The following is a 142,643-nucleotide window of genomic DNA, read 5'->3' on the forward strand; positions in this document are numbered from 1 at the left end:
CCCAAAACCCTCATCCCCAGCCCCACCCCAGAGTCCACACCTTCAGCCAGAGCACTCACTCCCTCCCGCACCCAATCCCCTGCCCGAGCCCAGTGAAAGTGAGCGAGGGTGGGGGAGAGCAAGTGACGGAAGGAGAGGGGCTGAGGTGAGTGGGGGGCGGGACCTTGGGGATGGGTTGGGGCCAGGGTGTTCAGTTTTGTGCAATTGGAAAGTTGCCAACCATAGGCGATGCCCCGTTCCGTGTATAGTTGCGAGGGCGTGGCTGACAACATTCTAGGAGGCTGGAGGAAAATGTAGTTCTCAGAAAATGTGGGAGGTTCCATGAGATCCTATAAAGGTCCAGAACGTTCTAGGAGGCTAGTGAAAAATGAATCCACATATGGAATACCTGAAACACTTTACTTCAAACATTCTGGTTTCCCTTTTGTCGCTAAGAACAAAAACAGCACCCCAAGCCTGGCACCCCAGGTGGTTACCAGGGTCACCTGCCCCTAAATCCAACCATGCCACCAGTTCCCACTGAGGCTAAGAATGATGGGCCTGAATCTCTTTTCAAACACATCAGTGTAAATCAGGAGAAATGCATTGAAATCAGTGGCGGTCATATGGTGTAAGGGACAGGAGAAGGAGGCCCAGCATTTCACAATATCTCCCTTCAGTGATCGTATTAAAGGACCTGAACCTAGACAGCCAGATTCTCAGCTAGTGGAAATTTCCAACACATCAGACAAGGGCAGACAAATAAACAGTGACAAGTTTTTAAAGTACAAATGCGAGAAGTCTAAATAATAGAATCATAGAATATCAGGGTTGGAAGGGACCTCAAGAGGTCATCTAGTCCAACCCCCTGCTCAAAGCAGGACCAATTCCCAACTAAATCATCCAAGCCAGGGCTTTGTCAAGCCGGGACTTAAAAACCTCCAAGGAAGGAGACTCCACCACCTCCCTAGGTAACGCATTCCAGTGCTTCACCACCCTCCTAGTGAAATAGTTTTTCCTAATATTCAACCTGGACCTCCCCCACTGCAACTTGAGACCATTGCTCCTTGTTCTGTCATCTGCCACCACTGAGAACAGCCGAGCTCCATCCTCTTTGGAACCTCCCTTCAGGTAGTTGAAGGCTGCTATCAAATCCCCCCTCATTCTTCTCTTCTGGAGACTAAACAATCCCAGTTCCCTCAGCCTCTCCTCATAAGTCATGTGCTCCAGACCCCTAATCATTTTTGTTGCCCTCCGTTGGACTCTTTCCAATTTTTCCACATCCTTCTTGTAGTGTGGGGTCCAAAACTGGACACAGTATTCCAGATGAGGCCTCACCAATGTCGAATAAAGGGGAACGATCACGTTCCTCGATCTGCTGGCAATGCCCCTACTTATACAGCCCAAAATGCCGTTAGCTTTCTTGGCAACAAGAGCACACTGTTGACTCATATCCAGCTTCTCGTCCACTGTGACCCCTAGGTCCTTTTCTGCAGAACTGCTACCTAGCCATTCGGTCCCTAGTCTGTAGCAGTGCAGGGGATTCTTCCGTCCTAAGTGCAGGACTCTGCACTTGTCCTTGTTGAAGCTCATCAGGTTTTTTTTGGCCCAATCCTCTAATTTGTCTAGGTCCCTCTGTATCCGATCTCTACCCTCTAGTGTATCTACCACGCCTCCTAGTTTAGTTTCATCTGCAAACTTGCTGAGAGTGCAGTCCACACCATCCTCCAGATCATTAATAAAGATATTAAACAAAACCGGCCCCAGGACCGACCTGTGGGGCACTCCGCTTGAAACCGGCTGCCAACTAGACATGGAGCCATTGATCACTAGCCGTTGAGCCCGACGATCTAGCCAGCTTTCTATCCACCTTACAGTCCATTCATCCAGCCCATACTTCTTTAACTTGGCGGCAAGAATACTGTGGGAGACCGTATCAAAAGCTTTGCTAAAGTCAAGAAATAACACATCCACTGCTTTCCCCTCATCCACAGAGCCAGTTATCTCATCATAGAAGGCAATTAGGTTAGTCAGGCACGACTTCCCCTTCATGAATCCATGCTGACTGTTCCTGATCACTTTCCTCTCCACTAAATGTTTCATAATTGATTCCTTGAGGACCTGCTCCATGATTTTTCCAGGGACTGAGGTGAGGCTGACTGGCCTGTAGTTCCCCGGATCCTCCTTCTTCCCTTTTTTAAAGATGGGCACTACATTAGCCTTTTTCCAGTCATCTGGGACCTCCCCCGATCGCCATGAGTTTTCAAAAATAATGGCTAATGGCTCTGCAATCTCACCCGCCAACTCCTTTAGCACCCTCGGATGCAGCGCATCCGGCCCCATGGACTTGTGCACATCCAGTTTTTCTAAATAGTCCCGAACCACTTCTTTCTCCACAGAGGGTTGGTCACCTTCTCCCCATGCTGTACTGCCCAGTGCAGCAATCTGGGAGCTGACCTTGTGTGTGAAGACAGAGGCAAAAAAATCATTGAGTACATTAGCTTTTTCCACATCCTCGGTCACTAGGTTGCCTCCCTCATTCAATAAGGGGCCCACACTTTCCTTGATTTTCTTCTTCTTGCTAACATACCTGTAGAAACCCTTCTTGTTACTCTTAACATCTCTTGCTAACTGCAACTCCAAGTGTGATTTGGCCTTCCTGATTTCACTCCTGCATGCCTGAGCAATATTTTTATACTCCTCCCTGGTCATTTGTCCAATCTTCCACTTCTTGTAAGCTTCTTTTTTGCGTTTGAGATCAGCAAGGATTTCACTGTTTAGCCAAGCTGGTCGCCTGCCATATTTACTATTCTTTCTACACATCGGGATGGTTTGTTCCTGCAACCGCAGTAAGGATTCTTTATAATACAGCCAGCTCTCCTGGACCCCTTTGCCCTTCATGTTATTCTCCCAGGGGATCCTGCCCATCTGTTCCCTGAGGGAGTCAAAGTCTGCTTTTCTGAAGTCCAGGGTCCGTATTCTGCTGCTCTCCTTTCTTCCTTGTGTCAGGATCCTGAACTCGACCATCGCATGGTCACTGCCTCCCAGGTTCCCATCCACTTTTGCTTCCCCTACTAATTCTTCCCTGTTTGTGGGAATAAGATGGGTGAACTAGAGTGCCTCGTGTTAAAGGAGGATATTGATATAACAGGCATCATAAAAACCTGGTGGAGTGAGAACAATCAATGGGACACAATCATTCCGGGGTACAAAATATATCGGAAGGACAGAGCAGGTTGTGCAGGGGGCGGGGGAGGCGGGAGGGAGTGGCACTATATGTGAAAGAAAATGTAGAATCAAATGAAGTAAAAATCTTCAGTGAATCCACATGTTCCATAGAATCTCTATGGATAGTAATTTCATGCTCTAATAAGAATATAACATTAGGGATCTATTATCGACCACCTGACCAGGACAGTGATAGTGATGATGAAACGCTAAGGGAGATTAGAGAGGCTATCAAAATTAAGAACTCAATAATAGTGGGGGATTTCAATTATCCCCATATTGACTGGGAACATTTCACTTCAGGACGAAATGCAGAGATAAAATTTCTTGATACTTTAAATGACTGCTTCTTGGAGCAGCTGGTACAGGAACCCACAAGGGGAGAGGCAATTCTCAATTTAGTCCTGAGTGGAACGCAGGATCTGCTCCAAGAGGTAACTATAACAGGACCGCTTAGAAATAGTAATAATAATATAATAACATTTAACATTCCTGTGGTGGGAAGAGCACCTCAGCAGCCTAACACTGTGGCATTTAATTTCAGAAAGGAGAACTATGCAAAAATGAGGGGGTTAGTTAAACAGAAATTAAAAGGTACAGTGAATAAAGTGAAATCCCTGCAAGTTGCATGGACACTTTTCAAAGACACCATAATAGAGGCTCAACTTAAATGTATACCCCAAATTAAAAAACACAGTAAAAGAACTAAAAAAGAGCCACCATGGCTTAAAAACCATGTAAAAGAAGCAGTCAGAGATAAAAAGGCATCTTTTAAAAAGGGGAAGTCAAATGCTCGTGAGGTAAATAGAAAGGCGCATAAACACTGCCAAATTAAGTGTAAAAATGTAATAAGAAAAGCTGAAGAACAGCTAGCCAAAAATTCAGAAGATAATAAAATGTTTTTTAAGTACATCAGAAGCAGAAAGCCTGCTAAACAACCAGTGGGGCCCCTGGACGATTGAGATACAAAAGGAGCGCTTAAAGACGATAAAGTCATTGTGGAGAAACTAAATGAATTCTTTGCTTCAGTCTTCACTGCTGAGGATGTTAGGGAGATTCCCAAACCTGAGCCGTCCTTTGTAGGTGACAAATCTGAGGAATTGTCACAGATTGAGGTGTCACTAGAGGAGGGCTTGGAATTAATTGATAAACTTAACAGTAACAAGTCACTGGGACCAGATGGCATTCACCCAAGAGTTCTAAAAGAACTCAAATGTGAAATTGAGAAACTATTAACTATGGTTTGTATCCTGTCCTTTAAGTTGGCTTCTGTACCCAATTACTGGAAGATAGCTAATGTAACGCCAATATTTAAAAAGGGCTCTAGAGGTGATCCTGGCAATTACAGACCGGTAAGTCTAACGTCAGTACCGGGAAACAATTGTAAAGAATAAAATTGTCAGCCACATAGAAGAACATAAATTGTTGGGCAAAAGTCAACATGGTTTCTGTAAAGGAAATCATGTCTTTCTGATGTATTAGAGTTCTTTGAAGGGGTCAACAAACATGTGGACCTTATATAAATCCATGGTACGCCCTCATCTTGAATACTGCGTACAGATGTGGTCTCCTCATCTCAAAAAAGATATACTGGCACTAGAGAAGGTTCAGAAAAGGGCAACTAAAATGATTAAGGGTTTGGAACGGGTCCCATATGAGGAGAGATTAAAGAGGCTAGGACTTTACAGTTTGGAAAAGAGGAGACTAAGGGGGGATATGATAGAGGTATATAAAATCATGAGTGATGTGGAGAAAGTGAATAAGGAAAAATTATTTACTTGTTCCCATAATATAAGAACTAGGGGTCACCAAATGAAATTAATGGGCAGCAGGCTTAAAACAAATAAAAGGAAGTTCTTCACACAGCGCACAGTGAACGTGTGGAACTCCTTGCCTGAGGAGGTTGTGAAGGCTAGGACTATAACAGGGTTTAAAAGAGAACTGGATAAATTCTTGGAGGTTAAGTCCATTAATGGCTATTAGCCAGGATGGATAAGGAATGGTATCCCTAGCCTCTGTTTGTCAGAGGATGGAGATGGATGGCAGGAGAGAGATCACTTGATCATTACCTGTTAGGTTCACTCCCTCTGGGGCACCTGGCATTGGCCACTGTTGGTAGACAGGATACTGGGCTAGATGGACCTTTAGTCTGACCCAGTACGGCCGTTCTTATGAAAAGTTATATTACATTTGGCCTTAATTTTCTTTCCACTCAGGGCAGAGAGAGCGAGCTCTGGGAGTGAGGATAAAATGTTTGTTGGGAGATACGATGTTTCTGGATCTCTCTATAAAGAGCCAAGTGGGATGTCAGCTGGGGGTAATGGGCAGAATCCTCATCTGTTGTAAATCAGCAAAGGTCTGTTGTAGGCAGTGGTGCTACACTGATTTACACTAGCTGAGGATCTGGCCCTATATAACGAAAAGGGAAATGAAGGAAACTTATTAAATAAAAGTTTTATTTAACTTTTTAAAATTGTAATTTTATTGCTCTGTTTCTTATATGTGTCTCTCTCTCTCTCTCTCTCTCTCTCTCTCTCTCTCTCTCTCTATTTAATGGTGGTGGTTGCAACAGGAGAAGGTGCCAGTGACAACTTGACACAAGACCCTCAACCACATTTTTTTGTGTTTAATGTTGTAACAGTACAAAAGGGTTTTATTATCACCTCAGTCCAAGAGGCCCAACGCACCTGCCCTTATCAACACAACAGACTAAAGTTCTATTCCCAATGCTGGGAATGGTTGTAGGTTTTAACGGTTAGAGTACAAGAGACTGAGAGTTCTTCTGCTGATTTGTGGGGTTACTTTGAGCAAGCTCCTAACCCTTTCTGTGCCTTAGTTTCCCCCTCAGTGCAGTGGGGACAGTAATATTGACCCATCTCCTGGTGGGACTGAGAATTATTTAATGTCTGTCTGTAAAGTGTTTTGAGCTTAGACAGGAGGTGCTCGGGTAGGGCAAACAATTATTCTTATAGCTGAGTCCAAATCATTAAGTGAGCATCTGGATCTGAAATTTTTCTGTGTTTCCATGAGTATTTGGATCCAGGATTCTGGTTCTGAACTATTAGAGAGACCAGGGACAATTGTCGAGTTCTGATCCAGATTGGAACATTCCCCGAAGTCGTGTTTGGTTCCAAAGCCTTTGTTGGGTGCTAAGCTCTCTACGTTGTGCTTTTTAATTATTTAAAATAATGTTTACTATTAATAAAATATATTTTCATTTAGATTAAAATATAATGGGGAAAATTTCTAGCTGCATTAAGGTTTTTCAAGTACCTTTTCTTTTATTCTGGGCCTTAGGTTTTGGCCTGAACAAAGTTGATCCAGTCCCTTTTACTCTATCCACCTTTTGACAGTTTCCCTCTCCACCTCTAAGGGTTTATTGCTATTTTTCCTTGCAGGCACATGTCAGACTGAGACTCTGGGAAGAGAATTCATCACCTCCTACATGGATGACTGTGGGAACTCTAGTCAAGTTGAAGTGCAAATTACTGGCTACTTTGCCTTCACTTCAGTGTCTGTTTCCGTCTCCAATTACCCATTTGATAAGAAGATTATGGTAAATTGGGGAGAGATGGTGCGGGTCAGCCTACCAGAGTCAGTGGGAATTAAGGGTGTTATCAAGTTCTCCAAGGTGGTCCTAGTCAAGGCTGACAAAGATATCTCAGTAGTGTCTGTCAGCAACAAACATGTGAGCCCTGAGACCACTGTGCTGTATCCTGTCTCCAGCTTGGGAAATGAACACTACATAGTGACTCCCTCTACAGAATCCTTAGATAGTTACCCAGAGTTCTCTGTTATGACATATGAAGACCGCAACCTTGTGACAGTCCATGTGAAAGGCAAGTTACGTTAGGGAACACGGGTCTACTCCACTGGTGACACACTGAAAATTATACTCCTTGCTTTCCAAGGCTACCAGTTACAAGGCATAGCCGATCTGTCTGGCACCAGGATTGTCTCAGAAAAGCCAGTGGCTGTCTTGGTTGGCCAGGTGTGTTTCTGTACTAGCACAAAATGCAACCATGTCTTTGAGCAGCTCCTACCAGTTTGCAGCTGGGGTACAACATACATCATTCCTCCCTTACCCTGGCAGAAAGTAGATGAAGTAGTCTACATCACTGCTTCCCAGAGCACAACTGTGTTGTATCAACTAGGGGAACAGGCAGAGACTGTTACTCTAGCAGGAGGCAGTGTACTCCAGCGTCCTGTCAAGCCCTGGATCCCAGTCTACATCTCTGCTAATGTGGGCATCCAGGTGGTGTTCTACAGCGTGGGTGCAGCTCTCCCTAATTCCTCCCACGCCTTCCTGATGAATGTTCCAGATGTTGCCAGTTACTGCCGGATGTATTCTATAAATGCCCAGGAGGGCTTAGAGAACTTTGCCTTGATGGTGGCCAATACATCAGAGACTGGCGCCATCATCCTAGACAATCAGCCTGTAAGGGATGTGGTGTGGAACCGAGTCGCTGGCACTGAGTTCGTTTGGAGCATGCCTACGCTTGCACCTGCCATCAGATCCCATGCTGTGGAACATCCCAGCTCTCCATTTGCGCTCCTGAGTGTTGGCACTGCCGCCATGGACAGCTATGGGATTCCGGGTTCCTGCAGGAAGGGTGAGTAGCATGGGTTTTAAATTGATTTTGACCACAGTTTGTGTCCATGCTGCAAAGAAAACAGTGTCACAACCAGGGAGGCAACCATGGGCCTGGTGTAAAGTCTGTTGATTTTGATGGAGCTCCATTGAGTTACACCAGCTGAGAATTTGGCCCAGCACGGCATCCTAGGCCACCACTAGCCACAGTTACTCCGGCTGTGTCCATACTACAGCAGTGACAGCAGCACAGCTACGGCGCTGCAGCTGTGCCTCTGTAGCACTGTAGTGTAGACACTTGATACAGCGATGGAAGGGGTTTTTCTGTCACTGTAGTTAATCCACCTGCTGAGAGGTGGTATCTAGGTTGATGGAAGAATTCTTCTGTCAACCTAATGGTGTCGACACTGGGCTTAGAACGCCTTAACTATGTCTCTCAGGGGTGTGAATTTTTCACATAGCTAGATCTACCTACGTTTTAGGTGTAGTCCAGGACTAAGATTGTGCCTGTGTTGCTAGCTGCACCCAACTAGTTTCAGCCCAGCTGATGCAGTTAGGCAGATCCTCACCAGCTGTTCTGAATTGGTTTAAGAACTGTTGCACTTTCCCTGCTACACTTGGTTGTAACGCCCTCTGGGTTATGCCTGATTCTTACTTATGCCATTCCTGTGCTTATGGCAGGGAATAGAAAGGGTGGAGGAAAAGGTAGCTTTAAGCCACCTTTGTGCTCTATGCATTCTGGGACCATGCAGGGCTGCTGTACTTTATCCTCTGCTTCCCATGGCCCCTGAGAACCAGAAAGTAGCTGAAGCATGTGGTGCATTCTGATCACATCCTTGATCTGCGTTGCATATGAAGCCAAGATCATGTAAAGGCCCTTATACCAATTCCACACTAGCTGTGGAGTGTCCCTCCACAGGGAGCATTCTTAGGAGCCATTTACACCCACTTTAACCGCCTTTTCCAGGCCAGCACAACATAAGGCTTTTAGTGTAACTGAGGCCTGCTGAACACCTGAAACTTCAGTCAACCATAAGCCAGCCTAAGCCTCAGTGTAGGCAACACTAGGTCAACAGAAAAATTCTTGACTTGTCCTAGCTACCAGCTCTCAGAGGTGGATTTACCACAGCAATGGAAGAACCCTTCCACCACTGTAGTCAGTGTCTACACTACAGCTGCAGCTGTGCCACTTTAGCGTTTCTAGTGCAGACATATCTTGATGAGACTCCGGTCTTTTAGAAGTACAATAGCAGGGTTAGAACACTTCTAGGGAAGGGAAACGTCTCGAGTATAGATGTAACAGCAGTCATCTGGTTTATCACCAAGGATCAAACCCATGATCTTGTAACTGCATGACCCCCTACTGTTTGAGCTGAGGGATGAACTCCCATAGCTAGGAGCTGTGGCAGAACCAGCCCCTCGGTGGACCAGCCCCTAGAGGACACATAACACACACTGATCAATGAGCTACACAAGCAAAGCTTAAGTGAGTATTAACCAGGTGATGTGTGGACACGCACCAGGCTTTTAGGGCCAAATGTATTGCTAAATGATTACAGACTCAGTTGAAAGTTGTGAGATAGACGGGGCTTAAGGGATCAGTGGAATTAAAGGAAGAAAACACCTGCTGGGTTTCAGTAGATCATCAACTTCGTATTCTGGTAGCAGGGCCGCCCAGAGGATTCAGGGGGCCAGGGGCAAAGCAATTTTGGGGGCCTCTTCCATAAAAAAAAGTTATAGAATACTATACTCTCGTGAGGGCCCCTCTGGGGCCGGGGACCTGGGGCCCCACTTGACCCCCCCCCCCCCCCCGGGCGGCCCTGCCTGGTAGGAAGAAAGAATGGCCCTTGTGGCTAAAATGCTAAGCTAGGACTCAAATGATCAAGCTTCCATTCCCAGCTCTGTCCTAGAGTCCCTGTGTGTGTGGCCTTAGTGTGTCACTTAGGCCAAGGTTTTCAAAATTGCCTTTTGATTTTGTTGCCTAACCTGAGACCTTAAAGGCGTCTGATTTTCAGAGGGTGAGTACTCAGTACTTTTGAAAGTCAGGGCCCTTTTAAATCAAATCATGAGACACTTCTGAAAACCTTAGCCCTGCAGATGTTGACCTGATGTAATTGTCCTGCCTCTCTTTCTGTTGCTAGATGTTACCTTTAAATGCCAGACTGAGACTCTAGAGATAAAAGAGCAGATGGAGCTGTGCAAAGATGTCTTTCTGCAGGTACGTGGAAGGGGTTTAATTGTGCTTTGAGGGTTTTCACAAAGAGTACACACAAAACTTTGAGCCTGAGAATTCTTGCTTATCCAGGGTTTACCACTGACTGCAGTGGGAGCAGAATCAGTCCAACACAAAGTGCTTCTGAAAACTTGACCGTATCATGCTTAGGTGTGTGATGCCCCCACTGTACATCAGAGTTCTGCAGTTAAGGCACCAGCCAGAGATACAGGAAGTCAGAGTTCGGATCCCATCTCTGCCCCAGACTCACTGTGTGACTTTGGGCAATTTTCTCAGTCTCTCTGTGCATCGGTTCCCCACTTGTAGAAGGAGGATAATAATCCTTATAAACCCCTGTGAGGAAGGGAAGGAGAAATTCATTAATATGCATGAAAGCTTCAATACTATAATAATAATAATAATAAAGATATCCCATCTCCTAGAACTGGAAGGGACCTTGAAAGGTCATCAAGTCCAGCCCCCTGCCTTCACTAGCAGGACCAAGTACTGATTTTGTTCCAGATCCCCAAGTGGCCCCCTCAAGGATTGAACTCACAACCCTGGGTTTAGCAGGCCAATGCTCAAACCACTGAGCTATCCCACCCCCCTATGTGAAATATCAGCGTGTCTGTGGGCTTCACCACACTTAGCCTTAACATGTCATAATCTGTAAGCATTTTAGTGGGACAGTCAGCCAGCCACAGGTCAAAGCAACATCGCTCTGCAGAACCATTAACCTTAATTTTGGGTGGTGTTTCCATGCTTTCAGAAATAATCCAGTTCCTCTGATTGTTCTGCAGGGCAGCAACAGTGAATTTTGCTCCTTCATGAATTCAACCTTAGTGAATTTGCAGACCATGTGTGCCCAGTATCGCTGCAGGTCAGAGGTTCTGCCCCTACATGTGTGGAATAGCAGTCTCACTTTGGGGGGAATTGTAGCTGCTCTTCAGAAAAGGGGAGTGTGTGCCCATGCTCTCTAGCTTAAGTGGCAGGGGATCTGGGTTCTGTCCCCACTGGTCCTAGGAAGATCCAAAGTCTCTCGGGGGTAACACAGAGAGAACCTAGATGCCTGCTGATTTGTTGCAATGTTCTCTGGCACCTACACTGAAGGGACCAGGGATGAGGAGGGAATGACACAGGGCATTAGCCCTCCCCTGGTTTCAGCTTACTGTGGAGTCCTGAGCAAGCCTCAGTAGCCTCACTCGCTCTGTAAAGGGCTCCCTCTTTGAGAATGCTGCAGTCCCACTGCGTGGGGAAGGTCACTATGAACCCGTATGTCCCTAAGAGGGTCATTGTTCCCCTGGTAGTCTGAAGAATGTGACTCATGAACCACTGAAATCCTCCCTCCTTCTCAGGGTGTTTCCTTTCCCAATCCCAGGAAGTTGCTGGCCCCTTTGATCCCTTCCTGAATAGCTCCACCCTCAGTGCTGGTGGGAACGAGAGCAAGAGGGAGGTGGCCTCTGCCGTGACGTTCCTCCTGCAGAGTGTGGAATTGGCTGCACTGACGGCTGCTTTGAAGTCTCCGGAGATGAAGAAACAGACTGTGACAACAGAGTCTATGGGTGAGGAGGATGGGAGGCTCCCACATTGCCTTGTGGAGGCTGTGAGATAGGGGGTTATACTCTTTTCAATACAGAACACCACTGCATCCTCTCTCAGGGTTTATAACACAGCCATGGGTGGCAGGTGAATGAGCCATTTAGAGAGGCTAATCCCCGGCCCCTCCCTCTCTGCCCAAGGCCCATCCCTCCTGTTCCACCCCCTCTCTTCCACTGGCACCCCTACCCCAGCCCCGGAGTACGGGGCGGGCAGCACAGTGGGAGCACCCCCAGCCCTGGAGCACTGGGCAGTCAGATCGTCCCCAACTCCAGCGCCGGGCGGATGGGCAGGCAGTGTGACGTGGCATGGCCCTAACCCCAACCCCAGCCCTCCCAGCGCTGGGCCTTGGAGCCTGCCTGGCCCAGCCTCTCAGCCACGGAAGAGCCTGAAGGGAACTGGAAGCAGGCAGGAGGGGGTCTGGGGGCGGATCATGGGCGGGGCCATGCCAGGCTGTTTGGGGAGGCACAGCCTTCCCCGGCCTATGCTACCCGCCAGCCATAAACCCAGCCCAGGGGCTTTGCAGCAATGGCAGCTGCCTGAGAGGGTTTTAAAAGCAATGCCAATCTCCTGTCGCCACAGGCAGCTGCCATTGCGTCCTCCTTTCACTCCCTGTCCCAGCAAAACCCCTTCCTGCTGCTTCCCCTGCTAAAGTGCAGAGGTGAGGCAGCAGGGAGAAGTTGCCTTCTGCCTCTTGGCACAGTGGCATCTTCATGGGGACGCAGGGATGATGGATCATAGAAGGTCAACCAGAGGGGCTCAGGGAAACACAGAGAAATGGAGGTGAGGAGAAAGGGGGTGGGGATTCTGAGAGAGTGGAGCTCCAAACCTGCCTTGCCCTTGCAGCAAGAGGCTTTGCCATTTTCCTCCCCAGCTATCGAGACGCTCCTCGTTGTCCCAGCTGCTGGTCCCTGTGATGAGGTCTTCAGGCTGAGAGCTCAGGAGGAGACAATGGACATTCACTGCGATACGATCACCAGAGCAGCCACAGAAGGTACCATCCTAGTGCTTCCCAGGCACTCACCCCTTTAACTAGACACCAAACCCCAGCCCTAGTTCTCCCCTTCCTGTCACCCCAGGCTGGCTTGCTTGCCTCTGTTATCCTGACACTAGTGTGGACCTTGTTGGCTGAGCCAGTGTTTTTCAGGCCATTGAGCTCTGCAGAGCCCTTCATTCCTGGTTGTCCTGCAGCAAGAAAACCGAGCAGTGGGAGGGGCAGGGAGGAGAGAGAAGCTTTGATGGGCATATGAATTGGTCCAGAGAATGGAAAGATCAGAGATCCGTTGGCCCAACACATGATGTTCTGATGATGAGCCCAGCTAGGTCCCAGGTTGACGTGCGTGACGTCCTAGAATGGAACCAGGATAATATTTACCAATTTTACTCTGATTTTCAGGCCAGTATGACCTAACTGGGACTGGTTCTTAATTCTTTATCACCAGGGAAAGCTCCTCACTAACCAACCCCTCTGCCTCTTCTAACCAAGAAAAACTACGGCTTCACCTCAGTGCCTTTCACCTAGGACTGTCTACGTAGCTGGATAATGTGCAGTATGGGGGTATGATTTCTAAAGAGCACTAACGTACTGTGCATTAATTGGTCTTTATAGACCCTACTAGTGTGCACTAAAGGTTCAATGTACATTAGTGCACTTTAGGAATCACACTCCCATAGTGCACACCAATGTTTCCAACACAGAAGTGCTTCTGTGGAAGAAGAGGGAGGAGGCAACATGCTCTAGTAGTTAAAGCTCAAACTGCTAGCCAGGACTCCTGGGTTCTTTCCCCAGCACTGCCCCACACTCACTGTGACCTTTGGCACCTGGCTTGATCTTTCTTTGTCTCAGTGTCCCTGTGTCTATGATGAAGCATCATTTCATGTTTTCAGATTTTGGGGCTGTTGCTTTTATTTCTTACTCCACCCTGGACTCCATCATTGACAAGAGATTTCTCAACGAGGGAGATCTAATGGCTGATGAGAAATTGAGGAATTTTCACCTGAATTCCAGGGTGGTGAGTGGGGCTGTCGGAGCTGGGAGGCTCATGAACCTCTCCAAACCTGTGAACTTCACCCTACGCCATAGACAGGTGAGTGTAGATCCTTTTACTTTGTTTTGTGCCCGGGGCTCCAGTTGGTCACTTAAAAGGTGCGTCTCCTGCAGGGCATTTGAGTTGTGTTGCCTTTCTGGACTGAGGAACAGTTATCTGAGAAACAGAGGGCGCTTCTTCAGTCCTGACACGGGGGCTGTTCTGGGGAGGACGTTACATAGGGTTCGCACCAGGCCAGATTGGATTATGATTCATCATGTAAAACGCTCAAAATAACAACTGTGCCTGGCTCACCCCTTAGAGCAGGAATAATTGGAAAGCAACTCCCTATAGCAGTGGTCCCCAAACTTTTGAGGATCACCCCCCCTTACCCTGTCCACACCCCTCCCTCTGAGCTGGGGCTGGGTTCAGTCCACGGTTCGGGGGCAGGGGGAGAGGACACGGACAGGGGTAAGGGGGCTGAGGCTGCGTCCGCAGCGGGGTTGGGTCTGGGGGGCGGGAGCAGGGCCAGAGCCATGGCCGGGGGCCAAGGTTGACGTTGGGAGTGAAGCAGCAGCTGGGCTGTGGTGGGGGCCAGCAACTGAGCCCATGGCCAGGTGCGGCTCCGCTCCCAGCCCCTCCCTTGCTCCCAGCCTGGGCCCTGGGCCAGGAATGGAGCCGTAAGGGGCTGGAAGTGGAGCCATGCTGAGGCTGGGGACGGTGCCAGACATGGGGCTGGAAGTCAGGGATGCGGCTACGGGTGGGACTACAGCAGAGCTCAGGGTGGGGAGGGGCTGGGTTGTATTCTCATTCCGCCCCTCCTGGGGGCTGACCCAGGACCTGTCATGTCCCTCAGAAGATTCGTCTATGTCCCCCTAGGGGGGCGCACCCCACAGTTTGGGGACCTCTGCCCTATAGATAGCAGAGTTCAGGGAAACAGCATGAGATGGTGCCTTCTTTGATGAAGTAATGAACTTGCTAGAGTGCATGTGGGTATTTGTGGGCAGGTGTGTGAATGCCTTTTAATGGCTCAAAACAGGGCTGCCCAGAGGATTCAGGGGGCCGGGGGCAAAGCAATTTCGGGGGCCCCTTCCATAAAAAAAAGTTGCAATACTATAGAATACTATATTCTCTTGGGGGCCCCTGTGGGGCCCGGGGCCTGGGGCAAATTGCCCCACTTTCCCCCCCCCTTCCGGGCAGCCCTGGCTCAAAATGGAACTGCACAATTGTGTGTCATAGACCCTACAGTGCTCAGAGTTAAGGGAATTACCACTTTAGCTCTAGGATCAGGGGCTTGTGCTATTGGAGCTGGAGGATCTTGCTTGTATTTCCACTGCCAATGGGAAGTCCCAAATGGCTGTTACATGCAGCACAATGAAAGCCATGAAGCCGTTGGTGATATCAGGTTTATTACTGTCTATTAGAGATATGTGACAAAAGAAACAGTGTTCTCCCCATGATCCAGTGAGGATGATGATGGGGTGTTTTTGTTTCCAGGCAAAGAAAGAGGAGGAAGAGGCTCTCTGTGTTCACTGGAAATTCATCGCTGGGAAAGGCACCTGGACTCCAGACGGCTGCACTGCTCTGTACACGAACAGCACTCACACCATTTGTAGCTGTAACCATCTCTCCAGCTTCGCACTCCTTATGGGTCTCTCACCGGAGTGGAGGTATCTCACTGTCAGACTCAGATCAAAGGGATGGACTCTGAGCTCCTTACTCAAGTAGAATCCGTGGGAATTTTGACGGAATGAATGCTGAGTAGGAACCTCAGAGTATAATCTGTGGCCAGGGCAGGCTGCAAAAAGGAGAGCAGATTCCCCTAAAACTGCTGGTTAACTCTGTAGTTAGAATCACCAACCAGTCACAATCTGTGCTCCAGATCCCCCACACTGGTTATCGAGAAGCTGAAAAAAAGAAATCCCTTAGCCCCCTTTATTGCATTCCAGTTTCTGGCCCCCAATCAGCAGATAGGTCCAGTAAAGTGAGAAGTTACTTAAAACTCTATTCACTTAACAAAATGTTCTTCTGATCCCCAAAGGGGCAGCCACATTGCCAGGGCAATATTAGTTTGGATTAGTGTGGAAAATACCACACTGCCAGCCAGTCCTTTAGTATCTAAAACTAGTGGTTTTATTATACATGAAAAAAAAGAGGAGAGAGCTGTTAAATGATCAGAGCAATCTGATACATATGACTTCAAGGTCCAACTATCAGGTTCATAGCAGTGTTGGCGAGTTTGCTGGCTTGTAAAGTCCCTCTGGAACACACCCAAAGCTTAGAGAGGGTCTATCAGACCTTTGTCCGTTTGTAGAGAAGTTACTACAGAGGTGAGATGCAGGATTGAAGACATATGGAGGTGATGCAGCTGCCTTTTTATATCCTTTTCCATATGGTTTGTACTTCCTCTGTCCCAAACACTAGCTCACAGCACATGGGCATGGAAAGATACTTAGAGTCCCCTGTCCATAGGCATGTCCCTACATGTCCTGCTGACTCATGGGCATAGCCCCTGGCTTCTCTCAATGGGTCCATTGTAGAGCTTAGCGGTTCTCAAACTTTAGCACCCCAAGGATCCCCATTTTGATTTAAAATTTTTCACAGACCGCCAATCCCCCCGCTCAGCCCGAGGCCCCACCCCCATTCCATCCATTCCCCCAAGGCCCCACCCCACCTCTTCCCGCTCCACCCCTTCTGCTCCTCTTCCCTGCTTCTTTCCACTGCCTCCCCTGAGCGCCCCCTATCCCCACCCCCCCCAGCGCCTCCTGCATGCCACTGAACAGCTGTTCCCCAGCGTGCAGAAGGCACTGGGAGGGAGGTGGAGGACTTGGTCAGGGTGGCCTGTGGACCCCCTGGAGTACCCTCACGGACCCCAGTTTGAGAAACACTGGTATAGCTGATTACCCTTGATGGGCCATCAAACAGACTGTACAGTGCTGATGCCAATCTGTCTGGGGGCGTGACCTAGAAACACAGCACAGATATATCACACATTTATAATGCACGATGCAAAGATGATACATGCTTATAAACAAAATTAGCATACTTAGCAAATCATCACTTTTTGACTGATATCATACATGGCATACCTTGTAAGATTCATTGCAATTTTGTAATATTGGTATCCATAATATTATAAATGGTCACCCATATTCCATAGAATCACAGAACTGAAAGTGACCTCTCAAGGTCATCTAGTCCAGTCCCCTGCACTCAAGGCAGGACTAAGTATTATCTAGACCATCCCTGACAGGTGTTTGTCCAACCTGCTCTTAAAATTCCCCAATGATGGTGATTCCACAACCTCCCTAGGCAATTTATTCCAGTGCTTAGCCACCCTGACAGTTGGGAAGTTTTTCCTAATGTTCAACCTAAACCACCCTTGCTGCAATTTTAGCCCATTACTTCTTGTCCTACCCTCAGAGGTTAAGAAGAACAATTTTTCTCCCTCCTCCTTGTAACAACCTTTTATGTATTTGAGAACTGTTATCATGTCCCCTCTCAGCCTTCTCTTCTCCAGACAGAACAAATCCAGTTTTTTCAATCTTCCCCCATAGCTCATGTTTTCTAGATCTTTAATCATTTTTGTTGCTCTTCCATCCCCAACGAAGAGTTAGCACTGAATTGAATTTCCTCTGTCTCTGTTACCTCTCATAGAATCATAGAATATCAGGGTTGGAAGGGACCTCAGGAGGTCATCCAGTCCAACTCCCTGCTCAAAGGAGGACCAATTCCCAACTAAATCATACCAGCCAGGGCTTTGTCAAGCCTGACCTTAAAAACCTCTAAGGAAGGAGATTCCACCACCTCCCTAGGTAATCCATTCCAGTGCTTCACCACCCACCTAGTGAAAAAGTTTTTCCTAATATCCAACCTAAACCTCCCCCACTGCAACTTGAGTCCATTACTCCTTGTTCTGTCATCTGCCACCACTGAGAACAGCTTAGCTCCATCATCTTTGGAACCCCCTTTCAGGTAGTTGAAAGCAGCTATCAAATCCCCCCTCATTCTTCTCTTCTGCAGACTAAACAATCCCAGTTCCCTCAGCCTCTCCTCATAAGTCATGTGCTCCAGCTCCCTAATCATTTTTGTTGCCCTCCGCTGGACTCTTTCCAATTTTTCCACATCCTTCTTGTAGTGTGGGTCCCAAAACTGGACACAGTACTCCAGATGAGGCCTCACCAATGTCGAATAGAGTGGAATGATCATGTCCCTCGATCTGCTGGCAATGCCCCTACTTATACAGCCCAAAATGCCGTTAGCCTTCTTGGCAACAAGGGCACACTGTCGACTCATATCCAGCTTCTCATCCACTGTAACCACTAGGTCCTTTTCTGCAGAACTGCTGCCTAGCCATTCGGTCCCTAGTCTGTAGCAATGTATGGGATTCTTCCATCCTAAGTGCAGGACTCTGCACTTGTCCTCGTTGAACCTCATCACATTTCTTTTGGCCCAATCATCTAATTGTCTAGGTCCCTCTGTATCCTATCCCTACCCTCCAGCATATCTACCACTCCTCCCATTTTAGTGTCATCTAAAAACTTGCTGAGAGTGCAGTGCACGCCATCCTCCAGATCATTAATAAAGATATTAAACAAAATCGGCCCCAGGACCAACCCTTGGGGCACTCCGCTTGAAACCGGCTGCCAACTAGACATGGAGCCATTGATCACTAGCTGTTGAGCCCGACGATCTAGCCAGCTTTCTATCCACCTTACAGTTCATTCATCCAGCCCATACTTCTTTAACTTGCCAGCAAGAATACTGTGGGAGACCGTATCAAAAGCTTTGCTAAAGTCAAGGAATAACACATCCACTGCTTTCCCCTCATCCACAAAAACAACAAAGAGTCTGGTGGCACCTTAAAGACTAACAGATTTATTTGGGCATAAGCTTTCGTGAGTAAAAACCTCACTTCTTCGGATGCATAGAGTGAAAGCTACAGATGCAGGCATTATATACAGACACATGGAGAGCAGGGAGTTACTTCACAAGTGGCGAACCAGTGTTGACAAGGCCAATTCAATCAGGGTGGATGTAGTCCACTCCCAATAATAGATGAGGAGGTGTCAATTCCAGGAGAGGAAAAGCTGCTTCTGTAGTGAGCCAGCCACTCCCAATCCCTATTCAAGCCCAGATTAATGGTGTTGAATTTGCAAATGAATTTTAGTTCTGCTGTTTCTCTTTGAAGTCTGTTTCTGAAGTTTTTTTGTTCAATGACAGTGACTTTTAAATCTGTGATAGAATGACCAGGGAGATTGAAGTGTTCACTTACTGGCTTGTGTATGTTACCATTCCTGATGTCCGATTTGTGTCCATTTATTCTTTTGCGGAGGGACTGTCCGGTTTGGCCAATGTACATGGCAGAGGGGCATTGCTGGCACATGATGGCATATATGACATTAGTGGATGTGCAGGTGAATGAGCCCCTGATGGTGTGGCTGATGTGGTTGGGTCCTCTGATGCTGTTGCCAGAGTAGATATGGGGACACAGTAGACAACGCTTCCTCAGCTCTTGACATTGGCCTTGTCAACACTGGTTCGCCACTTGTGAAGTAACTCCCTGCTCTCCATGTGTCTGTATATAATGCCTGCATCTGTAGCTTTCACTCTATGCATCCGAAGAAGTGAGGTTTTTACTCACGAAAGCTTATGCCCAAATAAATCTGTTAGTCTTTAAGGTGCCACCAGACTCTTTGTTGTTTTTGTAGATACAGACTAACACGGCTACCCCCTGATACTTGACCTCATCCACAGAGTCAGTTATCTCCTCATAGAAGGCAATTAGGTTAGTCAGGCATGACTTCCCCTTCGTGAATCCATGCTGACTGTTCCTCATCACTTTCCTCTCCTCTAAGTGCTTCAGAATTGATTCCTTGAGGACCTGATCCATGATTTTTCCAGGGACTGAAGTGACGCTGACTGGCCTGTAGTTTCCCGCATCCTCCTTCTTCCCTTTTTTAAAGATGGGCACTACATTAGCCTTCTTCCAGTCATCTGGGACCTCCCCGGATCACCTTGTGTCTTCAAAGATAATGGCCAATGGCTCTGCAATCACATCTGCCAACTCCTTTAGCACCCTCGGATGCAGTGCATCCGGCAGGGCCGCCCGGTGGGGGGGGGGGGCGGCGAGTGGGGCAATTTGCCCCAGGCCCCCACTAGAATATAGTATTCTATGGTATTGCAACTTTTTTTTATGGAAGGGGCCCCTGAAATTGCTTTGCCCCAGGCCCCCTGAATCCTCTGGGTGGCCCTGGCATCCAGCCCCATGAATTTGTGCTCATCCAGCTTTTCTAAATAGTCCTGAACCACTTCTTTCTTCTCAGAGGGCTGGTCACCTCCTCCCCATACTGTGCTGCTCAGTGCAGCAGTCTGGGAGCTGATCTTGTTCATGAAGACAGAGGCAAAAAAATCATTGAGTACATTAGCTTTTTCCACATCCTCTGTTACTAGGTTGCCTCCCTCATTCAGTCAGGGGCCCACACTTTCCTTGACTTTCTTCTTGTTGCTAACATACCTGAAGAAACCCTTCTTGTTACTCTTAACATCTCTTGCTAGCTGCAACTCCAAGTGCGATTTGGCCTTCCTGATTTCACTCCTGCATGCCTGAGCAATATTTTTATACTCCTCCCTGGTCATTTGTCCAATCTTCCACTTCTTCTAAGCTTCTTTTTTGTATTTAAGATCAGCAAGGATTTCACTGTTAAGCCAAGCTGGTCGCCTGCCACATTTACTATTCTTTCTACACATCGGGATGGTTCGTTCCTGTAACCTCAATAAGGATTCTTCAAAATACAGAAAGCTCTCCTGGACTCCTTTGACCCTCATGTTAGTCTCCCAGGGGATCCTGCCCATCAGTTCCCTGAGGGAATCAAAGTCTGCTTTTTTGAAGTCCAGGGTCCATATTCTGCTGCTCTCCTTTTTTCCTTGTGTCAGGATCCTGAGTTCGACCATCTCATGGTCACTGCCTCCCAGGTTCCCATCCACTTTTGCTTCCCCTACTAATTCTTCCTGGTTTGTGAACAGCAAGTCAAGAAGAACTCTGCCCCTAGTTGGTTTCTCCAGCACTTGAACCAGGAAATTGTCCCCTACACTTTCCAAAAACTTCCTCGATTGTCTGTGCACTGCTGTATTGCTCTCCCAGTAGATATCAGGGTGATTAATGTCTCCCATGAGAACCAGGGCCTGTGATCTAGTAACTTCTGTTAGTTGCTGGAAGAAAGCCTCATCCACCTCATCCCCCTGGTCTGGTGGTCTATAGCAGACTCCCACCACAACATCACCCTTGTTGCTCATACTTCTAAACTTAATCCACAGACTCTCAGGTTTATCTGCAGTTTCATACTGGAGCTCTGAGCAATCATACTCCTCTCTTACATACAATGCAACTCCCCCACCTTTTCTGCCCTGCCTGTCCTTCCTGAACAGTTTATATCCATCCATGACAGTACTCCCGTCATGTGAGTTATCCCACCAAGTCTCTGTTATTCCAATCACATCATAGTTCTTTGACAGTGCCAGGACTTCCAATTCTCCCTGCTTGTTTCCCAGGCTTCTTGCATTTGTGTATAGACACTTAAGCTAACTCGCTGATCGTTCCATTTTCTCAGTATGAGACAGGAGTCCTCCCCTCTTGTGAGCTCCTGCTTGTGCTTCCTCCCGGTATCCAATTTCCCCACTTACCTCAGGGCTGGCTTTGGTCTCCTTCCCCCGGTGAACCTAGTTTAAAGCCCTCCTCACTAGGTTATCAGCCTGCTTGCGAAGATGCTCTTCCCTCTCTTCGTTAGGTGGAGGCCGTCTCTGCCTAGCACTCCTCCTTGGAACACCATCCCATGGTCAAAGAATCCAAAGCCTTCTCTCCGACACCACCTGCGTAGCCGTTCGTTGACTTCCACGATTCGACGGTCTCTACCCAGGCCTTTTCCTTGCACAGGGAGAATGGACGAGAACACCACTTGCGCCTCAAACTCCTTTATCCTTCTTTCCAGAGCCACGTAGTCTGCAGTGATCCACTCAAGGTTATTCTTGGCAATATCATTGGTGCCCATGTGGAGAAGCAGGATGGGGTAGTGATCCGAGGGCTTGATGAGTTTCGGCAGTCTCTCCGTCACATCGTGAATCCTAGCTCCTGGCAAGCAGCAGACCCCTCGGATTTCCCAGTCGGGGTGGCAGATAGATGACTCAGTCCCCCTGAGGAGGGAATCCTGACCACCACCACCCGCCGCCTCCTCTTGGTAGTGGTGGTCATAGAACCCCCATCCCTAGGACAGAGCATCTCATGCCTTCCAATCAGTGGAGTCTCTTTCTGCTCCCTTCCCTCAGATGTATCATCTACTCCACTCTCCACATTTAGTACCTCTGGAGAGAACATGGAAATGATTGCTCACCTGTATCTCCATTGCTGGTACATGGATGCTCCTCTTTCTTCTTCTGGAGGTCACATGCTGCCAAATTTCTTCACCTTCCCTCTGTCCCCACTGCAGAGTCTGCTCTGATTCTTCAGAACATTGTGCCTGTAGAAACATATCCTGATGTCTGTCCAGGAAATCTTCATTTTCTCTTATGCAACGCAGGGTCGATACTTCTTTCTCCAGACCTTGAACCTTCTCTTCCAATATGGAGACAAGCTTCCACTTTGTACATACAAAGTCGTTTCTGTCCTGTGGAAGAAAGACAAACATGGCACAACCTGTGCTGGTTACAACAGCTGAACGCTCACCTTCCATATTACCTGGGAAAGGGTCCAGAAGCTTTGTCTGGAGGGAAAAGTGGAGACTTATATCTGGAAAAACCTCCCTGCTCCAGTCCCAGCACGAGATTCCACAACTGTTATCTGGAAGTGGACACTACTGGTTTATTCGGAGCAGCCTCCATTAGCTGCTACTTTATGGCTTACCTGTGCGTATGTGGGGGAAGGGAGCGGGCTTTGTCTACACTTGTTTAGTTATTTTCCTGCAAGTGATGTCACTTCAGTGGAGGCAGGCTGAATATTCCAGACTCTGCACTATTCCTGAATAAGGACCCAGTCCTGAGCCCATTGAAGTTGACTGGAGTTTTCCCATGGGATTGACACTCAATGTATATTTGTTTTGCTGGCAGGTGAGTTGGGGAGAGCCCTCCACTTCATCTCTGTGAAACCTCTCCAATCAACGATGTTTATCATACAGCCGGCTTTGCTGTGCCAGTGGGGCAGGTGCTTCAGCTGCCATTCTGCATTGCAACTACATACAAAACCTGGAAGGGGAAGCCGGATTGGACTAAATCCTCTCTCTGATCCAAATCCACAACTCCTGAATTCAAAGGCCACCCTAGGATTGTAGCTGGGTGTCTCTCCCAGATTTAAAGGGCCAGATGCCAGGTCAGAGAGCAGTTATTTCTTAGGGAAAGCACACCATGGCGGGGGGGACGGGGGCGAAGGGGCTTGCAGACCCTTGCGTGCTATGTGTGTGAGCTAGCTCTGCTCTTTAACTGTAATGTGTAAATAATAAAATAACCTGCTTATGGACCTTGGTTGCGTCTTTGGTTCGAGGGTTTGTTATCACGGTCGGCCTGTCCTGGAAACCTAGGGCCCAATTCTAAAGCCTCTTTGTGCCAATCTGGCAGTGTAAAGGAGCTTTAAAGTGGGCAGAAATGGCCTGTGATTAGCCCTCCTGTGCAGGAGTCCTTCCTGGCTGCTGTAGAGCTGTCATAAAATCTCTACGTTAGCCCCGCTCCCAGCCTTGGCATGGGGGTTGTGACTGGTGGGGTGGAGGTGCTGCTGAGGACATGGCTGAAGCACACTGCTTCATGGCTATTGTCTGCTTCCCACGGCCCAGAAGGATCCCTGAAAATGCACTAGTTTACCCCAGCTGAGGACCTGGCCTGTAATGGATTTTCAGCTCCAGCGCTGTCACTGCACCACTATATGCTCGTCTACAGTTTTAGGTTTTTTTTAGGAAAATTTGTTTTCAAACTGTGCTGTTCTCACAACACTATGAAATTCGTTGATGTCATCTTTCCATAAGAAACTTCTCCAAACTGAGAGCAATGACTGTGAGCCCACTTCTGTTCGCCAGTATTTATTTATATTATCTGGGCACATAAAGTCCCCTATGCTTGGTGCTGTACAGACACACAGTGGGCATTCACCCATGAAAGCTTATGCTCCAATACTTCTGTTAGTCTTAAAGGTGCCACAGGACCCTCTGTTGCTTTTTACAGATTCAGACTAACACGGCTACCTCTCTGATATTTGACAGTCAGAGACAATCCCTGTCTCAAAGATCTTACGAGCTAAGTAGACAAGATGGACACAAGGTGGGAGAACAGAAGGATTATTACCCCTGTTAGACAGAGAGGGGAGAGGGGATCAGGTGACTTGGCTAAAGTCACATAGGGAGCCTGTAGCAGAATCAGGAACTAAATTCAGTTCTGCTGCCTTACGATGGTTTTTTGGTTAAGACTTTGGACTTTCACCATATCTCCCCTATCTCCTCAGCACCATTCAGCTATTCAGCTGGTGAAAATCAGCTTTGTCGTTCTAAGGAGATGTTGCCTTATGGTCCCTGTAGATTCACGTGTGTGGAAGGGTCTTGCTCACTTTGGAAGAGCTGCAGAAAAAGTGGCTGTGAACTTCCAAAAAGACGGGGATTGTATCCTGAAACAAAAAATGGATTACACTGAAACCTTGAACACAGTCTCAGAGCCAGGTGTGGACCCCAGTTATACCAGTGTGAATCCAGAGACACTCCATAAGAATCCATGGAGTTAATCCTGATTTACACCGGTGTAAACACTCAGAGCTCAGATACCATGATGATAGGTGTGGAATAAGAACCTGGGGGGATAGAGCGAGATAAGAGAGATGTGAGGAAGTCTGGCCTGCTGGTGCCAACGGAGTGTGCAGATTACTCTCTCTCTGGCAGATTCGTGCAGTATTGATGGAGAACCAGAGACTCAGCTGATGTAAATCGGCTTAGCTGCATTGAAAGCAGTGGAACTACGCTGATTTACACCATCCGAGGAGCTCGCCTGGAGTGTCTAGAAGAAGCCACACCCTTCTTAGTGGAAGTTCCTCATTTTAGAGGAGGGAGAAGGGAGAGGGGATCCTCAGGGCTTAGTACACAGGAAGAAGGTTGGTTGTTTCCTTTCCACCAGCACCACAAACCCAGCCTGGGACCTGGGAGTCGAGCTGGGATCATTAGTGGGGTGAGGTCTGTAGATCTATGGCAGGTGGGCAACTCAACTACAGTGCTCGGGGCAGCTTAGTGTCAGTGTGGAGGGCGAAGGGTCTGCACTTCCTGTTGGGGAGTTCCGTAGCCATCTGGGTTGAATGCTGCAGGAATAGCCACCACTGGCTGGGCTGGGAATACATGAATCTCTTCTTGAACCAGCTGGCTCTGGTGTAATTCACGACCTACAATACCAATGTTTGGGACAGGGTCGGCTCCAGGCACCAGCCCACCAAGCATGTGCTTGGGGCGGCACCTTGGGGCGAGGCGGCGCTCGGGTTTTTATTTATTTATTTTTGGGGGGTTTGTAGGGGCAGCGCTGGAGGGTTTTTTGTTTCCACGGCATGGGGGGGTGGGGCTTCAGGCGCGTGGTGCTGGGGGGTGGGGATTTCGGCAGCGCAGCGCTCGCGGGTGGGGGTATAGCAGCACGGCGCTCGCGGGGCAGGAGGTACGGTGGGGTGGTGCTCTTCTTTTTTGCCTGGGGTGGCAAAAAAGTTAGAGCCGGCCCTGGTTCGGGGCCCGGTCTCTCCCCTGGCCCCGCCTGCCACCCCTGCGTCCGAGTGTTTCCGGCCCCCACTTGCTGCCCCCACCCATCTCCCTGGGGCCCCGGAGCAGTGTCCCTGTCTCTTCCCTGCACCTCCATGCTGCCTCCCTGCATCAACTGCCGCCACAGGGTCCTAGTGCCCCCCACCCATTACTGCCAGGGCAGACTGACCCTGAAGCCTGCCTGTCCCCCTCAGATCCTTTAATTTTCCAGAAGGACCCTCCACCAGCACAGCCCCCCGACCTCACCTGCAGTCACTGCTCCTGCCCCATGCTGGACAAGGGACAGCCCCACCCCCCACCCCCAGTGAGGCTACAGTGGGGGTAGCAGTAGGGGAGGAGATGCACATGTGATGGCATCCCCTGCCCGCGGCACCCACTGCAGGAGAGGCGAGGGGGCTTCCTGTACCTGAGAGGGGCCCTAGAAGCACGTGCAGTGACAGTGGTGCTAGGTGAGTGTGGTGCAGGGGGGAAGTGGGAGGGGCCCTCCCCCAGAGCTTGCTGCTGCCTTCAGGGAGAGGCCTGGGGGGAATCCTCCTCTCTGGCCCTTGTCCTAAGGCAGCATGTCTGCACCCCAAACTCCGTGTCCCCAGCCTTGTCCCACCCCAGAGCCTGCACCCCCAGCCAGAGCCCTCACCCCCTGCACCCCAACCCTCTGCCTCAGCCCTGAGCCCCGCCCACACCCCAAACCCCTCATCACCAGCCCCACCCCAGAGCCCTCACATTTTGACATTATTTAAAAAAATATACAATAACTCCTCGCTTAATGTTGTAGTTATGTTCCTGAAAAATGCTACTTTAAGAGAAACGATGTTAAGTGAATCCAATTTCCCCATAAGAATCAATGTAAATGGGGGGGTTAGGTTCCAGGGATTTTTTTTTTTTTTTGCCAGACAAAAGACTATATTTTATATATAGAGGATGTATAAGGATGATTTAGTTGCGGATTGGTCCTGCTTTGAGCAGGGGGTTCGACTAGATGACCTCCTGAGGTCCCTTCCAACCCTGATATTCTATGAGTCTATGATTCTGTGATATATACACAGTATAAGTTTTAAACAAACAATTTAATACAGTACACAGCATTGATGATTGTGACGCTTGGTAGAGGTGGTGGAGTAAGAGGGTGGAAGGGGGGTGGGCTATTTCCCAGGGAATGCCTTACTGCTAAATGATGAACTAGCAATTGGCTGAGCCCTCAAGGGTTAACACATTGTTGTTAATGCAGCCTCACACTCTATAAAGCAGTATGAATGGAGGTGGGGAGACAGCATGGCAGAGAGGGACAGAGACACACACCCTGTGTGTGAGAGAGAGACTTTGAGACAGCAGCTGCTGCCAGCAAGCTCCCTCCATTCTGAGCCCTGTCATGTCCCGTCCCCCCTGCTCTGTGGAGATGGTGGGGCAGGAACGCGGGAGGGGAACACCCTGACAAAAGCACCCCTCTTCCCTCTCCCTCCATACACAGCAAGCAGAAGGTTCATGGGAGCAGCTCCAAGGCAGAGGGCAGGAGCAGCACATGGCAGTGCGGGGGAGGGACACCTGAACTGCCCGGCAATTGATAGTCTGCTGGGCGGCAGCCACACAAGGAACTTAGGGGAGCTGATAGGGGGGCTGTCGGCCCACCCTGGTTCCAAGCCCCTACCACTAGCACTCCAATGGGCTGCTCTTTCTGCAAGCAGTGCACAAAGCAGGTGGCTGCCAAACAGCGTTATAAGGGAGCATTGCACAACTTTAAACGAGCATGTTCTCTAATTCAGAGGTTCTCAAACTGTGGTCCATGGACCACCACTGGTCTGCAAGCTCCATTCAGGTGGTCTGCGGATAGTTCCCTCTAAGTTGCACTCTTGGGTGGCCGCACATGAGAGAATGAAGGGCTGCCCACTGTCAAAGTTAGACTCAGGACTCATAGTTTGTCAGACCACTCTGTTTTATTAGCACAGCGCTCTGCTAATACATTCAGATAATGTGAGCCTCCATGCAAGATTCAAACAGTCTTATTTATACAGATAAAAGGGTACGAACTAAACAAAGGGACAGAGAGAGCAAAATTGTAAAATATGCATGGAGCACAATATGCATATCCTGCTTCCTTGTTAACTCTTATCGATCTAAGACTAATGCTTCACCAATTGCCCTTAAGTGGCAAGTTAAGCAGTTAATGTCTGCTTTCCTGCCCCCCTGGCTTGCAGCATTTCTCATTTCTACTTAAAGGTACATACAGCATTCTTTAATTCATTCTATTTCTTTAATATAATTCATTTCACTTTCACAATCCCTCCTTTTGGTCAAGCTTACGCAAAGACCAACAATTACTGGGTTCCACATATTAATAGTTCTTTATCTCTTCGTTCATCAGTGATATTTAACATCATCATATTAGCACTCTGTTTTGGGGCAGTCACCTGGGTGGCATATTTTACACAATTCTGGATACAACAGGAGATTAACTGAAAACATACAAAAATTATTAGGATTCCACACAGGGTAGTCAGGGCTCCCTGAAAAAATCAGTTTTCTATGCCAGAGAAATTGAATAGGTTACTTAGCCACTTACATAAAGAACTTGGCTCTTCATGGGAAGATATGCAATTTGTTCTAAGTGACTAGCGCGATCTATTACCTCATTGGTGTCGTCAGGTATGAACACACAACATTCTTTCCAATGAGAGCACAGGTCCCTCCTTTGGCTGCCAGCACTATATCCAATGCCTGACGGTTTTGGAGGGCCATCTGTCGGATCGCCCGTTTCTTTGGCCAGGGTTTTTAAACTCTCTCCGGTTTCATTTGCCATTATTTCAACTACTGCTTGTAACTTAGGAGCCTTTTTGCATGGTGTATTACTCCCCCAAGTGGGATAAGGGAACCGCCAATGGCCTCTTGCCAGGTCAAGGGGCTTATGTTATTTACATAGCATTGGGCATTTGATAAGTCCCTTCTTCGCCTGACATTACGAAGGCATTCTCGTGGGAAGGACCCTAGCACTCGGAATTGTGGGAAGAGTTGAACGGGATAACAGATATCTGACCAGTTAGCTGGTAACACAGTATAAGCTTTGGTCCCACAAACCCAATGATGGCCTATTAAGGCTGGGAAGGGTCGGTTGCACCCATTTGTCACATAGGTGCCTACAAAGGAGGAGTAATATCCTCTGAAGGGCACAGGGTAATTCTCCTTACGAGGAGTGGTGTTATTTGCATGGCATTGAAAGATTGTATTGTTTTCACTAAGGTTACTGTAGGGGGAACATGAGATTGATTTTTCTGTTTGATCCTAGGTCAAGAAAAAATTCATATCCCCATACCCGGCCCGCCACTCTTTAGTTTTGTTCGAATAATTCCATACACCATTGGCCACAATATGCTGAAGGCAATGACTTTTTCCCAGATCCAGCCCAGTTCCATTACACACCCAACACCAATGACCTTTTTCCTCCACCACACTTATCCATTTAGATACATTTATTCCCACTGCTTCTCAAGTGTCATTATTGTTCCATGTTTTGTTAAACGGATGAAGTCCTCCAGTGTGGTCTGGGGAATTGAGTGGGATTGCCAGAACAGGAACACCAGCTTGAGAGTGAGCTGGGATGTGGCTGCAGACCCAGCAATTAGAAATATTAAGACTCTGAGCTATCAACACTTGCTGCTGGATAAAAGAATTGTCACTGTGGACTTCCCAGACCTTAAGACACCAGCAGCCGAGGAACAGGCGCCACCAGAGGCTCATGTTGGAGACAAGGCCCTTCTGGTTCTGACAACCTCAACTGAGGGAACCGCAGTCACGGTTTTACATCCACCAGGCAGCAGGCGCTAGGCTCACTACTGCTTCTTTTTGGGCCTTGCTTTAGGTCCTCGTCTGCTTCTGGCAACCCTTACTAGAGCGTAGATGGTAAGGTATTGCAGGCTGTTCCTCTACGTCTTCTTCTGGAGTCAAAATGGACTCGGCGTGGTCCTGAGGTGATTGGTTTGCTGGGGGGTGCCTTCTTACACTGCAAAGCATGTATGCACGCTGTGATGCCAGACAGTTTAACAGCCATCTGGACAGTAAGCAGTACCTGATGATTCTTTGATGTCCTTTAAGTCTCTTTACTTTTTCTTCCTTGACTCTGGCTATAACAATGACCTTCACACCTTATCTTTTCCTGATGCATACATTCCTTATTCACACAGATTGAGAATACAAACAGTAGTAATTTATATTGAGCAAAAAGGCATTGCAAATTAAACCTTGCTAAGTTTTACAATCAATAACCAAGACAATTTACATTGAGACCCAGGCCTTCAATGTTCCTCTAATCTACTTAACATAGACACAATAGAGAATCCTGTTTCTTACTTACTAAACCTTAAAACAAAGAAATGTATATTTAACTAGAGGCCTACTCTGTAATACATATAGGAAACCATAGTAGACATTATAACTTATTCTAAAACAACAGGGTGACCACAATCAGTCATAAGGATTGTTCTGGTCTGTCATTCCTTTCTGCTATTCAAAAAGGGTGGCTGACAGGGATGAAATCAAATCATACATTAATTCTTATGGGACATTATAAAATCCTGCTCCTACATAACCCCCTTTTGACACTAAGATTATTAATCGCCAGTGTCACTTCTTATTTAGTCCACGTAATAGAAAATACTGGGAGGTGATTTGGGCCTGTGGCTCTAGCTTCGCATACATTTGTTTTATCCAACAGCACATTTCAAACATTCCAATTAACCCACATACAATTTAAAATCAAAAACAATTAGGGTTAGTAACATTAGTATGCCAGTAGTTGTGGGAGACCATTCAGAAAATATATTATACCAATGGTAAGCTGTTATGTCTTTCTGCAGTGGCAATTCTGAGCATGTATAATATGATTGGTTCAGTTTTCCACATTGCTCTTTTTGTTTGTTTTAGGAACTAAGTTACCTTTTTACCTTTTGTAAACACAGTACTTGCATTACACTTACATTTGTCTATTGGAAGGTTGCTAACACTTCCATTCTTTTAAAACACTTCCCCCCCCCCCCCCCCCCCAAGAATTAACACATACACATAGCCCATTATACAGTACTTTGGTCTTATTATTCATTTTATCCCACATACAGGATTCTAGTGAGATGTCTTTACTACAGGGCTTTGGAGCAACAGGCATGGATAAGCATACCCACTTTTATTTGTTTCTTATTAGGTTGTCCTGTAGCTGATATTAGCTTTTTCTGAAAGACAAAAATAACATTTTTCTACCCCTTTTGGGGTGGCATTCATTATTGCTTAAAATATTCCTTTCTTTTACAAATACCCTTGCTGATTGCAGGCAAAACAAGAGGAATTACCTCCATATTTTCCTGTGTTTTTGTTCTATAGGCAGGCCAGGTTTTAATGGCTTCTATCTTTTAAGAGTTATGGGGAAATTATCCCACTGTTCAGTCATTAAATCCATGAAGTGGTGTACCTCAGTTTTCCCTTTACAGCAGACCAAGGTTACAATGTCTTTCCTGCTGGATTAAGCTTTAAGTTTGTTCAGAGGTAACAGCTGAAAAGCATTATTACCATAAAGGATTTTTTTTTTTTTCAAAAATCATACACACTATACGTTGTTACAGGGGTACTTATTAACATTAAATTTATTTCAATTAAAGGTATCTTGTTATACCGTGCCTTTTATTTAGACAATTTGTTTGCTGACCAGGTATGTTCTTTATCTGCAACTTCTTTGTGCTGGCAGTTCTCTCACTTTCTTTATCAGTTAGATAATTTGCATCCACACAGGCTTGGCTTTTGGATTTAAAACCATTAGCAGAGCTCAGAGACTTTGTCTTAAAAGGAACACAATTAACTTTTACCAGAGTTTTGATGACTTTTAACTTTTGCTTCCAAAACACACACAGATCTGAAAAAGAAAACACAGTCTATTGTGGCTCCTTTGGAGCCCTAGTAGGATTTTAAATAAGTAGCATGTTTCGTTTGCATTTTTTTTACCCCCTCTATAATATACACTGCACACGTCTGCACATTCCTTCTATACTTTAACTTTTAAAACATTCGCCATATTCATTTTTACATAGGGTGTAACTGTTTCTTTTGTTCTTACAGAGTTTTATGTACCCTTATCAAAGAGACAGTCTGATTACACAGAGCCATTTTAAGGCTCAGTGTTTCTAACATTGCTTCTTTTTGTTTTGTGCACCTCACCCCGGCTGTTGCTTCAGAGGGCCACTGTCTTTACTCTTTTCCTACAGCTTTCATTTGCTATTTTGTTACAAAAAACAAACAAACAAACAGAATCCAGAATCTCTCCCTATTTTTCTGATTTTGACTGTCCTGCTGCAGTCATGACTTGGTCTTTATTTGAAAACATTTAAATTTTGTAAAGAATCAAGTTACCCCTTAAGGGTTAAATACCAAATCTCAAAGCCAACCAACTCTGATTACCTGTGTCTGGCAAAAAGGTCTGTCAGTTTTGCAACTTTGAATTAAAGAGTCAAATGGATTTTTTAGTGGCATTATAAACAAAACAAAACCAATTTATCTTAAACCTACAAAACAGGAGTTTTACAAACCTCACCTATTCCCACAGACACAGATACATACACATTTTCTCTCCCTTCACATCCCTCTTACACTGCTTTGTTTTTACATAGCTGTACATAGATTACATCACCTTTATACATTTGGGGCAGTTAAGTTCCAATAGAACCCCTCCCCCCCTATGTTCTTTTAGTAAATTTGACTCAATTGTCCATAGTCAAATGATTTTAATTAGATAGTCTCTTTACCTGGATTATTTACAGACATTCCTCTGGAAAAGGGCCCATTTTTCCTTTAGAATGGCTGCAAAGAAACCAAGAATTCTTTTAACAAGATTCTTTTTAACATTTTCACAAAGTTTAACTGTTTAATTCTCTCCAGCCTCTGCAGAGTTAACTTTTCACTCTCTTTCCTTAAATCACTTGTTTATTTCCCAAAATGACACCGTTATCAACTCAGATTTCACCATTGTAAGTATTGTTCCAGGGGTTCATGTTTGCACTTACTCCTGACACTGTGCCCTTAGGGTTTCCAACCTGGTTTTTTTTTTTTAGTTTCTTTATCTGTTGCTTGCCTGCTTGTCTGGGCCCGATCCTGCTTTTTCCAATGAACCATTTTTGTGAGTGATATTGTGGTCATTTCACAATTTTGAAAGAAATGCTTAAGGAAAGGGCCCAGGAAGGGTGGGGGCTAGTTGAGGAGCCCACCCTCCTTGCTGAATTGGTAATAGAACACTAAAGAATCAGTTTCTGAGGCAGACAACGAAGGGGAACAGAACAAGGGGCATTTTATCCTTTTTACAATGAGAGGGGAGTATGAAGGGAGTTGGAATCGATCCGGGGTTGTTGGTTTTTTTTGTTTTGTTTTTTTTGTCAGAGAACAGGGTGAAGGGGAGCGCTCAGTCTGGTGGTGGGAGAGGAGGCTTTTAATAAAGCTTTTAATTTATTATTTGAATATTTGAGAGAGGCAAGTTTTGATTTTGTCCACCTACGATTTGCCTCTTCCCACCACTGCATGAAACAATTAACCTCTCCTTTAGCCAATTTAGTTTTAGGCTGTCCGAGTTTGTTTTTTTTAAGATGTCCACTCGGTCCTTGTTCCAAGGTTTTAACAGTGGCCACTGAGTTTTGGGATCTCCCTGAGTTAGCCTAGACCATTTTTCCAGAAATTTACAGGAGTCCGGACGCTTCCTAAAACTGAGCCGGCGTTCCTTTAGGGAACTGTCCCGACTTAGACGTCTGGTTACCAATACAGGAGGACTTTACACACACCAATCACACAAGAAGGAAATTTGGGTTTGTCAGAGCGATGCCCGGTGCAACACAGAAAAGGAGCCCACAGGCTACTGACTCAATCGCCCTTACTTTCACACCAAGGGTTTTACCCAAGGTGTGGTGCAGCTGCGATTGTGCAGATTTCACTCACTCAGACCGCGGGGACAGGAACCCCTTGGTCGGCCGATCCCCGGACGGAGATGGCACCCAGACTCAAACACTCCACAGGAGGACGGATAGACACAGAGACAGGACAGTCCTCAGTCCGGACAAAACACAGAAATAATTACCTGACCAGATTCCTGATGCCAGATCCCAGGATCCCTACCAGAACAGAGTGGGAACCAACAGGTTCGATGGCGTAGACCTCACTGTGGTCGTGCACCCTTCCGTTCAGGAGGAGGACCGCTCGGGCCAAATGCCCAGGTGCCGGCTACCACGGTCGACCTACAAAAACGGTCAGGAATCACACAGCCCCAGTGAAGACGGTTGCCATCTCGGTGGAACCTCCAAATTGTCAAAGTTAGACTCAGGACTCATAGTTTGTCAGACCACTCTGTTTTATTAGCACAGCGCTCTGCTAATACATTCAGATAATGTGAACCTCCATGCAAGATTCAAACAGTCTTATTTATACAGATAAAAGGGTGCGAACTAAACAAAGGGACAGAGAGAGCAAAATTGTAAAATATGCATGGAGCACAATATGCATATCCTGCTTCCTTGTTAACTCTTATCAATCTAAGACTAATGCTTCACCAATTGCCCTTAAGTGGCAAGTTAAGCAGTTAATGTCTGCTTTCCTGCCCCCCTGGCTTGCAGCATTTCTCATTTCTACTTAAAGGTACATACAGCATTCTTTAATTCATTCTATTTCTTTAATATAATTCATTTCACTTTCACGCCACCTAATTAGTGGAGTCGCGCAGGCATGGCTCCACTAATTATGTGCCTGGACCCTGGAGAAGATGCACATGTAAGGGGAGGTGGTGGTGGTGGGGGGAATAGAGGGTAAGTTGGAGGGGGCAGTGGTGTGAGAAGAGGGGGTGGGGGTAATTTGGGACATGCGGGGCTACGGCGGCCAGAGAAAGAGGCTCCACGGCTGCGGCTGCTGGGAGAGACCCCCTTCCTTCCCAGCTTCAGCTCTGTGGCTGCTGTGGCAGGGGAGAGAACGCCCCCTCCTTTCCAGCCCGAGCTCAGGGGCCGCTGCAGTGGGGGAGAGAAGGCACATCCATCGCATTAGAAAGGTTCAGACTACTGATATTAAAATATGAGTTGTGTGCTTTTATGTGTAGAACAAAAAAAGTTAATTATTATTCAGGGTTTTTTTTATATCGCACTTTGATCCAAAGCCCTTTACAATAGTTAGCTAACGGTACAAACAACATTTGGAAAGATCATTAAGTGGTCTGCCGAGACCCTCAGCAATTTTCGAGTGGTCCGCGGGGAAAAAAGGTTTGAGAGCCACTGCTCTAATTGATCAGCAACGTTACAACAAAACAATGTTAACCAGGACGACTTTAAGTGAGGAGTTACTGGATATTGGCTTACAAGGCAGCTGGGCGGCGCGGGGGGGGGGGGGGAGGAGGGACTTGGACCGTTCTGGGCACCACCAAAAATTATAGAATCCTGCCGCTCCTGAGTGGAGGAACAGAGCAGGGGAGAATCAGGCCATACCTGACTGCGGGTGAGGGTCACCGCGGTGAGGAAGAGCAGGTTGGCCAGGAAGAGGCAAAGGCAGAGCTGCAGGTGGATGGAAGTGCTGATGTTGCGGATGGAGCAACACAGGAGGAAGGTGAGGATGGTGAAGAGGAGGCACAGCAGGGAGAGGGTCAGTCCCACATAGGTGACGATGGTCAGTGGGTAACTCTCCTGTAACACAGCAAAGGGAGAACCACCAGTGACCCCAGACCCCTCGGCCCTGAGATCCAGAAGTTCCTTCCTACTTAGACTTTACACCAGAAAAGCCACCAATGGCTCAGGGTCCAGCCCTTTGAGCTGAGTCTGAGAGTGAGACACTTCCACTGCGGTGGGACCCATAAGGAGAACGAAGCTGGAGGGATGGTCACAGCTGCAGGTGGTGTGAGTGCTCTTTGTGTGCAGAATGGTGCAGCCAGCTGGAGACCAGGTGCCTTTCCCAGCGATGAATTTCCAGTGGATGCAGAGAGCCTCTTCCTTGGCTGTCTTTGCCTGGAAACACAATAACACCATCATCATCCTCATGAGATCACTGAGACAATGTTGTTTCTGTTATTGTGGGTCTATATCCCATGCAGTTAGAAACCCAAGGCCACGTAGTGCCCCATGGCTCTCCCCACGTGGCACCCAGTGCCTATGGGTCATTTTATGATGACGGTGGAGAGAGAACTCAGATCCCAGAGCTCTAAAAGCAAAGGCCCTGCTACCTGAGAGCCCTTGTTATCTAGCAGCACTACAGGGCATGTGGCACATGGCCGAGCCTTTCTCATTCCATCCAGCAGAGGGAAATGGTACAACTGCCTCCCCCAGCTCATTTCTGTATCAAAGAAAGCACTGTTTCATGCTGATTCCCTGAACCCCATGAGCTATAGGAAGCAGCTTTCTCATTAGTCTGGATTGGGTGAGCCAGGCAGAGCTGTTACCCCAGAGCACTTTCCGCAATGAATCATAATCCAGTGTGACATAGTGCGAACCCTCATAACCTTCCCCACTAAAACAGCCCCAGTGCATCAGAAATAAGGAGGTATCTCCGATTTTCAGACCCAGTGGGAACCCAGAAAGGCAGCACAACCCAAACGCTCAGCAGGTGAGCCCCCAACAGGGAGCAAAGTGAGGGGATCTCCACAGACCTCTATCATATACAAATAAGGGTAGCATAAAATTTCTCCTGGGCAGCTGTACCATATGCCATGTTCATTTTGAACCAGAAGTACAGACCTCAGGATTTTGGAAGGACACATTTTTTCTTTTGGATGCTTGAAAACCAGGGAGGTTTTTTTTTTTTTTAAAGGACACTTTTTTTTTTTAAGCTGAGAGCAGCTGGAGGTTTTTTTCTTTGCCTAAGGGCAGAGTAGTTAAGTTAAGCAAGGGAATTCACAAGCTGGGTTTTGTTTTTTTTGTTTTTTGTTTTTTTGTTTTTTCTAGCTCTCAGGCTAGGTTAGGCTAAGAGCAGGAAGGTTAGCAAAGATGACAGAAAGTGAGGTCCAGAAGAAACTGGAATTAGCCAGATTGGAGGCTGAAGAAAAACAGAAGGACCATGGAAGACAAATGGACTTAGAGCACTTGGAGTTGGAAGTGGAGGAAAGAAAAGAGGCAAAACGCTTGGAGACGGAGGCAAAACACTTGGAGATGGAAATGGAGGCGAAGTGCTTGGAGGCAGAGGCGAAATGCTTGGAGACGGAGTTAGAGCCTAAGTGCTTAGAGCTGGAAAGGGCTAAGCTGAGTCTACCAGATAACCGTAACAGTCCTTCTCCAGGTACCACTCCCCATTCCAAGAAATTCCCTACATACAAGGTAGGCGATGATACAGAGGCCTTCTTAGAAAATTTTCAAAGGGCCTGCCTTGGCTACAGCATCTCTACACACCGGTACATGGTGGAGCTGAGGCCGCAGCTCAGTGGACCCTTAGCAGAGGTGGCAGCTGAAATGCCTAAAGAACACATGAACAACTACGAGCTTATTTTTAAAAAGGCCAGAATTAGAATGGGGCTAACACCCGAGCATGCCTGTCGGTGGTTCAGAACCCTAAAGTGGAAACCAAACGTGGCATTTTCTTGGCATGCCTACCACACTGTAAAAAATTGGGATGCCTGGAAATCAGGAGCAAGTGTTAAATCTCTGGAAGATCTGTCTCTCCTAATGCAAATGGAGCAGTTCAAGGACTGGTCAGGAATGTGGACTTTTGCAGTCTATGCTGATTATCCCATTCCCATGTGGCTGGGAGAAGACTTGACCAACCATGTGAAGCTAGCCAAGAGGGTGGGAATGGTCAACCGCAGCCAGGCTAAGCAAACCTTCACACCTAGCTCCATTCCTGCGCCTTCTACAAGGGCCCCGTCTGTGTTACCAGAGACCCAGACTGAGGTGGTGGAACCGGATGCCCTGCCAACGACTGCAACAGCAATAGTGACTCCAGTCCCAAAGACCCAACCAGAACCAGTCCCAGAACTGGAACAGGCAGAGCAACCAGCACCAGAACCATTGCCAGCACTGAAACCAGTGCTTGTAACCCTGTTTGCAACTCCAACACCAGAGGGCACCAGCGAGCCTGCACAGGCAGCCGAGCTAAACCTGCACAAGAGGCTTCAGATGGCGCCTGAAATCCAACATAGTGCACCAGTGGAGAGCGGTTCACAGTCAATGAAAACAAGCCCATCACCTACATCGCTTCCAGAGGGACTAAGCCCAAGTCCACAATCTAGTGGGGAACTGATGTCTCCAGCATCAAGGGAACAGTTCCAAACCAAGCAGGAAGCAGATAAAAGCCTCCAGGCTAAGTACCAGGTAAAGCTCTTAAACTTAGCCCACGATCATCCTAGTGGCCATGCTGGGATGAACAGGACCAAAGACTGTATGGGAAGGTCATTCCACTGGGAGGGAATGGGCAAGGATGTTTCTACCTATGTCCGGTCTTGTGAGGTGTGCCAAAGATGGGAAAACCCCAAGACCTAGTCAAAGCCCCTCTTCAGCCACTACCCATAACTGAAGTCCCATTTCAGCGACTAGCTGTGGATATTCTGGGTCCTTTCCCTAAAAAGACACCCAGAGGAAAGCAGTACATACTGACTTTCATGGATTTTTCCACCCGATGGCAACACCAGGGCTAAAAGTGTGTGCCAGGCATTAACAGTCATTTTTGCCAGGGTAGGTTGGCTCTCTGACATCCTTGCGGATTAGGAACTAATTTCCTGGCAGGGACCATGAAAAGTCTTTGGGAAGCTCATGGGGTGAACCACTTGGTTGCCACCCCTTACCACCATCAAACAAATGGCCTGGTGGCAGGGCCGGCTCCAGCTTTTTTGCCGCCCAATTCAAGGGGGGGGAGGTTAACCCCACCTCCTTGCATCTACGTCGGTTCTACTACCTCCCCGGTAGTCAGGGCCGTATGGCCCAATGGCCAGAGTCCCTCTAAAGCCTTTTCCCCTGGTGGGATAGCGTGGCCTTGGGGCCAGAGTGATGTAGTGCACTCCTAAAGCAGCATGGCCCAATGGCCAGTCTCTCTCCAAACTCTCTTCCCCTCGTAGGATTGTGCAGCCCAGTGGCCAGAGTTCCTCTATCTCCTTGAGGTAAAAGAGGGGTTGGTGAACTATCTTGTCACCCCAAAACAAGGGGGGGGGTAGAGACCCCCGGTAGGGGAGACCAGACCCACCCACCTTCACCGGGCTCCAACGCAGGGCCCTGTCAGTGACGGCGTGATCCACCACGGGTCAGCGGGGAATCCTACCGCAACACGTTGCCTCAGAGTGGTGGGAGATACCACTCCCTTCCCTTCCCTGGGTCACTTCCTATCAGTTCTCTAATCGTAGCAGTCCCTGTGGCATCAGAGTCTCCAGGTTCTTCAGCACCCGGCGCTCCCTGAGGTTCCAACAGCTGCCGGCCTCCGGTCCCGGTCCCCGGCTCCTTAGCTGTCCCTGGTAAGGGTCACAACTGCTCCTGGGCTGGAGCCCCCGCTGGGTATCCTCCTTTCTCAGCCGCCAGCCCTGACTGAGCAGCTCTGCAGGCTTTTATACTTGACTCCCGGTTGGAGCAACCAGCCACTGCATCAAATATCCACAACACCAGTGCTGCTGGGGAAGAACTAGTTGCAGTACGTGGTCTGTGTTGTGTGTGGACGTGTAGCTCAGCCTATGCTGGGAGCCTCACTAGCCCTTGCAGTCTGGGCTTGGCCTCCTGCATCAGCTCAGTGTTTTGGCTCAGACAGCCTCTGCGCTGAGCCTGAGTTGAACTTCCCCAGGTTGGACATAGAACACTTCTGAAGAGCTTCCTCGTTCTCGTTAATCTAGTTCTGGGCATGACGCTACGCCCGAGTGGGTGGAAGTTCATCATATAGGGCCAGATCCTGAGTTGGTGTAAATGGGTGTGTTGACTTCAATGGAGCTTTGCCCATCTAACCAACTGGGGATCTGACCTCATTGACTCTAATGGAGCGATGCTGGTTTACACCAGCTGGGGATCTGGCACATTGACTGACTGCTTCTTGAAGGTGACAGTTGCAGATTTGAGCTATAACCATAGCTGAGATACGGACAACACCTCACTGATAAGTAGCCACACTGTCATCTGGATGAAGGTCTGGGTTTTTATTAAGATATGTTACTTTCCAGAAAGTGTATTCCTGGGTTTAGGAGAGTATATAAGTGACCTAAGAATTATATTTGTACTACCTTAGGAAGAATAGTTACCAGGTTAATTAAAGACACCAAGACACTGAAATCTCAGTCCATTCTGATAGTAAGCAACTGCTCAATATGGGCACTACGTATGTTCTGTTGGGGCCAGGACTGAAATAGTTCTGGGCCCTCTGCACTGTGGTAAATGTCACCCATGAGGAATAAGTTACTTGGGGAAGCAAATGATTATGAGGTGCCCAGGCTGGGCAGTGTGGCGGGACAGCAGAAAGTGTGAGCAAGGCATGGTGGGAAGATAGCTCTTTCTTGTCTGCAAAACTTTTGGCTGATATGATGTCATGTAACAAGATGTACATCAGGTTGGCTTCCTGTGTTGTTTTTCTGAGATAAGGGATCTGCAAAGCTCAGAATCCTCAGTGCTCATCCTTTCCTGACAGCCTCTGAGCCCCCATGGGAAGCCAAGGTGACGGGAATCTGTCCAGTGAGTGGAATGAAGTCAGTGGGATGAATTCAGGGGTGGATTAGGAGAGTCCAGGACGGTTTAAGTTGATGTAACTTGCAATTACCTCTGGTCCCTCCAATACGAATGTTCAACCAAATGAGATGTTGTCCTGACAGTGAAACTCCCTTAGATTCCCCGGGCTAGATTCTCTGGTGTGTCTGTGCCAAGAGGAATTGTTCATAGAGTCTCGGATTTTAAGGCCAAAAAGGATCATTAGATCATCAAGTCTCCTCTCCTGTGTAACACAGACCATAGAATTTAATCCAGTTACCCTGTATTGAGCCCAGTAAGGGATGCTTGACTAAAGCATCTTCCAGAGAGGCAGCCAGTCTGGATTTGAAGACTCAGGAGCTGGAGAATTCCCCTCTTGATCTTCATTTTGATATGCTAAACAGGTTGAGCTCTTTGAGTCTCTCACTGTCAGCATTTTTTTCAGCTCTTGAATCATTTTTGTAGCTCTTTTCTGCACCCTTTCCAATTGTTCAACATCCTTTTCCGAATGTGGACCCTAGAACTGGAGGCAGTATTCCAGTTTGGGTCTCATCAATGCCATATGCAAAGGTGAAATCACCTCCCTGCTCCTACTCACTATTGGGATCACTGCTCAACCTGTTGGTTGGGAGTGAGCTCCTGTGGTACTTACTCCTTGTGATGTGGCCAGCCCTGGAGCAGGAATTGTTTTACTGCCTGTTTGCTCCGTTTCTAGGTGCTGCTTTTTTTTTTTTATGTTAAACACATAGACAGACCATGGCCACCAGTTTTTATGTACTGCATGTTGGGTAATAACAGGAGAGGACTCCATGCTTGTAAAACTAAACTCCTTTTTTTATCAAGACAACTATTTTAGATGTGTGAGCACCATAGCTAGAATTCAAGCCATGTGCACACAGACTGACTTCCAGGTGCCTCCTCCAAACTCCTCCCCTCGGCAATCTATGTTCCTCCCTCCAAGTTCTATGTGTTTGCTAGAGAGTGTGCGAGGTTCTGAGTGTCCCCTGGGAAACACGGCGTTCCCTTCACTCAGAAGGAATTGAGGTTGCTCACCAGTGCCTCCTGGAGGTGATTGGTTGCTGCCAACTCAGATGGGCAGAATGGTTACACAGATGTGACTCTTCTTGCATCAGTTCACAACCCTTTTGATTCAGGAGCTTTCGGGAGAGTGAGAACATGATCTCAGCAAAGTCAATGGAAAGCAGAAGTGTCCACAGTGAGAGGAGAAAGGGGCCCAATGTGATGCTGTGTCCATTGGCACCTGATGATAGCAGACACCATCCCTGGTGATGGGGCAAAGCGAGGGTCCCTCAGGTCCCCATCCCTGTTCTCCAGCCCCACAGAGACTCCTGACCTGAGGGGTTGGTTCATGATAGACTGGAGGGATCTCTGCTCTGACCAGGGTCATTCATCAACATGGATTTCATCCCGTCACACCCTGCAGTCCCCCTCCCTCCAACTGCAGCAGCAGAAAGAGGCTGACACCTGCCCGGGAGCCCAGGATCCTGAATCCCAAAGCCGTGTCCCCCCAGGCATCCTGCCTTCTGCAAAAACCCTCGGCACTGGCTCCACCTCCCCTGGCTTCCCAGCGGGTTTCACTGTCTCCAGTTCAGGGGAAAGCCCCTCTGGGTCCTTTAGAACTGACTTCTCAGGGCCCCGGACACCTGGGTTCCATGTCCCAGGTCAGTGCAGCTGGATTATAAAGGGGAATGTCTTTGTGCTTGGAAATGACTGGAGTCCCCTCATGTGTGCAGACCCTTCGCAAAGTGCCACAATGTCACTGGAAGTTCCCACTGTGCCTGTGTAGATGGATAAAAGCCTGATCCCATGAAAGGGAATTTCATGGATGCGAATGAGAACACCTGTCAGGGTGAGGACCTCCCATCCCTCCCTGCGCCTGGCTACCCTTAGTTAACTTTTTTGTTTGTTTGATTTGCTGAAAAATTCTGTGGGAATAACCCCATTTTTGGACCAGTTCTGCTCTGCTCCCGACCAAGGTCTCACTGACAGTTTTATCCCTTTTCTCATTGCAGATATTGACAAGTGTCAACAAAATGACTCCCTCTGTGAACCACATGGGAGATGCATCAACACTCCTGGGAATGACACTTATAAATGTCACTTGGGATTTGGGAGGAATCACAAGGATATTTTCTAACTATGCATAGGTAGGATGGATGGGATCATTGTTAAATTTAACAGTGATCCCACCACTCATGTCCTCAAGGTGAGGAGAGATACCAGAGTCCACTTGGCAGTTTCTAGGCAGCCTGATAGCAAAGTCCTGGGATGGAGAGCTCATTCTGGGGTATGGGCTGATGTCCCCCTCTCATGTCTGTCCACCAGCAGTATAACAACCTACTGCTGCTTCTAGCTAATGAAACTACTCCTTTAACTTACATGGTCAAGGCCTGCGCTGTGGTGCTGAAAGTCTGGGATCAAAACACTGCTGATGGCAACTCCATGGTCAGGGATTCAAAACAGCTTCTCAATGGGGCGTCTCTCATTTCCCTTCCCAGATTTTAATGAATGCAGCAGATCCCCAGCCATCTGCGGGCCGGGAGCCCGATGCATCAACATCGTTGCAGGGTCACTGGTGTGAGTGCCCAACTGGTCGCATCCCCTCCACCAGAATCGGGACCTGGGTACAGAACAAAGCCACATGTGAAGGTGAGTTCTCCCCCAGCAGGCAGAGGTGTCTGTATCCAGCAGGGGTAGATGGAAACACATCAAGAGGTCTATGAAGCTGACTTGCAGGCATGGTAGGAGGATGGGGTAAGAATTAGTTTCTCCCGCCCTCCCAGACAGGGTGCTCTCTAGCACTGATGCACAGGCTCAAGGCCAGCAGCTCCCCTGTGTTTGTAGGGGTATGCCTTAAATTCCTCCGGTCACCTTGTGAAACACTCTGAGCAGCTGAAGGGAGGCAGAAACCCAGGGTCATTAGAGGGACCAAAGGAACTGGAGCAGGGAAAGGGAGATAGGGGAGTGTCAATGGAGGGAGAGAAAGGCAGGGGGGGAGGGGGAGGAAGGGAGAGGAGTTTTGCAGCAGGCACTTACTAGACTATAGTAGCTATCGGCAGCACAGGACTGGCATGGAGTCAGAGGGCAGCCTTCATGGTTGGGAAGATAAGGGGATTTTCCCCCCAATGTGATCTGATGTAAAAGCTCTAATGTCTGTGCCTCTCTTTCCATTGCTCCAATGCCCATCTTTAACTGCAGCCCTGAGTTTGCGGGAGTCATAGAGAGGTGCAGGAACTTCTCTCTGGAGGTACCTTTGAACTGATCATTCATTTGTTGGGTGTTTTGCTCGGTGTTTCTACCAATACTATGGAAATGTCTGGACTAAAAGCTTTGGTGTTTGTATTACGGAAGTGCCTAGAAGCACCAGCTAAGATCAGCTCCCCGTTGTGCTAGGCCCTCCCAAAGACTGAGTCACAGACACTTCTTCTCCTCGAGCGCTTGCAAACCAAATAGAGGAAGGATGATTACCCTTGCTTTGATTGAGAGGAAACTGAGGTGCAGAGAGATTATGGGATCTACCCAGGGGAACCCAGAGTCAACAGCAGAGCCAGGAGCTGGACCCAGATCTCCTGAGTCCCAGTCCTGTGCCTTACCCACAAAGCCATTGTCCTTCAGCATGGGCCAAACCCAACATCAGAAACTTAAGAGTTTAAAAAGGAACCTCACAAAACTGTTGTAATTATTTAAAAAAAAACAGGAAGCACCAGAAACCCAGGAAATTCAGAACTACGCCTAAACTAAAAGAAAACTACTTGCCTGAAAGATCAGAAATGCACAGTTCAGGCACCAAGAACCTTAACTCTGCCCTTCCAGTGATGCCAAATCACCAATCGTGCCTTTTTGTTTGTACCTTTCATAGCTGGGGCACAATCCTGAAAGGCTTTGTGCATATGCTTAGGGTTGGCAGGATCAGGCCTCTGTATGTGTCTATGCCAAATGGCATAGGGAGACATCTGCCTCAGTGCTGGGTTGCCCTCTGGTGCTTGCAGAAGTCACCCATTGTGCTGGGTCTCTCTGCAGGGAGAGATGAGCAGCAGCTGCTGCGGGGTTTACTCTTTCATGAATTCAACTGTAGAGATTTTGACATCCATGTGCGGAGACGGGAGTGAGGCGTTATCATTGCAGATGAGAGGGTCTGCCCTGGGTGTGCCCCAGAGCCCATTGGATGCACCCCACAGCCCACTGCCCCCTTAGCTCATGTCAGCGTCTCACAGCAGGAGGATGTGTAGATAGATACTCGTCAGAAAATATCGATGCCGTCCACTGGGGATGTGTGCGTGCACACTCCAGTGGGGAGTGCACATTTGCGTGAAGCACCCTGAGCTGGGAAAGGCCAGTCTGACCCCCAATGTCCCTAAGTGATGTCACTGTCCCCACATGAGATGTGGCACCGGAGCCCCTAGACTCCTCACTCACAAGGTGTGTGTTTCCCCATCACTAGGAAGCAACTCCCCCTTTCGACTCCCTCCTGAACAGCAGCTCCCTCTGGGCCGGTGCCAGCGAGGGAGAGGTGGCATCGGCTGTCACACTCCTGCTGACCACGCTGGCCACTGCGCTCCGATCTCCAGGGACGAAGACTCAGAACGGGAGGACAGGATCTATAGGTGAAGGGGCCGTGTGGCTCTCAGCTGCTGTGGGATAGAAGATTATACAGTGCATTCAATATAGACACAGAACAGCACCGCCCCCTGCCCCAGGAATTATAATCCAGCCCAGCCAGTGCCCTGAGGAGTATCAGCAAATACCAGAGGTTTTAAATACAGTATTGCACCCTGCCCCTAGGGGCAGCCATGCTGAGCCAGGCACTTCTCCCCCCATTCTGCCTCCTCCCCAAACTCCACACTCTACCAGCTGGGTGAGTGCAAAAGGGATGCAGAACCCCCAGGGAGACACAGCCAGAATGTGGGGAGGGGATACAGGGAGATGGGCCAAGGGGAGGCAGAGAGGGGGAGCTCCAAACCATCCCCTTCCCCAACAGGGAAGAACCCCAAAGACCTTCACACCCCAGGCAGAGTGGGAGAGGGGCAAGGATCTGGGCCAGAATGGGCGGATTCCCGGGGAAGTGGTTTCACAGTGGGAAGCTCTGTCATTTCCCCCCTCCCAGGTACTGAGACTTGGCTTGTCACAGGGAACTGCAGTGCGGACAGCGAGGCCATCAGGCTGAGAGCTCAGGAGGAGACGATGGACATTCACTGTGATACAGTCACCATGGCAACTGCACAAGGTACCATCCAGGGGATGGAGATGCCCAGGGACCAAACTGCAGCACAGAGCGATTCCCAGGCACCAAACCCCAGTCCTGGTTCTATCCTTGCTCTGTCCCCAGGCCAGGACCCTCGTCTCTGGCTCCAGCACTAGTGTGGACCTTGCTGACTGAGCCAGTGGTTCTCAGGCTGTCGGCCATGGGACTGTGCAGACACTTTCATTTCTGGTTGTCTCACAGAGGTGAGGGCTCAGAGGAGAGATGGCTCAGCAGAGGGGCTCTGTGGTATGAAGTGGGCCCAGAGAATGGAAAGGGGAGGGAATTCTTAGCCCAGCTAAACCCCAGGCTGGAGATGAGCATCTTCCTGGGCAGGAACCAAAATAACATTTTCCCTCAACTCCCACATTCGGGCTGATATGACTTAACTGAGTTTGTCTCCATGCAGGGCCGGCTCCAGGCACCAGCCGGGCAAGCTGGTGCTTGGGGCGGCAGACTGTACGAGGCGGCATTCCGCCCAATCCTAGGGCGGCACGGCCACTTTTTTGTTGTTGTTGTTGTTGTTTTGTTCCGCTCCAGTCGCCCTGTAGGGGGTGGCGCAGAGGAGGGGAGCACCCTGCAGCAAGCCCGGTAGAGCAGCCCACGTCCTTCCCTCCCAGCCGACCAGAGCGACGCAGAGCCCTCCCGGCAGGCGGCGCGGCGGTTGGGGCCGCGTGGCAGCGCCCCGCTGAAGCCCTAGCCGCCCCCCTTCGCTCTCTCCCCCGCTCCCTCCCCTTCCCCCCCCCTGCAGCGCAGGGAGTCCCCCTGCACCCTGGCTCCAGCCGCGCCACAGGTTTGTTTGGTTTTTTTTTTGCTTTGCCTTTCTGGCCGCCCCGTTTTTTTATTTTTTTATTTTATTGCTTGGGGCAGCCCAAAAGCCAGAGCCGGGCCTGTCTCCATGGCAAGTTACTGCTCTGCAAGCCAGGTTGTGACTCTCCAGCGCACCAGCTTGCGGCTCAGTAAAATCCCCTGGGAGCATTGCTGCAGTTCAGGGTGCTATAGCAGTGCCCTCAAGGGATGTTATTGCGCAGCAAGCTGGTGCACCATAGATTCTCCACCTCGCTTGCAGCACAGTAACTTGCAGTGTAGACAAGTCCTGATACTGCTCCTGAATCCTCCAGCACCAGGGAAAGCTCCTCCCAGGCCAACTCCTCTGCTTGTCTTCACTGAGAAAAGTTATGTGCTGCGTGGGGAGAGCCATGGGGCACTGTGTGGCCTTGGGTTTGTTACTGCATGTAATATAGACACACAATAACAGAAACAAGATCTTCGCGAGGATAATGATGGTGCTATTCTGTTTCCAGCAAAGGACAACCAAGGAAGAGGCTCTCTGCATCCACTGGAAACTCTTCGCTGGGAAAGACACCTGGTCTCCAGCCGGGTGCACCGCTCTGCACACAAACAGCACTCACACCACCTTCTCCCTAGCTTCGCTCTCCTTATGGGTCCCACCGCAGTGGAGGTGTCTCACTCTCAGACTCAACTCAAAGGGCTGGACCCTGAGCCATTGGTGGCTTTGCTGGGGTAATGTCTGAGTAGGAACCTCAGGATCTCAGGGCCAAGGGGGCTGGGCTGGACTCACTGGTGATTCTCCCTTTGCTGTGTTACAGGAGAGTTACCCACTGACCATCGTCACCTACGTGGGACTGACCCTCTCCCTGCTGTGCCTCCTCCTCGCCATCCTCACCTTCCTCCTGTGCCGCTCCATCCGCAACATCAGCACCTCCCTCCACCTGCAGCTCTGCCTCTGCCTCTTCCTGGCCAACCTGCTCTTCCTCACCGCGGTGACCTGCACCCGCAGTTGGGTACGGCCTGATTCTCCCCTGCTCTGTTCCTCCACTCTCAGCAGGGCTGGGGTGTGTAGCTTTGAACCCCTTTGTTCTCCCTGGATTCTGAGCTGTGCAGGACACGGGGAGGTTCCCGAGGGGGGATGTTTCCATCCCCTGTTAGGCCCCTTTACACTGGGCACAGTGGCCTCAGTCTCCCCACCCCAGGAGTGTAGCCAGTTCTATCCCTATGTCACGGGAGAGGAATTGAGGCATAAGGAGACTAAGTGACTTGCCCACTATCACCCAGAGAATCTGTGGCAGGGCTGGGAACAGAACCAGGATCCCCTGAGCCCTGCTCCCCTGCTCTAACCACTAATCTCTGCTCCTTTCCTGCATCAGCAATGTGCAGTCGCAGGGCCCTCCATAGACCGAGGAACCTGCCATCTCTGGCTCATGGAGCGCTATAACTGGATGTGCTAACAAGAATCCTGGTGTGACCCCCAGCCAGTCTCCTCCTTACACAGCATTTCCCTTCCCTGCCACCCTGTCCCTGCACTGAGATAATGTGCATCTTCTTCCTCCCTGCCTGTAGCTGCCAGTTCAGCCTGGAGAGAGGCTTTCATTGGAGTTTCCTGGGTCCACTCTGTGCCATAATCCTGGTGGGTACCTCACAGAACCACAGGGCCCCATTCTCCTCTCACCTCTGCAACCCCATTGATTTCAGAGCAGCCAGGAGGAGAACATGGCCCATAAAACACAGTGAAAGACTGTTAGGTCCCACATGGCTCATCTGCTTTGGCTAGTCCTGGGATTAGTCCCTGTGCTGTATCCCCAGGCCAGAGCCTTCACTCAGGCACAGCTGCCACAGAAACCAGTGGGAGCTTACCTTGAGGACAGCAAGAGTTTGGTCTAGTCCAGTTACTGACCCAAGGAATGAGGAAGGGAAGGGCTGCACCATGCAATGTTTGATGGGGGAAAGGCCCTACATTGGGTGGAGTGAAGATGACAAAGTCCATGCAGTTTCTTCCCCAGGTCCTGGGAAGGGGAGATTAGTTACAGCCTGAAAGTGGCAGGGAAGAGCCTAAAGATAGGCGCTGGAAACTCTGACTCAGATCCTACTCTCAGTTACACTGGTGTAAACTGACCCCAATGGAGGCGGGAGTCACTTCATTTTTAACTCTGAGCAGAATCTGGCCTCTGTGATCCCATTGATCCATCTCAGCCCTGGCTGTGCCAACAGCTCCATGCATGGGGAGGGACTGAGAGCTGCCAGAGGATATTACAGGAGAGGGGATGAGTGGTCCCTGGTTCTGCAGTGTTTGGATCGGTCCCCTGGGATCATTCTCTGCCTCAGATGGAGTCATCGGCCCCAGATGAAACGTTGTACAGGAAATATTTCCCGCTGCTTCCACAGATAAATGTGACGTTCCTGCCCTGACCCTGTGGATCTTGAGAAACAGACTCTCCTCCCTCAGCACAGATGTGTCCACTCTCAAAGACCACAAAGCAATCCTGGAGGGTCAGATGCCTTGGTTTGGAAGGTCCTTGGCCTGCGGAGGGAGTGAGAAATTGCAGGAGGGGAACAGCATATCTAGGATCCATGGGAACGAATTCCCAGTATGTTTGTATTGACAGTAACCCTGTCCCACACAGGAAAGCAGGGGTCGGTAGCTCCATCCCACTCTGCCCAGATCCTCCTACCCCATTGCTCTCCATAGGGCTATTGTAACGGGATCTCTCCATCTGCCTTTATCCAGGTTACTGACCTTTAAAGCAATCGCCCAGCTCTTCATTCAGGGCTGCACATGGAGCCTTGGTCTCCTCCAAGTTGGCCCAGCAGTCACGGTCATGGTGTATTTATTCACCATCGTCAATAGCCTGCAGGGAGCCTTCATCTTCCTGGTGCACTGTCTCCTCAATTGCCAGGTAACACCCATGCTTGTCATCACCCACCCAGCACCTTCACCGGCCTCGCGGTGGCCATGTCTGATCTTCTCAGCATTAGTTACATAGTCCAGTGTCTGTGTCCCTCACTCTCCAGGTGAGAGAGGAGTACAGGAGATGGATCAAGGGATTCCGAACGTCCAGCACGAAATCTCAGACATCTGATTATCCATGTCTGCTGTCCCCACCACCAGCACCAAGACGGCTAGAGGTCCTCTGCTTTGTTCCAGTACCAGCCTGTGAAACAGTCATCTCTAGCTGGGTCTCATTACTGCTATAATGGTGCTTTGTCCCCTGAGTGAGCCAGGATTTGTTATAAGCCAGCTGGGAATGTCATTAAGAGTGTTAGTCAATCCCATCCTGATTGAGGGGTATCCTACATGTCTTACGCACCGGCACCCAATGCTCCTTTCCTAGCAGCTCCACATTCCCTCCCCTTGTCTCCACTGAGAACTCCGGTGGTCACTGATTGTCGACTGTGTGGGTGTTGCTGGCACTTGCAATGTAATGATCTGGACGTATTGGATCAGGATTGTTTCCTGGGACTGAAACCTTGTCAGTCCAGATGGACCAGGCCCAGTGAGCAGTCAGCACTTTGAGGAATATCCTTTAGGTCCTTTACCCTTATTGAGTAAGGATCCGGGAGCTTCGGTTTTTGCCACCAATTTGTACATGACGCTCAGAGGTGCTTCAGACCCCATCATCATGTTGCTGCTTTTCTTTCCAGAAATGAAGAACATGGAGGAAAAGGGCAGATTCTTGTGTCTGGCACACCTCCCTGCTCCAGTCCAGCAGCAGACACTGAAGCCTTTGCATGGAAGACAAAATTCCTGCTTTATTGAAAACAGCTGATAGCTGCTACTTGTTGGTTTATCTGTGTATGAGGTGGGAGCCGGGGAAGAGAGAGGACTCTGTCTCTGCTGAGCATGATAAGCCCTCTTAGAACCCCACCAGAAGCTGGACCAGTCCACATTTCTGACAGGAGGTGCATGTGAGGGAACAGACAATTCCCTGGAGTGTTAGTAGCAGGTACAGATGGAGCACGTTCACCATCATCATCAGCTAATATGTCAGAGGAGTTAGTCATGTAAAAGGAGAGATGTTTTGTTGGAGGCAGGAGGACAGTTTTATCCACAGGTCAGTTAAAGCAGGATGCACAGCTCCTGAGCTTGGAGGAAATCCATGTACCCGTTAAGTTTGAATCTGATGAGGACGTCTGGTGAGGAGGCAGAACCTGGATCCACCACGAGGATGAGGCATGGCGCCAGGAGCACGTTTGCAATTGGGGAACCTTTTGCCCTTCACACGGATTGGCTCAGAGTCTTGGTTAGTCTTAACACACCCTCTCCACACCCAGAATCCATGGGGTGTCTGTGTGTATTTCAATATCATGCACTGCATACCCCTTCCACATATGGGGCAGCTGTGGCAGAGCCAAGAACAGACTGCAGATCTGCCATCCCACTCCACAGTCATAGCCACGTGACCATCCTGCAGCTCAAGCAGAGAGCTGAGACCTACATTAATCAACAGTTCATTGTGCAGCTACATCTCAACCCAGCCCCTATTACCGCCAAGGGCCAATGTGCAGTGAAAGAGGTGCAACTTAAATCTATTTTTAGAAAAACGTACTGAGTTAGGCCCTGAGCACACCTCCTTTTTGGAAGTTCACAGACACTTTTTCTGCAGCTCTTCCAAAGTGAGCAAGACCGCTGCGCTGCCTGATACCCTGAATCTACAGGGACCATTAGGCAACATCTCCTTAGAACGACAAAGCTGATTATCACCAGCTGAATATCTGAATGGTGCTGAATAGGAGAGATATGGCGAAAGTCCAACGTCTTAGTCAAAAAACATCCTAAGGCAGCAGAACTGAATTTAGTTCCTGATTCTGCTACAGGCTCCCTATGTGACTTTAGCCAAGTCACCTGATCCCCTGTTTCCCCTCTGTCTAACAGGGGTAATAATCCTTCTGTTCTCCCATCTTGTGTACCTTGTCTACTTACCTTGTAAGCTCTTTGGGACAGGGATGTGTATGTACAGCACCAAGCATCATGGGACTGTACGTGCCCATATAATATAAATAAATACTGGTGAACAGAAGTGGTCTGACAGTCATTGCTCTCAGTTTGGAGAAGTTTCTTATGGAAAGATGACATCAGCGAATTTCATAGAGTTGTGGGGAAACCACGGTTTGAAAACAAATTTCCTTAAAAAAAAAAGTGGAAGAACATTTAGTGGTGCAGTGACAGTGTGGTTCAGCCATGCCCTCAGCAGCACCTCCACCCCACCAGTCACAACCCCCATGCCAGGGCTGGGAGTGGGGCTAACGTAGAGATTTTATGACAGCTCTACAGCAGCCAGGAAGGACTCCTGCACAGGAGGGCTAATCACAGGGCCATTTCTGCCCACTTTAAAGCTCCTTTACACTGCCAGATTGGCATAAAGAGGCTTTAGAATTGGGCCCTAGGTTTCCAGGACAGGCAGAACATGATAGCAAACCCTCAAACCAAAGAAGCAACCAAGGTCCATAAGCAGGTTATTTTATTATTTACACATTACAGTGAACCTGCAGAGCTAACTCACACACATAACACGCGAGGGCTCTGCAAATCACTCCCCTCCTCCCGCATGGTGTGCTTTCCCTAAGAAATAACTGCTCTCTGAACCTGGCATCTGGCCCTTTAAATCTGGGAGAAACGCCCAGCTACAAGCCTAGGGTGGCCTTTGAATTCAGGAGTTGTGGATTTTGTCCTATCCTGCTTCCCCTTCCAGGTTGTGTATGTAGTTGTGATGAAGAATGGCGGCTGAAGCACCTGCCCCACTGGCACAGCAAAGCCGGCTGTATGATAAACATTGCTGGTTGGAGAGGTGACTGTTTCACAGAGATGAAGTGGAGGGCTCTCCCCAACTCACCTGCCAGCAAAACAAATATACATTGAGTGCCAATCCCATGGGAAAACTCCAGTCAACTTCAATAGGATCAGGACTGGGTCCTCATTCAGGAATAGTGCAGAGTCTGCAAAATTCAGCCAGCCTCCCCTGAAGTGACATCACGTGTAGGAAAATAACTAAAGAAGAGTAGACAAAGCCCACTCCCTTCCCCCACCCATGCACAGGTAAGTCATAAAGCAGCAGTCAATATAGGCTGCTCTAAATAAACCAGAAATGTCCACTTCCAGACAAAGGTTGTGGTGTGTCGTGCTGGGACTGGAACAGGGAGGTTTTTCCAGATATAAGGCTCCACTTTTCCCTCCAGAGAAAGCTTCTGGATCCTTTCCCAGTAGAGGTAACGGAGCCAGAGGAAATTCCATCCAATGCTAACTCTTCATTGGAGATGGCCCATCTGCACTGACAATATTTCCACCCAGGTTTTGGTTTGCAAGCCTCCCCACTTGGATAATTACCTGAATTTGTGTCAAAGCCAACACCTTCCCTGCCCATTCCATAGTGAGTGATGCATGGAGCTTGCAAAGAAGCAAAGGGAAGGGAACGTGGAGGTGCACAAGAAAGGAGGAGTTCTGTGCTGGGTTCTAGGAGACCTGGGATTCCCCTTTGATTTGGATGAAATTGAATCTCACTAAGACTCCCAATGCTGTTCTCAGATGGATTAAAACAAGCATGTGTCACTCAGGGGACAAGGTACCTCAGGAACTACAACAGACCCAGATGGATGCGACTTTTGGATGCTGGTATTGGAACAGAATAGAGGATCTCTTACCATCTTGGTGCTGGTAGTGACAGCGGACACGGACAGAGTAAAATTTTGAGTTGTGGGGCTGGGTTTTCTTGTGCCTTTAATCCATCTCTTGTACTCCTCTCTCACCTGGAGAATAAGGGACATGGTCACTACATCATGTAACTAACACCCTCAGACCAGGCCACTGCTAGGCCCGTGAAGTCACTGGGTGGCTGATGACGCGCCAGGGGCATTACCTGGCGATTGAGGAGACAGTGCACCAGGAAGATGAAGGCTCCCTGCAGGCTGTTGACAATGGTGAATAAATACGCCATGACCATTTTTGCTGAGCCAACTTGGAAGAAACCAAGACTCCACGTGCAGCTCAGAATGAATAGCTGGGCGATAGCTTTAAAAGTCAGTAGTCTGGATAAAGGCAGACGGAGAGATCTTGTTATAACGATCCTATGGTGAGTTACTGAGTCAGAGGGCTCTGGGTGGTGTGGGGCAAAACAGCTGACACCCGCTTCACTGTGTCTTAGGGTTACTGTCAAGACAAACACAATGGCAACTTACGCCTATGAATCTGAATTACAATATTGTGCCCAACCATCTTCCCCCCACACACACCTTCCCCTCCTATAGGTGGCTCTTCCAAAGCAAATGGTTCAACCTCTCATTACAGTTTTGTTTTTAATCCCTTCATATCAGGCCCTGGCAATGTGACAATCAAGTGGGAACAGGATATTGAGGTCTCAGGAACCCATCTATGTTGTTCCATAAATAGACAGAGGGGTTGCTACAGAGCAACAAGTAAGCCACACTTTCCTTCCTCCTCAATGGATGGCACTTTACCTCGACAGTATCCACAGCCCCAGGGAAAAGAGATGAGTTTCCTCCCTAAGTAGCACATGGCCCAGCTCTGAATAGCAGCACAGACTTGCATTTCTCCTTCACAGCTCTAGGCACGTGCAGTAAGTAATACCATGGCTTTCTGAAGCCTCAACATTCTGATCTGGTTCTAAAATCTTTTCCCCTCTCATGTCTCCATCCAGCACACCCAGCTGGCAGCCCTGATCTCGTTCCTCCCGAACAAACAGATTTCATAATGACTTCCGCGGGCTTTGAAACAGACTGTCATCTCAATATCCATCCAGGGACCAACATGATGCACATGGCAGAAAAGTATCTCCCATGAGGATCCTTTACTGCCATAGACCTCTCCTCTCCTCTCTCCTAACCTGACCTTTCAATTGCCATCCTGGCTGTGCTGTGTCCGATACAGCATACCGTTATTCATACAAATTGTCCTTATTTTGGCAGATGGTCCCATGGACAACTTTAGGACTCATGAGTAAGGGACTGCTGATGTGACTTGGGGTTTATCAGCTCCTTGGGCAGTGAGACTGTTACTCTCTCATCAAGCAGAAGGTCGCCAAGATAACCTGGAAAGCCCACAGTGGTATGTGCTCAGCTGTATGGTAGCAGGAATATGTTCTGGAATTTTAATTCCCACCGGAATTCCCATACAGGAGGCTCACTGGACCCTTCTAGTAGATTTAGCGCTGTCCTACCTGGTGTCTTTGAGAGTGGACACATCTTCATTAAGGGAGGAGAGTTTGTCTCTCAGGATCCAGAGGGTTACAAGAAAAAATGTTAAATTTATCTGTGGAAACAGCATGAAATATTCCTTGTAAAACATGCCAGCCAAGGCCAATCTCTCTGGCTGAAGCATGGAACAGTCCTATGGGATCAGACTGCTGCACACCAGTGACTGCTTGTCAAGGTGGGTCATACACCATTCCCTGCCAGATCTTGGTCCCAGGCCGTGCAGGGAACTGTTGGCATAGGCAGGGCTGCAATGCATCACATGTGATCATACAGCCAGAGAGCCACATTCTGCTCTTATCTGAATCTGGAGTGACTCCACTGATTCCAATGGGGTCTGCAGTTATTCCAGATTTAGAGCCGTGTGATTTGGCCAAAGCTTCTAGATCCTGTCTATGCATCCGAAGAAGTGGGTTGTAGCCCACAAAAGCTTATGCTCTAATAAATTTGTTAGTCTCTAAGGTGCCACAAGTACTCCTGTTCTTTTTGAGGATACAAACTAACACGGCTGCTACTGTGAAACCTGTCTATAAAGTATTCCCTTCAATTCTGAGTCTGAAATTAATTCTTAACCTGCTGCCTGAGATGGGGAGGAATCTGCAAGGACATTTGCTACCTTTATCTCTTGCAACACATGTACCCTTCCTGCAACACATGTACCCTTCCATCCTCAAACTCCCCACGCTGCAGCCACCTTCCCTTCCCCCATCACTTGGGTTATTTACCAGCCAGGCCGGACAAGGCAAGGGACAAAACTATCCTCATTCCGGCAGAGGTTCCACTTGCTTCCAAGGCAGCATTGCATGAGTAATGACGTATTATAATTAATCATATGATGGTAGCACCTAGAGGCTCCAACTAAGATTGCACTGGGTTCTGTACTCACACCTAGAAAGGGGCAGCCCCCATCCTGGAGCATATGTTAGCAAAATAACTAGGCAAGACCACAGGCGCTGACTTCCCCTGGGTCCCGGGGTGCTCAACCCCCAGCCCCACCCCCACCCGACACTTTGTCCCAAGCCCCCACCCCACCTCTTTCCACCTCCACTTGGCCCCAAGCCCCACCCCCACCCCACCCCTTCTCCAAGCCCCCGACTCTTCTCACCCCCGACCCAACTCTTCCCGCCCAGTTCCGCCCCCTCTCCCTCAGCGCCTCCTGCACACCACAGAACAGCTGATTGCGGCAGGTGGGATGGAGGGGAAGGAGTTGATCAGTGGGGCCGCTGGCAGGTGGGAGGCACGGGGTGGGTAGTGGGGGAGCTGGCTGCCAGTGAGCATCCACTATTTTTTTCAGTGCCTATGGGCAAGACAGACAAAGGGTGGGAGGAGAAACAGAGGTACAGCGAGGGGAAGCTACTTCCCAAGTTAACACAGCAGGCCAGTGGCAGAGTCAGGTCTCCTGACTCACAACCCAGGGCCCGACCCATTCGCCCTGACTGACTCCATAGAATCTAGGCTCTTGTGTTGGGGGAAATCCTGCACTGGCCAAAGAGGGGTGGATGAAATGGGATCTTATAGGACTCTTTCATCTTAAATTCTCTGGGAGATATTCTTCTCTTGGCTCCACTGGAGTCCACAGGGTTGCAGAGGTGAGAGGAGAATGGGGCCCTGTGGTTCTGGGAGGTACCCACCAGGATTATGGCACAGACTGGACCCAGGAAGCTCCAACGAAAGCCTCTGTCCAGGCTTAGCCAGCAGCTAGAGGCAGGAAGGAAGAAGATGGTGACTTTAATGGGATTACTGCCCTTTTTCAGCCCCGGGGGCAGAGAGTGAGTGTCACAGGGCAGCTGGCTCTCAAAAGCGAGATGGATCTCAGCCTGCCTGTGACATGGCCAACTCCCTTGCGGGCAGCAGGCGAACAGCCCTTCCCATCTACCTCAGCATCTCCTGCTTTCAGCCACCACTTCCTCTTCCACCTCCTCAAATGACCCTTTCTGGTGGATGGGCGCAGTATTGATGGAGGGCCAGACATGCAGCGGATGGACATTGGCCTCGCTGCACTGAAGGAAGTGGAGCTACCCTGATTTACACCAGCTGAGGATCTAGCCTGGGGTGTCTAGAACACGCCACACCCTGTTTTAATGGAGTCGCTCACTTTAGAGAGGGGATCCACAGGGATTTGCACACAGTAAGAAGGTGCATTTGTTTCCTACCCACCAGCCCCACAAACCCAGCCTGGGACCTGGGAGTCAAGTTGGGATCTTTCTGGCATGTTCTTCCGCATCATCAGTGGGGTGAGGGGTATAGATGTCTGACAGGTGGGCAACTCAACTGCAGCGCTCGGGGCAGCTTAGAGTCCCTGGGGATGGGAAGGGTTCCAGGGGGACATTCAGCTCCCAGGCAGGGTGAGCCGGGAAATTTAGGTTCAAGTCAGACCTGGGGTGAGCCGGACAACCACATGGAAGCCATATCCCAGCTCCCCTTTGGGATGGGCGCTGCACGTACTGTTTGGAAGTTCCGTAGCCTTCAGGATTCACTGCTGCTGAAATAGCCACCACCAGGGCTGGGAATCCATAGCTGAACGGGTACATGAATCTCTTCTTGAACCGGCTCGCACTGGTGTAATTCACGACCTTCAGGTTCCTGACGGTGAGGAAGAGGTGCAGCCCCTCCAGGAACATCCAGGTGAAGCAGGCCAGGAAGAGGTAGTGTAGGAAGCCAGCAATGACAGCACACACCACCTGAGGACAGGACAAGACAGAGCTCTGGGACACTGCTTCTGGGAAGGGAAATACTGAATTTGGAGGTGGGAGGACTTTGGGGGGGATCACATAGGGCTTTTTATTAACACATCTCTCCAGTTACAGAGCTCTCCCAGAGACAATACGTTCTTCAGTCTATGGGGGGCTTGTCTAAGGGAAGCTGGCTGGCCCTTTCAATCATTCAGAGTCCAGCCCGGTCCTGATCTTTACTCAGAAAAGATGGTTTCTGGGGGTTGTAGTTCCCAAATAAATCATGGAAATTGTTGAATACTGTGAATCCTAGGAAAGGGAGCAGGGATATAAACAAGTTCCTGGTCCTCATAATAGGGAGAGACCTGGAGGGTGTAGGTTCTCTTCTCTATATCTGCTTCAGGGTATAGGTTTCTTGCATCTGTCCATCAGTGTGGGGGCAGAGAGGACAGGCAGGGGACTGTGATTCTGGAAATCGGGGTTCCTTTGTCTGAATGATGAAGGAAGGAGCCCACAAGGAAAAGGGAAGGACTGGTTTCACCCATAGAGATTTCTTTTGGAGGGGAGTAAATAATTATTTTTGTGGAACTAAATGGCATGGAATAAATGTTACCATCCAACTGAGGGTATAAAAAGGTCCTGGGGTGAGGAGAGCTTTAGAAATGGTGACAGAGGATCTGGACACAGCTCAATTTTAAACCAAGAATAAAAGTGGATAACAAACCCGACTGCCGGTGCGGGTCACCGCGGTGAGGAAGAGCAGGTCGGCCAGGAAGAGGCAGAGGCAGAGCTGCAGGTGAAGGGAGGTGCTGACGTCGCGGATAGAGCGGCACAGGAGGAAGGTGAGGATGGCGAGGAGGAGACACAGCAGGGAGAGGGTCAGTCCCACATAGGTGATGATGCTCAGTGGGTCACTCTCCTGTAACACAGCAAAGGGAGAATCACTAGTGAATCCTGTGACGCCATATGGGAAATAAAGGGAAGTAAGGAAAACCTGTGGAATTACAGACCAGTCAGTTTAGCTTCCGTATCCAGAAAGATAACGGAGCAAATAATTAACCAATCAATTTGCAAACACCTACAAGATAATAAGGTGATAAATAACAGTCAGCATGGATTTGTCAAGAACCAATCGTGTCAAACCAACCTGATAGCTTTCTTTGACAGGGTAACAAGCCTTATGGATGGGCAGGGGGAAGCGGTAGATGTGGTATATCTTGACTATAGTAAGGCTTTTAATACTGTCTCGCATGACCAGTCAGCCTCACTTCAGTCCCCGGAAAAATCATGGAGCAATCCTCAAGGAATCCATTTTGAAACACTTGGAGGAGAGGAAGGTGATCAGGAACAGTCAACATGGACTCACCAAGGGCAAGTCATTCCTGACCAACCTGATTGCCTTCTATGATGAGATAACTGGTTCTGTGGATATGGGGAAAGTGGTGAATGTGATATATCTTGACTTTAGCAAAGCTTTTGATACAGTCTCCCACAGTATTCTTGCCAGCAAGTTAAAGAAGTATGGATTGGATGAATAGCCTATAAGATGGATAGAAAGCTGGCTAGATTGTTGGGCTCAATGGGTAGTGATCAAAGGCTCGATGTCTAGTTGGCAGCCAGTATCAAACAGAGTTTTTTCAACATCTTTTTGTTTAACATCTTTAGTAATGATCTGGATGATGGAATGAATTGCACCCTCAGCAATTTTGCAGATGACTCTAAGCTGAGGGAAGAGGCAAATACCCTGGAGGGTAGGGATAGGGTCCAGAGTGACCTAGACAAATTGGAGGATTGGGCCAAAAGAAATCTGATGAGGTTCAACAAGGACAAGTGCAGAGTCCTGCACTAAGAAAGGAAGAATCCCATGCACCACTACAGGCTGGGGACTGACTGGCTAAGCAGCAGTTCTGCAGAAAAGAACCTGGGGATTACAGTGGAGGAGAAGCTGGATATGAGTTAGCAGTTTGCCCTTGTTGCCAAGAAGGCTAATGGCATATTGGACTGCATTAGTAGGAGCATTGCCAGCAGATCAAGGGAAGTGATTATTCCCCTCTATTCGGCACTGGTGAGACCACATCTGGAATATTGTGTCTAGTTTTGGGCCCCCCACTACAGAAGGGATGTGGACAAATTGGAGAGAGTCCAGCAGAGGGCAACAAAAATGATTAGTGGGCTGGGGCACATGACTTACGAGGAGAGGCTGAGGGAACTGGGATTATTTAGTCTGCAGAAGAGAAGAGTGAGGGGGGATTTGATAACAGCCTTCAACTACCTGAAGGGTCGTTCCAAAGAGGATGGAGCTCGGCTGTTCTCAGTGGTGGCAGATGACAGAACAAGAAGCAATGGTCTCAAGTTGCAGTGGGGGAGGTCTAGGTTGGATATTAGGAAACACTATTTCACTAGAAGAGTGGTGAAGCACTGGAATGGGTTACCTAGGGAGGTGGTGGAATCTCCATCCATAGAGATTTTTAAGGCCTGGCTTGACAAAGCCCTGGCTGGGATAATTTAGTTGGTGTTGGTCTCGCTTTGAGCAGGGGATTGGACTAGATGTCCTCCTGAGGTCTCTTCCAACCCTAATATTCTATGATTCTATGATTCTAGGACTGTCTCATAAATAATAAGGTGGGTGCATAACTGGTTGGAAAATCATTCCCAGAGAGTAGTTATCAGTGGTTCAAAGTCATGCTGGAAGGGCATAATGAGTGGGTCCCACAGGGATTGGTTCTGGGTCCATTTCTGTTTAATATCTTCGTGAATGATTTAGATAATGGCATAGAGAGTACACTTATAAAGTTTTCAGATGATACCAAGCTGGGAGGGGTTGAAAGTGCTTTGGAGGATAGGATAGGATTAAAATTCAAAATGATCTGGACAAACTGGAGAAATTGTTTGAAGTAAATAGGATGAAATTCAATAAAGACAAATGCAAAGTACTCCACTTAGGAAGAAACAATCAGTTGCACACATACACAATGGGAAATGACTGCCTAGGAAGGAGTACTGTGGAAAGGGAGCTGGGGGTCATAGTGGATCCAGGGCCGTCCTTAGGATTTATGGGGCCCTACGCAGTATTATTAAACTGGTGTCCCATGCCTGATGGTAGCCCGGGCTCACAGCCCGTGAGGGGCGGGGGGGGGGTAGGAGGGAGGGTGGAGGGACGAGGTAGCAAAGGGTACCGAGACGCCCGGCCCACCTCATGGTGGCAGAGTCACAATTCCTCGCAGAGACCCCCATACCCTCTCCCTCATGCAGAATGTGTGGTGCTGGCCCCTGCCTAACGAGATTGCAGCATGCACTGGGTGTGCGGGAGCTGACCCGCTCTTACCTGCTGTCATGGGCAGTGTGTGAAGCTGCCGCTTGGGGAGCCTAGCTCCCCAGCTCACCTCATCTGCCTGTGGCCCTGCCCATACTCCACCCCTCTCTGCCCAGGCTCCGCCCCTACTCTCCCCAGGCCCCGCCCCTCCCTACTGTCTCCTTCCTCTCTTCCCTCCCCCTCCCTGCTCACCCCCTTCCAGCCAAATCCCTGAACCCTAATGAAGCAAATTACATTAGAAAGTAATTGCAGAAGAGTGGGGGTTTTTTCAAAAGAAAATGGAGCATGTTTTCCACTGAATGCCAGAAGATGAAGATTGGACATGCAGACGGTACCTAATTAAAAGCACTAAATTTAGGAATAAAAAATGTCAGTCACAGGTATTTTGATATGCTCTAAAGTTTGTCAGAGATTTATTTGCAAAAACTTTGGAATAAGGGCAAGTCAGCTGTCCTGCTGAATACAACATTAAATATTATGGAATACGTGATGCAGCTCTTCTCTGTTTTACATTTTCTTAATCAGTATTTCTAAGCTGATTTTATATTTTAAATATACTCTTAAGCCTTCATAAAGTAACCATTCCAGATTACTACATATTTAACTCACTGAAACAAAGACATTAGTTTAAATGAATCAGTCACAGAGGTTTAGTGTGTTCATAACAATGTTCATTGCTTTTAGAAAAAGGGAACACTCATTTACTTTGTGTGATCTTCATAACAACAGACATGTTTATGAAATTTTACCAACTTTAAAAAATATGTTTCCAAAGATTTTAGGCATAACAAAGGATTTTATATCTTACTAAGGTACTGATTTTGCTGGAGGGTTCTCTTAAAACTAGTTCATCAAATAGTCAGAAGTAAAGAAAGGGAAACTCGGGTCTGTCTGGAAGGAAAGGAATGTTGTCCCTTTAAGGGCTAGTCTCTCTTCAATGCGGGGGTGGGAGGAGGGAGGGTGAAGGGAGAAAGGGATGGACAGAAAGGACCGGAAGACTTGGGAAGCAAGTTTTTTGTACTATAGTAATGAAAATTAAAATGTGTATTTTAGATAAGAGTGGTCTTCTGAAGGATTTATTTAAAAAACTATATGTCTGAAGATCCAAGCATTTAAGGCTAAAGATGAACACTCAGACTGTGGATCTAAAAACCTATACAAGGATTTTTTAGAGATGTGATTTTATAATCTTCAGCAACTTTCTAATGAAATATTTTTAAAGCAAATTTTAAACGAAGGTTCTGTAGACTAACATGTTCTGAGTAAATATTACAGTAATGCACAACTGTTTTTGTCAGTAAACTCAGAAACTGACAGTATATACCTGGGGGTTGGCAAATGCCTGTTAAATGGTTTCCTTACCACTTGAATGGCTCTTTGAATGGCTGGAGGCTTTTTTTACTTTTAAGTTACTAGATCCCCTCTGGGAGTAAGAGTCACCAGGCTGCAGCAGCTAGCTGTGGGAGCCTGCAGGAAAGGTCAGCACAGGCATAGGAAGAAGCGGAAGGATGGACACTAAGACCCTGCGGTGCCCCAAATTTTTGGGTGCCCTACGCAGTCACGTTTGCTGCTGCGTATGGCTAAGGACAGCCCTGAGTGGATCACAAGCTAAATATGAGTCAACACTATAATGCGGTTGCAAAAAAGCAAACATCATTCTGGTACGTATTAGCAGCAGTATTGTAAGCAAGACATGAGAAGTAATTCTTCTGCTCTACTCCCCACTGATTAGGCCTCAACTGGAAAATTGTGTCCAGTTCTGGGCGCCACATTTCAGGAAAGATGTGGACAAATTGGAGAAAGTCCAGAGAAGAGCAACAAAATGATTAAAGACCTAGAAAACATGAGCTATGAGGGAAGATTGAAAAAATTGGTTTGTTTAGTCTGGAGAAGAGAAGACTGAGTGGGGACATGATAACAGTTCTCAAATACATAAAATGTTCTTACAAGAAGGAGGAAGAAAAATTGTTCTTCTTAACCTCTGAGGATAGGACAAGAAGCAATGGGCTAAAATTGCAGCAAGGGCGGTTTAGGTTGGACATTAGGAAAAACTTCCCAACTGTCAGGGTGGCTAAGCACTGGAATAAATTGCCTAGGGAGGTTGTGGAATCACCATCATTGGGGATTTTTAAGAGCAGGTTGGACAAACACCTGTCAGGGATGGTCTAGATAATACTTAGTCCTGCCTTGAGTGCAGGGGACTGGACTAGATGACTTCAAGGTCCCTTCCAGTTCTATGATTCTATGGAATATGGGTGACCATTTATAATATTATGGATACCAATATTACAAAACCGCAATGAATCTTCAAGATATGCCAGGTTCTTAAAAAGAAGGCTTTTAATTAAAGAAAGAAAGGTGAAAGGAAAATCTCTGGGAGAGCGCATACAAGCATCTCTCACAGACAACAGATTCAAAACACAGAGGATGTTCCCCTGGGCAAAACCTTAGTTACACAAAAGAAATCCCAATTTGATTATCCCTCTAATGCACAAGACAAGTCACAAAAGAAAATAAACATAAACCTATTTATTTCTTCTCTAATACTCACTACTCCGATAAGAGGCTGATTTTGGGATCTTTTTTATCTCCGGCACAAAACTTAACAAACACTGAAACAAAGGAAAACTTCCCTCCTTCCTCTTGAAAAATCTTGTCCCCCCATTGGTTCCTCAGGTCAGGTGTCAGCTAGGCTAGGTGAGCTTCTTAACCCTTTACAGGTAAAAGAGGCCTTAACCCTTAACTGTCTATTTATGACATAAGGTATCAGTTGAAAAGTTATGATTTGCTAAGTATGATAATCTTGTTTATATGTATGTATCATCTTTGCATTGTGACTTATAAATATGTGTGATATATCTGTGCTGTGTTCCTGGGTGACATTCCCATACAGATTATCATCAGCATGATCCAGTCTGTTTGTGGCCCATCAAGGGTAATCAGCTATACCAGCGTTTCTCAAACTGGGGTCCATGAGGGCACCCCAGAGGGTCCGAAGGCCCCACCGACCAAGTCCCCCACCTCCCTCCCAGTGTCTTCTGCACGCTGGGGAACAGCTGCTCAGCAGTATGCAGGAGGCGCTGGGAGGGGGAGAAGCGGGGATGGGGTGCACTCGGGGGACGGGGTGGAAAGGCGCAGGGAAGAGGAGAAGCAGGGGTGGAGCGGGGGTGGGAAGAGGTGGGGTGCAGCCTTGGGGGAATGAATGGAATGGGGGTGGGGTCTGGGGCTGAGCGGGCGCTTGGGGGTCTGTGAAAAATTTAAAATCAAAACGGGGATCCTCAGGTTGCTAAAGTTTGAGAACCGCTGAGCTCTATAGTGAACCCATTCAGAGAAGCCAAGGGCTATGCCCATGAGTCAGCAGGACATGTAGGGACATGCCTATGGACAGGGGACTCCAAGTACCTTTCCATGCCCATATGCTGTGAGCTTGTGTTTGGGACAGAGGAAGTACAATCCACGTGGAAAAGGATAGAAAAAGGCAGCTGCATCACCTCCATTTTGTCTTCAGTTCTGCTTCTCACCTCTGGAGTAACTTCTCTACAAATGGAAGCTTTGAACAGAGGTCTGATAGACCCCTATAAGATTTGGGTGTGTTCCAGAGGGACTTTATAAGCCAACAAGCTCACGAATGCTGCTAAGAACCTGATATATGGACCTAGAAGTCATTTGTATCGGATTGCTTTGATCATTTAACAACTCTCTTCTCTTTCTTTTCTTTTCATTTATAATAAAACCTTTAGTTTTAGATACTAAAGGATTGGCCGGTAGCGTGGTATTTTGGGTAAGATCCAAACTAATATTGCCCTGGCAATGTGGCTGCCCCTTTGGGGATCAGAGGAACATTTTGTTAAGTGAATAGAGTTTTAAGTAACTTCTCACTTTACTAGACCTACCTGCTGATTGGGAGCCAGAGACTGGAATGCAATAAAAGGGGGGTGTGATTTCTTTTTTTCAGCTTCTTGATAGCCAGTGTGAGGGATCCAGAGCACAGATTGTGACTGGTTGGTGATTCTAACTACAGTGTTAACCACCATTTCTGGGGGAATCTGCTCTACTTTTTGCAACCTGCCCTGGCCTTGGCATTGTCTGTGTAGGCTACTCTAGGCACCTCAGATCACAACCCCAGCCCAGCCCCCTTGACTCTGACCCATCCTGTCTGGCCACAGATTATACCCTGAGGTTCCTAGGCAGTCTTCATTCAGGCAAAATTCCCACTGATTTTGCCCAAGTCAGGAGCTCAGAGTCCAGCCCTTTGATCTGAGTCTGACAGTGAGATACCTCCACTCCGGTGTGACCCATAAGGAGTGCGAAGCTGGAGAGATGGTCACAGCTACAAATGGTGTGAGTGCTGTTCGTGTGCACAGTGGTGCAGCCGTCTGGAGACCAGGTGCCTTTCCCAGTGATGAATTTCCAGTGAATGCAGAGAGTCTCTTCCTCCTCTTTCTTTGCCTGGAAACAAAAACACCACATCATGCTCCTCACTGGATCATGGGGAGAACACTGTTTCTTTTGTCACACATCTCTAATAGACAGTAATAAATCTGAAGTCACCAACGGGTTCATGGCTCTCTTTGTGCAGCACGTAGCAGCCATTTGGGACTTCCCATTGGCAGTGGAAATACAAGCGAGATCCTCCAGTTCCAATAGCACAAGCCCCTGACCCCAGAGCTAAAGTGGTAATTCCCTTAACTCTGAGCACTGTAGGGTCTATGACACACTATTGTGCAGTTCCAATTTGAGTCATTAAAAGGCATTCACATACCCGCCCACAAATATCCATATGCACTCTAGCAAGTTCATTACTTCCTCAAAGAAGGCACCATCTCAAGCTGTTTTCCTGAACTCTGCTATCTATAGGGCTGTGGGGCTGCTATCTATAGGGCTGTGGGGTGCGCCCCCCTAGGGGGACATAGAGGAACCTTCAGAGGGACAATTCCCAGGTCAGCCCCCATGGGGGGCAGAGAGGGAGCACCACCCAGCCCTTCCCCACCCTGAGTTCTGCTCTGGTCCCACCCATAGCCACATCCCCGATTTCCAGCCCCATGCGTGGCACCATCCCCAACCTCAGCATGGCTCCACTCCCAGCCCCAGCCCCTTACAGCTCAATTCCCGGCCCAGGGCCGAGGCTGGGGGCAGAGGAGGGGCTGGGAGTGGAGCTGCACCTGGCCATGGGCTTGGCTGCTGGCTCCCACTGCAGCCTGGCTGCTGCTCCACTCCCGCCCCCAGCCTCAGCCCCCAGCCATAGCTCTGGCCCTGCTCATGGCCCCAGAACCAACCCAGCTGCGGCCCCAGCCTCAGCCCCCTTACCGCGTCCATGTCCTTTCCCACTGCCCCCGAGCTGCGGCCCCGCTCCCATTCCTGGCTCAGATGGAGGGGCGTGAACAGTGTTAAGGGGGGGGCAATCCTCAAAAGTTTGGGGACCACTGCTATAGGGAGTTGTTTTCCAATTATTCCTGCTCTAAGGGGTGAGTCAGGGACAGTTGTTACTCCTGAGCATTTTACATGATGAATCATAACCCAATCAGGCCTGGTGTGAACCTTATGTAATGTCCAAAAAAGCCCCCGTGTCACGACTGAAGAAGCGCCCTCTCTTTCTCAGATAACTGTTTCTCAGTCCAGAAAGGCAACACAACTCAAATGCCCTGCAGGAGACGCACCTTTGAAGTGACCAGCTGGAGTCCCTGGCACAGAGCAAAGTAAAAGGATCTACACTCACCTGTCTATGGCGCAGGGTGAAGTTCACAGGTTTGGAGAGGTTCATGAACCTCCCATCTCCGACAGCCCCACTCACCACCCTGGAATTCAGGTGAAAATTCCTCAATTTCTCATCAGCCATTAGATCTCCCTCCTTGAGAAATCTCTTGTCAATGATGGAGTCCAGGGTGAAGTAAGAAATAAAAGCAACAGCCCAAGAATCTGAAAACATGAAATGATACTTCATCATAGACACAGGGACACTGAGACAAAGAAAGAGCTAGCCAGGTGCCAAAGATCACAGCGAGTCTGGGTCAGAGCTGGGAAAAGAACCCAAGAGTTCTGTCTAGCATTTTGAGCTTTAACCACTAGAGTATGTTGCCTCCTCCCTCTTCTTCCACAGAAGTGCTTCTGTGTTGGAAACATCTGGCGTGCACTATGGGAGTGTGATTCCTAAAGTGCAGTAACGTACATTAAAGCACACTAGGAAACCTTTAGTGCACACTAGTAGGGTCTATAAAGACCAATTACTGCACAGTACGTTAGTGCTCTTTAGAAATTATACCCCCATACTGCACATTATCCAGCCTGGTAGACAGCCCGACGTGAAAGGCACTGAGGTGAATCCATAGTTTTCTTGGTTAGGAGAGGCAGAGGGGTTGGTAAGTGAGGAGCTTTCCCTGGTTCTGAAGAATTAAGAACCAGTCCCAGTTAGGTCATACTTGCCCGAAAATCGGAGTAAAACTGGTAAATATCATCCTGGTTCCATTCCAGGACGTCACACACATCAACCTGGGGCCTAGCTGGGCTCATCATCAGGATATCATGTGTTGAGTCTATGGATCTTTGATCTTTCCATTCTCTGGACCAATTCATAACCCATCAAAGCTTCTCTCTCCTCCCTGCCCCTCCCATTGCTTGGTTTTTATGCTGCAGGACAACCAGGAATGAAGGGCTCTGCAGAGCTCAATGGCCTGAGAAACACTGGCTCAGCCAACAAGATCCACACTACTGTCAGGATAACAGAGGCAAGCAAGCCAGCCTGGGGTGACAGGAAGGGGAGAACTAGTGCTGGGGTTTGGTGTCTAGTTAAAGGGGTGAGTGCCTGGGAAGCACTAGGATGGTACCTTCTGTGGCTGCTCTGGTGACCGTATTGCAGTGAATGTCCATTGTCTCCTCCTGAGCTCTCAGCCTGAAGACCTCATCACAGGGACCAGCAGCTGGGACAACGAGGAGCGTCTCGATAGCTGGGGAGGGAAATGGAAAAGCCTCTTGCTGTAAGGGCAAGGCAGGTTTGGAGCTCCACTCTCTCAGAATCCCCACCCCCTTTCTCCTCACCTCCATTTCTCTGTGTTTCCCTGAGCCCCTCTGGTTGACCTTCTATGATCCATCATCCCTGCGTCCCCATGAAGATGCCACTGTGCCAAGAGGCAAAAGGCAACTTCTCCCTGCTGCCTCACCTCTGCGCTTTAGCAGGGGAAGCAGCAAGAAGGGGTTTTGCTGGGACAGGGAGTGAAAGGAGGACACAATGGCAGCTGTCTGTGGTGACAGGAGATTGGCATTGCTTTTAAAACCCTCTCAGGCAGCTGCCAAATTGCTGCAAAGCCCTTGGGCTGGTTTTATGGGTGGCGGGTAGCATAGGCTGGGGAAGGCTGTGCCTCCCCAAACAGCCTGGTATGGCCCCGCCCATGCTCTGCCCCCTGGTCCCATCCTGCCTGCTTCCAATTCCCTTCCCGCTCTTCCACGGCTTAGAGGCTGAGGCAGGCAGGCTGGGGCCAGCGCTCACAAGGCCCAGGGCTGGGGGCGCTGGAGTTGCGGATGCTCCGGCTGCCCGGTGCTCCAGGGCTGGGGTAGCGCGGGGCGGAGGGGACGGGTTGCTCTGGGCTGCAGCGGAGGAGAGGGGGTGGAAGTGGAGAGTTGGGGCCTTGGGCAGAGAGGGAGTGGTCGGGGGCTAGTCTCTCTCAATGGCTCTTTCACCTGCCGCCCATAGCTTGGTTATAAACCCTGAGAGAAGATGCAGTGGTGTTCTTTATTGAATAGAGCATAACCCCCATCTCACAGTCTCCACGAGACAATGTGGGAGCCTCCCATCCGCCTCACCCATAGACTCTGTTGTCACAGTCTGTTTCTTCATCTCCAGAGACTTCAAAGCAGCCGTCAGTGCAGCCAATTCCACACTCTGCAGGAGGAACGTCACGGCAGAGGCCACCTCCCTCTTGCTCTCGTTCCCACCAGCACTAAGGGTGGAGCTATTCAGGAAGGAACCAAAGGGGCCAGCAACTTCCTGGTATTGGGAAAGGAAACACCCTGAGAAGGAGGGAGGATTTCAGTGGTTCATGAGACACATTCTTCAGACTCCCAGGGGAACAATGACCCTCTTAGGGACATACGGGTTCATAGTGACCTTCCCCACGCAGTGGGACTGCAGCATTCTCAAAGAGGGAGCTCTTTACAGAGCGAGTGAGGCTATTGAGGCTTGCTCAGGACTCCAAAGTAACCTGAAGCCAGGGGAGGGCTAACGCCCTGTGTCATTCGCTCCTCATCCCTGGTCCCTTCAGTGTACGGGCCAGAGAACATTACAACAAATCAGCAGGCATCTAGGTTCTCTCTGTGTTGCCCCCGGAAGCAATCTGAATCTTCCTAGGACCAGTGGGGACAGAACCCAGATCCCCTGCCACTTAGAGAGCATGCACATGCGCACACACACACCTTTTCTGAAGAGCAGCTACAATTCCCCCCCAAAGTGAGACTGCTATTCCAGTGCTCAGGGCATTTGGCCATAGAGAGCCCACACACGGAGGGGCAGAACCTCTGACCTGCAGCGATACTGCTCTGTCCTGGGCACACATGGTCTCCAAATTCACTAAGGTTGAATTCATGAAGGAGCAAAATTCACTGTTGATGCCCTGCAGAACAATCAGAGGAAATGGGTTATTTCTGCAAGCATGGAAACACCATCCAAAATTAGGGTTAATGGTTCTGCAGAGCGATGTTGCTTTGACCTATGGCTGGCTGTCTGTCCCAGTGGAATGCTACCTATTATAACATGTTAAGGCTAAGTGTGGTGAAGCCCACAGACACGCTGAAATTTCACAAAGCATTGAAGCTTTCATTCATATTAATGAATTTCTCCTTCCCTTCCTCACAGGGATTTGTAAAGATTATTATCCTCCTTCTACATGTGGGGAACCGATGCACAGAGAGACTGAGAAAATTGCCCAAAGTCACACAGTGAGTCTGGGGCAGAGATGGGAACCAAACTCTAACTTCCTGTATCTCTGCCTGATGCATTAACTGCAGAACTCTGATATACTGTGGGGGTGTCACACACCATGATAGGGTTGAGTTTTCAAAAGCATTTGGTGTTGGACTGATTCTGCTCCCACTGAAGTCAGTGGTAAACCCTGGATAGACAGAGAATCCTCAGGCTCAAAGTTTTCTATGTACTCTTTGTGAAAACCCTCAAAAACCCAAATAAACCCCTTCCACGTACCTGCAGAAAGACATCTTTGCACATCTCCAACTGCTCTTGTATCTGTGGAGTCTCAGTCTGGCATTTAAAGGTAACATCTAGCAACAGAAAGAGAGGCAGGACAATAACATCAGGTCAACATCTGCAGGGCTAAGGTTTTCAGAAGTGTCTCGTGATCTGAGACATCTTAAAAGGGCCCTGACTTTCAAAAGTGCTGAGCACTCACCCTCTGAAAATCAGGCCCCTTTAAGGTCTCAGGTTAGGCAACCAAAATCACAAGGCAATTTTGAAAACCTTGGCCTAAGTGACACACCTAAGGCCACACACACAGGGACTCTAGGACAGAGCTGGGAATGGAAGCTTGATCACTTGAGTCCTAGCCTAGCATTTTAGCCACAAGGGCCATCCTTTCTTCCTACCAGAATACAAAGTTGATGATCTACCTAAACCCAGCAGGTGCTGTCTCCCTTTAACTCCATTGATCCCTTAAGCCCTGTCTATCTGACAACTTTCAACTGAGTCTCTAATCAGTCAGCAATACATTCGGCCCTAAAAGCCTGGTGTGTGTCCACACATCACCTGGTTAATACTCACTTAAGCTTTGTCTGTGTATCTCATTGATCAGTGTGTGTTATGTGTCCTCTAGGGGATGGTCCACCACGGGTCTGGTTCTGCTACAGCTCTAGCTATGGGAGTTCATCCCTTAGCTCAAACAGTAGTAGGTGATGAAGTTACAAACTCCTAAGTTTGATCCTTGGAGATAACCAACATGACTTGTTCCTACACCGAGACTCGAGAAGTTTCCCTTCCCCAGAAGTGTTCTAACCCTGCTATTGTACTTCTAAAAGGCCGGAGTCTCATCAAGATATGTCTGCACTAGAAATGCTAAAATGGCGCAGCTGCAGCTGTGCCACTGTAGTGTAGACACTGACTACAGTGGTGGAAGGGTTCTTCCATTGCTGTAGTAAATCCACCTCTGAGAGCTGGTAGCTAGGACAAGAGAAGAATTTTTCTGTTGACCTAGTGCTACCTACACTGAGGCTTAGGTTGGCTTATGGTTGACTGAAGTTTCAGGTGTTGAGCAGGCCTCAGGCTACGTCTCCACTACCCGCCTGAATCGGCGGGTAGAAATTGATCCCAGAATCGACGCTTGTACTCCACCAGCGGAGGTAGGAGTAAGCGTTGTCGACGGGGGAGCCGCGGAGGTCGATTTGCCGCCGTCCTCATAGTGGGGTAAGTCAGCTCCAATATGTCGAATTCAGCTACGCTATTTGCATAGCTGAATTTGCGTATCTTAAATCCCCCCCCCCCATAGTGAGGACATAGCCTAAATTACACTAGAAGCCTTATGTTGCTCTGGCCTGGAAAAGGTGCTTAAACTGGGTGTAAATGGCTCCTAAGAATGTTCCCTGTGGAAGGACCCTCCACAGCTCGTGTGGAACTGGTAGAAGGGCCTTTACATGAACTTGGCTTCATATGCAAGGCAGATCAAGGATGTGGTCAGATTGCACCATGCTAAAGCTACTTCCTAGTTCTCAGGGGCCATGGGAAGCAGAGGGTAAATTACAGCAACCCTGCATGGTCCCAGAATGCATAGAGCACAAAGGTGGCTTAAAGCTACCTTTTCCTCCACCCTTTCTATTCCCTGCCAAAAGCACAGGAGTGGCATAAGTAAGAATCAGGCACCAAAATTCTCTTTGGTACCGAGAGGGCGTGACAACCAAGTGTCGGAGGAAAAGTGCAACAGTTCTTAACCAGTTCAGAACAGCTGGCGAGCATCTGCCTACAAGGCCGCCCACAGGAGTCAGGGTGCCTGGGGCAAAGCGGGGGAGCTGCGGCACTTGTACTCACGCGGCGGCGGTCCAGGTGTTCGGCGGCATTTCGGCGGCGGGGGCGCTTTCAGTCGCTCCGCGTCTTCGGCAGCACTGAACAGCCCCCCGCCGCCAAAATACCGCCGAAGACCCGGAGCGGGGCCCGGGGCCTGGGGCAAATTGCCCCACTTGCCCCCCCCCCCCCCTCCCGGGAGTCCCTGTCTGCGTAACTGCATGAGCTGGGCTGAAACTAGATCAGTGCAGCTCACACCCCTGAGAGACTTAGTTAAGGCGTCCTAAGCCCAGTGTTGACACCACTAGGTTGACAGAAGAATTCTTCCATCAACCTAGATACCACTTCTCAGCAGGTGGATTAACTACAGTGAAAGAAAAACCCCTTCCATCGCTGTACCAAGTGTCTACACTACAGTGCTACAGAGGCACAGCTGTAACGCCGTAGCTGTGCTGCTGTCACTGCTGTAGTATGGACACAGCCTGAGTAACTGTGGCTAGTGGTGGCCTAGGATGGCATGTTGGGCCAAATTCTCAGCTGGTGTAACTCAATGGAGCTCCATCAAAATCAACAGACTTTACACCAGGCCCATGGTTGCCTCCCTGGTTGTGACACTGTTTTCTTTGCAGCATGGACACAAACTGTGGTCAAAATCGATTTAAAACCCATGCTACTCACTCTTCCTGCAGGAGCCCGGAATCCCATAGCTGTCCATGGCGGCAGTGCCAACACTCAGGAGCGCAAATGGAGAGCTGGGATGTTCCACAGCATGGGATCTGATGGCAGGTGCAAGCGTAGGCATGCTCCAAACGAACTCAGTGCCAGCGACTCGGTTCCACACCACATCCCTTACAGGCTGATTGTCTAGGATGATGGCGCCAGTCTCTGATGTATTGGCCACCATCAAGGCAAAGTTCTCGAAGCCCTCCTGGGCATTTATAGAATACATCCGGCAGTAACTGGCAACATCTGGAACATTCATCAGGAAGGCGTGGGAGGAATTAGGGAGAGCTGCACCCACGCTGTAGAACACCACCTGGATGCCCACATTAGCAGAGATGTAGACTGGGATCCAGGGCTTGACAGGACGCTGGAGTACACTGCCTCCTGCTAGAGTAACAGTCTCTGCCTGTTCCCCTAGTTGATACAACACAATTGTGCTCTGTAGACTATTTCATCTACTTTCTGCCTGGGTAAGGGAGGAATGATGTATGTTGTACCCCAGCTGCAAACTGGTAGGAGCTGCTCAAAGACATGGTTGCATTTTGTGCTAGTACAGAAACACACCTGGCCAACCAAGACAGCCACTGGCTTTTCTGAGACAATCCTGGTGCCAGACACATTTGCTATGCCTTGTAACTGGTAGCCTTGGAAAGCAAGGAGTATAATTTTCAGTGTGTCACCAGTGGAGTAGACCTCTGTTTCATAACGTAACTTGCCTTCCACATGGACCGTCATAAGGTTGCCGTCTTCGTATGTCATAACAGAGAACTCTGGGTAACTATCTAAGGATTCTGTAGAGGGAGTCACTATGTAGTGTTCATTTCCCAAGCTGGAGACAGGATACAGCACAGTGGTCTCAGGGCTCACATGTTTGTTGCTGACGGACACTACTGAGATATCTTTGTCAGCCTTGACTAGGACCACATTGGAGAAATTGGTAGTGCCCTTAATTCCCACTGACTCTGGTAGGCTGACCCGCACCATCTCTCCCTGATTTACCATAATCTTCTCCTCAAACCTTCCCCCATTGGAGATGGAAACAGACACTGAAGTGAAGGCAAAGTAGCCAGTAATTTGCACTTCAAATTGACTAGAGTTCCCACAGTCGTCCATGTAGGAGGTGATGAATTCTCTTCCCAGAGTCTCAGTCTGACATGTCTCTGGAAGGAAAAATAGCAATAAAACATTGGAGGTGGAGAGAGATACTGGCAAGAGGTGGATAGAGTAAAAGGGACTGGATCAACATTGTTCAGGCCAAAAATTAAGGCCCAGCAAAAAAGAAAAGGAGCTTGAAAACCTTAATGCAGCTAGAAATGTTTCCCATTATACTTTTAATCTAAATTAAAATATTTTTTACTAATAGTAAACATTATTTTAAATAATGAACAAGCACAACTTAGACAGCTTAGAACCCAACAAAGGCCTTGGAACCAAACACAACTTCGGGGAATGTTCCAATCTGGATCAGAACTCGACGATTGTCCCTTGATCTCTATAATAGTTGAGAACCAGAATCCTGGATCTAAACACTCATGGAAACACAGAAAAATTTCAGATCCAGATGATCACTTAATGATTTGGACTCAGCTCTAAGAATAATTGTTTGCCCTTCCCTAGCACCTCCTGTCTAAGCTCAAAACACTTTACAGACAGACATTAAATAATTCTCAGTCCCACCAGGAGATGGGTCAATATTACTGTCCCCACTGCAGTGAGGGGGAAACTAAGGGACAGAGAGGGTTAGGAGCTTGCTCAAACTAACCCCACAAATCTGCAGTAGAACTAAGTATAAAACCCAGGTTTCCTGACTCTCAGTCTCTTGTGCTCTAACCATTAAAATCAATGCTGGGAAGAGAACTTTAGTCTGTTGTGTTGATAAGGGCAGGTGCCTTGGGCCTATTGGGCTGAGGTGATAATAAAACCCTTTTGTACTGTTACAACATTAAACACATAAGTGTGGTTTGGGGTCTTGTATCAAGTTATCACTGGTACATTCTTCTGTTGTAACCACCACTGTTATATGTATATATACACAGGGAGAGAGAGAGAGAGAGAGAGAGAGAGAGAGAGAGAACCTTTTATTAAACACATAAGAAACAGATCAATGAAATTACAATTTTAAAAAGTTAAATAAAACTTTCATTTAATAAGTTTCCTTCATTTCCCTTTTAGTTATATAGGGCCAGATCCTCAGCTAGTGTAAATCAGTGTAGCACCACTGACTACAACAGACCTTTGCTGATTTACAACAGATGAGGATTCTGCCCATTACCCCCAGCTGACATCCCACTTGGCTCTTTATAGAGAGAACCAGAAACATCGCATCTCCCAATAAACATTTTATCCTCACTCCCAGAGCTCGCTCTCTCTGCCCTGAGTGGAAAGAAAATTAAGGCCAAAAGTAAAATAGCTTCTTAAATTTCCACGAGCTGAGAATCTGACTGTCTAGCTTCAAGCCCTTTAATACGATCAGTGAGGGGAGATATTGTGAAATGCTGGGCCTCCTTCTCCTCTCCCTTACACCAGATGTGTAATCAAGGGAGCGAGGGAGAATGAAGTAGCAGTAACTCTGGGCAATCAAGGCCATTGATTTCAGTGCATTTCTCCTGATTTACACTGATGTCTGTGAGAAAAGACCCGGGTTCCTCATTCTTAACCTCAGTGGGAGGTGGCGGCAGGGTTGGATTTAGGGGCAGGTGACCCAGGCAACCACCTGGGATGCTAGGTTGGGGGATGCCGGGCTTGAGGTGCTGTTTTTGTTCTTAGCGACAAAAGGGAAACCAGAATGTTTGAAGTAAAGTGTTTCAGGTATTCCATATGTGGATTCATTTTTCACTAGCCTCCTAGAATGTTCTGGACCTTTATAGGATCTCATGGAACCTCCCACGTTTTCTGAGAACTACATTTTCCTCCAGCCTCCTAGAATGTTGTCAGCCACGCTCTCGCGACTATATACGGAGCAGGGCATCTATTAGGGTTGGCAACTTTCTAATTGCACAAAACCGAACACCTGGGCCCCACCCCTTCCCGAAAGCCCCACCCCCCACTCACTCTAGCTCCCCTCCCTCCATCGCTCTCTCTCCCCAACCCTCACTCACTTTCACTGGGCTGGGGCAGGGGCTTGGGGTGTGGAAGGGGTTGATGGGGTGAGGGCTCCAGCTGGGGATGTGGGCTCCAGGGTGGTGCCAGAAATCAGAGGTTCAGGGTGTGGGAGGGAGCTCTGGACTGTGGAAGGAGGTTGGGGTGCAGGAGGGGGTGAGGGCTCTGGCTGGGGGTGCGGGCTCTGGGGTGGGGCTGGGGATGAGGGATTTGGGATGCAGGATGGGACTCTGGGCCTGGGCCAAAGGGTTTGGTGTGCGCGAGGAGGCTCAGGGCTAAGGCAAGGCATTGGAGTGTGGGAGGGGATGCGGGGTGCAGGCTCCAGGAGGGAGTTTGGGTGAGGGAGGAGGTTCTGACCTGGGGCAAGAGGGTGGGGTGCAGGTGGGGGTGTGGGATCTGGGAGGGAGTTAGGGTGCGGGAGGGGTTCCAAGCTGGGGTAGGGGATTGAGGGTGGGGGCTCTGGCCTGGCGGCGCTTACGTCAGGCAGCTCCCAGTTGGTGGGGCAGTAGTGCTAAGACAGGCTCGCTGCCTGCCCTGGCTCCGCGCTGCTCCTGGAAGTGGCTGGCATGTTCGGCCCCTAGGCGGAGGCACAGCCAGGTGGCTCTGCACAGTGTGCGCTGCCTGAACCCACAATCACCACCCCCACAGCTCCCATCGGCCATAGTCCTCAGCCAATGGGAGCTGTGGAGCTGATGTTGGGAGTGGCGGCAGCACTCGGCGCTTCGCTGATCGCTGCTGCACATAGGAGCCGGACATGCTGGCTGCTTCTGGGGAGCTGCACAGAGCCAGGGCAGGCAGGGAGCCTGTCTTAGCCCCACTGCGCCGCTGACCAGACTTTTAATGGCCCTGTCAGCAATGCTGTCTGGAGCCACCAGGCTCCCTTTTCGACTTGGCGTTCCGGTTGAAAAGCGGACGCCTGGCAACCCTAGTATCACCAGTTAGTTTTATGAGACAGGGATAAATCATGCATCAAAGTCATGAAATGGGCTAGAAATGCAATAAAAAATAAGATATTTAAAATTTTAACAAATGGAGCGGTGGGCATGCGCCATTTGGTCTAGGGCCAGCCCTGGCTGCTGGTCCTCAGTGCCTCTCGGGATTTAGATCCATTGGCAGTGTTGAGGTCCACTAGGCATAGCTACCAGTTAACTCGGGAGAGTGGAAGGCCAAAAGTGCCGATGAAGCTCTTCTGCTCTGGGCCTACCTGAACCACAGTGACTCCATCTTGAGAACTTTCACCTACTTCTGTGCTAACGGCTGACATGCTGAAGCAGAAATGGAAGGGTCGGCTCTTCTAGCGGGCAGCTCCTGTAAACAGGCCTTGCAAGGCCAAGAGATAAGCAGACGAATGGGAACTTTTCGAATTGTAACTGCTACAGAAGGGAGGGGTGGGGGGGTAAGAGGAGGAACAGAACAAAGGCTTACACAGAAACTGCTTGGATTATAAAAAGGGAAAGTTTTATTTGTATGTGCTGCACTTGATTTGAGACATGCTGGTCTCCTAGTGCCATTTCAGAGCTCTGAAATAAACTTGGCTTGCTTTCTCCCCTCGGTGTCTTTACTGGTGCCAAGCACACCGGGCAACGAAACCCTGTTTGCCATCTCGGGGCCCAGTTCTGGGCAGGCAACAGTAGGATTTCCCAGTGCTTCTAGTTTCTACATGAAATTGATCGTGATCGCAGTATTACAGAATTGTATATGAAAATTAACAGCTTCTTAAAGGGGAAGCTGCCAAAAAGACAGACCCAGAGTTACTGCTACTTCATTCTCCCTCGCTCCTCCCGGACAGACCTCCAGGTACTGCAGTTCAGTGAATGAAGTCTCCAGCTACCGCTTTCTGGGCCCACCTCTGGCTTTTCAGTATGGCCTAGTGACACTATTAAAAGACCCCTCAGTGGGACATGGCAGCAGAAAGAGGTTCTTGTCTACCATGGGACAGAGTGTGAGCTGACTAAAACTAGAATACCCTAAGGAGTGACAGAGGGACAAAGAGGGAGTGAATGAATAAAGGAACACAGAGAAGGAGGAATTATCCCTGACGCCCAATCTTTCCTCTTCTCAAAATTCTGGGTTTTCCCTTCAGGGCCTGTTTAGAACCTGAGGTGTATCCACCCCTTTGGGCATTCATTGCAGACACTCTATATGAGACTCACTTATTATGGGCACAAAAACATTACACAAGGCATTATGTTTCACTAACCGGAGAACTTACCAATTCTGTTTGTCCTCTGGGCGCTTGCTGGTGTTAGAAACCAGAATAGTCCAAGGAAGAAAAACACTTGAGAGAAGATGAACAAAAAACTCTTTTAAAATCTAAGATATGGCAATAAACAACAGAGGGAGATATTACTAAATAAAGGATTCTAAGCACCTTTGTATGAGTCTGACCCTAATCTCAGTTACACTGATGTAAATTTGGAATGACTCCATTGGTTTACTTTTATTGGCGTTACCCTGGATTTATCCTGGGATTTAGCAAATCAGAATTAGGATCAGGGCATTGGACCTCATTGATGTGGGGAGAATGGAAGCTAGGCACTGGATTTTTCCATTCTACTCTCATCCTCTGATGCTCTGTAGGAGGCAGCTGGGAGGCTGGAGTCTGAGTGGCTTCTCAATGCCCTGGGGCAGGGGGTCACGGATTCATAGCATCTGGTCTATGCTGCAGCCTGTAACCAGTCCCTTTGGAGAGATCCCTGTAGTGTGCTAGGCCCAAAAGACCTACACAGGGCTGGTCTACACTAGGGGGGGATCAATCTAAGATATGCAACTTCAGCTACGCTATTCGCGTATCTTAGTTCGACTTACCTGGCTGTCCTCACGGCGGCAAGTCAACCGCCGCGGCTCCCCCGTCGACTCCGCTTACTCCTCCTGCCAAGGTGGAGTACGGGCGTCGATTCGGGGATCAATTTATTGCGTCTAGATGAGACGCGATAAAGCGATCCCCAATAGATCAATTACTACCCGCTGATCCGGCGGGTAGTGTTGACATGGCCACAGTTCCACAGGGGCAGACCCATGGCCTCCAAAACTAGGCCTTTGGGTGCCAGCAACCGTCATTTTCCATAGCTCCCTGAAGTAAGTCCAGCAGAGCCAGACTCTAGTGGGAGATTTGTTCTTTACTCCTTCAGGGAACAATGCTCTCAGTGAGTATTTGCAGTAATGCTAGACAGCCTTTTCAAAACAAGGTAAGAATGTATTAGCCACTTGGCCTACAGAATCTGACAGTTCTTACTTTAGCATAGAGAGGCATAGGTTAAGACATGGTCCATGCTGACCAATGCCAGGACTCCCATGGACCAGGCTGCTGTAGGAACAAACCATCTTGGCTCTCTCTCGCCATCTCTGTTCCTTTACTTCCAGGTGTGTCTCCTGTGTCTCTGAAAGCTCAGCTCTAAACCCAGCCACCTGTCACCTTTCCCCTTTGATCTCCCGCTCAGGGCATTCGGTTTCCTGCCCTGCAAGGGGCTGGGAAATCTCCTTCCTCTCAGCTATTGGTCGCTAGGAGTGAATGTCCTGCCCACTGGGTTTTTCCTTGTCTCTTCCAGACCCTTCATTCACATGTGTAGTCTTTCTTTACTTATCAGAGGGGTAGCTGTGTTAGTCTGAATCTGTAAAAAGCAACAGAGGGTCCTGTGGCACCTTTGAGGTTCTTACCCACGAAAGCTTATGCTCCCAATACTTCTGTTAGTCTCAAAGGTGCCACAGGACCCTCTGTTGCTTTCTTTACTTAGTTTGTTAGTGACTCTAGTCTCCAACCAGACTGCTGAGTCAAATACCACATCACGTCCCTTTACGCTCAATGCACAGAAATGCAAAGGCCAGAGGGAAACTGAAGCATGCACAGGAATCATAAATCATTACCAAAATTCACACAATCACCACACGGACTTTCCCCCTTTGCCCTTGTCATTTTGGGTTCTGTCAGATATAGCCTTCTCCCATCTGTTCCTCATGGGTCAGCAAGCCCTGTGCTAAGGATAGAAGCAAACACACACCCTAGTGAGGGGCAAGATGCACGGTAAGTTTGCAGGAGAGCATGAATCTTGCTAATCTCTTTAGCCAACAGTTGGTGCTGCAGCTGCTCTTTGACCACCTGTGAAGCCCAACTAGCAACAGAATGTCCATCTACACCGCACAGCAGCCTGCAGCAGCAAGGCTCAGAACCAGCTCGACAGACTCGGGCTCGTGCGACTGTGCTGAAAGCAGCTGTGTACACAGAGCTTCTAAGTTGTGGCTTGGACGGGAGGTCAGGCTAGGGAGGGGGATGGGCCTCAGCCGGTCCAAACCACAACTTAACAGTGCTGTCTACACAGCTATTTTTATCATGGTAGCACAAACCCGAGGCTGTTCAGGCGGGCTTGGAGGGTCCCTGCCACATGTTATAGTTACTAGTTTAGAGTCTGGATTAACTTAGTGGCTAGCTAGGTTGATTACAGGTAGAGAGAAGCTAGGTTTGTTGGTTGCGATAGGATGCTTTGGGGAAGTTTTGGCAGGACGAACTTAAAGTTTTATGGTAAGGCATTTTGTGTATATAATTATTTTGGGGGGGACTAATGAATTTTGCATTGTTATGCTGTAGTTAATTGTTGTTTGAGGGCTTGTTTTTTTATTCTATTTTTTGTTTATTTTGTTTTTTATTAAGTTTTTAGGGAGTTATTTTATGCTGTTTTTGATTACAACTATTTTGTTTTTTATTGATAGGTGCTTGTTTTATTTTTAGAGTTAATTTGTTTTTTATGATATTTTAAGAGGGGCGTGTTGCAATTTTTTGGCGCTTTTATGTTTGTTTAGGGGTTTTTTTAGAATATTTGGTTGGGCGATGGCTTTTATATTTATTTTTTAATATATATATTTTTCATTGATGTAAGCAGAGTCAGAATGAGCTCTACCCTGACATCTGGTGCTGAGTTGTGGAAAAGGACTTCAGGGGCTGATCTAGTTTGCATGGGCACACCCACCCTGCCTAGCATGATGGAACTGCTTGCCCAAATGGTCACTTTGGCTGCTGTGCGATCCCCAGTCTCTTTGTTATTGGGGCAGGAGTAATAAAGTGTTGTTATCCTGGTTATGTGACTTGTCATGTGAACTGTACTTGACATTTTATGATGGAGGGACTTGCCCTCAACTAAGTAGCACTTGCTAGGCAAGGGACATGGGTTCCAAAGTCCAGGGAACAGAGAGAGAGGAATTGGGGACAGGAGTCTTGTTGTAGGCTGCAAAGCTGAAATCATTGATCCCTAGGTCTTAGCATTAGATCTACTTTGGGCTAGTGGTTCTGAGTGTGCCAGCAGTGAGGCTCCCCTGATAACAGCTGAAATCACTGTGAACTAGGTTGGGGGGGGGGGCTGAAGATGTGTTGGTGGGTGGCTAGCGGAGAGGAGTGGTAAGCAGGATGGCTGGTGGAGAGGTGTGGCTGGTGGAGAAGACTGCAGCAGAACCCCACAGAAAGGTGTGACAATTGGCCATCAACCTGAGCAGTGGAGCATGTAAGGTGCCCCCGCACCTCCCCCCTTCCACTCAGGCTGGGAGGTAAACTCTGCAGATGAACTTAGGAACTCTGGGGCTGCTCTGACCAGGGACAGAAACCGTGGGAGGGGTGACTTTTGGATTGCTGGACTCGAGACCCTGAGGGGAAAAGGATACTTCTAAACTTGCTTGGAGGTGGATCTTTTGCTCATGGTTTGTGTTATGAATCCTGTTTGTGGTGTTTCCCCACATAATGCCACATTGTTTCCCTCCTTCATTAAAAGGCTTTTACTACACTCAGACTCCGTGCTTGCGAGAGGGGAAGTGTTGCCTCTCAGAGGCGCCCTGGGGATGGTATGTAATTGTCCCAGGTTAATTTTTATTTTACATTATACAAAATGTAAACATAAAATGTGATTATTACCAGGGCCGGCTCTAGGCACTTTTCAAGGGGCGGCACTCTGACCTTTTTTGTTTTGTTTTGTTTGTTTTGTTTCGGCGGCAGCACTCAGCCCCTTCCCCCACCCCCCCCTTTTTTTTTTTTTTTTTTTTTTTGCTTTGGCAGCGGCACTCCAGCTCCCTTTTTTGGCCCACTTTATTTATTTATTTATTTATTTTATTTATTTATTGCTTGGGGAGCAAAAAACCTGGAGCCGGCCCTGATTACTACATTTTTTTTTTTTTTTTTTTAATTTAAGAACAATTTTTGAGTGGGTTATATTTTATATAACTGTTTTATAACAATATACTGAGAGGCAATTTGAGCTTGTGGTTGTAATTTTAAAAACTTTTTTTTGTTTAATAACACACACAACACATTTAAGGATTTTTTTGTTAATAGACTGGTGTTTTTTGAATTTTGCTTTTTTTTTTGCAGTATTTTTTGTAAATACAGTTAAAATGCTTATTTTTTTTTACTTAATGCAGTATTTTTTTTGTAACATAATATATAACAATACTAGTAACAAGACAAACAACACAAGACAAAATACAAAACACAAAACAATTTTTGTTGCAACAGTAAATTTATGGTATTTTGGGTTGCTTTTTAGCTGGTACCAGCATTTTTTTATTTTTATTTATTTATTTATTTATTTATTACAGACAAAAAGAACATGTTTTTACCCCTTTCGGGGTGGTAGATTATTGCTTAAATTTTTTTTTTATAAATATTTTTGCTGATTGCAGGCAAAACAGAGGAATTACCCTTATACTTTCTTGTGGTTTTGTTCTATAGGCAGGCCAGGTTTTAATGGCTTTTACTTTTTAAGGGTTTAGGGTGAATTATTTTACTGTTTCATTGTTAAATTTATGAGGTGGTGTACTTCAGGGGTTTCTTTTATACAGCAGACTAAGTTTGTCATTTTTTTTCCCTGTGCAAAGCTTTAAGTTTATTTACAGGTAATAGCTGAGAAGCATTACTATGTGACTTTAAAGTTTGGGGGTTTTTTAAATCATAGATAATATACATTGTTACCAGGGTACTTATTAACATCAAATGTATCTTAATGTTTAATATTAACAATAAACGTATTTAAAGTGTTTTGTTACACTATGCCTTTTATTTAGACTATTTTTTTTTTTTGAGGCCAGTGTATTTTTTTTTTTTAATTTTGCGTAGTCTTTTAATTTAATTATTTTGGTGGTTTGGGGGAATTAAAAGGTAGGGATGTTGTGCATATAAATAGATGCTTTTTTTTACTTTTTTTTAGATTTTAGCATTGCATACAGAAAAAAAGATTATTTTTTATTTAGGGTTAATTTTTATTTATTTTTAGATTTGATTTTTCTTTTTCTTTTATTTTTGGAGGGTTATAATTTGAGTTTTTTGGTTTTAGGTAGTTTGTTTGCTGATTAGGTATGTTTTTTTATTTGTAGCTTTTTTGTGCTGCCATTTATGGGCAGGGTTTTTTTTGTAATTACTTAGGTAATTTGCATGAAAACAGATGGCGTTTGGCTTGCTTTTGAATTTAAAGCCATTAGCAGAGCTTAGAGACTTTGTTTTAAAATGGACACAGTCAACATCCACTAGAGTTCTGATTACTTTTTATTTTTAACTTTTGCTTTTAAAACACACAGCGATTTGAAAAAGAAAACACAACCTACGGTGGCTCCCTTGGGGCCTTAACAGGATTTTAATTAAGTAGCATGTTTTGTTTGCCTTTTTACTTTTTTCACCATATACCCTGCACATGTTCTGGAAAAAATGCACATTTTTAATAGTTTCACTTTTATAACATTATATTAGCCATATTAATTTTTACATAAGATGCTTACTGAGTTTTTATATACTTTTATTAAAGTGACAGTTTGATTACACAGAGCCATCTTAAGGCTCAGTGGCTTTTAATGTTGCTTTTTTTTGTTTTGTGCACCTTATCCCTGCCGTTGCTCCAAAAGGGCACGGTTTTTTAAATTTTTTAAATTGGTTTATGATAGCTTTTATTTGCTATTTTGTTACCAAAAAACAAATGTAGATTTTTATTTTATTTTTGGGAGTTTGACTGCCTTGTTGCAGCCACGTCTTTGGTTTTTAAAAAGATATTGAACTTTATAAAGCATTGAGGTACCTTAAGGGTTAAATGCTAAATACCAAAGCCAAACACCACTAGTTATTTCTGTTTGGCAAAAAGTATTGGTTAGTTTTGCAATTTTGAATGAAAGATTCAAATGGATTTTAGTGGTATTATTTAAAAATAAAAGCACACCAATTTATTTTAAATTTACAAAACAAGAGTTTTACAAACTAGGAGTATTGATTTAGGTCTTGAAAACCTTACATATTTACACAATATATTTACACACACAGATGTGTATATATACACATACTTTTTTAAAAAACATTTTTATATTGCTTTAATAATTTTTACACAGCTGTACATAATTACATTTTATTTATTTATTTATTTGGGGACAGTTACGTTTTAATAGAAACGCCTTATGGTTTTTTTAGCAAATTTCACTAAATTGTTCATAGTCAAATTATTTAAATTAGATTTTTTTTTTTTTTTTTTGGCTTGGATTATTTAGAGACTTTTTTTGGAAAAGGGCCCATTTTTCCTTCAGAATGGCTGCAAAGAAACCAAGAACTTTTTTATAACCCTTTAAAAATATATTTTTACAACATTTAACTGCTTAATTCCTTCCAGCTATTGCAGAGTTAATTTTTTATTTTTTTTTTAAATTACTTGCTTATTTTTTAAAATGACACTTTTATTAGCCCAGATATTCCCAATTCAAGTATTGGCCCAGGGATCTGGAATCTCCATGCTTGTGTTTACTTACTGTTTTTTTTACTTTTGCCACTCTTCCCCTTAGGGCTCCCAACTTTTTTTTTTTTTTTTTTTTTTTTTTTGCTGTTGGTATATGTAGGAATGGTATTTTTTTTCGCCTTTTTTTTTAAGCGTTATTTTTAGGGAACTCTTTTTGCTTGAACATTGTTATTTTTTTATGATTTTTTTTTACCTTTATAATTTTTTCATGCCCACGATTGTCCTGGGACTTACACAACACAAAAAGTCTATACCCACTAAAAACCCTGACTGACAGAGCGGGGGGGGGAATGCTAAGCCCCCTACCTTTTGGGCTTGATCCTGCTATGACTGAGGGTCTATTCACCTATGCAATTTTTCCTCAACAGACTGGGAGGAGCAGCGAGGACTCTAATTCTCCCCCTTGTGGCCTGATATCTTTACAACCAGGATGCGCACACCTGAATGATTGGTTACTTTATATGTATGGTACAGATCTGTCGCATCTTACGTGCATTTAACATGCATGATTTCAGCTTAACGCGGTCGACAAAAACAAAAACAAAAACAAAAAACAACAATTTTAATACTGTACCTGTAGTGCGGGCAATTCCGCCCGCCATTGAACTCAATGTAATTTTGACTATACGAGGTTTTCGCTTTACGCGCTGACCGCGGAACGTAATCCCAGCGTAAGATGAGACAGATCTGTATACCTTTTAGCAGTATTATGGTGAATGTCTTCCTCTTTTCGCAATTCTCCATAAAAAATTTTATGCTCATAAGAAGCACACGGGATCTTTTTCAAGGGAAAAGGCAGTACACCGCATTTATTGGAAATACAACAATTAGCATATGCATTTAATTACACACACACTGTCCCGCCAGTCAATGTTATAGTTACCAGTTTGGAGACTGGATCAATCTAGTGGCCAGGTTGATCATGGGTAGGGAGGAGCCAGGTTCTGTCGGTCGCGACACAATGCTCCGGGGAAGTCTTGGTAGGATGAACCCAAAGTTTCATGGCAAGGCATCCTGTTTATACAGTGATTTTTTTTCAATGGGACCAATGAATTTGCACCGTTATGCTGTAATTAATTGTTGTTTGAGCGCATGTTTTTTTAATTGTTTTTAAACATTTTTTATCTTGTTTTTATTAATTTTTGGGGGAGTTATTTTATGCTGGTTTTGGTCACAGCTATTTTGTCTTTATTGATAGGTGCCTATTTTATTTTTAGAGTCATTAATTTGCCCTCCTCTGACATTTTAATAGGGGCATGTTGCAATCTCCTGGTGCCCTTACGTTTGTCCTTCGTTCTTTCCTAGAACAATTAGTCCGGTGATGGTCTTCACACTTATCTTTTAACACACACATTCCTTATTTACACACGCAACAGGATTGATTTACATAGCGCATTGGAACAGAACATCACATTTCAATGCAGGAGAAAACAATTATTGCATTCTTTTACTTATTTTAAAATGCTAAACCTACAACAAAGTGGGGACCCTAAAGGTCTGTCACTGCCTTGAAATCAGCTTCAGACACAGATTTTGGCTGATGCATCTTTACCAATGGCCCATTAGGCCATTCCTTTCTGCATTCAGAAAGGGTGGCTGGCAGGATATGGCCAAATCACACACCAATATATTTAATGCATGCTCCATTATTATTTTTTATTCTTCATTCTAAATTATATAAAATATAAACATAAAAGTTTACTACTACAGCTGTGTAGATGTCCCCTGATAGGCCAGGGAACCACCAAAGTACTTGAAGACAGAACCCTTCTAACTTCCCCTCCCTGGCATCTCCAGTAAGTTACCAGCTGGCTACTCCCAGCTGTTCAGAGGATAGCGGCTTGCCTGCCACACACTCCCCTACATCATGGCTCTGTCATCACTAACTCGACTCTACTTACTTGGAGGAAATGGGCTCTACTTACTTGGAGGAAATGCGAAGCCTCGGCGTCCCATGGCTGCTCAGAAGACAAGCTCTGGGGTTCTGACCCTTGCAGCTTCTTTATTAACCAGAAAACAAGACCCAAAGCAAAACTGACACAAACTCGGTCACAGCATCTTCCTTATCTTCCCCTTATCTCTGGTGTCTGGAAACAGAGTCTTTGGGCCAAGTTCACCTCACTGGAGTCAGTAACTGATCCCGCTAAGGGGATGGGCCCTTTATTATTTATTATCTTCCCTCACCCCTGCAGTGTGCTGGGTGCCCTCACAGGGCAACAGGAAATCAGACAGTCCTTACGCTGCAGTTTACACTCTCATGGGAGATCTGACACACCAGGTGAGAGTTGTATACAATTGGTGCTGAAATAAGATGAGCAAACAAGGATTACAAAACTAAGATCAGATGATTACTTATCTGTACCATGTGTTCACTTCCTCCCCAGCTCTTTCAAAGTCAGGCGTCTATTGAGGGCAGGCCACAGAAAGAGGGGTTTAAAACTGGTGGGAAGGGAGGATCCCATTTTGACCCTGGGAAGAAAGAAGGAGGTTGAGAGCCTAAACATAAGTCATAGAATCAGGCCCTAAGTTAACTTTGCCTGTTTGCAAATTTCCCCCAAATGGATTGCAATTCCCTTGAATGTATTCATTGTTCAACATTAGCCATGGAATAATTATGCTAAATGACTTATTCGATGTTCAGTTCTCAAGCTGTTTTAATTGATTGCTTAAGTCACCCAGTCTTATTTCCAACTCTTAAATACTGGTGCCTAAATCCCAGTTACTATTTTGATACTCACTTCCTACTAAATCTGTGTGAGCGGGGGAGATGCAACAACAAAATTGTTGATAATTTTTTTGTACTTATTCAATGACATTTTGAAATATAAAAAATTTCAGCCAGCTACATAGTTGCTCAAAAACTAAAAAAAACATTTTTCCTCCCTATGTTCTCCCTTCCCACAACTCCCGTTTGTTGAAATTCAAAATCTTCTTGATTCTTCCCCTACTCCTTTTTTTGGTTAAAGTTTGCGGTTGAAAGGAGAGGGAGGTAGCTCCCTCTTATGGACACCCATCCAGCCAGTTAGCTATAAAGTCCCTCTTGGTGGCTGTTCTCTGCTTGCTTTACCTGTAAAGGGTTAACAAAGTCCCCCAGGTGAAGGAAAGTGAGTGGCAGGGCTGGCTCCAGGCACCAGCCCATCAAGTATGTTCTTGTGGCGGCGCCTGGAGAAGGGGCGGCGCGGCGGGGCGCTCCGGCCCGAGAGCGGGGCCGCGACTGGGCTCGCCGCCCTCCCCGCAGCGCTCCGGCCGCCGGGGAGAGCGGAGCCGCAGCGGGCTCGCCACCCTCCCCCCGGCGCTCCGGCCGGTCGGGGAGAGCAGAGAGCCGCGGTGGGCTTGCCGTCCTCCCCCTGGCGCTCTGGCCACCGGGGGCTCTCCGCCCTCCCCCCGGCACTCTGGCCGCCGGGGAGAGCGGAGAGCCCTGGCCGGGCTCGCCGCCCTGCCCCCTGTGCTCCGGCCGGTCGGGGAGAGCGGAGAGCTGCGGCGGGCTCGCCGCCCTCCTCCCGGCGCTCTGGCCGCCGGGGGCTCTCCACCCTCCCCCCGGCGCTCTGGCCGCCAGGGAGAGCAGAGAGCCCCGGCCGTGCTCTCCGTCCTCCTCCCAGCGCTCTGGCCGCCGAGGGCTCGCCGCCGGGGAGAGCGGAAAGCCCCGGCCGGGCTCTCCGCCCTGTTCCCGGCGCTCTGGTCGCCGGGGAGAGCGGAGAGCCCCAGTCGGGCTCTCCGCCCTCCTCCCGGCGCTCCAGCCGGTTGGGGATTGCGGGCCCGCGGCTGGGCTTGGCGCCCTCCTCTGCCATGCTGGGAAAGCCCAAGTAGCGGAAAGCCCAAGCCCCGCTGCCTGGGGCCCACAGGCAAAGCCATGGGTGGCAGAGCTCAAATTACAGGCCCCCTGCCTGGGGTTGAAGCCCTTGGGCTTTGGCCCCCACACCCAGCGTGATGGGGCTCAGGTGGGCTCAGGCTTCGGTCCTTGTTTCTAGCGTCATGTAATAATTTTTGTTGTCAGAAGGGGCTCGCAGACGGTGCAATGAAGTTTGAGAACTGCTGAGCTGAATCAAATCTAGCTTGGCTATTCCTGCCTCCTGACTGCAGTGTAGACATTCCCTGAGTGTCACAGGACCCATATGCAGGCAGTAGCAGGACCTGGGAGTGTTTCTAGCTATGTTCCTATAGAAAGAGGGGTGCAGGCAGGAGGGTTTGAAGGGATGGTGGCCTAGCAGATGTTCCTCACAAAGACACATGGTATGGGTAGCGCAGAAGACCAGAAGCTGTGAACTTGGGAGTGGGCAAGCAGTTATCTCCTGAAAATACAAGGGCAGAAGAGTTTTAAGGTCTTCTTTCCCCATAGAAGACAACTAGAGGTAAGATGTCTTCCAGATCCCTAATAGAAATCTTTGTGCTTCACCACTGAGCAATGAGGAGAGAGTCCTGTATAACCAGAGCCCAAACTAACAAGGGAGCACAGGGAAAGACCTGTCTCATCCTCAAAACACGCAGTGCTGGGAGAATGAAAAACCACTCAGACCCAGGCCCATAAGCAATATCAGAGGATGAGACCTGAATGAAAAAAATCGAGTGCCGGGGCTTTAGTCCCCTGTCATTTACATCGGGCTTTTACTGGAAATACTCTTGATCTTATTTACACTGGTATAAATCTGGATGACCTCAGTGACACTGGAGCAACCCCATTGTCTTCAAAAGGTTTGCCCAAATGTAACTGATTGGGGCTAAGATCTTGTCTACACTAGGAAGGGTTTGCTGGTATAACTATTTTAAAGAATCTGTGAGGCTACTTATAATTTTCTGCATCACTACTTATAATTCTACCATTTCCATCTAGTAATGGACCCATGCAATTTGCTACAAGACAAATGCCTGTTATATCCATTGAGGGAATTTTAATCACAGTAGCCCCACAATCAGCTCGCCCTCACTCCACTTCGTACCATGGGGCTCTTCTATGGAGGTGTAAATCTGTTGGCTTCTATGGAGTCACACCAGATTTACAGCAGCATAACCAAGATCCAAATCTAGTTCATGAATGCATTTCATGGGCCTGATTCCCAGAAGGGCTGAGCACTTCAAAACTCCCGCTGCAGGTCATGGGAGCTGTGAGCTCTCAGCATCTCTGAGAGAACTGGACCCCCCTGCTATCTACAGGGCACTGAGACCACAACCCAGTAAAGCACTTGAGCAGGTGCTTAACTCTAAGCACATGTCAACCCACACAGTAATTGGGCGCTTAAAGTTGTTGGACAGCTGCTATCTTGGCCAATACACCATGGCCTGCACTGGGGCCCTCCAGAGCTAAAAGCAACAGCTGCTATAGATGGATCTAAATGGGTTACACATACATAAGAACCTTTGCTGGATGGGGTCTAAGAGCCAAAATTCTGCTGCAGCATGAACTGAGCTCAGGGTAAAACCCAGAAAGGATGCATGTGATCACAACATAAAATGGGATTATCCATCTCTGACTTCCTGCTCCTATCCTCCCATCTCTCCCTCTCATCCTCCTTCTCTCCTTGAATTTCAGCTTGGCCTCACCATAGGAAGACCATATCTAGGATTCCCTCTGTGAGGAAGTAGCAGTGATCAGGCGTTGGAAGGGTAAGGCATTTCTCATCTGTGGAGTCCTAGAGATCTGATGGGTCTTTTGGAATCAGCCTGGATCTTCTCAGCTGCTTTACATGGGCACATCGAGAGGAGAGGCCCCACCCTCAGTACGCAGGGCCATGCAGTGTTGCCAGCTCCCACAATTTCATTGCGGGTCTCACAACATTGGATTTGTCTCTCCAAGTCCCAGCTCCTGGCTTCAAGCAAGAAAGTTTCTAGCCCTCATGATTGTAGAGAAAAGCTTAAAATCATGGCCTGAGCATGACTCTAAAGGCTCAGAAGCCAGGAGGCAAATCAAACTAGTCCAACATGTTTTTTTTTTTTTTTTAAACCTCATGATTTTTAAGCCAGTCTCAGGGGCCTGTCTTGTGATTTTTGAACGTTGAGATTGGCAGCACAGTGAGCACTGCTTACGCCTGAGCCTGGAGAAACATCAGCAGAAGAATGCATAGGCGCCAACTCCGTGGGTGCTCCAGGGCTGGAGAACCCAGAGGAAGAAAATGGTGAGAGCTTAGCACCCACCGGCAGCTCACCTATTAACACCTTTCCCTCTCCCCCTGCGCCTCCTGCCCGCTGGCTGGCCCCACTGATCAGCACCACCCCCTCCCTCCCAGGAGGTGGTGGAACTGGGCGGTGAAGAGGCGGGGTGGGGGCAGGAAGAGGCAGGGCAGAGCAGGGGTAGGAAGATGCAGGGCAGGGACATTGGGGGAAGGGATGCTAGCAAGGAACTTAGGATGAGTTTGTGCTCCCTAAGCACTGCTTGCTCAGCTCAAAGGAGGGCAGAGACTCTATCCCTTGGATGGAATCAATGCCAGGATACTCTGGTGCTGGGCACTTTGGGTAGGTAGGTCGATAGACCAGCCATGGAGCTGGGAGTAGCCAGAATCTTTCCCTTACACTTGAAACTGTGTGGGGAGAGAGCAGCCCCGAGGAGGCAGAATGTGTAATAACAGCAGGAGCCTTTGGCCTGTAGTGACTTCATGGAGACAGTGGCTCAGCATTTCGCTCAGCTCCAGAAGCCCGGCTCATGCCAGCACAAAACCCACAAGATCAGCGATTCGGTGATTCCCCCAGCACAGTCCTGAGAATTGGACGAGGAACAATGGTGATGCTGGTTGTATTTTAAAAAGCCCTCCCTGAAGGTGATGCTGGAGCCAAGACAGTGCGGTCTGGGGGCAGTGGGGTCTGGGTCATGAGGTCTAGGTTCCAGTCCTGACTCTGTGGCTGGCTCCTCCCCCTCTCTCGGCCTCTTTGCCCTCCAGCTCTCTGTCTATTTAGTGTAGGAGCTCTTTAGGGCAGGGACTCTCTCTCTCTCTCTCTGCACAGTGCCTGACGCAGCAGGGCCCTGATTTCAGCTGGGGCCTTTATGTTACCTCTGTAATGTCACTTACCATAAGAGCGCAGCCCCTTAATCCTAGGGCTGACCTGAGTAGCGCAGAATGCCTGGTTACAGATCAGTGCTTCTCACAGCAAGCTCAGCCCGCCCGTGTGCTCTACAGCCTCCAATGGCTCCCGGGCTGTTGGCTGGTGCAATGGACTGGCACTCAGGAAACCTGGGTGCTAGTGACAGCTCTGGGTGACTCTGTGCTTTGATTTCACCATTGGTAGAAATGGGATAATAATTAACCTGCCCCCCATCTCCGTGCAGCATTTTGAGACTTACAAAGGAAGAGCCAGGAACCATTATACCTCCTCAAGTTGGGACCCTCTAGTCTCAGAACCACCCCATGCATTAAGGAAATCCCAGATGGGGAAATGAGACCCAGAGAAACTTGGCTTGGGTCCCACAGCCCTTGTCTCCGCAGTCCCAGCCAGGGCAGGCTCTGGCTTTTTTGCTGCCCCAGGCAAAAAAGCCTCCCGCCACCCCCCACCCCACCCCACAGCGCGGCAGGGGAGGGCGCCGAGCCTGGCCACGGGCCGCTCTTCCCGACCGGCCAGAGCGCCAGGGGGAGGGCAGAGTGCCCGCCGCGGCTCCGCTCTCCCCGGCGGCCAGAGCACCGTACCGCCCCCTTCCAGGTGCCGCCCCAAGCACAAGCTTGGTGGGCTGGTGCCTGGAGCCGGCCCTGGTCCCAGCAAAGGGCCATAACCACCATAAAATCCTTCCTCAGTCTGCCTAAGTACAAGCCAGTGTTGGCTTTGATCTACCAGCACATTCATTGATTCCCTGGCCAGAAGGGATCAGCTAGTCCGACCTCCTGTCTAACACAGGCCACAGGACTTCCCTGGATTAATTCCTGTTTGAGCTAGAGCAGGCTTTTTTGAAAACATCCCATCTTGATTTAAAAATTACCAGCAAAGCTACCACAATGGTTAATTACCATCCCTTATTTCCAGTCTAGCTTCAATTTCCAGCCATTGGATCTTGTTAGACCTTTGTCTGTGACACTGAAGAGACCATTATCCCGTATTTGTTCCCTATGTAGACTGTGATCAAATCACCCTTTAACCTTCTCTTTGTTAAGTTAAATAGATCAAGCTCCTTAGGAAGGGTCCTGGTGGATTCTCCGTCACTGGCAATTTTTAAATCAAGATGGATGTTGTTTTAAAAACTCTCCTCTGGGAATTATTTGGGCCCCAATAATTATGGCAATTCCTTTGGACTGGGATTCCTACCAGTGATCTAGAGGCAGTTAGATATATACCCAGTCCCTACTCTCAGATACCTTCCAACTGCCCCCCTACCCTCAAAGGGTAAAATGACCTATGGGTGGCAAATTAGACACGAGTTTGTATTGTGATACAGCAGTAAATTAATGACCAGTGTCCGCGGACCACAGTTTGAGAACCTCTGATTTAGAGGAAGTTCTGTGGCTTGTGGTATACAAGAGGTCAGACATGCTTTTCTCTGCATCATATGGGCTAGAAACTTTATTTTTTAATGCAAACTGAGATTCTCACCTAATCATGGGACTCCTAGAGCTGGGGCTTGAAGAACAAGAACCAATATTTCACAGCTTGTAATAATACGAGAGTTTGCAACACTGTGTCTGATAGAAAACTGTAGCCATGAGTCATCTTCGGTATTTATAATAATGTGAGACCCTTGATCAGTGCAGAACTGCTAAACTTCTCTCTATGATTAAGTTGATGTTGAAATGTAGTAACAACATTTCTCAAATGACAACCAGACAGGTGGGCATTTTCATGCAGATGGACTCTATGTAGAGGCAAATGATCATGGAACAAGCCAGCCTAAGGGCTTGTCTGCACTTGGAACGCTACAGTGGCTTCTCCTGTCCGCATAGGTAGTCCAACCCCTAAGTGAAGTTGATTTACTTTTCTAGTATAGACCAGCTGATGTGCCGTTCCAAAGTGTAAAAACTCATTTATGCTTCCCATGCATCACAGCTCCTGACACATGGCTTAGATTCTTGTGAGCGCCAAGCGAGTATTTTCTAATGAACAGTTTATATGGCGAATTTCATCATTTTTCCCACCCTCACTTGCTCGGGTACCAACCACAATGTTTATCCAGGGTTTGAAATTATTGGTGCCTTTCAACTTGAAACATAACTAACCAGCTTAGGCCCAGGTCTTGGCTCTGCCCAGGAACCTGGTGGAGTCCAGTGCAGCCTGGGGACTGCCAACTGGTAATGGTCCCCATGCCTCCGCTATGCTGGAGCTGGAGAGGAGGCTTCAGGAGCTAGTTCCATTGGCCCTACACCCATGGTGGACTCCCTACCCCAGGGGACATGTGGTCAGTGTTGGTACAAAGGGAGTGATGTGGGTCAGAGGATCAGGCATATTGTAAATATCACTCTTAAGTGCTCCGTTCTCTGTTCACTTTCACTGGCTGTTCCTCGTGCACAGAAGCCCGATGGATGGAGGGCAGCTGTGCACAAACTTCATTGGTTGGTTGGGACCTGTCTGTGCAAAACCTGATTGATGGGGTGGGGAGGGAGGCGAGTGCACACAAGCCTGATTTTGAGAACCAGGGGCATATAACCCCTTCTCTGGCCAGAGCTACTGTTCTGCTGGAGCATCTCGTGCAGCAGAGAAGAGCTCAAGTGCAGCTGCTGGATAAAATATTCACTGCCGGCAGCTGCACTTCTCCCCCCAATTTTCTCCCCCACTGGGACCTGCAGTTAAGCATCAACAACACATTGAAAATGAAACCCACAAAAGGAAGGAAATAAAAAGCACAGCCAGTTCCCATGACATGGCTCCAACTTCTCCAGCACAGTCACACTGTGCCATTACCACAGCTTCCATGCCCCACAAGCCCCCCCGAAACGCCAGCCTTTCATCAGCCGGGTGCACTCAGTGCTCCCGACACAACCAGCCACTGCATCAAACATCCACAACACTAATGCTGCTGGGGCAGAACTGCTCTGGCGAGGGGACAGCGTTCCAGTTGCAGTGGATGGTCTGTGATGTGTGGGGACGTGTAGCTCAGCCTATGCTGGGAGCCTCACTAGCCCTTGCAGTCTGGGCTTGGCCTCCTGCATCAGCTCAGTGTTTTGGCTCAGACAGCCTCTGCAATGAGCCTGAGTTGAACTTCCCCAGGTTGGACATAGAACACTTCTGAAGAGCTTCCTCGTTCTCGTTAATCTAGTTCTGGGCATGACGCTATGCCCGAGTGGGTGGAAGTTCATCATATAGGGCCAGATCCTGAGTGGGTGTAAATGGGTGTGTTGACTCCAATGGAGCTTTGCCCATTTAACCAACTGGGGATCTGACCCCATTGACTCTAATAGAGCGATGCTGGTTTACACCAACTGGGGATCTGGCATATTGGCCAACTGCTTCTTGAAGGTGACAGTTGCAGATTTGAGCTATAACCATAGCTGAGATATGGACAACACCTCACTGATAAATAGCCACACTGTCATCTGGATGAAGGTCTGTTTTTTTATTAAGATATGTTACTTATATTATTTATATATATATACTTATATATGTTATGTTATGTCCAGAAAGTATATTCATGGGTTTAGGAGAGTATATAAGTGACCTAAGCTTTATATTTGTACTACCTTAGGATGAACAGTTACCAGGTTAATTAAAGACACCACAACACTGAAATCTCAGTCCATTTTGATAGTAAGCAACTGCTCAGTATGGGAATTATGTACTTTCCGTTGGGGCCAGGACTGAAATAGTTCTGGGCCCTCTGCACTGTGGTAAATGTCACCCATGAGGAATAAGTTACTTGGGGAAGCAAATGATTATGAGGCGCCGAGGCTGGGAGGTGTGGTGGGGCAGCAGGAAGTGTTAGTAAGGCATGGTGGGAAGATAGCTCTTTCCTGTCTGCAAAACTTTTGGCTGATATGATGTCATGTAACAAGATGTGTATCAGGTTGGCTTCCTGTATTATTTTTCTGAGATAAGGGATCTGCAAAGTTCAGATCCTCAGAGCTCATCCTCTCCTGACAGCCTCTGAGTCCCCATGGGAAGCTGAGGCGATGGGAATCTGTCCAGTGAGTGGAATGAAGTCAGTGGAATGAATTCATGGGTGGATTAGGAGAGTCCAGGACGGTTTAAGTTGATGTAACTTGCAATTACTTCTGGTCCCTCCAATACGAATGTTCCACCAAATGAGATGCTGTCCTGACAGTGAAACCCCCTTAGATTCCCCGGGCTAGATTCTCTGGTGTGTCTGTGCCAAGAGGAATTGTTCATAGAGTCTCAGATTTTAAGGCCAAAAAGGATCATTAGATCATCAAGTCTCCTCTCCTGTGTAACACAGACCATAGAATTTCATCCAGTTACCCTGTATTGAGCCCAGTAAGGGAAGCTTGACTAAAGCATCATCCAGAGAGGCAGCCAGTCTGGATTTGAAGACTCTGGAGCTGGTGAATTCCCCTCTTGATCTTCATTTTGATACGCTAAACAGGTTGAGCTCTTTGAGTCTCTCACTGTCAGGCATTTTTTCAGCTCTTGAATAATTTTTGTAGCTCTTTTCTGCACCCTTTCCAATTGTTCAACATCCTTTTCCAAATGTGGACCCCAGAACTGGAGGCAGTATTCCAGGTTGTCTCATTAATGCCATATGCAAAGGTGAAATCACTTCCCTGCTCCTACTCACTACTGGGATCACTGCTCAGTCCCTCACCTGTTGGTTGGGAGTGAGCTCCTGTGGTACTTGTGATGTGGCCAGCCCTGGAGCAGTGACACCAGTCAGCTCGGTGTTCTTGGGGAGCCAGGGCGCAGTATCGAGCCTGTCTGAATCATGAAGGACACCACACCCCAGCCTCTGCTTGAACCAAAACCAATCAGAAGAAAGACTTACAGAAAGCAATGAGAAGTCAGTGGGAGACACACCTAAACCTCTCCTGACAAGGGTGACAGGGTTAAGACAACACCCCTCGCCTCATCTGCATCAAAGATGGGACAGGGAGGCATCTCCATTAGCATACAGAATGGAGAACAGAGCTTCCAAGGCAAGAACCGCACTGAACTCTGGGACCAGAAAAGCAGGGACACACTGCATCATGGGGGATCTCTGCTCCAGATGTTAATGAACCTATGCCTGCCCACATCCAGCTCAGCAGTTATCAGACCAATTCTAGTAATGAATCCTTGATAGACATCCAAAATACTGAAGCTGCCTAATTGCATTGTGAGCTCCCTGGAAGGAACACCACCCATAGCCAGGAATGATCAGTTCCTATTGTCTAGCCTAAAGAAAACCCCTGAATCATCAGTTTACCCATAAACAAATCTAGTGTTCTCCCTTGAACCATTGCTGTTTCCCTACAAAAACCCCTACCCACACTCAAGTAAGGGTTCTGATGCATGGGTCCAAACTCTGCATCAGTTCCATTAGGACCTCATCTTCTCCTGACTGATTGTGCTGGGGGCTCTGCCTGTCTCCAGCATTCAGGACCCTGAGCTACCACCACCACCTGGGAACCCCGACCAGTTCAAGCTTCATGGAGTGGTGAGACCCCAGCTCTCTTGCTCTCTCTCTCTCTCTCTCTCTGTTTTCTTTTCTACCTCAGGTATAACTTTTTAACCCTGACTTGTTTGATCAGGTCTAGTTTTCTATATATGACTTGTAATTTTTTATAATATAACTGTAATGTTTGTTTAGGCTCTCCTTGGTTAGTGGTTATCACTATGATTCAACAAATAACTTTTATGGTTCAGCTGGTTGCTTCTCTCTCTCTCTCTCTCTCTGAACTTTACTCTTTTGTGTTTCTGGCTTCCCCATTTACTCTGCAGCAATGCTTCTCTTACCTAAGCTAAAGATCCCTGTAGCGCCCAAAAATACTGTAGGCTTTGCTCATCAAGTGGGTTACTACCAGAACAATTGTAATGTGAAAGTCGGGATAGGGACATGCTGACCCTGTGACATACGAGGGTGGCAGCTTGGAAGCGCTGCTCGACCCAGACTACTGAGTCCAGGGAAATATAAGGGGTCCACTTGAGAGTGCTGATTGACCTGGTCCACTCAGACTTGCTTGGGATGTGTGTGTGTGTGTGTGTGTGTTCGTTGGGAACCCAGCCCTGGGGAACCTAGGTCCTGCAGGATAGCTCCACTGGGAGGGCATTTGCAGAAGGGAGAAGTAGAGGTCCATATGAAAACATAAGTGACAGAAGCAGTACATTGATAGAATTACAGAAACACCCCCCCCCACGCCCCCGAAGAGTAACCCTAATAAATGAACATGCTCCAAAGTAATGGGCAAATCTGATAAATTGGTGGAGAAATGCAGGCAGCTCGTGACCCTAATCATGTGGTAATTGTTGAGTAGTTGCTCTGGAGTAGGGAAACTGAAGCACATATCTGAGCAAGCTTTCTTTTCCTTTTTCAGACCAAGCTCCTTTAGCAAGGTCCCTCTCTCATAGAATATTTGGTAACCTTCTGTTAAGAATCGTGCTTAGAATACCTGTAGAACTGTGCAATAAGGAGTTGAGAGTTGCGGCTTAAAAATAAAGATTTTAGAGCAATACTGTGACTAGTGAAAGAGCTATTGGTGGGGTTAGTGAAATAAGGGAAGTAGAGATGGCTCAAAAAAACCCCTCTTGGCTGCTTGCTTGGGACAGGACTGAGGATTTGTCAGTTGTGCCAGATATGGTTCTGGACTCAATTAAAACCCAGGAAGGACATGTTCCTAAGCCTGTGTCTGTTGGGGGTAATGACTTGCCCATAGAGGGAGCTACCCCAATCTCCAAACACTTGTCTGGGAACAAAGGAAAGGAAACTCCAAACTTTGTGAATGTTAAGAATGGCAGTTTATCTCTTGGGGGAGAGTTTGTCTCCAATCTTCTGTCTGAGGAGCAGACAGAATGTGCCTCTCAGCTTATGCTGATTGAGGATATGTCAGTTGTCTCAGAAGTCATTCTGGACTCAGCTGAAACCCAGAAAGATGCTCAGGAAGATGTTTCTGTAGCGCAACCCCTAGCTGAAAAGGGAAAGGATAAAATTTCTGGGGGAAATGGATTGTTGCCTAAAAGTGCTCCCGAAGGAATAAAACCTCATGCTAGCTTTTGCAAGCAGTTTGCTGCAACTGAAGGGTGTGGAAGTGGGTTGATTGAGTTAGCTCAGAATGAATCATTGCCTGTAGCAAGCAACAGTTTAGGTGCTGAGAAATTAGGTTCAGTTTCTAGCTGCCAAAGTTTCTCAGCTGTGTATGAATCCACTGACTTTGTTTTAGAAGGATCCAGGGTGGAAGCCATCCCTACTAAAACCAACACTGCCTCTGTCACTGCTAAGCAGCTCTTTACATGCACGTGGGATGGCTACAGCTCTATTGTGAATCGGGCCAGCCCCAGTGTGTGTCAGGTAGAAATCCTGAATGGGAAAAATGGGAAACCCTGGAGGAAATGTTTTCATTCTTCACAGCTCAAAGAATGGAAGGATAAACCACCTGACCCTAAAGATTGTCTTCTCCATCCTGTCAGCCACCCTTCTTGGCCAGCAAGAAGGAACGGCTTTGAGCCATTGGAAAATACGCATCGAGTGGGCTGGTCAGTGCCTACCCCGATGTTGAGACAGGAAAGGGCCAGAAAAGTCCTTGACTTATTATGGCCACTCTCACGTAGGTCACCACTTCATGTTCACCCTGAAATATCGGTCCCAGATTCTCCCTATATATATGGGGAGGGGGAGGAGTGTGGGAATTTGTTCTCTCTTCTCTGCCCCCTCACTTATGCTGTTCATAAGTGTCTGGAATCTGATGCTGTCCAGGCTCTATGCTGTACCTGTGATCCCTCTGAGCCTCTGGAGGTACTGGCCAGCTGGAGCCCAGGAAGTAAAATTGCTGTGCCACATGCATGGATTCTATAGGAATGGGAGCAACCCCCTGGCCCTGCAGCGTCGCTACCAGTTCTACACTGTTGGCAACTCCTCAGGTTGCCCCTGGGAAAGCATTGCCAATTGCACACAGAGTGCCACCGGAGAGTCACTCAAATTTTGTTATGAAACTAAGACCATCCAAGACTCCTTCCCATTCTTCTGTAAGCCGTTGTGGTCTTGAACAAGGCGTACACCATCAAACACACCCAGTGACAGCCTCCTGGGTGGTGAAAGGTACAGGGTAGCCCTGGTTTCTTCCGCTGTTTGGGGTACAACCATGCCCCTACATGTCATCATTGTCATTGGAACTCAGACACCTCAGTTATCTGGAGAGGAACTGCAGCTGTCTCTAATCATGCCAGCAGGCAAGAATATCACACGGTTCCTCATAAACTGGGAACCACTGAACTGGCCTTTAGCTGGACATGACCTGACTCAGCAAGGTCCCCCAGACTGGGTAATTCCATTAAAGGCCACACATTGTGACAAGCTCATGCCAACAATTTGGTTTAAATTCTATGGGCATATTGCCATTTCAGAGTGATTTCATGAGCCCGGTTTGTACAGAGTGGAATTGGGCCAACAACAAAAAACAGTTTTAAATTTCGACCCTCTGATCACAAACCTTGCTCCCCTCCGACATTTATGAGCCCCAATTTCAGGACCCCGTGTGTTCAAATTGGATCAACAAGAATATTTGGTTCTTCAAAGTCAGACTTCTCTGAAGGTGGTTCAAATCCATTTAGAGAGCATGAATATCTCTCACATTGCACCTTGATTGGAACTAGCCATAAGGGTTGGGATGAATGGGTAAGAATGTGGCAAGGGGCCGACCATGTAAATAGAGTAAAAAGGGAATTAAGTGGTTGGATTGCACCTGTAGGAACAGAAATCTCTTTAGTTAATGCCGCAAATATAGAAGTTCTGGCTAATAAACCGTCATATGCCACTGAAAGTATAGAGAAGATGGGAAACCCTATTAACAGCATCTTTAAAACAGTTAAGTGAGGAACAGCAGTTAATAAGTAAGGTATTTCCTGGATGGGAAAGACTCATAGAAAAGGATGAAGAGTTAATAATGTCTGGTGTACAGTCCCTCCAGAATAATGTCTCATTGGCCTCAGCGTGTGAGCAAGCTCAGGCTCTCACCCAGAACGTAGTCATGGGAATGATTTGGCAAGCCATAGCAGGACAAATTCCCATGGAGCCAATCAGATTAATTCGGCCCCATGTAACAGAGGAAGAATTAGTCCCCCAGCCCTGATGGAGTCTAGTTAATGCTTCGTACAATCACCACCAGCAAAGTTTGCATTTATTCCTGATAACGTGGCAGGCAAAGAAATTAGAGTAATCCACCCAGTAGTCCCACTGGGATTACAGATTAATGGTAACTCAGTTATGTACTCCAGAGAACCTAACACTTGGGCCTGGCAGAAAGATAATGTATGGAACACAGTAAATGTAAAAGAGTGTAAGAGAAAAGAAGGTTTGGGCTATATCTGTGAAGACCAAGCATTGGAGGAACATAATAAATTCTTCTTCCCACAACCTGGAAATAAGTCTCACTGTTCCTAGTCTCAAAGGTGCCACAGGACCCTCTGTTGCTTGTTCCTTCGATGTTATCCAGGAAGAGAGGTCTGTTATTGTCTATGTTGGTAAAGCATGTGTGTGTGTAAGGACAAGATGTAATATTGTATTGATTAATGGACATTGGATTCAACCCATGTTGCCTTACGTTAATCACTGTTTCTGTAATGTAACCACCATTGTTAGTTGTGATATTAAGTGTACTGTGCCTATATGGATGGTACAACATTTAAATGCTGATCCTGAGCTCTACAAGGAGGTTTCCCCCATTTCACTGGGAATGGGTCTCACTGCCATTAAGGGACTATTAACTCATCCCTCTTTACAAGCTGAGCAGCAAAGGCTCAGAACTTTGGGGGAGAATGGCAAACTCGAGATTCAACACCACAGCCAGGCGATCTCTAGGCTTGCAGCTGCAGTTTAAAAACACAGGCCATCACTCCTGCTGGGAGACTTTGCTTGGGTGGAGCCCCAGTGCAACAGGTCTTTTGAATATCATGCTTCACCCCATTGGGGTGAAAACAGCTCAAAACTCCATGGAGAGAGAGTTCAGCCTGCCCCCAGGGGCAAAAAATTAAAAATTCTGCGCACAGTATTTTTAAATTCTACAAAATTCTGCATATTTTTTTTATCAAAATAACACAATATAATCATGCCTGTTTCAATTATTTCAGTAATTTATTTCAAAATACCTGTCATCAAGTATATCTAACATTATAGACAACAAAAAAGATCCAGGAAATGTTTTTTGACAGATAGTTTCCTTACTAGGCATATTAATACAGAACTTTGAGTAATAATTCTTTTAAACTACAATACAGAAACATACTTCCTGCACCACTCAGAAGCAGTGCAAAGGCTTGCGGGAGTCAGGATAATGGAACTGCCAAGGGAAAGGGAAGTAATTGCTAGGAAGGAGCCTGGGAATGAACCTAGAAGGCTATTGAGTGTAGGAGGGAGAATGGAACAGGTTTTTTTGGGGGGTGGGGGTGGGAAGGATTGTTAGGGAGTTGGGGAGACTCCCCCATGCAGACCCTGGCTGACCCCTAGCCTCTTCCATTCAGTCAGGCATATCTGTGTCCCTATACCCCCACTCAGACACAACCCCCCAGCCCCTCTGTTCTCATGTGGCCCTGCCTCCAAAGCCCCCATCCCCAAGTGGCCCTGCACCCCCATTCTCATTCATCCCCTGCCTCAGTCTGTTCATCCCCACTAGCCCTTCTGAACCCCAGTCTATGTGACCCCCCCATCATGCACCCCACTCTGTCTGTCCCCCCCTCCCTCCATATCCCATCCCTCCTAACCAGGGCACTGTGAGGAATGCAGCCGGCTGCTGGCTGCTATTGCCTGGCTGCTCTCTGTTCTGGTGCCACAGAAACCCCTGGTGGGTGAAAGGCATAACTGACATGTCTCTCCGGCAGAATGTATTTTCTGAAAAGAAAAAAAAAATGTACAGGGGGCCCAAATTCTGCACATGCTCAGCAGTGCAAAACAAGGAGGGTAGCTGGATGCCAAAGAGATGAGTTCTAATCCTGTTGTGAGTATATGCCCATTCTCAGCAGGGATTGAAATTACATTCTTTATCTAATAGCATGACCTGGTGTCACCTGAGCTAAGGACCCAGCACTGTCAGCCAGGAGCAGCTGTAGACACATAAACTTCTTATATGGTCCAGCCACTGGTAGGTGACAGAGCCCCCAGTCTCCTGGGTTAATATGTGTGATGCGGTATGATTCGAACATGACCATTTTATATAATTAATATTGCATTGTTAGACAATTGCAACAAATCTTCGACAAAGTATATCATGTAAGGTGTCAATGGAAAGTGATGATAATTCTGTTGTATTGGCTATATAGATCTATATTTCAAATGTGTTTGCTCCTGGGATAACACCCACAAAGTAATTTACGGCCTGATAAAAGAACTTTGCAATGATTGCATGTAATGTGACTTCCTTAACCATTTTAACTCTCCTCTTCTTTTCTTTGCAAATTGACCTTCAGATTTTAGTTACTAAAGGATGGGCAACAGTGTGATTATTGGATAAGATCTGAGATATATTGACCAGGCTATGTGACTGATCTCTTGGGATTAGAGGACCCTATATGTGATGAAATTGGTTTTCAGTAACCACTCATCGTAGAGCCCAGCATCTGAGTGGTGAGACAAGGGCTGGAATGCCTAAGAAGACTGCATTTCTGATTTCTTGTTAACAGTGTGGTGAGACAGAAGTTTACTTTTGTTACTGGCTTGGTATAAGCTAATGGAAGAATAACCACCAGTTTGGGGTGAGTCTGCCCTATTTCTCAGCAGTTTGTCCTGAATTTGGTATTCTCAACTGTGACCCAATGAGGCACGGTGACAATATGAGTTATGTGTGGAACCATTTGTAGGAAAAATGCATGGATTAAAGGCCAGAAGGGACCCTTCTGACCATGTAGTCTGACCTTGTGTGTAGCACAACACAGAGGCTCTCACCCCGTGAGCAAGGAATCAAGCCAATATGTTCTATTTGAACTAGAGTGTATCTTTTAGAAACACATTCACTCTTGATTTAAAGATTGTCAGTGATGGAGAATCCACCATGTCCCTGGGTCAGTTCTTCCAATGGTTAATCACCCTCATTGTTAAACATTTGCACCTTATTTCCAGTCTGACTTTGCCTCGCTTCAACTTCCAGCCTTTGGATCAAGTTCAGCCTTTGCTTGCTACGTTGAAGAGCCCTTGGCTACTAGAAATATTTCCCCATGTAGGAAGGCAATGCTGTGGCAGGGATGAGCCCCTGCACCTCTAGACTTGACAGTCCATAGCCCTGGAACCTCTGGGCTTACTGCATCAGTTATGAATGTAAAAAAATTTGCTTGAGTCCCAGCACTTAATTTCTTGCACCCCAGGACCTCTTTAATTGCAAATTAAGCACTGAATGTAGGTGCTTATAGTCTGTAATCAAGTTGGCTCTTAACCTTCTCTTGGAAAAATGAAATAGATTTAGTTTGTCTTACTCTATGGCAGATTTTCCAAACCTTGAATCATTCTGGTAGCTCTTTTTTGAACCCTTCCAATTTGCCATGAAGTGTGGACACCAGAACTTGACTTGGGATCCAGCGGGGGTCTCACCAGCAGGGCATACAAGTGTTACCAGAGGGAAGCCAATCCCCAGCAGAGCCCAGGGTTGCATTTAGACCCCACTGTGGGATTGCTGGGTCCAGAGAACATGCATGATTCTATCTGGGACATTTACACAATCTTCTGCAAGCTGGGTCTCATGGACAGAGCTTATTTTGTGGGAGGAGTTTGGAAGACCTCTGTGACAGGACGTACCCCCAGGGTGAAGCCTGGAAGCTGTTGGAATTGCTGTGCCCCCAGACCATTCAGCTGGGTTGGCCTCTCCCCCTGCTCTGCTGGTGACACACAGCCATCCCCTCTGAGCCCTGTTATCACCCAACATGACAGCCACACACCCAACTGAGTCAACCGAGTGCTTTACCTAAGCCACTCGTGGACCAACAGTGGAGGTAGCAGCCAATTTCCCAGCTCTCCAGCCTTGCACCCCTACAGGAGTATAAACCCAGAATTATACCATCTTGCACTGCACAGGGATCTGTATGGTGCAAGCACCTTAATTAGTCTTCTCCCCCCTCGATGTGGGGCAGATAAGCACCAGTCTTTGTTAACAGAGCTAAGATTCCCTAACGCTTCACTCAAAAACACACTGGTTAAGATAAAACATAAAACCAGGTTTATTATCTACAGAAAGATCGATTTTAAGTGATCGTAAGTGATAGGAAATCAAACAAAATCGCAATCTAAAATGTATACAAATTAGATAGGACTTAATCAGAAATATCTCACCCTGACTGATGATACAAACAGGCTTACAGATTCTTGAGGCACAGACTGCATCTGCTTTGCAGCCTGGGTTCCCCTCTCCTGTTTAAAGTCCATTTTCTTCCAGAGGTTCTTTCAGGTGTTGAGTTGTGGGGGTGTGAAGACAAGTGATGATGTCACTCCCCATCTTTTACTGGAAAGTCTATGCATGTGACGTAGGGGTTCACCCCCATTGGCCAAACATTCTCCATTGTCTACGTGCTCCCTCGGAGGAGGCTTCCTTATACAGAATTCCTGTGCTAGTGGATTCTTCCCTTGACGGGTGCTGATGACAGCAATTAGCACTGTCTGGCTACTCCATTGTTGTACCCAAAAGGCTGGTTTGGGATGTTTCCAACCTCACATCATATTTTAGTAACACACACATAGCAAGATTTCATAACTTCACATACAATGGTAGCACATACAATCCACCGAGATATTAATGGTTAGCAGATCAAGACTTTTAGAATGACTCCTCGCAAGGTATACCTTGTACAAAACATACCATAATTACATCACCGTGGCAAATATGGGGTGCAGTGTCACAAGTACCACCCCCATTTAATCCTGATCTGCAATTTACATTTTAGAAGCCTCGGGTGCAATGGGGACACCGACCATGACCAGGAACCCCACCACCAGGATGGAGCATTGCTCTTCTCACCCACGCTCTGCATCAGTGACAGCACGGGTTGCAGCGTGAGTCATCGCTCATGGGAAAGCTTCGTCCCTTCTTAGCCCTGCAACGAAGGAGGTTGCAAAACCCACGCGACCAGGCTCTTCTCCAGAAATGCACAAACCTCTTCTGCTGCTCCCCAGAAGAGCTGCTACGTCCTCTGGAGTGCACTGACACAGCTGCAGCAGGGCAGCCCCGGTGGTTACCGGCCCCTCACTGGTTCCAGTTGTGTGACCGTGAACCAATGGGTTACCCAGCAACACTCTGCTTCCATTATTACCATGGTAGCACCTAGAGGCCCCAGTCACAATTGGGGTCCCTGCTGCACAGACACCAAGGCCTCGCCTAGAGCAGGGTAAGGTGGGAAGGATGGCCGGGGGGGCAGGCCATCGGGCTGGCCTGGAGGAGGGTTGCATTCAGTTCCTGCCTCAGCTCCAGGCTCTGTGTGTGCCCTTTGGCCCGTCACTGCAGCTGCCCGATGCAGAGCCCCCTCTGTGACATGGGGAGGGCTCTCCCTTGCTTGAAGGGGGGGCGATGAGTCAGGTTAAGATTTTATCACTGTTATTTTCAGTAAAAGTCGCAGACGGGTCAAGGGCAATAAACAAAAATTCACAGAAGCCCATGACCTATCTGTGACTTTTATTAAAAATAATGGGGAGCAGTGCTGATGGGGGGCTGACTGAAGCCCAAGTGGGAGAAGAGAGCCCAAGCGCTGCTGCATGAGGCAGGGGGAGGAGGGGAGTCCAGCACCTGCTGCTGTGGCGGCTGACCGCTCCAGACCCCCGCCGCAGCCCCAGCGTCTCAGAGTTCCGGTGTCCCACCCCACCCCAGATGGCTGCAGCAGCTGATGGCTCCAGTGTCCCCCCCCTGCCACCCACGGTGGTTGACAGCTTCAGGGTTCTCCTGCCACCTGTGACCTGAAAGCTCCTGGGGTTCCCCTGCCATCTGCAGTGGCTGGTAGCTCCAGCCCCCCTTCCCCTCCCCCCCGTCCATGATGGCTGAGAACTCCAGGGGTCCCATGGCGTCCATGACATAATCTTATTCTTAGTAATAAGAGACCTATTGGGAGGTGAGAGGTGCTTTTATAAACCATGTCACCTAACATGTGTTCAAACCCTAGTGCTGGCAGGGTACGTTAGGGTTACCATATTTTGTGCCTCCAAATGGAGGACACTCCACGGGGCCCCGGCCCCGCCCCCAGCCCCGCCCATGCCCCCACCCCAACTCCGCCCCCTCCCCAAAGTCTCCGCCCCCTCCCCTGCTTCCTGCGAACATTTGATTCGCGGGAAGCCTGAAGCAGGTAAGGGGGAGTGTGGGGGGAGGAGGCACGGCCCAGGCGGGTCCCCTGGCGGCTCCAGCCTGGGTCGGCTTGGGCCCTGGGGTGCCGGCCCCGGCCGACCACCCCCGGCCCCCGGCGGACCCCCCGGCGGCCCGGCCCGGCCCGGCGACCCCGGCTCCCGGCCCGGCGACCCCGGACCGGCTCCCGGACTGGCGACCCCAGCCCCGCGACCCTGGACCGGCTCTCGGCCCCGCGGGCCCGGACCGGCTCCCGGCCCGGCACCGCGCCCCTGGCTCCCCGCCCGGCCCCGCGCCCGGCCCGGCCCGGCCCGGCACTGCGCCCCTGGACCCCGGCCCGGCATCGCGCGCCCGGCCCGGCTCCCGGTCTGGCACCATGCCCCCGGCCCCGCGACCCCGGCCCGGCCCCGCACCGGCCCCTCACCGCCAACTCCAGCCAAAGAGGCCCCGGCCGAGCACCACCGAGCCCTCCCTCCCTCCCGATTTTCCCGGACATGCCCGGCTTTTGGGGATTTCCCCCCGGACGGGGATTTGAGCCCCCAAAAGCCAGACATGTCCGGGAAAATCCGGACGTATGGTAACCCTAGGGTACGTTGTATACTACCCCACGTCTGCTGGTCTGGAGAACTCGTGAGAAACACCCATGCCCTGAGGAGCTGACTGGATGGGACAGAATGGTCCGAGGCCCAGAGAGGTGACGGGCCGTGTCCAAGCAAACCAGAGCAGAGCCCCACTCGGCACCATTCAGAAAACAACCCCTCAGGTGCCCCTGGCTGAGGCCGCCTGGACTCTCTGCCTGGCCTACTGCCCTCACTGCTTCTCAGGCTCCTTTCATACATCTCCTCATTGCATCTGGGAGCCAAGGCAGGACTGACCAGAACAGCCCGTTGCCTTTTGTTTATCATCGCAGCTCCCAGAGGTCTCAAACCCAGGGGAAGGTATGAGACAGCTGTGTGTTTTTATACCATCCTCTCTGGCCATGAATGTGCTTACTTGGCATTAGCCAATGCCTAGTGTGTTGTTCTGCCAAGGCCAGGCCTGCTCTGGTTCACAGCCTTTGGTTCACACTGTTAGTTATGCCTAGGGCTCTAGCAAGGCCTACACCCGTGGCTGGCGGGGTTGGGCCTATGCTTTGGCTGACACTCCCTGAGACTGTTTTGTGCGACCCCCCCATGCTGGGAGCGATGTCCAGCGCTGCCAATGGGCCTGAGGATGGACAGTCCGATGGGGTTGATGGTGGGCTGGAGAGACGCTGCCCAGTGGGGTTTGAGGAGAGCTGGTGAATCGATGCATTGGGGGATACAGGGACCGTGTGCTGAACAGCATGAACAGCAGAGGAGAAGGGTCTGGCGCCGATGGCAGCGAGATTGTGGGATGGGCAGAGAAGGTCCAGTTGGGAAAAGGGGAGCAGGGAGACACTAGGCCTGAGCAGCCAGCTGGAGCAAGTGACTGGAAATCTTTAAAAGCAAGGGGGGAAGCTCGGAGCTGGAATCTGCAGTGATTAGGGAGGGTGACATGATCCCGCTGTTTTTCACCCGATTTAGTGACATTGGTGCAAAAACTGAGGCAAAGCAGCCCACTGAGAGGAGGCTGAGCCAGGCCAATCATTTACGTGCTGGCCCAGGTGAGATCTTCCTTTTCCTCTTCCTCTGCTGGGTTCCCCTCTCAGCCCAGTTTTCAGAACCATTCTGCAGCTCTGTCACTGTCAGTGTCTCTGTCCTGAGCTCTCTTGGCTTTTGAGGCAGCCAGCTGGAGATTAGAGCCGTGTCTTGAGGATCAGACTATTATTATTTATTTGTATAACAGTAGCACCTAGGGGTCCTGGTCAGGGACCAGAACTCAAGATATCGTCCCCCTTCTTAAGAACTCTCGTCAGAACAGAACTCTCTGAGACACCCACCTCACTGTTACAATCTCTGGGCTGGAGAGCTGATTTTGCATCTCTAGGCCCCAGATACCTTTGAAAATCTGGCCCCAAGTACCTTTTGAAACTGGGATTTATGATCCTAAATTACTTAGGGTACATCTACACTGCAATAAAAAATCCACTGCACTGAGTCTCAGAACTGGGATCAATCAACTCGGGCTTGTGGGACTAAAAATCACTGTATAGACATTCGGGCTTGGGCTGGAGCCCCGGCTCTGAAACACAGTGAGGGGGAGGGTCTCAAAGCCTGGGCTCCCCCCCGAGCCCAAATGTCTACTCTGCAATTTTTAGCCCCTGCAGGCGGAGTCCCACAAGCCCGAGTTAGCTGACCTGGGTCAGCCGCGGCCATGCCACATGGTTTTTGTTGCAGTGTAGGTATCCCCTTAGATGCTTTTGAAAATATTCCCCCTAGTGATTTTAGTTACACAAGTTGTTTCGGCTCCTACTCCTCCCCCTGCCAATTTTTGTACTTTTACAGTCACATTTTCCTTGTTTTCCCCTCCCTGGCGCTGTGAGAGAGACCAATGCAAACAACAGGGGAACCTGACTCACAGCCTATGCAGGGTTGCAAACCAGTGAAACTGACAAGATGCCAAGTGCCATCAATGGCACAAAGACCCTGAAAAGAGAGAAAGACGTTGGTGCCCTTTGCCAAGCAGTTTTTCAGGCCCTTGTAGATTAGCTTCCTGTTTGGAGCACAAATCGGTGACTCCAAACAAATAAAAGTTTGTTTATTGACAAGATGTTCACCATTCAGTTTCCCTGAGCAGCAATGTTCACAGACTGCACACAGGAGAACCTCTCTTGCGGGGCCCAGGGTAAGGACATGCCCAGCTCCAAACAGATCCTCCCACTTAAAGATTGTCTGTGCCCCTTGGGTCACTGTGGGTGGCTCTTATTTTTCAGCTGCACCAGGAATATTGGTTGTACAAAGGCTCCCAGCTGCTAGAGGAGAAGTGACAGGGTCACAGATCTCTGTGTTCTGAAGAGAGGAAGAGTGGCTGGGTACATGTGTTTCCTTTTCCAGGAAAGCTGCTCAGAGCCTCCGCTGGTATAAAAACCACTGGAGCCATTGGGGTAGGAAGAGGTTCAGAGCGATGCCTTCAGGCAGCATTTACCAAAAGTGCGAAGAGTCCGACCAAGAGACGCTCAAGGAACAGGAGACAGAAATGACATTTGGGAGAGCAGGTAACCCCAGGCTGCATTAGTGGGAGTGTGCGCAATCATTTCCTGATAATCGGCACGCCCTGATCCTGCAGACTCCACACCCCAGTGAAGCCAAGAGGAGGGCGGTGTCAGCGAGGTTTGCAGGATTGGGCCCTACTTATGGAGTTGCACAGTGCTCAGCAGCGAAGTCAGACTCGAAGGCAGGTCTGTACTCTGGAAGGTGGCGTTTCATACACCACAGCTGGCAGAGCCAGGCTGAGAGAATTCCAGGCTTGTCTCAGCAGCATTTCGTCAGATGTTTATGTCTGGTGCTTGCATACTATGGCAATGAGTGGGTTAAAAGGAGGGGGAGCAAGAGAGAGAGAGAGTGAATGGGGGAGGAGGGGTGCTGTGTGAGGATAGATAGATGGATGGATGGATGGATGGATAGATAGATGTGGATGAACTGGTGTGTATGGAGATTGTGAGATAAATATGGTTGGATGTGTGTGTATGGGGATGGACAGATGATGGAGGGGGGTGCATGGGGATGGATGGATGGATGGACGGATTGAGGCGTATGGGGATGGATGGATGGAGGAGTATGGGGATGGAGGGATGGGGTTGTATAGGGATGGCTAGTGTTTATGGGATTGAATGGATAAATAGATGTTGCACCCATACTGCACTCAGGACTAGTGTCCACGATGCGCGAGTTGCTGGGTAGTGGAGCCCATCATACACAATTGCAGGTTATACCATCAGGAGCCTTGGCCCTGATCCCTGTCGCAGGCCCAGTGGTGGAAGCGTTATGAGAGGCATTTCAGATCCAGAGTCCTGCTGATCAGGCGGGATGTTCCTGAGTTGCGCCATAGGAACATGCCTCGTGCAATTCTGCGCTTACAGCAGATTTGTGCTTCTTTTCTTCCTCTTTTTTTTTCATTCCTGGAAAGTGAAGGGGGATATGTGTGTGGAGGGGGGGCATTGATGTGAGGTGTGGGGGTTGGAGACACAGCTGCTTCCTTCCCCTCTCCAGCCCCCCTGCTGACAGCAGCACAGTGGGCTGGGGCAGTGGGGGAAAGCGGGGTTGGCTGGTGAGTAAGGGTACTGTGCATGAAGCAACGCTCTGAATCAAGGGCTGGTTCCTGCCTGGAGGAGGCTACAGTGGATGGGACAGAGCAGCACAGAGCTGGGAGCAGCCTCTCTGCATGGCAGGCTTCATGGTGCATGAGTCTGCAGCAAGATGGAATCCTGGAGGACAGTGTATGGGGGAGCATAGGGCGCCGGAGGGGGGGCCTGGGCTGGCCACAGGGAGGTGGTACAGGCGACCATCAGGAGGGGAGCATGGATCGAACAGGGGGTAAGGGGGAGATGTAGGCGGGGTTGCAGCTGTGGAGCTGTATCCTGATGGTGGAAGGCAGTCAAAGAAGAAAGGGGTGGTGGGGGGAATCATCACAGCATCTCACATGGATCTCATGGCCTGGCTCCCACAAAGGATCCTTGGGAAAACAGAGGGGACTCCCAGGAAATGGGGTTCTCTAACTGCTGGGGCTTTAGGCTCAATGGAAATCCAGGAGGGCAAATGATAGATATATAGGGTGGATATAAGGAGCAATGGTCTCAAGTTGCAGTGGGGGAGATCTAAGTTGGATATTAGGAAACACTATTTCACTAGGATGGTGGTGAAGCACTGGAATGGGTTACCTAGGGAGGTGGTGGAATCTCCTTCCTTAGAGGGTTTTAAGGCCTGGCTTGACAAAGCCCTGGCTGGGATGATTTAGTTGGGGCTGGTCCTGCTTTGAACAGGGAGTTGGACTAGATGACCCCCTAGGGTCTCTTCCAACCCTAATCTTCTGATTCTATAGGGATAGATAGAGGGGGTGTTTGGGGATAGATAGATACGTAGATAGATAGATAGAGGAGGTGTGAATTCCCCTGCATGTGCTGTGCTGCACAGAGATTCCTGGCCCTAGCGGTACATCCATCACTATTTGTTTATGAATTACAATAATAGTGAATTCTGAATTCCCCTAGTGCCTTCCCCGTGAGGCTCAGAACACACCTCCCCCCGCAGCACCGGTTCGCCAGAGGGCAGGGACTGGTGCTCTAATTCCTGCTGTCTTTGCTTCTGCCTTCCAGGGAATTCCTTGATGCAGTGTGGTAGGGGCGTGAATGGGGAGGAAAAGTCCATATTAACCCTTTACGCTGTGCACGCCGTGTCATTTGTGTTATGGGCAGTCCTCCTCGCCATGGTGATTGGAAAGTGTAAGTATCCCGGAGCGCATTTAGGACTATCACACAGGAATGGACCCAGTGGAAAAGACCAGGGGTGAAATCCTGACTCCATTAAGTCAATGGCCAAACTCTCATTGGCTTCAGCAAGGCCAGGATTTCAGGCCATGAGTCCCTCCCAGCCAGGTCCCCTTATCTCTATCAATGGCCAGTGTCAAGACACTGCAGGAGAAGGGATATAGTCCCCCGCAATGTATTTCATTGTGCCATAGTGCTGCTAATTGTAAGACAAGACTCATTAAGTAAGGCCGCCTGCCTTCCAATTCACAGCTGTGGGGCCCCTTCCCAAGGCCCGCTCTGTGAGCAGGGATACTGTGGTGTTTGATTCTTGAATGTATGCACAGGTACAAGTGAATGCAATATGTGTTGGGACACCCTCTAGTAGCTGTTCCGCACAGGATAACAGCCTAACTACTCCTGCCAGCTAACGGAGTAGCTCCTGTAGCTCAAGAGGTCTTTGCTGTAGATAGCAGGGATTCACGTCCTGCTGAGGAGCCTTGTTAGGTGTCATTACACATAGCAGCCTCAGCGTTGCCAACTCTAGGTGATGTTTGAATTAAAGCCCCAACTCCAGGAGTCTTGTGATTAGGTGAGACTCTGAGCTTTCATTTAAAAATACTGAGACGGATTCTAGTTGCAGAGAAAAGCTTGGGAAAGCGACGTAATGGCTAAGAAACCAGAAGGCAAAGAAAAGAAAACTAAAGTCTATCATTTTTTCACAAATCTTATGATTTTTAAGCCAATCTTGTGATTGGTTTTTAACCTCTGGAGTTGGTCAGATTGCGCCAGGGCAGAGGTCATTCCAGGTGGAATCCTTGAAGCCAATGAGGCACCTAAGTCTCCTACTGCAATCCACAAAATTCTCACTGAGCGCTGTAGGCCCCTAAACTCACTTGACACCTCTAGACAGGCGCACTGCTGCCTCTCAAGGCATCTAGATGCCTATCTTCCACTTAAGCCCCTATACAAATCTTTTCTGCTCTTCTGCTAGGAAGGAGGGATTTGAACCTGGTCATCCACATCCCAAGCGAGTGTTCTAACCATTGGGCTATAAGGTGGGCAGCAGCACCTCCTCCCCTGCATTTTGTGTAGAATGAGGCAGGCACCTAATTCATTCCCATAAGACACTACCCAGGTGCCTAAGCCAGGAGAGGAGTTCCCGTTTGTGGATCACTAGCGGAGCTAGATACTTCCCATTCCTGCACCCTGGACTAGCATGCCTAGCTCTGAGAAAAGGGTGTGGCTTGGCTCATCAGTGTCTCCCATTGGTTACTTACTCAGCTCCCCGCCTAGTGTGCTGGGTTTTGCGAATTGCACTCAGGTGCATTGCTCTCCCCATTCATTGTATATGAGCCTGGGCATGTAACTTGGCTTTGTGGGTGTTCCTGGGATTTTCTAGGCACCATGATGCTCAGCATTGCAACGCTGAAATCCCTTTGGGGATCCCACCCTCAGAGATTATCTTCACAGGGGGAAGTTGGAAAGTAGAAATGCAGCATCTCTCTCTATGCTGTGAATCCAAATTGAAAACTCAGTCCCCTCCCCATCACAAACCATATAAACAACAGCAGGTGTCTGTCCTTCTGTCTAGACTCGGAGATGTCCAAGGAGCTGGAGCAGTTGCGGACTGATCAATCTGTGCTGAGAGGCAACGGTAACAATTCAGTTTACTTATGAGTGTCCGTGTATTTGTATTACCGATGTTGCCCCTTTGGCGGAAGCCAAAATCTAAGGTGCTGTCGGGTTTGTTCCTGTTAGAGGAAGCAATCGCTGCTCCCAGGCAGGTCTGTTCTCATTGTGATCTTGGTAGTTACAATATCTTGTTCCCTTGAACACAGCAAGAACAAACACCTGCAGGCTGTTCCCTTTCTTGGAAATCCCCTGTCTGCCCCTTCAGGGGGCTCTGTGCCCAAGAAACTCCATCTCTGCTTCTTGCCAGGCTCCCGCTCATAGCTCTTTCAGCCTCCCGCACACACAGGCTGCTCTGAGCACCTGGGACTGCAACCAGGGCCCCTCTCAGCCCACACGGCTCTTTCCTGCTATGCAGCGTGGTGCCTTGGGTGGTCACTTCCATTGTCTGCAGCTGTTTCACTACATAAATGAGCTTGATTGCTCCTCCTGTTGTGTCTAAAAGTGGATATTTGGCACTCATTGGCTCTAACAAGGGCTGTGATTGTCTATGGATCCCAGACTCACCTGTTAGGTGTATTATGGCAGCAGCCAGGAGCCCCAGTTATGAACCAGGACTCCATTGTGTGAAGTGCTGTACAAACACAGAACACAAAGCCAATTTCTGCCCCAAAGAGCTTCCAGCCAAAGTGTAAGTCATGGGCCGATAGGTGGAGACAGACAGACAGGCAGAGGAACACAGGGAAACAAGAAATACCAAACCCCTCTTCTTTTCTGTTGTGCTCCTATTAACTACCTAATGGTTTGGTCTGAAACCCAGAAAGGCTTCCATTGTCTTCAGTGGTGTTTGGATCAGGCTCTATCTAACTAGCTAGGTTCCTGTCTGCATTAAGGAAGTTTGCACTGTCGTTTCGCATAGATGTTACGGCCAGAAGGGACTGTTACGGGCATCTAGTCTGACCTCCTGCATAGCAGAGGCCAGAGAATCCCACCCAGTGATTCCTATATCCAGCCCATATCTGGTAGTCGAGCTGGAGTGGAACTTTTAGGAAGAGACAGATAATCTTTTAATGATTCCAGGTGATGGAGAACCTGCCCCTTCTCTACAGACCTTGTCCTGATAGATAAATGCTGATGCAAACCACTAATGTAGACATACACTGGGATGGTGCAAAGTAAGACTCACACCAGTGGGTCTAACCCTGGTAACCTGTGCAAGTCTTGTGCCATGTGTCTGCAGGGGCGCCAGGTTTGTATAATTTCTGGTGGTGCCCAGAACAGGTCCAAGTCCCCCCCCCTCCCACACACACACATCTGCCTAAGGCTCTGGGAGGGCATTTGGGTGTGGGAGCGGGTTTGGGGTGCAGATTCTGGGAGGAAGTTTGGGTGTGGGAGGGATGCGGGCTCTAGGATGGAGTTTGGGTACTGGGTGCAGGGCAGGGGGTTGGAGTGCAGGAGGCGGTGTGGGGTGCAGGCTCTGGGAGAGAGTTTGGGTGCGGGAGGGTGTGACATTCCCCTCTGGTGTTATCCGGACCGGTGATCTGCTAGGTCACTCCAATCCTTGACTCTGGGAGCCAGCCTTACCCTGCTCTGCTGTGAGAACCCCCACTCCGGGGCTGTTCATGCACAGCCTCTGGCATGTAAGCTGCTCCCAGCTACTTGCAAGCGAATGACACTAACCAATATCTCCAGTCCCAGACACAACCCTAGAAACCTCTGTCTTGCAGTGTCCAGTTATGCCCACTGGATGCTGCAAGCTTATATGAGTTTGTCAATTTAACAAAGAAATTGTTATGTACCAGGCTTGTTAAACCAAGGGGAGTCTCTGTCATGCTTCAAACCAAACGCACTGCTTCAGGTAGAATAAACAAACAGATTCATTAACTATAAAGATAGATTCTAAGTGATTTTAAGTCAAAGCATAACAAGTCAGATTTGGTCCAATGAAATAAAAGCAAAACACATTCTAAGCTGATCTTAACACTTTCAATGCCCTTACAAACTTAGATGCTTCTCACCACAGGCCGGTTGGTTGCTCTTCAGCCAGGCTCTCCCCTTTGATCAGTGCTTCAGTCACTTGGTGGTGGTGTCTGTAGATGGAGGTGGATGAGAGAGAGAGCATGGAAAATGTCTCTCCCTTTTATCATGTCCTTTTTTCCTTCTTGGCTTTGCCGCCCCCCTTCAGAGTCAGGTGAGCATTACCGCATCGCAGTGCCAAACTGACCAAAGGAATGGGGGTGACTCCCTCGAGAGTCTAACAGATTCTTTTGATGCTGCCTAGGCCAGCGTCTTTTGTTCCTATGAGGCTGGGCTGGGTTTGTCCCGTACCTGCCCTGATGAGGTGTGAACTGCCCCTCTGCTATGGAGAGTTTTTTCTGGGCTTGCTTTAAGCCATGAGGATACATTTTCAGCCTCATAACTACATACATGAAATTATAACCTATAACATCACTGTAACAACCATGCTCAGTGCATCATGAGCCTTCTGAAGACACCTGACATGACAAACTTTGCATTGGATACCACACAATCATTTTACAAGGATGAACATAGGGATCCTGGGTGTTTCTCCCGAGGTACAGAGCATCACAGAGAGGTGCGGGCTCTGGGAGAGAGTTTGGGTGCTGGGTGCGGGCTCTGGGCTGGGATAGAGGGTTGGGATGCAGGACAGGATGCAGGAGAGGGTTTGGTGTGCTGGGTGCGGGCTCCAGGCTGGGATAGGGGGTTGGAGTGCAGAAGGAGGTGTGGGAGGGGGCTTGGGGTGCTGGGTGCAGGACGGGGTTTGGGTGCTGAGTTTAGTCTCTGGGGGGGGGGGGTTGAGTGCTGGTTGCGGGCTCTGGGTTGAATTGCAGGGTTGGGGTGCGGGAGGAGATGTGGGGCATGGGACTGGGCCAGAGATGTGGAGTTTGGGGTGCAGCAGGCAGGCTGCCCAGGGCTGGGGTAGGGGCCAGAGAGGAAGACTCCCCCCAGCCCCCTCCCTGCCAGCAGCAGCAAGCTCCGGGGGAGGGGGAATCTCCCTGCCCTGCCCCCCCCAGCACGACACTCACCCAAGGCCCCCCAGGCTGCTGCTCAGGAGGTCCAGCCAGGATAAGCACCCACCCCCCTTGGAGTTGACTCGGAGTCACCTGTCGGGGGTAGGGTGGTGATGCGCCTCCTTCCCTCCTCCTGCCGCAGGCGCATCAGCCGCCTCAGCCTGCCCCTGGCGCTGCTCCCTTGTAGCCGGACACAGCAGCAGTTGGCAAGGGAGCTCAACGTGGAGCTGCAGGGGGCAGCCGGCTGCTGCCCAGGGCAGGCAGGGATGCTCGGGGGAGGTGCGCGGGGCGGCAGGCGGGGCCAGGTGATGCTCCGGGGGAGGTGCATGGGGGCAGCAGGTGGGGTCAGGGGAGAGACCGGACCCAGAACATTGGTGGAGCCAGGCCCCCCGGGCCCTGAATTTGCTGGAGCCCGGGCACCACAGGCCCATACAACTCACCACCCCTGTGTGTCTGCACCAGTCCACGGCGACACTAGTACAAATTTCCCTAGTCTGGATGGGCCCTAACTAAACTCACTAACAAGCTCTCCCCAGGCAGGGTTGGCAGCTGGAGGTGGGGTCTGAGGAGATGAGCACAAGACAGGGAGCTCCGAGTTCTAATCTTGCTTCACTACTTGGCCTGGGGCAAGTCGCTCTCCATCTCGGAGCCTGAGTCATGGACTATCATGGCCGGGGATGAAAGCAAATCCACCAGCGCCGCCTCTTCCCAAGAAAGAAAGCAGCCCCGGGAGACCCCAGTACCTGACAGACCCACTCTGCTAGGGAACACGATACTGGCCCACGAGATGAGGTGAGGGGCAGGTCACAGCTCACCGGCCTCTGTCTCTTCCAGGCTCCGAGACAGGGAAGCAACTGAAGACGCTTCATTTCAACCAGTCTGCCATGCACAGCACTGGTACGTACTGGAGCCCTCACAGACCAACAGCTCAGCATCATCTCTACGAGCCCCCTGCACCCCAGTCATGTTACTCCTCCTCCTCCCAACAACATCCCCCATTCTCTGGCCACCTCCTTGTTCCCACTGAGCCCTGGGTCCCCATGATGCACCCTCCCCGGAATGTGATCAGCTCTGTTTCTTTCTCAGAGGTGCAGCTGGCCACGGATCTGAAGAGGCTGCAGTCAGACCAGGCCGCACTGAAAACGGAAGGTGAGTACCCATGGAGGGGAGGGAGCAGGGCTCAGGCAGAGGAGGGGGTGGAGAACGGCAGAAAGAAGGCGGGGGTGGAGAATCCCAGCCCCAGGTTCCCATGGCGATTTTGGATCCATCCCCCCTATTCCCCAGGCCAGCCTGAGCAAGCAGCATTTGGGACCAAGCCACTGAGGCTGGAAACCGAGGCCATGCCCTACTCTGGGTGACCCACCGGAGCGGCAGGGACACAACCAGTGCCCACAGAGCCTCTGCACTCAGGGCTCCTCCTGCACCAGATTCACTGTGTGTGACTCTAACTGGGGCGAATTGGGGAAGCCAGTTCACCTTCAGTTCCAGGGATTCTCACCCCAAGTGCGTTCCCAGTTACTGCAGGAGCCTCTGGCCTTTAGGGACTCGCATGGGCTGGGCTGCTACAGAGGGAGATCTGGCTGTTTCTTGCTCCCTAGATTCACTTGGGACAAATAGGAGAGGGGATATGTGCTTTTGAAGCAGGGGAGGGTCGGGGGAAGGAGATGGGGATGGTGACTCATTAGGGGTCAAGGGGAGGCAGGTGGATTAAAGGGCTGGGCAGAAGAAGGCCCAAGTGTAATAAACTGGGGAACAAGAGGTAGGGAATTGGGGGGGGCAGGGCAGTGTGCCTGGGTGCAAAGGGAGGGCAGGGCTCCTGCTGAGGTTCGGGGGAGGGGACCTGGTTTTAGAGGAATGATTTTGACCCGTGTGAAAGGTTCAGGTTCAGCTGGTGATTCCGGCCAGGTCTCCAGTCCCTAATGATGTATCAGACCGACCGAGTAACAAGCTCAGTGCCTTCTGCTGCTGGGATAGGGACCCCATTTCAGTGTCACAGCCAGGCCCCAAATCCCGCTGTTTACGATCTGTACGCAGATATGCCAGGCCTAGCTGCACACACCCACTGCTCTGGCTGGCTTCTGGCTGCTTCTAAAGTACAGAACACAGTGAGTAGGGTTACCATACATCCGGTTTTTCCTGGACATGTCCGGCTTTTCGGCACTCAAACCCCCGTCCGGGGGGAATTGCCAAAAAGCCGAACATGTCCGGGAAAATGCTGGCCAGGCACTTCCCCTCCTGCGGCGGCTCTGCTCCTCCCCTGACTCTTCGGCTCTGTTTAAGAGCCGAGCTGCCCGAGTGCTATGGGCTTCAGGCAGCCCCCTTGCCTCTGGACCCCAGCCCCCGGCTGGGCACTTCCCCTCCCGGGCTCCGGCGGCGCAGGTCCGGAGGCATGGGGACTGCCCGAAGCCGGTAGCGCTGGGGCAGGTCGGCTCTTAAACAGAGCCGAAGAGTCAGGGGAGGAGCAGAGCCTCCGGCCACGGCGGCTTTGCTCCTCCCCGACTCTTCGGCTCTGTTTAAGAGCCGAGCGCTACGGGCTTTGGGCAGCCCCCATACCTCCGGACCCTGCGCTGCCGGAGCCCGGGAGAGGAAGTGCCCAGCCGGGGGTGCAGGGTCCGGAGGCAAGGGGGCTGCCCGAAGCCCAAGCGCTACCGGCTTCACGGTTTGCCGGGCAGCCTCCAGACCCTGCGCCCCCGGCTGGGCGCTTCCCCTCCCAGGCTCCAGCTGCACTGGGGAAGCGCCGGCCGGGGGCGCAGGGTCTGGGGGCTGCCCAGCAAACCGTGAAGCTGGTAGCGCTTGGGCAGCCCTTTCCACATGGCTGGGAGTGGGAGGGAGGAGGGGGCAGAATTAGGGCAGGGTTGGGGCGGGGAAGGGGCAGAGTTGGGGCGGGGCTGGGGTGGGAAATGGGAGGGTCCTCTTTTTTTATTTAAGTATGGTAACCCTAACAGTGAGCGTCACTCGAGGCTCACAGACTGTTTAAAGGGATACAGCCCTATTCCTACATGTGATGGTGTGTTGTATTTGCAGTATCGGAGGATCTGGCCAAAGCGAAAAGTGACAGAGATGACATCAGGGCTGAGGCCTACAAGATTCTGGATGCTGTCCAGAAAGGGAACGGTGAGATACGTGCCGGCCTCGACCTGCTTAGATTGCCAGCCCTTCACGGCAGGGACTGTTTTTCTGTTCTGTGTTTGTACCATGCCTGGCACAACGGGGCCTGTCTATGACTGGGGCATCTAAGCACTGCCAGAATGCAAGTAATAAATAACGTACAGCACCCAGCAAATGGGGGCCTGGGCCATGGCACCTTGTGCACTTAGGATTCCTGCTCCTTTTCCCCACAAGCAGTAACAATGGATTAATATAGTTCAGGGGGCTCGCTGGGATTTCCCCCAAATAAACTGCTAGGTTGTCAAGGAGTCAGTTTTGTCTAATAGTTAGAGCAGGGGACTGGAATGTGGGACACCTGGATTCTAGTCCCATCTCTGGGAGGTATATGAAGTCTAGTGGTTAGAGCAGAGGGCTGGCTTCTATTCTCAGCTCTTATGAGGCCAATGTTGTTTAGTGCAGTGGTTTTCAACCTGTGGTACGCGGACCCCTGGGGGTCCGCAGACTATGTTGAAGATTTCCAAAGGGGTCTGCACTGCCATTAGAAATGTTTTAAGGGGCCGTAAACGAAAAAAGATTGAAAACCACTGGGCTAGTGGTTAGAGCAGGTGAGGCCGGAAATCAGGACTTCTGAGTTCTCTTCCCAGCTTGGGAATGATCTTGAGCAAGTTACTGCACCTCTCTCTGCCTCAGTTTCCCCCTCTGCAAATTGAGGGTGACGCCTCCCCACCCTGGCTAAGTGCGTTGAGGTCACTGGCTAAAGGGCACTAGGCAGATGCTATTATTGTCCTTTGCAGTCCAGCACCGAGAGTGACCTCTGCTGTTTTGCATTGCAGACTCTGCCTGCAGCATTTGTCCAGCCGGCTGGATGCTGAATGCAGGGAACTGCTACTACTTCTCCACAGAGCAAAAACACTGGTCCTATGCCAAGCAGGCCTGCAAAGACCAAGGTGCCATGCTGATTATTATTGATAGCAATCAAAAGCAGGTAAGTCAGGCTCTCTGAGTCCAGCCACACAGCCCAGAAAGGGCGTGGAGATGGTCTCCCAGCAAATGGGAGGCTCTTGGGATGAGAGAGATGCTGGGGACAGGATAGGAGCTGACATTTTTCTGCTCAGTGCCTAGGAAACACATTCTGCACTGGTGTAAAGATGTGCACAAGAAGGGCAACAAAAATGATCTCCTCTGGAACAGCTTCCAGATGAGGAGAGATTAAAAAGACTGGGACTGTTCAGCTTGGAAAAGAGACAGCTAAGGGAGGATAGGATAGAGGCTATAAAATCATGACTGGTGTGGAGACAGTGTTATTTACCCTTCACATAACACAAGACCCAGGGGTCACCCGATGAAATTAACAGGCAGCAGGTTTAAATCAAGCCTAAGGAGGTATTTCTTCACATAGCACACAGTCAGTCTGCAGAACTCATTGCCAGGGGATGTTGTGAAGGCCAAAAGTATAACTGGAGTAAAAAAAGAACTAGATAAGTTCACGGAGAATAGTTCCATCAATGGCTATTATCCAAAATGGTCAGGGACCCAGCCCCATGCTCCGGGTGTCCCTAAACCTCCGACTGCCAGAAGCTGGGAATGGATAACAGGGGGTGGATTATGTAGCCATTTGCAGTGCACAAGAAATTGTATTGGTCCTACAAAACCCAGGGACTATGCTACATATACTTGAGCACCATCTATTGGCACAGGATCGAGGAGCAAACCACTTACCAGAATACAGACTTGGGGCACTCCCCCAACTCCCAAGAGTTAATGCACAATTCATCCCAAGCGCTAGTCAGGCTGCTGGGGACCCTCAGGCAAGTCAGCCTGACAGCTCCAGGGAAGCTCCGTGGGAAGGGAAACTTTGCGGGAGTTGGAGAGAGACCCCTGATTATAAGGAGTGATGGGGAAAGGGTTTGGAGACACAGCATCTGGTGGAGGACTGGGATCCATGAGATCACAGTCACTTGGGAAACCCCTGATGTTTCCTGACTAGCTTCCATGTCCACAAAGTGCTTCCACATCCATCCAGAGCCACATCTCCCTCAGCAGGGTCTTTGGGAGGGGAGCCAGCCTGGTCTAGTGGTGCAGGATCAAGCCAGGGAGCCAGGATAGCTGGGTCCTACTCGCTGCTCTGCCACTGACCTTCTGTGTGACCTGGGGCAAATCACCGTGCCTTAGTTTCCCCTCCCACCCTTGGTTTTGTCCATTTGGATTGTAAGATCTTTGGGGCAGGGAGTGTCTTTCACTAGGTGTCTATGTAGCACAATGGGGCCTTGATCTCAGTCGCTGCCTAGGTGTTACTATAATTCTAATAATAACCCAGTGGGCCACATCTCGGCAAAAGGAGAACAACAGAGAGCCAGAGAGGAGTACGGGCTGTGGGAAGTGGGGTTGGGGTGGTGCCTTAGATTTGGGCAATATTTTATTACAATCAATTATTTTCTTTTTTCAGGAGTTTTTGACAAAGAACGCTAACGGCAAGCAGTACTGGATTGGCCTGCATGACGTTAGCAATGAAGGGACATTTATATGGGTCGACGACAGTTCCGTGTCATACAGGTCAGCCCAATCCCGCTCACTGGTACTTGGGGGGGGGAGGGGGGTGGCTCCGGTGCAACTGGCCAATCAGTACATTTCAAACACATTGAGTCATTGGCTGAGTGGGTGGAGCTGCCCTTTCTTGATTCATCTTCCATCTGTTCTGCTCTTTAAACTGTCCAGGGTTTCCCCACAGGGAACCAGAGCTAGTGGGGTAGAGAATAAAGTGGTGGATGATGCTCAGCTTTAAATTGTCACCTTCAGCCGAGCAGTAGCAGTTTTCAGGGTCTTACGGGGAAGTTTCCCCTTTGAGAAGAAATCGGTGGAATCTGGCTCCTTCTTAGTGTAACTTGTTTATTTACACTAGTCCTGGGACAGAGGTGTCACCAACAGCACCCAGGTCAGTCCCCTCTAGCAGAAATCTCAGCCCAAATACCCAGTGTTCCCAGGAAGTGACTCTACCCCGAGAATTAACTCGACATAGAGAGTCAGGCTGGAAGCGAGAACTGACCAAAGAGAATGTGCATCACATCACTAACCACATAGGGTGTCCTCCAAGCCTGATCAGTTCTCACCCACTCAGGAAAAGCACTTGTAAGACTGTGGGTAACTCTCACTGTAACAGTACGGCCCTGTCCACCACTGTATAACCCCAGGGTTACACCAGTGTAAATTCCATTGAAGTTAATAGCTAGACCAGTTTAAAACTGGAGTAACAGAGGTCAGTCCTATCATTACACTTGGCTCTTATCCAGTGCTCTGCACCAGTCAGCCTCAAACCACCTTTCAGAGGTTGAGGTAGGATCACCCTCTCTGAGGGCTTAAGTGGGATTTCAGGGAGTGCATTTCACCAGGGCTTCCCTCGAATGCCTGGCTGAGTTTGCTACTTTCTTTGATCCCCAGCAACTGGAATCAAGGGGAGCCCAACAACTTTGGCAGTGGCGAGGACTGCGTGATGATGGTCAAAGACGGGAAGTGGAACGACGCTACATGTGTGATGAATGAGGTTGGCTGGATCTGTGAAAAGAAGTGGACTTGTTAAATTGTGGCCAAGAGGAACACAACACAGCCAGCTCATCTTAACCACAGAGCCATCCCACTGCCCTCTGGCCCCTTCCATGCAAGGTCTGCCAGCTCTTTACAAACTTCAATGCATTAAACCTCACAGACCTCACCCCTTCCACTCTTGAGAGCAAGGTATTATCACCCCAACTTTACAGATGGGGTAACTGAAGCACAAAGACTTACCCAGGTCACAGCAGTGAATCAGTGGAAGAGACTGAATTAGTAGCCAGGCATCCTGACTCCCAGTCCCCTGCTCTTATTACACCACACAGGGCCGGCTCTAGGCACCAGCAAAACAAGCTGGTGCTTAGGGCGGCACATTTTTAGGGGCGGCATTCTGGTGCCGGCCATGCCGCCCCTAAAAATGTGCCCCAGCCGCCCTAGCTCACCTCCGCTGCTGCTGCTCGCGCGCCACGGGGCACGAAACAGCTGATTCGCGCGCCACTGCTCCCCCTCCCTCCCAGGTTTGAGAGCCTGGGAGGGAGGAGGAGATCCTGAGCGCTGCTTCTCCCCCTCCCTCCCTCCTAGGCTTGAGAGCCTGGGGGGAGGAGGCAGGGCTGGGGATTTGGGGAAGGGGCGGAGTTGAGGTGGGGCCGGGGGTGGGGTAAGAAAAAAACGGGGGTGGGGGGGGGGGCGGCCAAAATTGTTTTTGCTTTGGGCGGCAAAAATCCTAGAGCCGGCCCTGACACCACAGTATTTCACATGGCTGGAAACAGGGGTCCTGGTCACTCCTACTCTAACCGCTAAACCATCCTCCCCTCCAAGAGCCAGGGATAGAACCCAAGCATCCTGACTTCCAACCCTCCTGAGTCCTGACTCTAATCCCTAGACCCCATTCAACTCCCAGAGCTGGGAATAGATCCTAAGTGTCCTGAATTCCAGCCCCTGCTCTAACTACTAGACAAAATAGACTCTTCCACAACGTGGCAATTTATGCTGCTGCTCTTCCCGCCCCCCGCCTGACAGACAGAACTGATTGGCTTCTGGACCGGTCTCCAAAGTAGGTACCAGCGCTGTCCGGGGGGGGAGGGGAGAGGGTGGCTGGAGGTGGTGGTAAACCTGTCTATCTCCCGCCCTGATTTCCCCAGCCCCTCACTCCAGAGACCAACCTCCCTCACTCTGCTGTGCCCTGATTTCCCCTCCCCAACCACTCACTCCTCACTCACACCCACAAGACAGCTTACTTTAGTCTGGCCAGCACATTGTGAAGGGATTATTCAAGTTGAATGGCCCATCAAAGAACACCTAACTCACACTGGTCCATAGAAAAGGCTTATCCCTACCTGATGGACTTTCCTGTGGACTTTCTAGCTAGAATGTGGGTAATGGCCTCTGTTATGACTCATTGAAGCATGTGTGGGCATGTGACTAGGTCATGTGATACTAAACTCCATCTTGTGCCTGTACTTTTCCACAAACTGTGCTGAGGGCTTTGCTTAGAACAATGTGTTTCCCTCCACATGGCAGAAGCTATAACAGGCCCAAGAAACATCTCCATTTTGACTCATTCCTGCTGTAATCTCTGGACTATGGGAGTATTCTAACCAAAGGACTGAGGACCTTCCAAATCATTTGGAAGCAACCAGAGATTTAACAAGCCAGCAGTTTAGTTCATCCCTGCTTCAAGCCTGAACCAAGAACTTTGCAATTATTATATGTATTTGATTCCTTTAACCAATTTTAACTCACCTCTTTCTTTTTATAAATAAACCTTTAGATATTAAAGGATTGACACCCTGCGTGATCTGAGTTATATTTTGACCTGGGTATGTGGCTGGTCCTTTGGGATCAGAAGAACCCTTTGTTTGATTAAATTGGTTTTAAATAATCACTCATCATTAAGTCTAGTGTCTGAGTGTTGAATCCAGGACTGGAATATCTAAGGAGGCTGCAGTTCTGACTTCTTGTTAGCCAGTGTGGTGAGACAGAAGTTTACTTTTGTTGCTGATTCGGTATATCTTATGGAAGAATAACCAGCTGTTTTGGGGTGTATCTGCCCTATTTCTCAGCAGTTTGGTCTGAATTTGATATTCAGTTTTGACCCCCCGAGGCATAGAGCCTAAACTTAACTAACAAGACACTTCCCAGTCTAACAAAGCTTAGCTCACCCAAAAGTCTTTCTCCCAGCACTTAACAGCTGGGACCCTCCTTTCATAAGCACACACCAGTTCAGACAGCGAGAGAAGCGTCTCTCACCTCCTGCTTGAAAGGAACCTGTTTATCACTGTCACGGCATCATACACCACATTGGTGCCTCCTGCTGGTCAGGAGGAGACAGGCCCGCCCACTACTCTGGGTCCCAGGACCCTGCAAACAGCAGCTTCCTGCTGCCTCTTCCTTCCAGCTCACTGTCTCTATTCCCTGGGCCACTTCCCCAAAGCCTCAGTTCTTTCTGATCCTGCCTCTGGTTCTGGCTCCAGCTCCTTTGCCCTCTTCCCAGGGCCTCAAGCCTGTAAGTCCTGGCAGCCCACCAGGAGCTCTCCCTAGCTCCCCTGGTCCCTGTTAGCACCTGCCCTTCCTCCGGTGCTGGTCTCTCTGTAGCCCCCTAGGAAGCCAGTCTTCTCCCTAGGGCTCCCTGCAGCAGACTCACTCATGCTGGGCCGCTGCTTCAGCTGGTGCCCTAATTGGCTGTTTACCCTGCAGCCCCTCCTTTGGCTGCCTGCCCCTCAGCCTCCCTAGGCGGGTTTTAACCCTCTCAGGGTCAGTGCGGGGCAGGCGCTCCGTCACAATCACCTTCTGGTGACCAGCCCCCAATTCAGACCACATATTTTTCAGCATCTATTCTTAACTTCTTAACTATTATCTGTACATACATTTCACAGTGATTGTGATGACCAGTGAGCTACTAGCTTTCAGTAGAGACCTTTCATGTCACCTTTGGTGAATTATTATTCTTATTCGTGACCCAGGGGATCCATGTTACCCCTGTGCACCCACGTTGTCCCCTCTTCCAGTTGGCACCAAGAGGTCCCTGGGGTCACATGGATAGGATTGGGGGGAAGGGCAAATGTGTGGGCGGGGGATGGGTTCAGGGGTGATCTCCAGCACAATGTGCCCATGAGGAGAGGAATCTGAGTCCCTGGGCTGAGATCAATTCAGCTGCCCAGGGAGGGGTGCTGACCCATTTTGTTGCTGTCTCCCGAGGGGAGGGGCTGGGGAAGGGAGACTGGGTGTCACCATGCCTCTAACGCAAGGAATGCTGGATGCCACCAGCAAAAGGGGTCTCAAGGCTTTAACCTTGGTCAAACCATTAGGGCCCTGTGGTAAATGCTACGGGTTGAGGAGCAGCCTCTGCTGCACACAGCCGCACTTTGAGGGTACTCTGGGCACAGAGAGGAGAGTGGTGGGGAAGTAACAGCAGGAGTCTAGCTGGGGCGAGAGTTGTCCCTAGAAAACGTCATCAGGTGGGTTCAGTTCATAAAATCGTAGAACTGGAAGGGACCTTGAGAGGTCTAGCCCAGTCCCCTGCGCTCATGACAGGACTAAGTATTATCTAGACACCGGTTCTCAAACTTTAGCAACCCAAGGACTCCCATTTTGATTTAAAAATGTTCAGGGACTCCCAAACCCTCCTGGTCAGCTCCAGGCCCTGCCCCCACTCCACCCCTTGTGAAAGAAGGGGCCATAAGGTCCCCTTAGTCCCACCCTGTGCTATGGGTCACTATAAGAGATGGGCCAAGGTACCAAATTCAGATTTGGGCTCCATCTCTAACAGCCCAAATCGCCGGGGTCCTGGGCTGTGGTTCACCTCATAGTGAAGATGGAGTCAACTGGGACCCAGATCCCAGTTTGAGTTTGAAATTTCTGATAGATGTGCGGCTTTGGGGCCCAGGTCTGCAGTGAGAAGGGTGAGGAGGTTGGGGATAAAGATAAAGGAGAGATGTGGCGAGTGACCCTAGAATGTACTCAAGGCAGGGGAGACCTTGTTCCATTGAACCTGCTACTCCAGAGCCACTTTTGCCTTTGAAGTAACTGGAATATCCTGTCTCAAAGCTTTTCTGCCAAGTGTCAAATCCCGGCCCAAGTGGGGGGTTCAGGCCCCAAGGTCAGTGGCTCTGTAATGGAATTAGAACAGACTCATTGTAGAGGAGAGGAGATGGACTGGCTCCTAACAGGGCTCATGGGCGAACAGATCCATAGCATGGCTTGGGGAGAGAGAGCAGCTGAAATGCAGCAATGCCTGCAGGCAGAAGCAATTGGAGGGGTGGGTGCTGCCATGGTGATGCCATGGGGGGCCTGATGTTGGGGATTGTCCCAATGTCCACTGCTGTTTCTCCTGTTGCTAGGGGACAGACTGGGGTGGCAGAGCAACATCCTAGTGGGGATTAGCATTCTGCTCTCAGAAGGAAATCTCTTCCCACAGGTCTCCTAGTGCACACGCATCCTGCTTCCACACGCTGCCAGAGAGGGCAAAGAAAGAGATGGAAGCCTGGCAGCCAAGCCCGGCAGCCCCACAGGACCCTTGCAGGGAGCGTGTTCTGCTCTCACCCAACGCAGAGAAAGAGGGGGTGGATTTGTCTTGCTTGTCTCTCTTGCCTCAGTCAGGCTGCGAGCTCTTTGGGCAAGGCCTTGTGAGATTTGTGTCGTGTAAGCACAGAGCATATTCAAGGCACTGTTCACATCATTTATAATAATCCCACCCTTGGCCTGTATCTCTGGCTCCAGCACCAGGATAAAATACCAGACTCTTTGCTCTCCCTGTCACATCCATCCCTCCCCAGGCCTGGAGAGCAGAGGATGCACTACATGGTCTTCACCATGCTGTGAACACTCACGGCTTTGCATTTAGACAGTTTCTACAATCAATGCTCATACTTCAGGGCTTCAATTTGTCACCTGCAGGGGTCAGGGAGGAATACTTTCCCCCCGATGCACAATTGGCCAGGTGCATTTTGGTTTTCTTCTGCTGAAGCATTAGGGATTGGCCACAGCTGGAGGAAGGACACAGGACGATATGGACCAGGGCCCTGAGGTGTTACAGTAAGTGCTTTGTTCCTAGATGCCCAGTTGGTGATTCTTGCTCCCAGGCTCAGGGTCACACTGGTTGCCAGGTTTGGAGTCAGGAAGGAATTTTGCCCCAGGTCAGACTGGCAGGGACCTTGAAGGGGGAAGAAGTTGGGATTCGGCTTCCTCTCCAGCATGGAGCAGGGATCCCTGCTAGGATCATCTGGACCTGTCTCACCCAAACAATTCTCTGCCACTGCAGGGGCCTGAGGTCTTGGTGGCATCTCAGTATCCTCCTGCTCTGTCTGTGGCCACAGCCCATCAGTCCCTGAGGGGCTGGGAAGTGAAGAAGAGAGCTGGCTGTGATTTGATCCAATGAAATTTGTTTGGCAAGGCCCTGATGGGAGTCGTGTCTTTAACTCTGGTTATTATGAAGTGGGGTTCAGAGAGGCGGTGGGATTTACCCCAGGTCATTCAGCCAGTCAGCGGCAGAGCCCAGGAGTCCTGACACTGAGACCCATAGAGCTAGAGCATTATCAAGAGCAGGGGAGAATGTTTGGGCTCCAGAGAGCAGAGGGAGACAGCAGGGCAGTGTTGAGGGGAGCAGACGGGGAGAGGAGCAGCTCCAGGCAGGGGGAGAGGGCACAGTGATGGCTCCAGCTGCTCCAATTCCGGAGCGAGGCGGGCGGGGGGCGGGAGCAGCTTTGTGATAAAGAAAAGCTCGGGGGAGAGGGGGTGAGTGGGGATACAGCCCTGCTGTGAAATTCCCCTGCAGCCCCTAAGCAGGGAGGGACGGACACCGGGGAATGTAGGGTTACCATATTTTGTGCCTCCAAAAGGAGGACACTCCACGGGGCTCTGGCCCCTCCCCCAGCCCCGCCCCCTCCCCGCCCTAACTCCGCCCCCTCCCCAAAGTCTCCGCCCCCTCCCCTGCTTCCCGCGAACATTTAATTCGCGGGAAGCCTGAGCAGGTAAGGGGGGGTGTGGGGGGAGGAGGTGCGGCCCAGGCTGGCCCCCCCGGCGGCTCCAGCCTGGGTCGGCTCGGGCCCTGGGGTGCCGGCCCTGGCCCCCGGCCGACCACCCCTGGCCCACCCAGCACTGCCGGCCGGCCCCCGGCGGCCCAGCGCACCCCCCCGGTGGCCCAGCTCCCGGCCCGACCCCCCGGCTCCCGGCCCCACGTCCCAGCGCACCCCCCCGGCGGCCCGACCCCGCGGCCCAGCTCACCCCCCCGGCGGCCCGACCCCGCGGCCCCGGCCCGGCACTGCGCCCCTGGACCCCGGCCCGGCCCCGCGACCCCGGCCCAGCCCTCCCTCCCGATTTTCCCGGACATGCCCGGCTTTTGGGGATTTCCCCCCGGACGGGGATTTGAGCCCCCAAAAGCCGGACATGTCCGGGAAAATCCGGACGTATGGTAACCCTAGAATGGTGGCCAAGCCCCATGGGGAAGGAACCGTGGGTCGTCATCTGTTCTTGCTCCTCTCTGGAGGGCTCTTCCTGGCGGCACCTGGGGGATGGAGTAACGTGTCCATGTGAGTGAAAGATGGGCTTGTACCCCAAATGCTCACAGGATACAAAGCAGCCAATCAGAGCTGGTGTGGGAAGCAGGCATAGCTACTACCCCGCCCACCCAGAAGCTGACATCCTTCCTATGGGAGTGGGACTGGAATAGAAAGACCACAACAGCTCAGGGCTGCTCTGCTCCCGCCTCCCCTCCTGTAGCAACGGGACGACTTCTCCGCTAGACACCCCCTCCTTCCCTGCAACACCTGGCCTGGGAACGGGGAGGGGGAACATGCTGCAGCCCCCCCACCCCATCCAGCTGGGGAATCGGGGGTGAAGAACCGCAGGATCTGTAGGAAGAGCAGAGGTGGGGCTTGGGAGGGGGCAGAACTGATGGGGGCAGAGGACTAGCAGCTGTGCTATTGCATTCATTGCTGGGCTGCCCACATTTTTCAGACCCAGATCTAGGAGTCAAAATACCTTTGAGGAGCTGGGCCTGTGTTAGGACATGCATGTTCATTTGAAGGCATATTCTTGTGGTTCTTCTCTCATCCTCCAATTTATTAACACCCTTCTTGAATTGTGGGGACCAGAGCTGGACACAGGATTCCAGCAGGGGTCACACCAGTGCCAAATAACTAGGATGACCAGCCAGCAAATGTGAAAAATCAGGATGGGGTGGAGGGTAATAGGAGCCTATATAAGAAAAAGACCCAAAAATCAGGACTGTCCCTATAAAATCGGGACATCTCGTCACCCTACAAATAACTTCTCTGCTCCTACTCGAGATTCCCCTGTTTATGCATCTCAGGATTGCATTAGCCCTTTTGGCCACAGCGCCACACTGGGGGCTCATGTTCAGCTGATTATCCACCACAACCCCCAAATCTTTTTCAGAGGCTTCCCAGGACAGACTCCACCATCCTGTAAGTATGGCCGACATTCTTTGTTCCTAGATGTACATTTACACTGAGGATTCCCAGCCTGTCTGAAATCAGCTGTTTATAAGTTACATGTAGCAGGATGAATTTCACAATAGCCGTATGCCAATTTCCTTTGCACAAGGGGTACTAACAGTGACCTGTACAGATGAAAAAGGAGGTGTAACTTGTTGCTTTGTGATGCATAAAGAAAGACTGAAGGATTTGTTTTTTCCTGCTGGCTTTTCTTACTTTAGGAATCTCAGCCTTGCCATCCCTTTGTGGGATCAAGGTATCCTGGGAGGACCAAGAGAAATAGGTTAGAAGCTCTTTCATCTGTTATTCCAAGAGGTGGGGTGTAAAGAATCTTAAACAAATCGTTTCTCCCAACCGTGTAAATGGCTTTGGAATTAAGCCATTTGGGGGGAGGGATAGCTCAGTGGTTTGAGCATTGGCCTGCTAAACCCAGGGTTGTGAGTTCAATCCCCACTTGGGGATCTGGGGCAAAATCAGTACTCGGTCCTGCTAGTGAAGGCAGGGGGCTGGACTCGATGACCTTTCAAGGTCCCTTCCAGTTCTAGGAGATGGGGTATCTCCATTATTATAAGTAGGGGTTAGCCAGAGAATTTTGACAGGCTAAGTAAAAATCCATTTTCCTCTGAAGGAATCAAGCTTCACATCACTTCCAAGGTACCGGCCATAATCCCAAGATGTCCACAGAGACTTTTAGGAAAGACAAGGTTTGAATTTCTAATGGTGAAAAAGCAGATTTTTTTTAAAAAAGCCGTCTAAGCTTTTTACATAAAAAAAATGTATGTACATAAAAAAATGCAGCAAAATTAGGCTATAGAAACCAACTGGTAAAATGATGTTGGAGATCTGACAATGGATGGATTTGTATTTTTGAAGCACCTTTCACACACTGTACAGCCAGAAATGCAGCCACCGCTGGGGGAGAATACAGCAGCTGCTCTACACCCATGAATGTTTTAATGAAGCATATGATGTCCTGTGGGACTAGGAAAGAGTGCATTGTGATTTTAGGGGCAAAATGTCAGGAATCTGGCATAGACAGTGGAGTGCACCATTCCATCATCTCCTAAGAAAAGTGTCACGCGATCTAACATGCTTTGCCTTGGAATTTTTCCTTATAATCATAGAATCATAGGACTGGAAGGGACCTCGAGAGGTCTCCTAGTCCAGTCCCCTGCACTCATGGCAGAACTAAGGATTATCTAGACCATTCTGACAAGAGTTTGTCTAACCTGCTCTTAAAAACCGTCAGTGATGGAGATTCCACAACCTCCCTAGGCAATTTATTCCAGTGGTTAACTACCCTGATGGTTAGGAAGTCTTTACTAATGTCCAACTGTCAGGACTGTTATCCCCATTGTACAGCTGGGGAACTGAGACACAAGGAGGCTAAGCAACTTGCCCAAGGTCACACAGGAATTCTGGGGCAGAGCAGAGACTTGAAGTGAGGTCCCGTGAGGCCTGGGTGCAGAAGCTAACCACTGGATCAGCCTTCCTTTCTTTTGCCAGGAAGTATGGCCCCAATCCAGCCAACATTTATGCATGTGCTTAGCTTTACTGCTGTGACTAATCCCAAAGGGACAAAGTTAAGCACATGCATGAGCGTTTCCAGGCTGCGAGCATATGATACCGAGTCCCTGTGTTAACGTTGCAGCAAGATGTATATAGAACTTGCTCTGGAGGCAGAAATAGCTTCTGTATTGAACTGTGTTTGCTCCTGCAGTGCTTATAAGCCGCACCGTTCTCCACTGGAAGTTCCAGCTCCACAGGCTAGTTTCATCTGTGGAGCTTTTTATCACTGTCACAGCAAATTATGGCGCTTCCATGGCGAAGTGACTTAATTTGTAAACTCCCCAAGCCCAAGAGTTCAGGTTCAAGGTGCTTGTGAGATCTTCCAGTCCAGCTAGAACAATATAAACGTAACCTGGGACACAATAAATGGATTAAAAATTGGTTAACAAATAGGTCTCAAAATGTCACTGTGTAATATCCCAAACAGCTACCCTCACAATTTGCTGCTGGTAGCAGCTACTGACACCTAGGTACTCTGTTCTGCTGGCTTGTCACAAGTCGCTGTATCTGCCTTTCCCCGTTCTCTGGTCCAGGGGTAGCAAATCGTGTCAGATTGGCATACACCTGCCACAATTTGCTTCCTCTACCGTTCCCCATCTTCTGACCTTGGGGTAGCAAGTTGTGATGGTTGGGGGCACTCCCACCACAATTTGCTATCATTGTGAAATCTCTATTTTAAATTTGGACACAAATAAACTAAGGTATCTTTGTCATTTGGAAAAGCATTTTATAGAGTTAAACTGTAGGGTCATGGTATGTAAAACCCTGAATGAAGCTATCGTGCTTTCCTTTATTAGTCTCTTTCTATTATAGATTAGAAACTGTGTGGCCTACAGCAGTGACACTCGGCCTGAGGCTCGCGAGCTGCAAGTAGCTCTTTAATGTGTCTCCTGCAGCTCTTTGCAGCACAGGATATTAAAACACCGTGTGATTTAATTATTAACCAAATCTAAGTTATTAACCAATCAGGATGAGTTTACTATATTATTAACCAACTGTGCTTGATAAAATAAGAAAACTGGGTCAGTCATTTTGCTGTGAGAATAATATATATATTAAATGAAACAATGAATTCACACTACTGTAGCTCTCTTGGGTCATGTTAATCGCTAATTTGACTCCTGAACCACTGAGGTCTGTGTATCACTGGCCTACAGTAAACAAACATTTAATGTACACAAAATACTGAAACTAGTGTAAAGCATTGTATCTGGAACACTCATGAATACATTCTAAATACAAGCAATTAAGCAGAAACTCTGCTATTGTTCCTTATACAGACATCTCCCCCGCATCCCTCTGGACACATATTTGATTGAGTTTTCAAAACAAAATTCGCACTTCTCTACTTCAGCACAAACATTTGAGCATTTTGCCCTCTGATCTTATTCTAGAGACATTTTCTTAGGCCTTCTCTCGCTGCTAAAACCGATGTGCCTTGTCCTCACTATTTTTTTGCCTCAGAATAGCCCCCGCACCTTAGTTACCCCCAAATTAAACAAAGCAAAACCAAATATCACCTTTATTAGCTGTGAGGAGAAGGCCTAAGGGCTAGATTCACAAAGTGCCTTAGGTATTGCCCCCGGAGGCCCCACTCTGCCCCCTGAACATGGGACAAGCTGCTCTCCCTAGCCCTTCCTCCAGCGCAGGACTGGTGTAGCCACTTTGCCCTCCCTCCTGCATGTTCCTCCGCGCCCCGGTAGGGGTCCCACCCCACTTTTTTGACAAAACTGGGCATTTGACCCATTTGTTCTTGCCAACTATCAGTTTTGTCAAAAAAGTCGGGATGGCTGGAACAGGGCCTAAAAAAGGGACTGTCCCAGCCAAAACGGGATCACAGCTGCCAACTTTTTTCTGTGCTGGTGGGTGCAAATCTCCTTCCTGACCTCAAACCTAGTGATCACTGTGACCTTGAGCATGTGAGCAAGGCTCAATAGCCAAGCATCTAGAAGGAAGATCCTCTGTACTACCTCAGAGCCCGGTCCAGCCTGTCTGGTGTCCTGTCTCCAGCTGTGGCCACCCCTGATGCTTCAGAGAACGGTGGAGGGTGGGGGCTGGGAGGAGACAGAATACATCTGGCCAATTGTGCATCAGGGAAAATAACCCCTGCAGGTGAGTGGTTGAAACCAGGAAACATGAAGCACTGTCTTAATGCAGATCTGCAAGTGTTCGAACATGTTGAGGGCAATGCAGAGATTCCAGTTCCCCCCTTGGCCCATGAAGGAAGGGGGCAACCAGAGGAATTCATAGATCCATAGACCTGAGGGCCAGAAGGTGCCACCTCAGCCATTTAGCCCGTTCTCACCTCCTCCTCCCTCCCCCTCCCCCCACTCCCTAGAATTTATCCTAGGAGCTGCACTGAATCATGTCTTTTTGAAAGATCTAGTCTGGCCATACAGACTCCAAGCAATGGGGAACTGCTGTACTGTTTAATTACGCTCACTACATCTCATTTCAAGGTTGAATTTATCTCACTTCCGCTCCAGTCATTGACTCTTGTGATTCTGCAGTTGGTTGAAAAGCCCCTCGCTCTCAGGTCTCTTTTCCAGGTGTTGGTGCCTAGAAACAGTGATCAAGTTGCCGCTGGACCTCCTCTTTGATCATCTAAAGAAGTTGTGCTCCTTAAGCCTCACATCATAAGGCTTGTTTTCCAGCCCCAGGATCATGTCCAGCCCCAGGATCCCTCCTTTGAACTGTCTCCAATATCTCCACCTCTCTCTTGAAATGCAGAACAAGGACTGGACACAGTATTCGAGTAGGAATCTTTCCATACCAGTGCTGTGCACAGAGGCAAGACCACTCCTGTACTTTTGCCTGCTACTCCTGTTTTTATACATCCAAGGATCACATTAGCCCTTTTTGCCACCACATTGCACAGAGCGCTCATGCTGAGGCAGTTATCTGTGATGACCCCCAAGTCCTTCTCTGAGCCATGGCTTCCCAAGACAGAATCTCTCATCATAGATTCGAAAGCCGGAAGGGACCACTGTGATCATCTAGTCTGACCTCTTGTGTAACACAGCACATTGGAGTTCCCCCAAATACTTCCTGTTTGAACTGGAGCACAGAAACATCCAATCTTGATTTACAAATGGCCAGTGACCGAGAATTCCCATTAATGAAGGCTGCGTGTCTGTCATGGAGGTCATGGAAGTCACAGATTCTGTGACTTTCCTGGACTTCCGCATCTGCATCGGCTGGTGTGGCTGACCCCAGGGCTGTTCGAGCAGCTGCCTGGGGCAGCTTGGGGCCAGCCACACCGGCCACCACCGAATCAGCAGTCCTGGGGGCCCTTGGAGCAGCGGGCAGCTGGGAGCAATCAGCCCCCACTGCTGGAGCAGGGGCCAGCTATTGGCCCCCAGGAGCCCCCACAGCAGCTAAGATTTAGTCTGGGGTATTTATAGTAAAAGTCATGGACAGGTCACGGGCCATGAATTTTTGTTTATTGCCCATGACCTGTCCATGACTTTTACTAAAAATACGCATGACTAAATCTTAGCCTTACCCATAATCCTTGATGAGTTGTTCCAGTGGTTAATTACCCTCACTTACGCATCATTTCCGGTGTGAATTTATCTAGCTTCAGCTTCCAGCCATTGGATTATGTTAGACCTTTGTCTGCTAGACTGAAGAGCCCATATCAATATGTGCTCCCCCAGGTGCCATGGAGACACTTACAGACTGTGATCAAGTATCAGGGGGTAGCCGTGTTAGTCTGTATCTACAAAAACAACAAGGAGTCTAGTAGAAGTGAGGTTTTTACCCACGAAAGCTTATGCCCAAATAAATCTGTTAGTCCTTAAGGTGCCACCAGACTCCTTGTTGTTTTTGTAGACTGTGATCGTCACCCCTTAACCGTCTCTTTGTTAAGCTAAGTAGATTTTGCTCCTGGAGTTCATTGCTATAAGGCCGGTTTTCTACTCCTTTAACATATTAAAATCAGGGCCACCCGGGGTGGGGCAAGTGGGGCAATTTGCCTCGGGCCCCACAGGGGCCCCCACGATAATATAGTATTCTATTGTATTGCAACTTTTTTTTATGGAAGGGGCCCCAAAATTGCTTTACCCCAGGCCCCCTGAATCCTCTGGGCAGCCCTGATTAAAACATGTTGTAGGACTGTGTGCATTTAACCAGGCGATTCAGATCACTCTGTGTGTACGTCTACGCTGCTAGCTGGGGGTGTGAGTCCCAGCCCGAGCAGACACACTCGTGCTCGTTTTCATTGAGCTAGCGCGCTAAAAGTAGGGGGCAGCCATGGCAGCACAAGTGGCGGGAGGGGTAGTCACCCTGAGTTCATGCCCATCAGAGACGCTAGGTATGTACTTGGGGCAACTAGCCCCTCCCACTCCTTGTGCTCCCATGGCTGCACTCTGTTTTTAGCACGCTAGCTCAGTGAGAACTAGCACGAGTGTGTCTGCTCGGGCTGGGACTCACACCCCCAGCTAGCAGTGTAGATGTAGACACAGTGTAGGCCTACCTTGTACCCTGTCTTCCCCATTGTTTACTACTCGCCAATCTAATGTTTGGGTCATCTGCAAACTTTGCCAGCAAAGATTTTATATCATCATATAGATTGTTAACAAACATGTGAACTAGCATTGGACCAAGAACAGCTTTCTGGGGGACCCTGCCAGAAACAGCCCTGCTCATTGATAGCTCCCCATTAACTACTACAATTTAATATCTGCCAGTGAGCCAGTTTTTAATCCATCTAATCTGGGCCCTTTTAATTCCATATACTGTGAGTTTTTAAATCAAAATGTGATGGGGTACTAAGTCAAATGCCTTGAAGAGTATAGGTTTCAGAGTAACAGCCGTGTTAGTCTGTATCCGCAAAAAGAAGAACAGGAGTACTTGTGGCACCTTAGAGACTAACAAATTTGTTAGTCTCTAAGGTGCCACAAGTACTCCTGTTCTTCTTTTTGCGGATACAGACTAACACGGCTGTTACTCTGAAACCTGTCATTATGCAAGGCACTGCATTTAGCCGTATGGAATGGAAATCCATCAACCTCATGAAAAAACTCGTATAGATACAGACAGACATCATCTTCCTTTCCAAATGCAAGCAGATGGACATCATACCAAAAGGACTAAAGGTAATTAAATTTGTTAGTCTCTAAGGTGCCACAAGTACTCCTGTTCTTCTTTTTTTGAAGAGTATAGTCTATCAACACAGTTACCTATATCCACCAGAGCCATAATCTTGTCAAAAAAAGACAACAGGTTGGTTTGACGAGACCTGCCCCCTGGGAAGCCCTGCTGACTGGCATTAATTATATATTTAGCCTCTAATTCTTCGTTGATAGATTTGTTAGATTTGTAGATTCCAAGATCAGAAGGAACCACTATGATCGTCTAGCCCATTGGTTTTCAATCTGTGGCTGCAGGCCCCTAAGGGTCCACAGACTATGTCTAAGATTTCCAAAGGGTTCCGAACCTACTTTCAAAAATTTTTAGGGGTCCGCAAATGAAAAAAGGTTGAAAACCACTGGTCTTGTCTGACGTCTTGTGTAACACAGGCCATAGAACTTCCCCAAAATATTTCCTGTTTGAACTAGAGCAGATTTCTTTGAAAAACATCCAATCTTGATTCAAAAATGGCCAACGATGGAGAATTCACCACAGTCCTTAGTGGTCCAATGGGGGGTGTCACGGAGTATTGGGGAACTCAGGGCCCTGCACCCCCGGCTTCCTGCGATTCACCATGACTCTCAGCCAGCCAGTAAAGCAGAAGGTTTATTTGGATGACAGGAATACAGTCCAAGACAGGTCTTGCAGGCACAGACAACAGGGACCCCCTCAGTTAGGTCCATCTTGGGGTCCCCGGGCATCCCAGCCCAGCCCCCCTTGGGAGGTCAGAGCCATCTCTGCCTCCCAGCCCTCTCTCCCTGCCTGCTTCCAGCACACTGCCTTCAGCGACCCCTCCCACAGCCTTTGTTCAGTTTCCCGGGCTAAGGAGTCCCCTGGCCTTCAACCCCTTCCTGGGTTCTCATGTTACACACTCAGGTATGCGCCCTCGGGCGCCCTCGGGCAGATCCCATCCTCCAATGCAGACTATCCCAGCACACTCCCCTGTCAGCATTCACAGACCACAGTGAGAACAGGCCCAGTTCGTCACATCTCTCCCCTCTTCGAGACCGAACTGAGCAGGGTCACTTTAGCCAGTGACCCGGGGAAGTTCGAACCTACCCCCGTTCCCATGGATGCCCCCGCATCCCTCCCATTCCTTGGTGAGAATTACACCAGGCCCCTCCAGTTTCACGCTCCCCCTTAGGTTGGGGTGCTTGATGGCACTCGCAGTTCGCATGTGGGAAGGTTTATGCAGCCTGCGCCCTTTTCCCACCCCCATACCTCTGGGGCTCCAACTGGGCTGTGGTTTTCTCCCAGCGCTCCAGTCTGGAGGTCTGTGCTTTGGGCTCTCTTGGTTTAGAGCCGCCCTTTTTACCTTGGCCACCCTCCGAAAAGGCTCCTCTATGCTGGGCAAGGGTCCTAAAGCTGTTTTCCCCTTGTCCCAGGCCTTCCTCCCCCTCTGACAGGGGTCACAGGATCCGCCGTACTGTCGGACAGTAACAAAGACCCCAGGCCAGTAAAAGCTCCGTAGCAGCCTCTGCTGGGTACGCCAGGTTCCCTGGTGCCCTGAGAGGGGAATATCATGGGCCCGGCACAGCAGCTGGCGGCGATACTTCTGGGGTACCACCAGCTGCCTCCTGATCCCCCCTGACTCCATTTTCCCTGGGGGAGCCCATTCTTGGTACAGGAACCCCTTCTCCCACAGGAACCTTTTCCGGCCACCTCGTCCCATGGTCTGTACCGCATTGAGGTCCGCCAGGTCCCTTATCTTCCGCAAGGAGGGATCTCTCTGTAACTCGGCCTGGAACTCAGCAGCTGGGACGGGGATGGCCACCTGCTCTTTCTCGCCCGCTGGGTCCGAAGCTGCAGCCTCCCTGAGCCGCGTCCCTGGGCGTTCCCTCCCCACCAGGTTAGGGTCCCGCGCCTCAGGCAAAGCACCCCCCCCAAGGCCAGGGCGCAGTGCCCCTCGCCGGCTCTGACCGCGGGTCACAACTAAGGCGGTCTGGGGGCTGCTTGGCCAGTCCTCTAGGTCCCCCCCCATCAACACCTCAGTGGGCAAATGGTGGTGCACTCCCACGTCCTTGGGGCCCTCCTTGGCCCCCCATTTCAGGTGTACGCTCGCTACGGGAACCTTGAATGGGGTCCCGCCCACCCCGGTCAGGGTCAGGAAGGTGTTGGGCACCACCCGATCTGGGGCCACCACCTCGGGCCGGGCCAGTGTCACCTCTGTGCCCGTGTCCCAGTAACCATAAACTTTCTTCCCATCCACCTCCAGGGGAACAAGGCACTCGCTCCGCAGGGACAGCCCCACGCCAACCCTGTAAACGGAGAGCTTTGAATCCGGAGCATCTGGCCCCCCAGAGAAGCTGGCCTGGGGCTCTCCTCCCTCCTTAGCAGGTGGTACTCTGCCAGCCCCCCTTCCCTGGGAATGCTGCCTCTCGCCGGGCTGGGTCTCTACCCAGTCAACCCTCTGTGGGTTCGGCCTGCTCAGTCTGTCCCTGAGCCTGGGGCACTGGGCCCGTATGTGGCCCTTTTGGCCACAGTGGTAGCAGCCCATGTCCCATGGGTCCCCTTGAGTGGGTCGGATGGTCCTGATGCCGAATGTTCCCCTCTGATGGGGTTTTTCTGTATTTTCCCACGGGGAGGTCCCATGGTGACTCTCTCTCTCTGCGTTGTGGTGGGATTGCTCCTTTGGGACTCCTCCCTTTTATCTCCTGACCGGCTCTTTACGAACTCATCGGCCAGCCGGCCTGCCTGTCGCGGGTTCTCTGGCTTTCTGTCCACCAACCACAGCCTCAGGTCAGATGGGCACCGCTCATACAGTTGCTCCAGTACCAGCAGTTTGACCAGGTCCTCCTTCGTCTGGGCCCCATCAGCCCACTTGCTGGCGTATCCTTCCATGCGGGCGGCTAGTTGCAGATATGAGATCTCAGGGGTTTTATCCTGACTCCGGAACCTTTCCCAGTACATCTCAGGAGTCAGCCCAAACTCACGTAGCAGGGCCTTTTTGAATAGTTCGTAGTCCCCTTTCTCTGCCTCTTCCAGTTGGCGGTACAATGCCACGGCTTTGGGGTCCAGTAAGGGGGTAAGGACCCGGAGTCTGTCCGCGGGATCAACCCGGTGCAGCTCGCAGGCCGTCTCAAAGGCCTCCAGGAAGTCATCCATGTCCTCCCCCTCCTTGTATGGGGCCATGATGCACTTATCAAAGCTCCGTGCAGTCCTGGGTCCCCCCTCACTCACCGCAGCCGGGGGTTCGCTGCCCTTCAATCTCGCCAGTTCCAGGTCATGCTGACGCTGTCTCTCATTCTCCTGTCTCTGTCTCTCTTCATGCTGACGCTGTCTCTCATTCTCCTGTCTCTGTCTCTCTTTCTCCTCCCGTTCATGCTGTCTCTGTTGTTCACGATCCTCCAGCTCTCTCAGTTTTAGCTCTTTCTCCCATTCCAGCCAATTCCGCTCCACGGATGCCGAACGTCGCCGGGAGGATCCTCTGCTGGCCGGCGAGCTTCGCCGGGAGGGTCCCCTGCTGGCCGGGGGGGCCACGGCGCCTTCGGTATTTGCTGGGCTCCTCCCCACCCTTCCCCTAGGCATAGGAAGGAGGGGTCTCGGGAAGCCCTCAGCAGCCGGCTGACCACTCCCAGCTGGGACAGACACTGGTGCCTGCGCTGCATTTGCCAGGCTGCTTCCCTGAGACACAGGGATCAGTTCATTCGCGCGATCTTCCTCCTCCAGCCGGGCAATGAGCTGTGCTTTGGTGAGCCTCCCAATGCACAGCCCCCTCTGCTTGCACAGCTCCACCAGGTCGCTCTTAAGCCGCTTGGCATACATCTTCCTGCTGGCCACTCACCGGCCTGTGTGCTCACAGCTCCCCACAGTTCCCAGGGGGCCCCCTAGTGTGCCAGCCCTTCTCGAGGTCACCACCTCTCTGCCAGGGTCGAGCTGCAGACTCCTCCGCCCCTGGGACCACTCGCTGCGATCCCCCCGGGGGACCCTGTTACTGCAAAAGTCCTTCTCGCTGGTCACACACTCCCAGGGGTAATAACCGTCTCTCTCCCACTCTTCAGCAGGCCTGGTCCCCGTCAATCCCCCTTCATTTTACTGCTCCCCAGTCACTTACTGCAGGAAGCGCCGTCCACGGGGTGCAGTAGATCCCACCGCTGCCACCAGTTGTCACGGAGTATTGGGGAACTCAGGGCCCTGCACCCCCGGCTTCCTGCGATTCACCATGACTCTCAGCCAGCCAGTAAAGCAGAAGGTTTATTTGGATGACAGGAATACAGTCCAAGACAGGTCTTGCAGGCACAGACAACAGGGACCCCCTCAGTTAGGTCCATCTTGGGGTCCCCGGGCATCCCAGCCCAGCCCCCCTTGGGAGGTCAGAGCCATCTCTGCCTCCCAGCCCTCTCTCCCTGCCTGCTTCCAGCACACTGCCTTCAGCGACCCCTCCCACAGCCTTTGTTCAGTTTCCCGGGCTAAGGAGTCGCCTCGCCTTCAACCCCTTCCTGGGTTCTCATGTTACACACTCAGGTATGCGCCCTCGGGCGCCCTCGGGCAGATCCCATCCTCCAATGCAGACTATCCCAGCACACTCCCCTGTCAGCATTCACAGACCACAGTGAGAACAGGCCCAGTTCGTCACAGGGGGTTCCCCTCACTGATAAAAATGTGCACCTTATTTCTAGTCTGAATTCGTCTAGCTTCAATTTCCAGCCATGGGATCTTGTTAAACCTTTATCTGCTAGAATTAAAAACCCATTATCAAATATTTGTTCCTTGTGTAGGTACTTATAGACTGTGTTCAAGTCATCCCTTAATTTGCACAGATGCTGCTTCACATCCTCCAGGGTTACAGATCATAAGCTTTCCATTTTATCCACAGCATCTGGGATGGGTGCATCCGCCTGCTTCAGTCCAAAGACAGAACAAAAATAGTTATTGAATATTTCTGCCTGTTTACAACTTGACTGTCTACGTCTAGCAAAGGACTTGTACCAGCACAGGGTGTGTTTATTTTCTTGATGTTATTGTCTTTAACCCTATTGGCCATTGATACTTCAGTGGTTCCTTTGACTTCCCTTCTCAGTCACCTGTTGTGGAGAATGTGGACATTTTTGTAATAATTTTATGAACGATATGCATGACTCCATTTCCCCACTCACTGCGTATTGCCACAGCCTGGGTGTAAAGGGGTTAATATTTCCTCTGGGACATAGTGAGAAAAGGGGTGTAGGTCTTAAGCAGGTAGGTCTGGGTTGGTTTGAATGAACTATCAAGGGGAGCAGAACATGTGTGCTCAGCAGGACGGCAGCTGAGACAAAGGGACCAAGTGGGTGTGTGGGGTGTTATGACTGCTGTGCAGCAGAGAGAGCTGGAATCCAGGGATTTTTGAGCAGAGGGGCAGGGGATGCTGCCAACACAGGCTCTGAGCTCAGTTTGGCTTTCCCAGACAAACCTGCCCCCCTCGGTCCTGGAGCCCAGGTGACTAATGAAGAGGGCGTGGTCTGAACAGGCTGTGCGGTGTCACTGCCAATGCCTGCTGGCTGCATCGTTGCCAAAGGGGTCGAGTCTCTCACAAGGGTCTACCCTGAGCTGGACTCACTGGGGAGCCCCGGCGAGAAGCAGAGGAGCTGGAGGCCCAGGGCTCCATCTCAGAGTTGTGGGGCCATGGCGCTCCCCCTCATAAAAAGTAGAGGCCTCAGGCCTAGAGCAAGGAAGGGAGCAGCCCCAGAGCGACTGTAATAGCTGGGGCAGAGCTCCCTGTAAATCCACGACAGCTGGCGGGAGTGCTGGG

The 142,643-nt window shown here is 49.2% G+C and overlaps 3 protein-coding genes across 4 annotated transcripts; 2 read left to right on the top strand and 1 right to left on the bottom strand.

Annotated features, from left to right (window-relative positions):
• Positions 1 to 6,652: 6,652 nt before the first annotated feature.
• Positions 6,653 to 49,402, top strand: LOC128828455 (adhesion G protein-coupled receptor E3-like). The gene is given in 15 exon segments (XM_054013153.1): positions 6,653 to 6,895; positions 7,061 to 7,820; positions 9,940 to 10,016; positions 10,811 to 10,897; positions 11,389 to 11,572; positions 12,481 to 12,600; positions 13,494 to 13,693; positions 15,131 to 15,284; positions 34,856 to 34,878; positions 46,875 to 47,064; positions 47,538 to 47,692; positions 48,448 to 48,463; positions 48,466 to 48,533; positions 48,786 to 48,959; positions 49,075 to 49,402. Coding segments are annotated over 15 exon segments (2,634 nt in total). The 3' UTR covers positions 49,258 to 49,402.
• A 2,130-nt stretch (positions 49,403 to 51,532) lies between these two features.
• Positions 51,533 to 73,075, bottom strand: LOC128828456 (adhesion G protein-coupled receptor E3-like). Its single transcript, XM_054013154.1, has 16 exons — positions 72,679 to 73,075; positions 71,918 to 72,304; positions 69,437 to 69,513; positions 68,760 to 68,849; positions 68,044 to 68,227; positions 67,071 to 67,190; positions 66,929 to 66,931; positions 65,966 to 66,165; positions 64,528 to 64,698; positions 57,661 to 57,855; positions 56,710 to 56,945; positions 55,896 to 55,962; positions 54,231 to 54,322; positions 52,914 to 53,082; positions 52,699 to 52,803; positions 51,533 to 51,893 (listed from the first exon to the last, which is right to left on the bottom strand). The coding sequence occupies exons 1-16, from the start codon at positions 73,073 to 73,075 to the stop codon at positions 51,858 to 51,860; spliced, it is 2,529 nt and encodes an 842-aa protein (XP_053869129.1). The 3' UTR covers positions 51,533 to 51,857.
• A 20,961-nt stretch (positions 73,076 to 94,036) lies between these two features.
• Positions 94,037 to 123,394, top strand: LOC128828179 (C-type lectin domain family 4 member G-like). 2 transcript variants are annotated; one of them, XM_054012621.1, is made up of 9 exons: positions 94,037 to 94,248; positions 111,295 to 111,420; positions 113,039 to 113,101; positions 116,943 to 117,005; positions 117,195 to 117,257; positions 119,133 to 119,222; positions 120,050 to 120,201; positions 121,663 to 121,769; positions 122,652 to 123,394. In XM_054012621.1, exons 2-9 carry the CDS (start codon positions 111,306 to 111,308, stop codon positions 122,788 to 122,790), a joined length of 792 nt encoding a protein of 263 aa, XP_053868596.1. In that variant the 5' UTR covers positions 94,037 to 94,248; positions 111,295 to 111,305; the 3' UTR covers positions 122,791 to 123,394. The 2 variants fall into 2 exon arrangements, with proteins under 2 accessions (XP_053868596.1, XP_053868595.1); XM_054012620.1 differs by lacking the exon at positions 94,037 to 94,248 and adding an exon at positions 108,928 to 109,197.
• The last annotated feature ends 19,249 nt before the right edge of the window (positions 123,395 to 142,643 follow it).

This window comes from Malaclemys terrapin, chromosome 23 (assembly GCF_027887155.1).
Source record: "Malaclemys terrapin pileata isolate rMalTer1 chromosome 23, rMalTer1.hap1, whole genome shotgun sequence".
NCBI lineage: Eukaryota > Metazoa > Chordata > Testudines > Emydidae > Malaclemys > Malaclemys terrapin.

What these genes read in the sequence shown, in the direction of transcription:
- LOC128828456 (XM_054013154.1), bottom strand. Translation starts at nt 73,075, where the DNA reads ATGGACGACTGTGGGAACTCTAGTCAATTTGAAGTGCAAATTACTGGC. An exon ending in ACAGAGCAGTATCGCTGCAG is followed by an intron (nt 68,228 to 68,759) that starts GTCAGAGGTTCT and finishes TCCCAATACCAG; the next exon opens with GAAGTTGCTGGCCCCTTTGG. An exon ending in TGTGACAACAGAGTCTATGG is followed by an intron (nt 67,191 to 68,043) that starts GTGAGGCGGATG and finishes TTCCCTCCCCAG; the next exon opens with CTATCGAGACGCTCCTCGTT.
- LOC128828179 (XM_054012620.1), top strand. Translation starts at nt 109,107, where the DNA reads ATGCCTTCAGGCAGCATTTACCAAAAGTGCGAAGAGTCCGACCAAGAG. An exon ending in GTCTGCCATGCACAGCACTG is followed by an intron (nt 117,006 to 117,194) that starts GTACGTACTGGA and finishes TTTCTTTCTCAG; the next exon opens with AGGTGCAGCTGGCCACGGAT. An exon ending in GGCCGCACTGAAAACGGAAG is followed by an intron (nt 117,258 to 119,132) that starts GTGAGTACCCAT and finishes TTGTATTTGCAG; the next exon opens with TATCGGAGGATCTGGCCAAA.